Source organism: Manis javanica, chromosome 2 (genome assembly GCF_040802235.1).
Source record: "Manis javanica isolate MJ-LG chromosome 2, MJ_LKY, whole genome shotgun sequence".
Lineage (NCBI taxonomy): Eukaryota > Metazoa > Chordata > Mammalia > Pholidota > Manidae > Manis > Manis javanica.
The window spans coordinates 72,177,882-72,322,060 of NC_133157.1; the positions used below are offsets into that span (position 1 = coordinate 72,177,882).

The 144,179-nt window shown below is 39.7% G+C and overlaps 1 long non-coding RNA gene across 4 annotated transcripts; it reads right to left on the reverse strand.

Moving 5' to 3' along the window:
* Positions 1-16,820: 16,820 nt before the first annotated feature.
* On the reverse strand, positions 16,821-83,060 carry LOC118967049 (uncharacterized). 4 transcript variants are annotated; one of them, XR_005053823.2, is made up of 5 exons: positions 82,702-83,060; positions 60,084-60,164; positions 49,715-49,850; positions 17,786-17,974; positions 16,821-17,245 (listed from the first exon to the last, which is right to left on the reverse strand). It is a non-coding gene; the product is annotated as an uncharacterized lncRNA (long non-coding RNA). The 4 variants fall into 4 exon arrangements; XR_005053824.2 differs by having other exon boundaries at positions 49,715-49,826; positions 82,702-83,059; XR_012127759.1 differs by lacking the exon at positions 49,715-49,850 and having other exon boundaries at positions 82,702-83,051.
* Positions 83,061-144,179: the final 61,119 nt, after the last annotated feature.

A 144,179-nucleotide genomic window follows, 5' to 3' on the forward strand; every position in this document is an offset into this window, starting at 1 on the left:
CTTACAACTAAGTGGTTATATAGGATTTTCTGAGGCATTCAGCCCTAGAGGATTACCATGGTTACAGATTAGAAAACAATTCTACAAAGGCAATAATTTTTCAAACCTATGATTTCTGGGTTGGCGCCACGTCCCGGGGGTGTAGCAAGATAAGATCATTCTTTTTCTGCTAGGGTGATTTAACAAAGTAGGGTCGGTATTCATGATTAACTAACCGAGAGGTTAGTGGTGCCAACAGTCATGATTGATTAACTTGTTTTTCCAGAGGAGTTACCTGGTTTCAGTTGTTCCCTCTGAGTCATATATCAGAATGGCTTTTTAGGCTTCAAGATGGCTACTCTTAGGCTAACTTATTTCTCAGGGAGGTTGGGGTCCTACAATGCAAACACAGCTGTCTTTTTTAACTTCCTCAAATCATGGTCCAGTTCAGTCTTTCTGGTCCAGGCAGAGAATGACAATAGTTCACAGGGTTTTCAAAGTGTGGGTCATCCCCACATTATACAACACAATGTGATTGTATGTATGTCTCATACAGGGGAGGGGAGCATGGAGAATCTTGTATATAATAATAAATTCTCCCTTGGGACATCTTTTTCTCTTCCCTCCTCAAGGGTATAGTCCAGTTAAACAAGTCCTTAGTTTACATGATTAAATTCAACAGTTAACATCTCAATCAGAATGTTTTGCATTTAGATAGAAGGTGACCTCCCATTTTTCTTCAAAAGATTGGATAATTACCTTACATTGATGTAACTAAAGAATATATCCTGGTAGTTTTTCCAAACATGGGATAGCTCCAAAGTTCTTCCAAAATGTTCAGAAGCTCCCTTAGATGGTTCTTTATTTAAAATTCTAAGAAAACAGTAGCAAAGTGCTTTGCTTATCATCAGGCCAGCTGATATTTACGGTAGCAGTAAAGAAGCTGTGGTTTTGTGACTTCTCTCTTTCAAGAGGAATTATGGATCTTTTTAGTAAAAGAAAGTCCATAGTCCTCTAAAGGAAGATGTGTCTAACTTTTCAAAGTACTGTGAGTTTGGATATTGCTGATATTACTACATTTCTTATGAAGGATCTAAGCTGAAGTCCTAGAATTTATTGTCTTTAAAAATTTAATTTTTTTGGGGGGGAAAGAATGTACTCACATAGTTAAAATACCAAATAATGCAAAAAACTTTTAAGATCCAAAAAAAGACTTCTATTTCATTTTTAGATCTTTTATTTCCACTATTACCTGTCCTCAGTGACCATTGCTGTTCTACTTCCCTGAGGTATCTAACCTTAGTTTTTTAAGCTATATCTTCTGTATTTATCTCCATATTTCCACATAATATAGTTTATGTCTGTCTTTAGTTTTCAATCTTAGACATTTATTGATTTACTACTATGGAAGATGAGAGTTGTAACTCTTATTTAACTTCATTTTCTCCACCTGCTCTGTATTCAAGGCAGCCAAGTGATCATATTTTTTTTCTACTACGGCCTGTGGTTTTTCCTGCAGGTAATGAACCTCCTCTCCCCGCAGTGTTTTTTCACTTACATATTTTTGAACCCATGGGATAGTTTCTCCCACCTTGCAATACTATTGTAAAATGCCTCTTAATTCAGTTTGCACACAAACTTGTCAGATAAAATTTCAGTTTCATATAATCCTGTAGATGTCTTTCCTCAAGTCTCCTGTCCTTCTGGACTGATTGTTTGCTTGTTCTAGTTGCAACTATAATCTCTACATTCCATTTTACCATCTTCCTAGAAGCTTTCTTTGCTCTATCTTGTGTCGGATTTCCTATTTCTTTGATTCATTTGCTTTCCTTTTTCTTGGTAATTTCCTTGTTTTCCTGGAGCTTATCCTTCCACAGTTTCCTTAGAAAAGGTTAAAGGGAAGGAGAAGTTTTGAAACTTTGTGTACCTGATAATTTTTTAATTCTACCCTAACACTTTTAGTAGCTTGCCTGGGTATAGAATTTTATGTGGAAATTAGTTTTCTCTTTGGAATTGCTCCATAGTTTTGTAGCTTCCAAAGATATTGCTGGGATATGCAATACAATAAAGATTCATGATCCTTTATGAACTCCTCCCTCCATTTGGATATTTTTAAGATTTTTTTTCCCCTTATTCCTGGTATTCTGAAATTTCAGAATATATGCCTTTGTGTTGATTGATCTGGGCACTTAGTGGACCCTTTTCATCAAATTTCAGTGGGAAATTGCTTTGCATTGTTCTTTTTTTGTAACTTCTGTATGAATATGCTGGATCTCCTGCACCGATATTCTAATTTCCTTGTATTTGTTCTTTTTTCCATTTATTTTTATTTTCCAGAATTGTCCCTTAACTTGACTTTCCCACATTTCATTGAAATTTCTATTTTGGAAATTATATTTTTAATTATTAAAACATTTCATTTCTCTGATCATTTACAAAAATAGCATCTTGTTCTTTGAGTGCAATGCCTTTTATTTTCCCTCTGATACTAATATAGCTATTTTTATTTTAAGGCTCTTTTTTTTTCCTGTTCCCTACATTGCTTGTTTTCTCCAAATTCCCCTTTAATCTATTTGTTTTCCCTCTGCTTTTCATATTGGAGGCATTGTTCATTTGCCTCAGATGATCCACTGCTGTCCATTCATGTTGACTAGTGATGGCTAAAAGCTGACTGGAAGCCACTGTGTGTTGGTATTGTTGAACGATGGGCCTCCTAGTACAATCAGATGATTTTCCAGCTTTTTGGTTGGAAACCGTCACATGTCAGTCTCTGGATGTCTTTATTCCGTGGTGATTCAATTTTACCAGGAAAATATTCTGCGGATTACTTTTTGGGGAATAAAGACTGGACTGCTAGAATTCTGGAACTGGTCAAGGAAAGAGGGCTTGGAGGAGGTCTCTCTATTCAGCATACAGACTTACAATTTAGTTTCTGGTTTTGGTTCAGCCCCTCTTTTGTGTCTGTTGTCCTCACTTCTGAAGTCTCTCGTTTATTTTCCCTCAGTATGTACTGCTCATTCCCTGCAGGGATCGGGAGGGTGTTCCTCTGTGAGCGTAGGGTAGGACCTGAAATCCAATTGCTTTTCACACAAATTTCCAAATAATCTTTTTCTTTTCAGCCTGGTGCTTTACCTGCTGTCCTTTGCTTTACCAGGTGTCTCTAATTCTTGATGTTTTTGTTTTTGTTATTTTGTATTGTGTTGGCTTGTTTCTTGGCTGACTGGTTGTTCCCATTCTTCCATAATTTTTCCCATTGTAATATATTGTGGCTCTGGGTTATGTGTGTCTTCTAGTTTTATAAAATGGAAATTGTGCTTCTTTTTCTTATATACATTGATATTTTGAGAGTTAGTTTTAGAGCACAGAATGGAAATGTTTACCATTCTTAATGTATATAAAGTATTCACCTCTTAATCATTATTCTTTATAATAAAAGCATTAAGAAAAACTTCATCCATATATTTGCTAGTTATTGAGATGTGTCTTTTCAGTTGACAGTGAGAAACAGAGTGCCAAAAAACAGGCTGGCCAAAGTAGCTATGGTTATATGAACAGAAGAAATTTATTCCTAAGACCATTCTTAATATAGCAACATAACTTCAGTGAACAAGTATACCAGTACAACTAAAAATTAGAATGAATTGGTCATTTAAAATGTGTCTATGAAGTGCTAGACTGTGAGACCACAGAAAAGAATGACTGAATTTTACACTCTGTTAGTAGAAAAAGCTAGAAGTTGTTCCCTGCCTAAAGCTTGCTTTTCATATTTTCTCCACAAGATCAGGGGGACCTTCCTTTTCTGCTGTTTTCACTCAGTTCTGAGGATGCTGATTGCTCTGTCTGTGATGTTTTCTCCTCTACAAGGCTCCCATTGCAACCAGATTCTTGATACAGGCTATCGTAGGAAAGTAGTAGGGATTGCAGTTATCTAACTCAGAAGTCCAGGAAATTGTGCATTATATGTTTTTTTCTGGAGATCAACTCAATTTCAGCTTGGGGACTCCCAAGCTCCAGACATGTGACTCAGCCTCAACTTATTCAACCTTACTCCACCATCCCCCGAGTTCTGCAGTTTTAGGCAAGGCTAGGACGTTGGCCAGACGTCTTAGGTCACGTGTCCTCCATACACAGTGGTTACCTGTGAGGCCACCATTGTCCCAGACCACGTGGTCTTTTCAGATCTGGCTGCCCTGGTGCTTCTGGGTTGTGGTTGCTGCATAGTAAGCTCTGGGAAGTCTGGGGGCCCCAGCCTAGAAGATCAGCCTTTGTGTCCTATGAGGTTCTACTTTGCCGTCGTTGCCTCCTTGGCATCCCCCAGAGCTGCCTAAGTCATCCACTGTCTGCTTTTGCAGACTTCTTTCTCCCCAACTGTCATATCTCAGATTCCTTCCTCCTATATGATCTTAGTCCTTTTGGAAATAAAAGGTAGAAAAGGAACTGTACACAGGCAACTTTTGATTTCTGGCCTGCCCCACACTTCCTCTGGATGCACTGACTTCTACCTTCTTGAATGGAAAGGAGAAAAATATAAGAAAATCATAATTAGTATATCAAAAATTTATTCTGCCAAATTCTAAGAAGTCAAATTTACAAGTGTGTTTGGAAGACCGTGCATTTAGAGAAGAAACCTTAGAGATCACTAAGTCCGGGGTTCTCATTTTCCACAAGAGGAGTGCAAGGGCCTGAGAGGTCAGTGACCTGATGAAGGCCTTGTGGACAATTCTTTCTATGCATATGGTTACTGTTTCTGTTGACTGCAAACAAATGCTGAATCAGTCTCATTCAGGCTTTTGGACTAACCTCTAAGGACAAGTTGAAATTGCTTGAATTTAACTTTTTATTTTGTTAGGTAATGTTTGGAACCAAGAGCTTGTGCTATACAGTGCCTAGAACACTGTGGACTTTCAATGACTATCAAACAGCAACAGAACACTTTTCCAATGCCAGGGAAATGACAAGGGCAAATGGACATAGAGCTAGTTTCGACAGCATCCTTGTCTGACCTTGTACGCGTACCACTTATTTGCTGTTGAAAACAGACAATGGCCCCGTTACCAACTCCTCTCATGGAGTGAATGAAAGGCAGCATTGGGTGATTATGGAAATCACTCTAAACCTCTCTGGCCTTAAATACCCTCATCTAGAAAATGAGTTTAATATGCCCTTGCCTACTCACTTCCTAGAGTCATGAATGTTATGAAAGAATGTCATTAATTACCTAAGGAACCCAACAAACACTTATTCCACATCTATTGAGTCCTGGAGGATACCAGGCATAGCCAATACAGGCAAACAGAATTGTCTCTGCTCTGGCCCTTGGAAAGCCAGGAATCACATGAATGAAGCCCTAATTGTGGTAAGTCTTCTGACAGAAAGGCTCTAGGGAAAAGAAGAATGGTGGTGAGCATCCTTGGGGGAGTGAGGTCTAAACTGAGGTCTGAAGGGTGAGTAGGAGGTCATGAGGCATAGGACAGTAGGAAGAGCATTCTGAGCAGAGGGGGTGGCAGGTGCAGAGGTCAGGGAGAGCATGAAAGCAGGCTCGTGAGCCTGGAGCATGGCGACAAGGGCAGCAAAGGATGGAGGTGGAGCTATAGGCAGGGCCCAAACTTCGCTGGCCTTGTATGTAAGAAGGCTTTGTAAGCTTGTTAACAATTAGATGTTAAATAGGAGTCAGTGAGGCTCCAAGTGAGGTTTAAGAAATCATGGCACAGATGTCCGTCCATCAGAGGTTTGGTGTAATTATTACCAGTGCTCAGAGGCTTTGGATCACTTACATTATCAAACAGTGATTTTCAAACTGTGGTTGTGCATATGGGACCTGGAGCCAATGGCTTGGGCTTGACCCTTGTCTCTGCAGTTCTTAGCTGAGTGCCCCTTGACAGCTATATCTTTTCTGTGACTCTTTTTCCTCATCTGTAAAATGGGAGAACAATGACATTTACTCTGAGGATTGTTGGGAGTTAAATGAGTCAATATATGACAATATTTTAGGGAGAGCCTGGGGAATAGGATGCACTCAGCACATGATGAACTATTACTATTATTACTTCTGTGTTTAGACTATCATGAGGTTGACAGTAAGTGGCTTTCAGATAAATGGTGCAAGCATTTTTATCTGTTGAAAATACGTCTTCCATAGCATCTGCGTGGTGTGGAAAGGAGAGCTGAGTCTGGGATGAGAAGTACTGGCCCTGTGTAGGGTTAACTTCCAAATATCAGTTTCTTCATTTGTAATTTGGGAGAAATCTTTCTCCTCATCACTATGTTCATTCATTCTTATTCTTTGCATCATTTTTCAAGAACCTACATTTAACATGTAGAAATAGGTCCCTTTTATAATACGGGGAAGAGTATTTCTCAGTAATCTGGTGGTTTATAGACCAGCAATTCGCTCGGCAGCTGAATTCATTTGTGCTCCCTCATGTTGGAAGAACTGGAGTAAAGAAGAAGCTAGGAGCCATGCCCCTCCTCATTACAGTGATTAAGACCATTTTTACCTCTCACTGGATATCCTATCATCCTGTTGTTGCCTTTGCTTCACAGAGTAGTGTCACTTTTTTTCAACAACCTAGGTCCTTGTATTTTCAGTCTTATATTTAGAGTCCACCGAGTTTCATGATTTCACTTCCCCTTGTGATAAAATCTAACGCTCATACAGAAGTGGAAATGAGAATGGTGATTGTTTCCTTATTAACTGCATTATTGCCTGCTCCTAAATCCTGTGTTAATTGGTGACATCTCCATGTGGCCTGCTTCCTCTGTACATGTTAGATCACAGCAACTTGGTGTCTGGGATATCGAGCAGGACCCATCTATGGGGGAGTTATATCAGAGCAGGGGATAATTTAAATCTATAAAAATGAGAATTTTAGTGTGAACAAATGGAGTCTGAGGGAAAAAAGGTAGAGAAATAGTTTTTGACAAAGTGCTCTTATGTTGCTTCATTCAATCCTCACCCTTTTCAGAAATAACATGTCTGGTCTTTGTTTTAGAGATGCGGAGACTGAGGGCTTCATTAACAGGGATTCATTTATTCAGAGTCATGCAGCCAGCATATAGAGGGGACCTGGGTATTGAACCCTGGTCTTTTGACAACCTCAGTATCAACCATGGCATTGCAATTGTGGGTTATCAAAAGGGAGCCAGATTTTTTAGTTGCAAATGATCTCCTTGGCTTTCATTTTAGTGATTATTAATTCTTGAGGCAGGTAACCTCATCTTTTCAACAGCAGAGAGAGCCATAGATACAGTCAGAGCTGTTGGAGGCAACATGTGGTAGAATTTGCTTGGTTAAAGCCTTTTATCATGCATGGAAGATTGTGCATTAAGACTGGAGTAAATCTTGGGTATCATTCTGTAAGTGGGAAAACTGAGACCCGGCATCAAAAAGTGACATGTCCAGGGTTATGTGCAAATTAATGGCAAAGCAGATCCTCGAATCTAGTTATTTCTTCTTCTTTGGTGTTCTTTCCTTTGCCGGGGACCTTGAAGCACTGCTTTCAACTTGGACTTACACACTGGAAACACTCTGGTGCTTAAAGAGTGTTGATGCCTGGATCCAGCCCCCAGAGGTTTTTGTTTAGTTGGTATAGAGTATGGCCTGAGGCATTAGGAGTTTTAAAAACTCTGCAAGTGATTCTAATAAGCAGCAGTTTGAGAACCTTGCACTGGTAGTTCTCAATTCTGGTGCACATTAAAATCACCCTGGGAGTTTTGAAAAAGTATACATGCCTGAAGCCCCATCCCAACACAGTCAAATCATAATCTCTGGGAAGAAAATTGAAAGAATAGAGAAGGGAATATCTTTTGATGGCATCCATGCTTTCTCATTCTCCTTTTGATCAGTAAGTCTTGACTTCGAAGTTATGCCTGCTCTGCTACACTGCCACAGCCTTGGCCAGGCACTGAGCCCTCTCAGAAAGGACCAAGACTTTGTGATTTCAGCTGCAAATGATCTCTTCCGAATTTCATTTCATGGCCTTTATTACTTGTGTGGGGCTGTTAGAAACTAATGAGGAAGGAGGGCCAAGCATCTCAAGCATGACGACCTCTGGGATGCTGATGTGTCTATTCCCAGTGGGTCACTGCTCATGGTGGCTCAGTTAGAGCAATCTGGGAAGCTTTTCAACAGCAATGACACCTTGGCACCATTCTTCAAATGTTCTTATTGAATTGGTCAGATACGGGGCTTGGGTTTTGGAATTTTTAGCAAGTTCCCAGGTATGGTCGGGAGTTAGAAAAGCACTGAAGGCCCCTGGGCGCTGCACACCTTACCTGCATACTCTGTGCTTGACTGACTGGGAGCCCAGCCTGGAACTGTGCCTTTGCTGTGCTCGGCCAGAGAAGCAATTCCATGTTCTATCAGCAGGTGGCCACATCGTCATTCTGCTGCTGGCTCTTGGGGTCCCTCAGCTAGATTTGGAAATCGTGGGTATCTGTGCTCCCTTCCTTCCCCGCCCCAGGAATTCAAAGTCAGGGAGGACAGCAAGTCTAGCGCTCAAGAGTTGGTTTCTGCAGGAGCTGTGAGGGTGACTGTGGGTCAGCCTCCATCCACCCTGGCCTCCTGGCCTTTGGCCATCACACACTGTGGGTTTCAATAAAAATCATCCTGTTGCAGTCAAGTAAGAAACCAAAACCCTTTATAGTAGAGGGAGGCTGGAGGGAATAAGAGGTAGGAGACCTGGAAGGATCTTTGGAGATAAGATCTGTGTTCCGATTTTGACTCTCAGGTGGGAGTCTGACATCATCCTTCCAGCTCCAGAGCTCAGTCTTCTCAAAACGGCTTTTCTGCTTTTCCTAAGAGTGACTGAAAATGCCCAAGTTTTCAGGGCAGTCCTGATCTCCTGGACCCGGGAAAAACAGAAATGTGATCTTGTGGTATATAAGATTCCCGTTTGGAAGGTATTCCCATGTGTAAAAATCCCTCAAGGAATCCTATTGTGAAAAAATATGAAGCCTGACAGAGAAGGGGAAAACCCCATGGAAGCTTCCTCTGGCTTTCTATGTGCTTAGTATACAAAACACATACGGGGACTGGGGGCTGGTGGGCCTTGGCTTGCCGTCCTTGCAGCACCTCACGTCGGCTCAGGGCAGATGGCCCCCTTACAGGAATCCCTGCTCCTCCCTTCAGCTGAGTTAAGCATTGTTTTCTTTTTCTTTCTTTGCAAGCACTTTGTTGCCTCTTAGGCAGCACCATGTTTACAGCACTGCGTTCTTAGACTGTTGAGTTCTCTCAGGCAAGAACCCTGCTCACTCATTTCTTTGATCTCATGTTGTACCTAACATGGCACCTGTACATAGTGGATGCTCACAGAATTTTTAAATTTTATTTTAGTAAGTAAAGATTGAAAAAGCTCTTCTGCTCTCTCTCCTATCTTCTTAATTCGATGTCGAAAGCGTTGCCTCCCTGGGTTCTTAAAGTTACTGTTTAAACGAGCTCTTCGTGGCTGGCCAGTGCGGTAGTGGATGAGGCTCAAGCTGATGCTTTCTTGGAAGTTTCTTAAGTCCGAGTGGTCAGTAGATCTGGGGAGTTAAGGGGAGAACTATGGAGCCCAGCATTATCCCTCTTTTGACCTCAGTGACCCTTGAACAATCTGTAATACAGGCTCAGAGGTCGAGGAACTGATTGAAGCAAGGCAAAGAAAACCCCTCACCCTTTCGTCAACAGAGCCGGGGCGCGGGGCCTCGCCTCCCTCAGTGCCCGGCGCAGGGTGGCTGTGCAGTAAGTATTTGTTGAGTGAACTTGTGTGATGCAACCCAAGAAGGTACCGGTTCTCGAAGGCTTCAGGCAGCTTCTCATGTGCAGCCTTCCGGGCATGACAATTAAGTTGAGGTGAGTCATTAGTGATTGCTAGAACAGTTTTACTGGGATGACTGTTACCATGTATTTAACTTTTTAAATCCCCATAGTGTTTTATTGCTGATTATTGTTCCACTAATTCATTCAATGGCAATGGAGTTGTATGCAGTTTTAGCAAGGGCTAATCTATTCAGCTAGTTGCATTCCCAGTGAGCCCCTGGTTAAAATCCCCACAGAGACCCTTCCAGAATGTATCAGGACCTTTAATTGTATGGTACTAATAGAAATCACAGTTTCCTGTGACATTTTCAATAGATAAGTATTATAGACATCTGTGATTATCATTGTGTAGGAAGCTTACTGGTGAGGGCGTAATTAAGATAGATTTAAAGGGACCAGCAGTCAGGAAAGTGTTTGAGTTTTTTTTAAGAAGAGAAATAAAAAATGACTGACAGTATCTGGTACTTCATGTTTACCTGTATAACCCATGGAATGATTGTTTAAATAGTGTTCTTTTTGTTTTGATATCCTTGAAAGAGTTTTATAAATTCTCCTGATCTAAGATACATTCATATGTAGAGAAAGAAGGCAAATAACTATGAAATAAATATTCAGCCAATCCTTGAGTAACATGGGGGTTTTACACCCAACCCCCTTGCAGTAAAAAATCTGCATAGAACTTTTGACCCCATAAACCTAACTACTAACAGCCAATCATTGACTGGAAGCCTTACTGTTAACATAAATGGTTGATTAACACATATTTTATATGTTATATGTATTATATATCTGATAATAAAGCTAGAGAAAAGAAAATGTTTTTTTCAAATTGTTGCATATCTTCAAAAAAATTTCCTGTGTATTTATTGAGAAACATGCAGACCTATGCAGTTCAAGCCCTTGTTGCTCAAGGGTCAACTGTAGTTGTAAACCAAGGCTTTTGGTTGTTGCAAAGTGTTGTATATGCGCTTCTATGAAATCAGAATTTTTGATGTATGTGGCAGCTGAATGCAGTGTTTTCAGATGATTTTCAGTGGCAGCAGCATTTTTTTGGTGGGGAGGAATGAAAGTTTCTAGGGGAGCCTGGTATAAGATACATAAAATAACTTTCAGTTCATTGAGAAATTGCTCTTCCCAGACTCTGCTTTGCAGACCACTGTCCCCACACATTGTCTATCTAGAAGTCCCTTTCTAGAACTCTTGAGCTTTGCACAGTTTCAAAACTGTTGCCCTATTGAGGAGAGTTTATAGAAAAATTCTCTGGAGTGAAAATGGACCAATTTTCCTCCCTGAGTAAACTGTCAGTCAGCTCCTCTGTCTCTGAACTCTCGTTATTCTATTTAATAGTAATAGTAATAATAATGGTCAGTAGATCTACCCAATTTTATAACAGTTCATCTGTTTAAACTTTAGCATTGTTGCTAAGGGAGATCCTTTAGAAATGTGTTTCTGGTTCTTGTGAAAATCTCAGTAGAGAGCAGGTAAAATGTAAATATAGCATTACTAGTACGTTATCATCTTAACATGCAAAAACAGTTCAACATATACAAAACAGGAGACACACTGTAATAACCACACTCGCATAAAACTTCATTGCTAACTGTTTAGAGGAAAGGCTTAATACCAACATCTAACAAGTCTTTCAAACAAAGGAGTTATTCAATAAATAATTGAAGCTCACATTAAGAATACTTTATATAATCTGATTTTAAGATTTTGAGACAGACATTATAAAACATTCTGTTGTTTACTGTGACTTAGCATAGCAGTCACAGTTTGGGAAATTGTATGGAAGATAGGGCATTGAATGAGAAGTCTCATTGTCTGGGCTGTGGTCTTGCCTTGGCACAAATATAACTGAATGTGACCCAAAGCCCAGAGAGGCTAAATTATTTGTCTGGGTTTCTTATCTATAAAATGAGGAGGCTCTGCTTGATGATCTAAGGTTTCTTTCAACTGGAGCATCCCACAAGCATCCATGATCTACGCTGTTGTCCGTGGCGCTCTGCCTGTAATACATGTGGGTGAACTCAGCTGGAGAGACCAATGTATGATTCGTGCCTCTGCACTCCCAGTTCTGATTACTAGACTCTCTTTCCAGTCAGATCAGCCTAAACTCTGCTTTGCAGACTCTTCCCTCATGAGAAATATTGCTTGATTTAGAAGAGAGTTTCTGTGCTCTGGTCCATGGCCCTCAGCAGAGCAGGGCATTTATTCTTTTGCCTTTTATACTTGGTGATTAGCAACTGTGTTCCTGTTAAACAGCCCATAGTTGGATTCTGCACATCAGACAGAATATTGACTCCTTCTGTTTGTTGTGGATCTATATTTTTCATGGCATCATTTTTATCTTAACAAATACACATTAAGATAACTTAAAATGAACTGCATTTGGCACTTCTTAAACACTGTAATTATCTTTTTAAGATAGCTGGTTAGAAGCTAGTGCTCTTATCCACAGTACCTTATCTTAGATATAAACCACTTGTTTATTTTTAATCTTACTGACTCAGAACCTTCTATAGTATATCTGCATTTTCCCCCAATATCACATCTCCTTACTCTTGTTTCATTTCTTTCTACTTAAATGTCACTTCTCTGTACCAAATCTCTTTAAAAAAAAAAAGGCATAGAGGTACAATTGCAGGCACCTTTTTCGAGAGATTTTTGAGTATGACATGAATCTAATTGCAAAGTTCTTCAGGGGTTGCATTCAAACTTTAATGTCAATAAAAATCTCCCAAGATGTTTGTTAAAATGCGTACTGAGGGCTTGTTCCCCAGGGATTCCTATTCAGTAGATCTAGGGCATGTCCAGGAATCTGCCTGTCAGCAACCCCAGGTGACTATGATGGAGAACACTTTCTCTGTAGGGTGACATTCACTGGCTCCTGGGATGGGATGCAGTGGTGGGTGGCCAGGTCTTGGGTACTGTGTGATTTCCATATGGCTCAATTTGCTCTATCTGTCCTCGGGCATGGTTCTCTTAGGCTGCTTATTTTTGTAGCCCTCATAGAGGAGGCATCACTTTTGGAAGTATCCCTCTTTTTCCTAGGTGACTTCTGTGTAGGCTGTTATTTGAGAACCACTTCTTGAAAGGGTCACCACAATTAGATTTAAACCTTTGTAAAATCTCTGGCCCAAGTGCTTATAAGGAAGGGATATATGGACTCTAGCATTTGGATTTAGAAAAACAACAGCCTAAGCAGAGCAGATGAAACAGAATAAACAGATGAGATGTTGGGAGGAAAGCAGGTACACATAATATCCAATAAATAAAGTAACCCAGATACATTAGATGCTCCTAAGGGCTTCATGCATTGAATGCTTACTTCATTCTCTGAAAATTAATACCCAATTTCCTTCCAGGGGCAGCTGCTCAGAAGCATTCTCATTAGACTTCTCTACTGGAATGATGCTCCTTACCCCTAATGAAGCTCAAATGAACATTCTAGAAGGTAGTTATTCAGTCATAGTTTCAGGCCATTTATATCCAAGTCCCCTAAAAATATGGGTAAAAAAATGCTGGGTTCCACTTCAAATACAGTGAAATACAGGGAGTAAAATTTGGGAATTGAACCTGAATTTTTACAAAGCTCTTAACAGACTCTTATGCATAATGAAGACTAAGGATTACAGCTTAAAGATGCTGCTATCATAACGTAGAACACTGTACTTCTCCAAACAAAACAAAACAACTCCTGAGGAGTGGTGAGAAAGAAGTACCCAAGATCTTAGAAATTTTGGGAAGCCAAGGCATAGAAGGTCATAGGCTTTCTGCCTAGCTCAATCCCTGCCTGGCTGCATGAGTTGGGGAAAGGGTCTGAACCCACTTAATGGTTGTAGGTTTGACACAGTCAGTAATTCTTAACATTGGGAGCCAGTTCTGTCTTCAAAACACTGTTCAAGGTTTTTTCTATATAGAAAGAGGACAGCTCTGTGTTGTGAACTAACTGATCTTAGCTAATTTGACCATTCAGCAGTATTCAAGTCCATTTGTTAAAATGTACAAAATTCCTTTTCTGTCCATTCCCCCCACAATAGTTCTACTAGGTAGTATTTTATACCAAAAACACCTTAGACTGAATTTAGCCAAACCTTCCCATTTTTATTAGCAATAAGACACCAAATTGCCCATACTACCTATTGTAAGCACAGAGAGGTCCTTATTTTTCTGACTTCTGGTGTTTCTACAGGCATCTTAAATGAGAGGTTCTCTGTGATGCTGATAGAATATTATGGTGACTAGATGCTACCTTTCTATTTGGGGCAAATGTCAGTCCCCTTGTGAAGTGGAAGGACATAAGACCAAATACAGCTCTAGACTGTACCAAAGGTTAGGATATTGGCATTGCTGATTTTATTCTCCTGGTCCAAAAAAAGGTTGGTAAGTCTCTAACAATCTTTCTAGCCTATCATATATTCTGAATTCCACTCATTTTCGTTTATTTTTTCAGAGAAAAATTACTTCTAACAAGCCTTATGCTAATAAACAAACCACCTGGTGTTGACTTGATAGCCATATTTGAAGTTCTTACTAAAATCCTCTGGAGGTTAATATTCCTGATACATATATTTCAAATATTAAATAACAAATTTATATATAAATATATATGTATACTATATAAACATATATGAATTTACATATAAATTATAAATAATAAATGTATGCCTCTAGATATCATAAAGTCTATTTTAAATTGCCACATAGTCAGTATTAGCACATGGCCAATGTTTTCTTTTTATCTAATGAGCATTGGTCTTAAAGTTTAGAAGCACCTTAGCAATCCATGTTAAGTCCCAAATTAAAAGTGGAGTAGTACTGGAGTTTCCAACCAAATTTTGGGTCTTATGTGTTTTATACATATTTAAAATCTGAAGGAGTAATATTGGGGAAACCACAGTTTATCTGTTTCTATATCTGTAATATAAATATTAAACATCTTCAGCCTTCAGCCTCTTCCCGCAAGGGGGCAGCATTACCCCTAATTGAGATCTACTGTTATTAAAAACTATAATCTTAAGGTTGCTCCTGGTTGGCTGGTTTTGCTCAAAAGGATTCCGATACCCATTACCTTAAGTGGAGCACCTAACTGGGTAGGTCCAAAGTTGGCTTGAAGCTATTTAGCAGTAGGGCTGGGAGAACATTTCTATCCCATGAGTGGGAAGACCTGGGAATGGGGAGTAGGTTGGGCTGAGGAGGTATAAATTAGGGGAGCTGAGGACAGGAGCTGTCAGCCACCAAGATGATAAGACAGCAGGTTACCTGGGGTGAGAAATCTCTGGCATCACGATGACAGAAGGGACTTGAAAAATAGGGAAGCCTAATATGGGATTTTATGTTGTGTAATGTTGAACGAATTCCTTTCTTGCTGAAAATTTCCTGATGTGTTTTGAAGCTTTGGGGTTGGGGAAATAAAAATTCAGTAGGGTCATGAAACTAACATCAGAGGCAGGGACTTTGGGAATGTGAATCTCCTGGACACTTGTACAAATAATAGTAAAGACAGTGGACCTTCCATATTATGGGGACTGGTGATTTCAGGAAATCTTGTTTGTATTTTAAAACAGAAAGACTCCATTCTCAGGCAAAGACTAGTGATTTATTTCAACAAATATTTCTGGAGGACCTATTGTTTACTTAGCCAAGTGCTAGTAAATTATTCAAATGAAAGAAACCAATCCTTGCTCTCCATGGACTTATTTTCTCTGTAGGGAAACAAAATATTTCTATTTAAATATGATCATCGTCCTCAAAGCAGCTGCTCTGTCTGTTTCAGAGCATCTGGGAAGGGATGGACTTTGAGACCTGGTTGTCAGCTTTGGCTGCAGGTTGGAATCCCTCATGGAGTCATTTAGGGCTTTTAAGTCACAAAGACACATATATTCCTAACCCAGTATTATTGGTGTCTTCCATATTTCCATTTTCTCATGTTCCAGATGGAAATCAAAGAAACCTAAATTACCCCTTATCATTCCTGTTCTTCAGGGATGCACAGTTCCTATAATATACATTTTGTCTTTAGCTTCCATGTTAGTGTAAAAAGGCAATGTGAATTCACTCTAGAAACTCCAATAACGCAAGAAGTTATCTATGACTTAAGATCTCCGGGACTCAGGTGGTCCACATACTTTCTCCAGCTAACATATCTGATGCAAAAGCATTCCAGCCCAAGAGAAAAATGTCAGTTTCTTGGAATGCATTGTGTGGGATTTGACATAATATGGTTCTGCTCTAACAATGAAGGTAGTCTCTTTAGAAAATAACCAGAGAGTGCCTCATACCGAATTCACCGAGTATCATAATTCCTCCAAGTGATAAAGATACCTCAGGACAAATGCTGGGCATAGAAGCCACAGGGCATAAATCTGCAAAGAAGTAAAAAGCTAACCTTTTCAAACAATATGGCTTCTCTCTCACTTACCAACTTTACATTTCCCTGTATGGCCCCGGAAGATGACTGGCTAGCCAGAGACGGGTAAGATTCCTCAAGGGAGGAACAACCTAAGACAGGCACAGTCGCAGGGGGGCCATTAGGTGAGAAATTGGGGATCAACAGAGGTGAGGCTTAGAACCTCACCCCCCCTGTTTTGGGAGAAATCTTCTGCATCCGTGGATGTTTTATTGCCCTTGTCTAGCTCGGATTAGCACATAGTCTACAGGCACACACCTGATCATCTACATTTGCTCTCTTACAACACTAAACTATGTTTTCTACCTTTATCTTGCATCTACCTACCACTTCAGCATTTTATTAAAAAAAATAATAATAATAAAGGGAGAAATGTGGGATTCACATATAAATCAAGTATAAAAATCAAACGAATATTCGTATTTGACCTGATTATTTATAGTTCATAATGAGTGATCAAAACCGAAAGTTTCTGTGTTGACTGCCCTTGTACTGTTCACCATGTAAGAACTTATTCGCTATGTAAGAATTTGTTCACCATGTAAGAACTTGTTCGTTATGCTTCAGAAGATTGGAGACTGACGAGAATTAGGCTGGGGGTGGATTAATGATTGTGCATTGAGCATTGAGTCCCCTGTACAGAATTTTATTGTTGTTAACAACCATTTGATCAATAAATATGAGAGATGCCCTCTCAAAAAAAAAAGAAAGTATTTGACAGAAGGATGTTGCCCAAGTCAAGCCATTCTTGCTCTCATGTCAGGAATAAAGATATTAATGATGTTTGAGTCTATCTAATTTTATACAATAAGCAGAAAATCATTCTTCCATCCACTCATTGTCCGTGCCTAGAGTCCATCAGTAACCCTACTGAAAAATAATCCTTGTTCTTTTTCTTCTTTTGTTCTCAGTGCTGTTTTTGGCTCCTCTAATCAAATGAGTCACTCCTGGAATGTTTGGTTTGTTTTATGGCTGTGGCACTCCTGGAAAGCAGGGCAGCTCACCTGCCCCACTTGGTGGCTGATTATCGCTGGGAAAGCTTCCAACATCTGCGTCTGTAATAAAAGACCATATAGAAGCAAAATAAATCATTTTTCCACCTCAATTTCTCCTTCCCATTAAAGGCTGATCACCTACAGTCATGATCCTGGCCCTGAATTGAGCTGCAGCATCTGATCTGATGCCACAAAGCAAGATCAATACCTACCACCATAAAAAGTCAATGGAACATAAATTAGGAAGAGAGTATTTTCTGATTCTGGCCCCAAGCAGGGACTGGTTGGGTGCAAGCCATACTGTTGGTCAATGAAAAGAGAAAGCAACTTTACTTAGCAGCAGGGTAGACTCTGCTAGGATATATTATGTGCTATTTCTAGTTCTTCTTTTTTATTTTGATCTCCAAAAAACTGAATCAAAGTGAGACGATCTGCTCTGAAATTTTTCAAGATTTTACTACTAAAATGTGATCAGAGTTTCTCACTGTGGCTAGAAAAGTATATGAAACTAATCCAGGCATAGGAGTTGCTGGGCATAAGCATTTTGAGCATATAAGGTGTTTTGGCCAGCCCTAAGACAGGATCTTACCAAATACTTACGGGAATGTTTCAGAGGGGTGATTTAAGTTGGTTGCTGATGAGCAAATGCTTCTTCTCTTTGTTCTTTTGGCTGGTATGCCTTTCCTGATATGAGGCCCAAGGTTTTAAAATTTCCAAAGAGGAAGTAAATAATTTTTCTTCTTATTTAATAATTAATGCATATTGTATTTGGAAAATAATTCAAGAAGCCTGTGAAAGTAAAGGAAGAAAATAAATTTCTTCTGTTACACTGTCATAAGCAATAATTACTATTTGCATTACTTTCCATTCTTTTGTGTGTGTTTTCACATATGCATATTTTTCAAAAACAGAAACATAGTATAGGTAGTATGTGATCTTTCTGTAAACTAAATAAATGCTATTGCTCTTCTCCACTAATTTTGAATCAATTGAGAATTAGAAAACAAAGGTTTAAAATAACTGGAGATCAAAATATCACATTTATTACTTAAATCTTAAAATTAGATGGTGTTTCCGTTGAATTTTATCAAACATTTAGAGAAGACCTAACAGCCATCCTCCTTAAAATTTTCCAAAAAGTAGAAGAGGAGGGACTACTTTCAAACCCATTCTGTGAGGCAGGCATCACTCTGATACCAACATCAGGCAAAGACACCACAATAAAAGAAAATTACAGACCAATATTGCTGATGAACATAAATGCAAAAATACTCAACAAAATATTAGCAAACCAAATTCAAAAATACATCAGAAAGATCATCTATCATGATCAAGCAGGATTTATTCCAGGGATGCAAGGATGGTACAATATTTAAAAATCCATTAACATCATACACCACATCAACAAAAAGGACAAAAATCACATGATCATGATCATCTCTAAAGATGCTGAAAAAGCATTTGACAAAATTCAGTATCCATCTATGATAATAACTCTCAGCAAAATGGATATAGAGGCCAAGTACCTCAACATAATAAAGGCCATATACAACAAAAGTACAGCCAACATCATGCTTACTAGCGAAAAGCAGAAAACTTTTCCTCTAAGTTGGGGAACAAGACAAGGATGCGCACTCTCCCCACTTCTATTCAACATAGTTCTGGACATCCTAGCCATGGCAATCAGACCACACAAAGAAATAAAAGGCATCCAGATTGGTAAGGAAAAAGTTAAACTGTCCCTGTTTGCAGATGACATTACATTGTACATAAAATCCCTAAAGAATACACCCCAAAACTACTAGAATTAATAACTGAATTCAGCAAAGTTGCAGGATACAAAATTAATTTACAGAAATCTGTGGCATTCTTATGTACTAACGATGAACTAGCAAAAAGAGAAATCAGGAAAACAATTCCATTCACAATTGTATCAAAAAGAATAAAATACCTAGAAATAAACCTAACCAAGGAGGTGAGAGACCTATACCCTAAAAACTACAAGACACTCATGAGAGTAATTAAAAAAGACACCAATAAATGGAAACATATCCCATGCTCATGGATAGGAAGAATTAATATTGTCAAAATGGCTATCTTGCCTAAAGTAATCTACAGATTCAATGCAATCCCTATCAAAATACTAATGACATTCTTCAACAAACTAGGAAAAATAGTTCTAAAATTCATATGGAACCACAAAAGACCCCGAATAGCCAAAGCAATCCTGAGAAGAAAGAAGAAAGTTGGGGGGATCACACTTCCTAACTTTAGGCTATGCTACAGAGCCACAGTAATCAAAACAGTTTGGTACTAGCAAAAGAACAGACCCATAGATCAATGGAACAGAATAGAGAGCTCTGATATAAACCCAACCATATATGGCTAATTAATATACAATAAAGGAGCCATGGATATACAATGGGGAAATGACAGCCTCTTCAACAACTGGTGTTGGCAAAACTGGACAGCTACATGTAAGAGAAACTGGATTATTGTCTAATCCATACACAAAAGTAAACTTGAAATGGATCAAAGACCTGAATGTAAGTCATGAAACCATAAACTTATTTGAAGAAAACATAGGCAAAAATCTCTTGAATATAAACATGAGTAACTTTTTTCTGAACACATCTCCTCAGGCAAGGGAAACAAAAGCAAAAATGAACAAATGGGACTACATCAAACTAAAAAGCTTCTGTACAGCAAAGGACACCATCAGTAGAACAAAACAGCATCCTACAGTATGGGAGAATATATTCGTAAATGACATATCTGATGGGTTAACATCCAAAATATATAAAGAACTCAAATGCCTCAACACCCAGAAAGCGAGTAACACAATTAAAAAATGGGCAGAGGATCTGAACAGACAATTCTCCAAAGAAGAAATTCAGATGGCCAACAGGCACATGGCAAGATATCTGGGAAATGCAAATTAAAACCACAATGAGATGTCACCTCACACCAGTTAGGATGGATAACATTGAAGAGATAAGAAACAACAAATGCTGGTGAAGATGCAGAGAAGGGAACCTTCCTACACTGTTGGTGGGAATGTAAATTAGTTCAACTATTGTGGAAAGCAATATGGAGGTTCCTCAAAACACTAAAAATAGAAATACCATTTCACCCAGGAATTCCGCTCCTAGGAATTTACCCAAATAAAACAAGATCCCAGATTCAAAAAAGCATATGTACCCCTATGTTTATTGCAGTAATATTTACAATAGTCAAGATAGATGAATGGATAAAGAAGATGTGGTATATATACACAATATTCAGCCATAAGAAGAAAACAAATCCTACCATTTGCAATAACACAGATGGGGCTGGAGAGTATTATGCTTGGTGAAGTAAGCCAGGTGTAGAAAGACAAGTACCAAATGATTTCAGTCATTTATGGAGTATAACAACAAAGCAAAACTGAAGAAACAAAACAGCAGAAGGCTCACATACTCGAAGAAGGGACTAGCAGTTACCAAAGGGAAGGGGTTAAGGAGGGTGCCTGGTGAGGGAGGAAGAAGAGGATTTAGGAGCATTTTGATTAGCACGCTTAATATATGGGGGTCATGGGGAAGGCAGTATAGCACAGAGAAGACAAGTAGTGACTCCGTAGCATCTTACTACATTGAGGGACAGTGACTGCAGAGGGGTGCATGGGGGGGACTTGATAATATGGGTGAATGTAATAACCACAATGTTGCTCATGTGAAACCTTCATAGGATTGCATATCAATGATATCTTAATAAAAATATTAGATGGTGTTTTTTGGCTGCCGTCAGGAGGACTTATAATACTGAGACTTATTAGACACACTTACTGTAATTAACTAGATCACGTAATACAACATTTCCATTTTCACATAGTATTTTACTGTGTATTTCTTTGTTGGGATAGAATATAACACTTAAAATCTAGTGAAAAGTAAACAGTGACAGAAAGGATGGTTGTATTAAAGAAGTAGAAGAGTCTATAGAAATCCAGGAGAATCCCAACTATTAGGTTACAAAGGGCAGGAATTGAGGCACCTCTCAGAATTGATTGCTCTCTGGAATCTCATAATGATACATGAGCGTAAACCTTAATTACATCATTCCTGCATATTTGATGGTTGAATCACCATTTTTAGTTTCTCTGTTAGTTACCTTTGTAGTTTCCAATATTAGAACCACTATCTCTGGCTTCATCAACTTTCAACGGCATCTCCAAACTCATCATTGAGATGGGTCTGTTAACATTCCTTCCCTTTCTCCAGCCTCTCTCAACTCAAGGAGGATAAATTTAATGTGGTTTTGATAACCGATTAAAATCTCCCATGCTGTGTCTACAGGTTGATTCTAAAAATTGAAGACTAATGTAAATGATTGCATTTTTATGATATGTAAAATTTGTTAATTGCTGAACAAAAGTGCTCTGATGACAATTCCTTTCCTATATTTCAATATTATAAGTCCTGTTCCACTCAAGGTGAACAGTCTTGTACACTCCATCAATGAATCATAATCATGCCTCATTTTATTTGTTTCACATATGGTCCATGACATTCTCATATGAAATTTTTCTTTTCTGGAGTTTGTTTTTTTAAATAGCCTTATTGGGAAATAATTTAGATTACATAAAATTCATCCATTGTAAGCAAACATTCAAAGATTTCTAAAGCAAATTATTAGAGTTATGAGACCATCCTCATATTAATATTTAGAGTATTTCCATCACTGCTCCCAAAAGCCCTTCTTTTTTCTTCCCAATCCCTGCTCCTACCCTCAGCTCCAAGCAAGCATCAATCTGCTTTCTGTTTCTATAGACTTGTCTTTTCTGTACACTTCATATACATGGAATCACACAACATGTAGTCTTTTGTGGCTGGCTTCTTTCACTTAGTATATATTTGAGGTTCACTCATGTTACAGCTTTAACCTTATTTATTGCTGAGTAGTATTCCATTGTATAGCTATAGTATATTTTGTTTATCCATTAACCACCAGTTAGGGGGCATTTGAACTGTTCCAGTTTTGGGCTGTTATGAGTAACATAATACTCTAACAAAATATGCTGTAACATTTGTATGCAAGTCTTTTTGTGGACATATGTTTTCATTTTTTTGCATAGAGACTTAAAAAGTATAATCACTGGGTCCTATGATAAGTATATATTTAATTTCTGAAAGAAACAGCAACTATTTTCCAAAGCGGTAGTACCATTTTATATTACTCTAGCAATGCAGTTTCTCCAGATCCTTACCAATACTTGATATTGTTACTCTTTCAGATTAAAGCTTTTCTAGTGGGTGTGCAGTGTATCTCATGGTACTAATTTGCATATTCCAATGATTGATGATGTGTCAAGCATCTTCTCATTTATTAGTTATTTGTGTACTATTGGTGAAATATCTATTCAAATCTTTTACCCATTTTGAAAATTGGACTGTTTTCTTGTGAACGGTATGAGTTTTTTTTATATATTCTAGATACAAGTTTTGCTTTTATTAAGCATATGATTTATAGACATTTTCATATCTTTCATATTTTCATATCTTCATAAAAAACAATCTATGGGTTTTTTATTTTCTAACTGGTGCCTTTTGAAGAGCTAAAGTTTTTAAAGTTAATGAAGTTTGAATTAACATTTTTTTTCTTCTATAAATCATTACTTAGTGTTATTTTTATGGAATCTTTGCCTAAGCCAAGGTCACTTAAGATTTTCTCCAATGTTCATGCATAAATTTTATACTTTTGCCCTTTGTATCTAAGTCTATGATCGATTTTGAATTAGTTTTTTTGTGAGTCTAAGGCAGTCTAAGTTATTTTTCTTTTTTCTTTTTTTGCTTGTCGAAGGTGGTTTTGACCACCCTTGGGTTTCATGATTTGCTCAAGGACTCACAGTTTCAGAAAAGCTGTTATACTCATAGTTTTAGTTTATTACGGAAAGATTGATTACAAATTTAAAATCAGCAAAGGAAAAAGGATTCTTAGAGCAGATACCAGGAAAAACCAAGTGCAAGCTTCCAGTTGTCCTCTCCTAGTTTCGCATTAATTCTCTGCAACAGTGTGTGACAACACATATGAAATGTTGCCAACCTGAGAAGCTCACCTAAGTTCAGAATTTTTCTTGGGAGTCAGTTCACATAGGCATGGAACACCTTGTATGACTGACCTTAGTTTCTTGGTCTGTAGTCCTCTAGAGGTCAACTGATAAGCATAACCCAAAGCCTCAGGCATACAAAAACAGATGTGCACTGCACACTAAACCTCTTAGTCTAAACTGTCTGGTATGGCCCAAGGTTTCAGATATACAATGACTCTTTTACAGGCAAGGTATTCCAAAGGCTCCCTCAGAGTTTATTTTTAAGCAGTTGGTCAAGGGTCAGCCCTGAGATCTTTGGAATGTACAGAGTCTGGGCAACCTAAGCCTGCTGAATTAACACTTTCCTGCCCAGATACCAGGATACCAGCCAGATTGTTAAAAATAGGCTATCTTTTTCCAATTGAATAGCTTTGGTATCTTTGTAGATGTCAGTCAACCACAAATTTAAGGGCTTATTTCTAAAGTTTCTTTACTGTTCATTGATCTGTAGTCAGTTTATGCTTATGTCAGTACCATGCTGTTTGACTTCTATAGCTGTATGTTAATTTTTGAATTCAAGTATGATAATTCCTCCATAATTGTTTTTCTTTTTCAAAACTGTTTTGGGCCTTTGCATTACTATATATATTTTAGTATCAGCTTTTCAATTTCTACAAAAAGTCTGTGACATTTTGATAGGGATTGAATCTACAGATTAGTTTGGGGAGATTTTTCATCTTAACAATATTACTTATAATCCATGAACATGGGGTATCTTTTCATTTCTGTGTTGATATTCTTTAGTCTCTCTTAGTTATGTTTTATAGTTTTTATTGTATAGGTACTACACTTCAAAATTATTTCTATGTATTTTGTTCTTTTTGATGCTATTGTGAAAGAAATTATTACATTCTCAATTTCACTTTTTGATTGTTCTGCATGGGGGAAAATTATATGCTGTTTTATCATATCCCTTTTTCTTTTACTAAACTTTGTGTGATTTTTCCCATCTTTTATGAATTTATTTATTACTTAAAAATCATTCTATTCTTTTTAAAGACACTTATCTTGGAGATCTGTGACTTTCCGTTTTAATTTCCTGATTGCTTTTTAGGCCTGATTCATAGTGTAAAACTAAATGTCATGTTGATTGCTATTTCTTGTATCCTGTGTCTTCTCTTCTTTGATATTACTTGTCCTCTTTGCTTCTGATATTATTATTATTTCACTGAGGAACATCTTCAAGTAATTTCTAAGAAAGAGTATATGGGAAGTAAATGTTTGAGTTACACAAAATGGAAATGATATTACTTTGCATTATTTGAACTGATAGCTTGGCTGGCTGTAGAATCTTACACTCAAAATTATTTCACGTTGGACTTAGAAGACTTATTCCATGGTCTTCCAGCATTCATTGTTGCTCATGAGAGGACTGATGTTTCTTTGATTGTTCCTTTCTGCAGAAGCTTTTAGGCTTTCCTGTTGGTCCTTGGAGCTCTGTCTAGATGTTAGTTTCTCTTTGTTCCTTCCACTTAGAAATCAATGAAACTATCCAATTTGAAGACACTTTTCAACTTTATTTCTTTGATAATTTTTTACTCAACATTTTTCATTTCCCTATTTCTGCTGCATCTGTTAGATATTAAAACTGTTAGTCTGTTCCTCTGGGTCCTTATATTTCCCCTCTACTTTCTGAGATTCTGCTTGCTCTAATGTTTCCAAATTTTGCAACTCTTTTTTTTTTCTGTAGTAATACATTGCCCCACCCTAACATTTTATTACAGAAAATTTTAAACATCTTAAAGAGTTGAAAGAATAATATAACAAATATTCAAATAAACTCTACATAATTTCAACAAGTGTTAACTTATTGCCACATTTCTCCCCTCTTCATACATAAATGTATATCTTTGCTGGGACCATTTGAAAGTTAATTGCAGATATAATACCCATTTATATCATAATACCTTAAATATTTTAGAATGTATCCTATAGGTTAAAGGCATTTGTTTCTAATATGACAGTACCATTATCACAATAAAATTCACAGCTCTTTAATAGCATCATATTATTCTGCCCATATTCAATTTCATCAGTGGTCCAAAGATTACTTTTTATACATTAAAAGTACTACATTCATGCACTTCATTTAGTTGTTATGACTGACTTTTTATAACCTAGAACAGTATATTGACCTTCCCACCCCCACACTGCTACCAACTTTTTTCTCCTGTAGAGTATCCCACATTCTGGATTTGTCTGATTGTATCTTCAAGGTATCATTAAATATGCTTCCCAGCCCTCTCTATTTCCCTTAAACTGGGTCCAGAGAATTGATTTCATTCAGGTAAAATATTTCACTGTGAAAATTTTGTAGTTAAGTTGTGTACTTCATACTGGGTCATATAAGGAGGCAAGGTATATCAGATTGTCCAAGGAATATGTTATTAAGTTTACTCATTTTATTAATGTGAAGCCCATCAGATATCCCATTGAAATGGTATATTTCACCCTTTTCTGTCAGTAAGTTATCTCTGGAGTGGTTAGGTTCTCCAAAGATCTTTCAGTTGGTGGATATTGCATTGATTGATTATATTTACCTAAGTCAGTTTTTACATTAGGAGTTGCAAAAATGATGATCTTCTATAATTCCTTGTACATTTAATAATAGCCATTCTTTTGCAGAGAAGATCTTTTTCAAAATCTTTCTCTCTAGTTTTTTGATCTTTTTTTCTTATTAAGGTATTATTGATATACACTCTTATGAAGGTTTCACATGAATAAACAATGTGGTTACTATAGTCACCCATATTATCGAGTCCCCCCCATACCCCATTGTAGTCACAGCCCAGCAGTATAGTAAGATGCCACAGAGTTACTATTTGCCTTCTCTGTGCTACACTGTCTTCCGCATCATCCCCCCCACACCATGTGTACTAAATAAAAAACCCCTCAAACCCCTTCACCCTCCCTCCCACGCCTCCCTCCCCCCACCCATCCCCTATGGTAATTTCTAGTCCCTTCTTGGAGTCTGTGAGTCTGTTGCTGTTTTGTTTCTTCAGTTTTGCTTTGTTGTTATACTCCACAAATGAGTGAAATCATTTGGTGCTTGTCTCTCTCCGTGTGGCTAATTTCACTGAGCATAATGTCCTCCAGCTCCATCCATGTTGTTGCAAATGGTAGGATTTGTTTCTTTCTTATGGCTGAATAGTATTCCATTGTGTATATGTACCACATCTTCTTTATCCATTCATGTACTGATGGACACATAGGTTGTTTCAATATCTTGGCTATTGTAAATAGTGCTGTGATAAACATAGGGGTGCATATGTCTTTTTGAGTCTGAGGAATTATATTCTTTGGGTAAATTCCTGGGAGTGGAATTCCTGGGTCAAATGGTATTTCTATTTTTAGTTTTTTGAAGAACTTCCATATTGCTTTTCACAATGGTTGAACTAGCTTATATTCCCACCAGCAGTGTAGGAGGGTTCCCCTTTCTCCACATCCTTGCCAGCATTTGTTGTTCTTAGTCTTTTGGATGGTGGCCATCCTAACTGGTGTGAATTGATATCTCATTGTGGTTTTAATTTGTATTTTCCTGATAATTAGTGATGTGGAGCATCTTTTCATGTGCCTGTTGGCCATATGAATTTCTTTGGAGAATTGTCTGTTCATATCCTCTGCCAATTTAAAAAATTTTTTTTATTAAGGTATGATTGATATACAGTCCTATGAAGGTTTCACATGAAAAAACAATATGGTTACTACATTTACCCATATTATCAAGTCCCCACCCATATCCCAATGCAGTCACTGTCCAACAGTGCAGCAAGTTGCCAGAGATCCACTATGTCCCTTCTCTGTGATAGACTGTTCTCCCCGTGTTCCCCCACACCATGTGCACTAAACATAATACCCCTCAATCCCCTTCTCCCTCCCTCCCCACCTGCCCTCCCACACCCCTTCCCTTTGGTAATCACTAGTTCATTCTTGGAGTCTGTGATTCTGCTGCCATTTTGTTCCTTCAGTTTTGCTTCATTGTTACACTCCACAAATGAGGGAAATCATTTGGCATTTGTCTTTCTCCGCCTGGCTTATTTCACTGAGCATAATGTCCTCTAGCTCCATCCATGTTGTTGCAAATGGTAGGATTTATTTCTTTCTTATGGCTAAATAGTATTCCATTGTATATATGTACCACATCTTCTTTATCCATTCATCTACAGATGGACATTTAGGTTGCTTCCATATCTTGGCTATTGTAAAAAGTGCTGTGCTAAACATAAGGGTGCATGTCTTTTTGAATCTGAGAAGTTGTATTCTTGGGTTTATTCCAAGGAGTGAGATTCCAGGGTCAAATGGTATTTCTATTTTTAGTTTTTTGAGCAACCACCATATTGCTTTCCACAATGGTTGAACTAGCTTACATTCCTACCAGCAGTGTAGGAGGGTTCCCCTTTCTCTGCATCCTCACCAGCATTTGTTGTTCTTAGTCTTTTCAATGTTGGCCATCCTTACTGGTGTGAGGTGATATCTCATTGTGGTTTTAATTTGCATTTCCCTGATGATTAATGATGTGGAGCATCTTTTCATGTGTCTGTGGGCCATCTGAATTTATTCTTTGGAGAACTCTCTTCATACCCTCTATTTGTTAATCAGGTTATTTGCTTTTTGGGTGTTGAGGCCTGTAAGTTCTTTCTATATTTTGGATGTTAACCCCTTGTCGGATATGTCATTTACAAATATATTCTCCCATACTGTAGGATGCCTTTTTGTTTTGTTGATGATGTCCTTCACCATACAAAAACTTTTTAGTTTGATGTAGTCCCATGCAATCATTTTTGCTTTTGTTTCCTTTTCTTGAGGAGATGGGTTCAGGAAGAAGTTGCTCATGCTTATATTCAGGAGATGTTTGCCTATGTTGTCTTCTAAGAGTTTTATGGCTTCATGACTTACATTCAAGTCTTTAATCCATTTCGGGTTAACTTTTGTGTGTGGGGTTAAACAATAATCCAGTTTCATTCTCTTGCATGTAGCTGTCCAGTTTTGCCAACACCAGCTGTTGAAGAGGCTGTCATTTCCCCAGGGCTTGTAGGTCTAGAGCTCCTTTATCTTATTTTAATTGACCATGTATGTTTGGGTTTATATCAGGGCTCTCTCATCTGTTCCATTGGTCTATGGTTCTGTTCCTGTGACAGTACCAAACTGTCTTGATTACTGTGGCTTTGTTGTAGAGCTTGAATCTGGGGAGTGTAATCCTCACAGCTTTATTCTTCCTTCACAGGATTGCTTTGGCTATTCAGGGTCTTATGTGGATCCATATGAATTTTAGAACTATTTCTCTAATAGAGAATGCTGTTGGTATTTTGATAGGTATTGCACTGAATCTGTAGATTGCTTTAGGCAGGATGGCCATTTTGACAATATTAAATCTTCCTATCCATAAGCATGGGATGTGTTTCCATTTATTGGTATCCTCTTTAATTTCTCTCATGAGTGTCTTGTAGTTTTCAGAGTAGAGGTCTTTCACTTCCTTGGTTAGGTTTATTCCTAGGTATTTTATTCTTTTTGATGCAACTGTGAATGGAATTGTTTTCCTGATTTCTCTCTCTGTTAGTTCATTGTTAGTGTATAGGAATGCCACAGATTTCTATGTATTAATTTTGTATCCCTCAACTTTTCTGGATTCAGAGATTAGATCTAGTAGTTTTGGAGTGGATTCTTTAGAGATTTTTATGTACAATATCATGTCATCTGAAAACAGGGACAGTTTAACTTCTTCCTTGTCAATCTGGATGCCTTTTATTTCTTTGTGTTTTCTGATTGCTGTGGATAGGACCTCCACTACTATATTAAATAGAAGTGGGGAGAGTGGGCATCCTTGTCTTGTTCCTGATCTTAAAGGAAAATCTTTCAGCTTCTCACTGTTATGTATGATGTTGGCTGTAGGTTGTCATATATGGCCTTTATTATGTTGAGGTACTTGGTCTCTATACACATTTTACTGAGAGATTTTATCATGAATGGATGATGAATTTTGTCAAATGCTTTTTCAGCATCTCTGGAGATGAACATTGTCCTTTTTGTTGATGTGGTGGATGATGTTGATGGGTTTTTGAATGTTGTACCCTTCTTGCATTCCTGGAATAAATCCTACCTGATCATAATGGATGATCTTTTTGATGTGTTTTTGAATTCGGTTTGGTAATATTTTGTTGAGTATTTTTTGCATCAATGTTCATCAGGGATATTGGTCTGTAATTTTCTTTTTTGTGGTGTCTTTGCCTGGTTTTGGTATTAGGGTGATGCTGGCCTTGTAGAATGAGTTTGGAAGTATTCCCTCTTCTTCTCCTCTTTGGAAAACTTAAAGGAGGATGGATATTAGGTTTTCACTAAATGTTTGATAAAATTCAGTGGTGAAGCCATCTGGCCCAGGAGTTTTGTTCTTAGGTAGGTTTTTGATTACTGCTTCAATTTTGTTGCTGGTAATTGGTCTGTTCAGAAGTTCTGTTTCTTTCTGGGTCAGCCTTGGAAGGTTGTATTTTTCCAGAAAGTTGTCCATTTCTTCTAGGTTATCCAGTTTGTTAGCATACCATTTTTCAAACTATCCTCTAATAATTCTTTTTATTTCTGTGGTGTTCGTAGTGATTGTTCCTTTTTCATTTCTGATTATGTTTATGTGAGTAGACTCTCTTTTTTTCTTGATAAGTCTGGCTAGGGGTTTATCTATTTTGTTTGTTTTAGAAAGAACCAGCTCTTGCTTTCATCAATGCTTTCTATTGTTGTGTTCTTCTCAATTTCATTTATTTCTGCCCTTATTTTTATTATGACACTGCTTCTACAGACTTTGGGCCTCATTTGTTCTTTTTCTAGTTTTGACAAATGTGCATTAGACTGCTCATAAGAACTGTTCTTTCCTGAGGTAGGCCTGTATTGCAATATACTTTCCTGTTAGCACGGCCTTGACTGCATCCCACAGATTTTGTGGTGTTGAATTATTGTTGACATTTGTCTCCATATATTGCTTGATCTCTGTTTTTATTTGTTCAATGATCCATTGGTTATTAAGAGCATTTTTGTTGGATTTTTCATTTTCTTTGTGTAATTTATTTCTAGTTTCATACCTTTGTGGTCTGAGAAACTGGTTCATACAGTTTCAATATTTTTGAATTTACTGAGGCTCTTTTTGTTGCCTAGTATATAACCTATTCTTGAAAATGTTCCATGTGCACTTGAGAAGAATGTGTATCCTGCTGCTTTTGGATGGAGAGTTCTGTAGATGTCTGTTAGGTCCATCTGTTCTAATGTGTTGTCAGTACCTCTGTCTCCTTACTTATTTTCTGTCTGGTTGATCTGTCCTTCAGAGTGAGTGGAGTGTTGAAGTATCCTAGAATGAATGCATTGAATTCTATTTCCCCTTTTAATTCTGTTAGTATTTGTTTCACATATGTAGGTGCACCTGTGTTGGGCACATAAATATTTATAATGGTTTTATCTTCTTGTTGGATTGACCCTTTTATCATTATGTAATTTTTCTTCTTTGTCTCTTGTGACTTTCTTTATTGTGATTCTATTTTGTCTGATACAAGTACTGCAACTCCTGCTTTTTCTTCCCTATTAGTTTTCTTTTACCATCCCTTCACTTTTAGTCTCTGTATGTCTTTGGGTTTAAAGTGAGTCTCTTATAGGCAGCATATAGATGGGTCTTTTGCATTTTTATCTATTCAGTGACTCTATGTCTTTTGATTGGTGCATTCAGTCCATTTAGGGTAATTATTGATAGGTATGTACTTATTGCCATTGCAGACTTTAGATTCGTGGTTACCAAAGGTTCAAGGTTAACTTCCTTACTATCGAAGAGTCTAACTTAACTTACTTAATGTGCTATTTCAAACACAATCTAAAGCTTCATTTTTTTTCTCCTCCTATTCCTTCTTCCTCCATTTTTATATATTAGGCATCACATTCTGTACTCTTTGTCTGTCCTTTGATTGACTTTGGGTATAGTTAATTTAATTTTGCATTTGCTTAGTAATTAGCTGTTCTACTTTCTCTGCTGTGGTTTTATTACCTCTGACAGCTATTAAACGTTAGGAATACTTGTATCTATAGCAGTCCCTCCAAAATACACTGTAGAGATGGTTTGTGGGAGGTAAATTCTCTCAGCTTTTGCTTACCTGGAAATTGTTTAATCCCTCCTTCAAATTTAAATGATAATCTTGCTGGAAAGAGCATTCTTTGTTTGATGCCTGTCTGCTTCATTGCTTTAAATATATTATGCCTCTCCCTTCTGGCCTGTAAAGTTTCTGCTGAGAAGTCTGATGAGAGTCTGATGGGTTTTCCTTTGTACGTGATCTTTTTCTCTCTCTGGCTGCTTTTAGTTTTTTGTCCTTATCCTTATCCTTGATCTTTGCCATTTTAATCACTATAGGTCTTGGTGTTGTCCTCCTTGGGTCCCTTGAGTTGGGTGATCTGTGCACCTCCATGGCCTGAGAGACTATCTCCTTCTTCAGATTGGGGAATTTGTCAGCAATTACTTCCTCAAAGACACTTTCTATCCCTTTTTCTCTCTCTTCTTTTCCTGGTGCCCATATTATGTGAATATAGTTCCATTTGTATTGGTCACACAGTTCTCTCAATATTCTTTCATTCTTAAGAGATCCTTTTTTCTCTGTGTGCCCCAGCTTCTTTGTCTTCCTCTTCTCTAGTTTCTATTTCATTTATCCTCTCCTCCACCGTATCTAATCTGCTTTTAATATCCTCAATTGAGCTCTTCAACAACTGCATCTCCTACCAGAATTCATTCCTGAGTTCTTGAATATCTTTCCGTACCTCCATGAGCATGTTAATGATTTTTATTTTCAACTCCCTTTCAAGAAGATTCATGAAGTCAATGTCATTTAAATATTTCTCAGGAGCTGTATTAATAATTTTCCTTTGAACCAGGTTCCTTCAGCATTTCATATTTGTATATGGCTCCCTCTATTGCCCAGGTCTACTCTCTGGAGCTGCTCAAGCCCTGAAGCAATGTCAGAGGTTACAGGGGAGTGGTACTGGTGCCTTGGGGGTGGAAAGAGCTATTACCTGCTTCCTGGCTGCTATGCCTAACTTCACTGCCTGAACCAGTAGGCCATGTACACAGGTAGAACCCTCTATGCTTTGCGTTTGTAGTTCCTGTAGACAGATCTTCCCTCTGGCTGGTCTATTACCAGGGTAGGATTTGCCGGTTTGCGAGTCAGGTGGGGCTGGCTGGGAGAAATGCACAGTAGGCTGCGTAGTGTGGAGGGGGTCCTTGGAGCTGTGTAGCTAGCCAGGGAGCTGGAGCACCTGAAGATCTTGAAAGCTCCCAACCTGCTGGGCAGAGTGCACCCGGACAATTTTGTCTACCTATTCTTTCTCCTGAGCAGTAAGCTCTGTGTACTCCTTGCCCCTTTAGCAGCCCCATTGCTAAGGGTTTCCTTGTTAGGAAGTTTCTCAGACTGCCCATCTTTCTTTTGTCCCAGAGCAGCCAGATATGGATTCCTGCTTTCCACAAGTGGCTAGAATCTCAGTTTCTCCAGGACTTCTGCCTGTCTTAGCTTTCCAATGCCCTAATCATGAGAGTACCATTCAAGCACCATGAAATGTAGGTTTGTGCTCCCAGAGCAGATTTCTAGAGTTAGGTATTCAGCAGTCCCAGGCCTCCACTCTCTCCCCGCTCCATTTCTCTTCCTCCCACCAGTGAGCTGGGGTGAGGGAGGGGCTTGGGTCCTGCTGGGCCACAGCTTTGGTATGTTACCCTTTTCCATGAGGTCTGCTCTTTTTTCCAGGTTTATGCAGTCTTGCACAGCCCTCTTTCCTGTTGCTCTTTCAAGAGTAGTTGTGTTAATTATATTTTCATATATATGCGGTTTTAGTAGGAAGCCTCTGTCTCACCTCTCATGCTGCCATTTTTAATCCTCTCTTTTTGTATGTAATCTCCTTTAATACCCTCCATTGTGTTCCTCAACTATTGGATGCCTGTCCTAAATTTGTTCCTGAGTTCTTGAATATTTTTCTGTACTTACAGGAGCATGTTTATGATTTTTATTTTGAAATATCTTTCAGGAATATTTATTAGATCAATCTCCCTCAAACCTTTATCTGATGTTGTTGAGATTTTGCTTTGAACCAGGTTCCTTTGACATTTCATATTTGCATGTGGCAGTCTCTAGTACCCAGAAGCTCTACTGTCTGGAGCTGCTCAGGCCCTGGAGTGATGTCGGGGTTGCAGGGGAGTTGTGCTGGTACCTGGGGGTAGAAAAGAGCTGTTTCCTGCTTCCCGGATGCTATGCCTATCTCCACTGCTAGAACTAATGGGTCCAACACACAGATGTAAGCCTCTATGCTTTGCATTTGTAGCTGCTGTAGGTGGGCCTTTTCTCTGGCTGGCCTGATGTCAGGGCAGGGTTTGCTGGTTTGTGAGCCAGGTGCTGGCTGGCTGAGAGGAAGGTCAGTAGGCTGTGTTTCATGGTGGGGGGCCTTGGAGCTGCTTAGCCAGCCTGGGGGATGGAGCTCCTGAAGATCATGAAAGTTCCCAACCTGCTGGGCAGAGTGTACCTGTACAGTTTTGTTTACCTGTCCTTTATCCTGAGTAGTAAACTCTATGCAATCCTTGCCCCTTAAGCAGCCCTCTCACTTTTAGGAAGTCTCTCAGACTGCCCACCCATATCAGCCAGATACGGATCCCTGTTTTCCACAAGCTGCTGAAATATCAGTCTCTCCAGATATTCCACCTTTCTTAGCTTTCCAACCCCACCAATCACCAGTGCACCATGCAATGTAGGTTCGTTCTCCTGGAGCAGATCTCCAGGGCTAGGTGTTCAGCGGTTCCAGGCCTCCACTCCCTCCCCCATCTGTTTCTCTTTCTCCTCCTGGTGAGCTGCATTTGATGGAAGGGCTTGGGTCATGCTGGGCCATGGTTTTGGTATGTTACCCTGTTCTGTGAGGTCTGTCCTTTTCTCCAGGTGTATGCAGCCTGGTGCAGCCTTCTTTCCTGTTGCTCTTTCAGGATTAGTTGTATTAATTATATTTTTGTGTTATATGTGGTTTTAGGAAGAGGCCTCTGTCTAACCTCTCATGCTGCCATCTTTAATTCTCTTGAGTTTCATTGTAGACTTAAGGAATTTTTATTTAAAATGTTATAGTCAGTTAAAAAATTACTGTCCTTTTCAATGGTCAAATTGTCCAAAAGTTGACTACTAAGAGCTGATTCAAGCTAGCTCCCTGTGTCCTTTTGTAATGACTCAGTTGGTCTTTTGGCACTTTCTCATTTTTTGACACATGCCTACATTTCATAGTGCTTTCTGTGCTCTATGTGTAGAAATAACCATTTCTCCAAGGAGCCCTGGTTCTTTTTAGTGGGCTATGGTATTTAGAAGCTGAGATCTGGGTGCTAGGTTTGTTCATTGCTACAATGTGTCTTTGGTTATGGGCCTTCCCTATATGTAGAACTAGGAAAAATCTTTTTAAAAATTCATGCTATTTCCAGTAGAGCTTTAACATTGTAGAGTTTTAAAAAAACTTGTTTTATATTGTTATATTTTTCTGTAACACCAAGAATCTTTGTTCTTAATATCATTAATGCACTCATTTATTTTATCTTATAATATGGATAAAATAATTTCTTAAGTACAATATTCTGAAGTACTCCCAACAATAACCATACTGAGTGAGGTTTCACATATCTTTGCAGTTCTTTTTGTTCTTGGAATAGATCACAGTAAGAACAGTTTATCTGGAATAATTCTTTCTCTGTGTGGTTATTGATTTTTTTTTTTTTTTTTTTTTTTTTTTTATTATTCTTAACAGCTTTATTGAGATATAATTCACATACAGTTCTCCATTTAGTGTACAATTCAATAGCTTTTAGTATATTCACAGGTTTGTGCATCCATCACCATGATCAATCTTAGAGTATTTTCATTACCCTGAAGAGAAACCCCACCCCCTTTAGCTTTTACCCCCACCCATCTCCCAATTCTTCCAACTCCCCACCCCTGCCCTAAATAATAAAATTTCCTTCTTGATAAATTTGCCTATGCTGGATATTTCACATAAATAGATCCATAGAATTTGTGATATTTTGTGTCTGGCTTCTTTTGTGTAGCTTAATGTTTCAAGATATGTTCATGTTGTAGCGTATATCAACACTTAATTTCTTTTTATTGCTTAATAATACAGCATTGTATGGATATACCATTGATTGATCAGGTCATTAGTTGGTGGGTATTTGGGTTGTTCCCACTTTTTGGCTGTCATAAACAATACTTAAGAAACCATTCTTAATCCAAGGTCTCAAAGAATTATGTCTGTTTTCTTCTAAGAATTTTATAGTTTTAGCTCTTTATAGTTTAGCTCTTACAGCTCTTAATTTTTGTATATGATATGATTTAGGGGTCCAACTTCATCCTTTTACATGTGGGTATCCAATTCTCCCTGCTATGTTTGTTAAAAAGATTCTTTCTTGCATGAACCATCTTGGTACCCTAATCAAAAATCAGTTGGCCTCATATGTATTTTTTATTGCAGTAAAGTTGATATACAATATTATGTTGGTTTCAGATGTACGACACAGTGACTGGTGTATGTATTTTTTTTTTTTTTTTTTTTTTTTTGAGAGGGCATCTCTCATATTTATTGATCAAATGGTTGTTAACAACAATAAAATTCAGTATAGGGGGGTCAATGCTCAATGTACAATCATTAATCCATCTCAAGCCTAATTCTCGTCAGTCTCCAATCTTCTGAAGCATAACGAACAAGTTCTTACATGGTGAACGAATTCTTACAGAGTGAATAAATTCTTACATGGTGAACAGTACAAGGGCAGTCATCACAGAAACTTTCGGTTTTGATCATGCAATATGACCTATAAACCATCAGGTCAAATATGAATATTCATTTGATTTTTGTACTTGATTTATATGTTGTCCCACATTTCTCCTATTATTATTATTATTTTTATTTTTAATAAAATGCTGAAGTGGTAGGTAGATGCAAGATAAAGGTAGAAAACATAGTTTAGTGCTGTAAGAAGGCAAATGTAGATGATCAGATGATCAGGTGTGTGCCTATGGACTAAGTATTAATCCAGGCTAGACAAGGGCAGCAAGACATCCACGGATGCAGAAGATTTCTCTCAAAGCAGGGGGGGTGAGGTTCTGAGCCTCACCTCTGTTGATCCCCAAATTCTCACCTGATGGCCCCCCTGCGACTGTGCCTGTCTTAGGTTGTTCCTCCCTTGAGGAATCTTACCCGTCTCTGGCTAACCAGTCATCTTCCGGGGCCATACAGGGAAATGTAAAGTTGGTAAGTGAGAGAGAAGCCATATTGTTTGCAAAGGTTAGCTTTTTACTTCTTTGCAGATTTATGCCCTGTGGCTTCTATGCCCAGCACTTGTCTCGAGGTATCTTTACCACCTGGAGGAATTATGATACTCGGTAAATTCGATATGAGGCACGAATTCTATTTAAAGTTTGTAATTAGGAAGGAAGAAGAAAAGCTATAGATGTAGCATATGAAGGAAACTTGGGAGGATTGATTATTTCTTTGACATATCTTCTTGTATAGTACCTTAAGTATGTATAGGTTTTAAACTACTAACTAATTTGCACACACATATTGACATAATAGGAATACGGTGACATAAACAAAGCAAATCTATAATTACCAGCCATCTCCAGTGAAGCCAAGAAAACCATTTAGGCACCCTAGGCATTTGTGAAAATTTATCTATGATATGATGGATATTTTCCAACTGTACTTGAACCATCAGACAAATTAAAGCAGCCCATTTCTGGGATCTGTTCACATCCCATATGTTCTTTTAACCATAGATAGTCTATAGTCATGAGATTTTGGGGTGCTACAACTTGCACCCCTCCCAACTCCTGGTTGAGTTCCAACAGTACAGATCCAGTCAAATTCGTTGTCTCACTGTATGCACATGCCAGCCTAGACATCTCCCTCCTCCTTCTTATGGCAAGTCCAGGAGATGGTGGGCTGGATGCAGCCACAACCGCAGCATCGTCTGGATCCCTGTGGAGGCTTTTTGATGATCATCCCCCGGCACGAGTCCTCCAGAGAGTGCTGATGCCGGAAGCTCCTCCTCATATCGTATCTTAGTTCATTTTCTGGGTATCCAAGCTAGGCCTTGATCTTCTGCGTAGAAACAAACAGACCCTTTGCCCACACTTTGACATGCCCTCTATGCCACTGTGCAGAACTCATTGGAGGTCAGCACACAGTAACTGCTTTTTTTTTTTTTTTTTAATTAAGAGAAAGGAATATTATCAGAAAAGAGTACCTCCATAGCTGATCATCTGACACCCTTTAAGTGATCAACATTAAGGATATTTAAAGCATGCGTTGATCTTTGATTTACCAATAGTTTTATCCTGTTAAGGAGTAATCCCCCTTTTCTTTCTTTCTTTTTTTTTTTTTTAATTTTTAATCTACACTTACCTGAAGAATACTATGTTTACTATGCTCTCCCCTATATCAGGTCCCCCCTAACAACCACATTACGGTTACTGTCCATCAGCTTAGCAAAATGTTGTAGAGTCACTACTTGTCCTCTCTGTGTTGTGCAGCCCACCCTCCCCTTTCTCCCTCCCCCCCATGCATGCTAATCTTAATACCCCCCTTCTTCTTCCCCCCCCTTATCCCTCCCTGCCCACCCATCCTCCCCAGTTCCTTTCCCTTTGGTACCTGTTAGTCCATTTTTGGGTTCTGTAATTCTGCTGCTGTTTTGTTCCTTCAGTTTTTCCTTTGTTCCTATACTCCTCAGATGAGTGAAATCATTTGGTATTTCTCTTTCTCCGCTTGGCTTATTTCACTGAGCATAATACTCTCCAGCTCCATCCATGTTGCTGCAAATGGTTGGATTTTTCCACTTCTTATGGCTGAGTAGTATTCCATTGTGTATATGTACCACATCTTCTTTATCCATTCATCTACAGATGGACATTTAGGTTGCTTCCAATTCTTGGCTATTGTAAATAGTGCTGCAATAAACATAGGAGTGCATCTGTCTTTCTCAAACTTGATTGCTGCGTTCTTAGGGTAAATTCCTAGGAGTGGAATTCCTGGGTCAAATGGTAGGTCTGTTTTGAGCATTTTGATGCACCTCCATACTGCTTTCCACAATGGTTGAACTAATTTACATTCCCACCAGCAGTGTAGGAGGGTTCCCCTTTCTCCACAGCCTCGCCAACATTTGTTGTTGTTTGTCTTTTGGATGGCAGCTATCCTTACTGGTGTGAGGTGATACCTCATTGTAGTTTTAATTTGCATTTCTCTGATAATTAGCGATGTGGAGCATCTTTTCATGTGTCTCTTGGCCATCTGTATTTCTTTTTTGGAGAACTGTCTGTTCAGTTCCTCTGCCCATTTTTTAATTGGGTTATTTGTTTTTTGTTTGTTGAGGCGTGTGAGCTCTTTATATATTCTGGACGTCAAGCCTTTATCAGATCTGTCATTTTCAAATATATTCTCCCATACTGTAGGGTTCCTTTTTGTTCTATTGATGGTGTCTTTCGCTGTACAGAAGCTTTTCAGCTTAATGTAGTCCCACTTGCTCATTTTTGCTGTTGTTTTCCTTGCCCGGGGAGATATGTTCAAGAAGAGATCACTCATGTTTATGTCTAAGAGGTTTTTGCCTATGTTTTTTTCCAAGAGTTTAATGGTTTCGTGACTTACATTCAGGTCTTTGATCCATTTTGAGTTTACCTTTGTATATGGGGTTAGACAATGGTCCAGTTTCATTCTCCTACATGTAGCTGTCCAGTTTTGCCAGCACCATCTGTTGAAGAGACTGTCATTTTGCCATTGTATGTCCATGGCTCCTTTATCAAATATTAATTGACCATATATGTTTGGGTTAATTTCTGGGGTCTCTAATCTGTTCCACTGGTCTGTGGCTCTGTTCTTGTGCCAGTACCAAATTGTCTTGATTACTATGGCTTTGTAGTAGAGCTTGAAGTTGGGGAGTGAGATCCCCCCTACTTTATTCTTCTTTTTCAGGATTGCTTTGGCTATTCGGGGTCTTTGGTGTTTCCATATGAATTTTTGAATTATTTGTTCCAATTCATTGAAGAATGTTGCTGGTAATTTGAGAGGGATTGCATCAAATTTGTATATTGCTTTCGGCAGGATGGCCATTTTGACGATATTAATTCTTCCTAGCCATGAGCATGGGATGAGTTTCCATTTATTAGTGTCCCCTTTAATTTCTCTTAAGAGTGACTTGTAGTTTTCAGAGTATAAGTCTTTCACTTCCTTGGTTAGGTTTATTCCTAGGTATTTTATTCTTTTTGATGCAATGGTGAATGGAATTGTTTTCCTGATTTCTCTTTCTATTGATTCGTTGTTAGTGTATAGGAAAGCTACAGATTTCTGTGTGTTGATTTTGTATCCTGCAACTTTGCTGTATTCCGATATCAGTTCTAGTAGTTTTGGAGTGGAGTCTTTAGGGTTTTTTATGTACAGTATCATATCATCTGCAAATAGTGACAGTTTAACTTCTTCTTTACCAATCTGGATTCCTTGTATTTCTTTGTTTTGTCTGATTGCCGTGGCTAGGACCTCCAGTACTATGTTAAATAACAGTGGGGAGAGTGGGCATCCCTGTCTGGTTCCCGATCTCAGTGGAAATGCTTTCAGCTTCTCGCTGTTCAGTATAATGCTGGCTGTGGGTTTATCATATATGGCCTTTATTATGTTGAGGTACTTGCCCTCTATTCCCATTTTGCTGAGAGTTTTTATCATGAATGGATGTTGAATTTTGTCAAATGCTTTTTCAGCATCTATGGAGATGATCATGTGGTTTTTGTCTTTCTTTTTGTTGATGTGGTGGACGATGTTGATGGATTTTCGAATGTTGTACCATCCTTGCATCCCTGGGATGAACCCCACTTGGTCATGGTGTATGATCCTTTTGATATACTGTTGAATTCTGTTTGCTAATATTTTATTGAGTATTTTTGCATCTACGTTCATCAGGGATATTGGTCTGTAATTTTCTTTTTTGGTGGGGTCTTTGCCTGGTTTTGGTATTAGGGTGATGTTGGCTTCATAGAATGAGTTTGGGAGTATTCCCTCTTCTTCTATTTTGTGGAACACTTTAAGGAGAATGGGTATTATGTCTTCTCTGTGTGTCTGATAAAATTCCGAGGTAAATCCGTCCGGCCCCGGGGTTTTGTTCTTGGGTAGTTTTTTGATTACTGTTTCAATTTCTTTGCTTGTAATTGGTTTGTTTAACTTTTGTGTTTCTTCCTTGGTCAGTCTTGGGAGGTTGTATTTTTCTAGGAAGTTGTCCATTTCTTCTAGGTTTTCCAGCTTGTTGGCATATAGGTTTTCATAGTAGTCTTTAATAATTCTTTGTATTTCTGTGGAGTCTGTCGTGATTTTTCCATTCTCATTTCTGATTATGTTGATTTGTGTTGACTCTCTTTTTCTCTTAATAAGTTGGGCTAGAGGCTTATCTATTTTGTTTATTTTCTCAAAGAACCAGCTCTTGGTTTCGTTGATTTTTGCTATTGTTTTATTCTTCTCAATTTTGTTTATTTCTTCTCTGATCTTTATTATGTCCCTCCTTCTGCTGACTTTAGGCCTCATTTGTTCTTCTTTTTCCAGTTTTAATAATTGTGATGTTAGACTATTCATTTGGGATTGTTCTTCCTTCTTCAAGTGTGCCTGGATTGCTATATACTTTCCTCTTAAGACTGCTTTCGCTGCATCCCACAGAAGTTGGGGCTTAGTGTTGTTGTTGTCATTTGTTTCTATATATTCCTTGATCTCTATTTTGATTTGTTCATTGATCCATTGATTATTTAGTAGCATGTTGTTAAGCCTCCATGTGTTTGTGAGCCTTTTTGTTTTCTTTGTAGAATTTATTTCTACTTTCATACCTTTGTGGTCTGAAAAATTGGTTGGTAGAATTTCAATATTGTGGAATTTACTGAGGCTCTTTTTGTGAGCTAGTATGTGGTCTATTCTGGAGAATGTTCCATGTGCACTTGAGAAGAATGTATATCCTGTTGCTTTTGGATGTAAAGTTCTATAGATGTCTATTAGGTCCATCTGTTCTAGTGTGTTGTTCAGTGCCTGTGTGTCTTTACTTATTTTCTGCCCGGTGGATCTATCCTTTGGGGTGAGTGGTGTGTTGAAGTCTCCTACAATGAATGCATTGCAGTCTATTTCCCTCTTTAGTTCTGTTAGTATTTGCTTCACATATGCTGGTGCTCCTGTATTGGGTGCATATATATTTAGAATGGTTATATCCTCTTGTTGGACTAAGCCCTTTATCATTATGTAGTGGCCTTCTTTATCTCTTGTTACTTTCTTTGTTTTGAAGTCTATTTTGTCTGATATTAGTACTGCAACCCCTGCTTTCTTCTCACTGTTGTTTGCCTGAAATATGTTTTTCCATCCCTTGACTTTTAGTCTATGCTTATCTTTGGGTTTAAGGTGAGTTTCTTGTAAGCAGCATATAGATGGGTCTTGCTTTTTTATCCATTCTATTACTCTATGTCTTTTGATTGGTGCATTAAGTCCATTTACATTTAGGGTGACTATTGAAAGATATGTACTTATTGCCATTGCAGGCTTTAGATTCGTGGTTACCAAAGGTTCAAGGTTAGCTTCTTTAGTATCTTACTGCCTAACTTAGCTCGCTTATTGAGCTGTTATATACACTGTCTGGAGAGTCTTTTCTTCTCTCCCTTCTTATTCCTCCTCCTCCCTTCTTCATATGTTGTGTGTTTTGTTCTGTGCTCTTTTTAGGGGTGCTCCCACCTAGAGCAGTCCCTGTAGGATGCCCTGTAGAGGTGGTTTGTGGGAAGCAAATTCCCTCAGCTTTTGCTTGTCTGGGAATTGTTTGATCCCACCATCATATTTAAATGATAGTCGTGCTGGATACAGTATCCTTGGTTCAAGGCCCTTCTGTTTCATTGCATTAAGTATATCATGCCATTCTCTTCTGGCCTGTAGGGTTTCTGTTGAGAAGTCTGATGTTAGCCTGATTGGTTTTCCTTTATAGGTGACCTTTTTCTCTCTAGCTGCCTTTAAAACTCTTTCCTTGTCCTTGATCCTTGCCATTTTAATTATTATGTGTCTTGGTGTTGTCCTCCTTGGATCCTTTCTGTTGGGGGTTCTGTATAATTCCATGGTCTGTTCGATTATTTCCTCCCCCAGTTTGGGGAAGTTTTCAGCAATTATTTCTTCAAAGACCCTTTCTATCCCTTTTCCTCTTTCTTCCTCTTCTGGTATCCCTATAATACGAATGTTTTTCCTTTTGTATTGGTCACATATTTCTCTTAGTGTTGTTTCATTCCTGGAGATCCTTTTATCTCTCTCTATGTCAGCTTCTATACGTTCCTGTTCTCTGGCTTCTATTCCTTCAATGGCCTCTTGCATCTTATCCATTCTGCTTATAAATCCTTCCAGGGATTGTTTCACTTCTGTGATCTCTTTCCTGACATCTGTGATCTCCTTCCGGACTTCATCCCACTGCTCTTGCATTTTTCTCTGCATCTCATCCCACTGCTCTTGCATTTTTCTCTGCATCTCATCCCATTGCTCTTGCATTTTTTTCTGCATCTCTGTCAGCATGTTCATGATTTTTATTTTGAATTCTTTTTCAGGAGGACTAGTTAGGTCTGTCTCCTTCTCAGGTGTTGTCTCTGTGATCTTTGTCTGCCTGTAGTTTTGCCTTTTCATGGTGATAGAGATAGTTTGCAGAGCTGGTACAAGTGACCGCTGGAAGAGCTTCCCTTCTTGTTGGTTTGTAGCCTTTTCCTGGGAGAATAGCGACCTCTAGTGGCTTGTGCTGGGCAGCTGTGCGCAGACAGGGCTTCTGCTTCCTGCCCAGTTGCTTTGGGGTTTATCTCCACTGTTGCTGTGGGCTTGGCCTGGCTGGGGCTGTTCCTCCAAAATGGTGGAGCCCCGTTAGAGGGGGAGCAGCCAGGAGACTATTTATCTCCGTAAGGGGCCTCTGTGCTCCCTGCTGCCCAGGGGGTTAGAGTGTCCAGAGATCCCCAGATTCCCTGCTTCTGGTCTAAGTGACCTGTCCTGCCCCTTTAAGATTTCCAAAAAGCACTCTCCAAACCAAAACAACAACAGCAACAATGAGAGAGGGAACAGAAAGGAAAAAAAAAAGAAAAAACACGCGATTTTTTTTTTTTTCCTCAGGTGCCGGTCCCAGGCACCCGCGCACTGGTCCTGCTGCCCTGTCTCCCTAGCACCAGGGTCCCTGTCCTTTCAAGGCTTCCAAAAAGCACCCACCCACCGGTCCCGCAGGGAAGGAACGCTCAATATTCTTGGTCCTCAGGCACTGGTCCCACGCACCCGCTCACCAGTCCCGCCGCCCTGCCTCCCTAGCACCGGGGTCCCTGTCCCTTCAAGGCTTCCAAAAAGCACTTGGCAAAAAGAGAGAAAAAAAAAGGGGAAAAACGCGCGATTTCTTCCGTCCTCAGGTGCTGGTCTCAGGCACCCACCCACCGGTCCCACAGGGAAAAATGCGGGATATTCTTTGTCCTCAGGTGCCGGTCCCAGGCACCCGCTCACCAGTCCCGCCGCCCTGCCTCCCTAGCACCGGGGTCCCTGTCCCTTTTAGGCTTCCAAAAAGCACTCGCAGAAAAGAGAAAAAAAAAGGGGAAAAACGCGCGATTTCCTCTGTCCTCAAGTGCCGGTCTCAGGCACCCGCCCACCGGTCCCGCAGGGAAAAACGGGGGATATTCTTTGTCCTCAGGCGCCGGTCCCAGCCACCCGCTCACCAGTCCCGCCACCGTGCCTCCCTAGCACTGGGGTCCCCGTCCCTTCAAGGCTTCCAAAAAGCGCTTGCCAAAAAGAGAAAAAAAAAAAAGGGGAAAAACGCGCGACCTCCTCCGTCCTCAGGCACCGGTCTCAGGCACCCGCCCCCAGGTCTCGCAGGGAGAAACGCGGGATATTCTTTGTCCTCCGGCGCCGTTCCCAGGCACCTCCTCACCGGTCCCGCCACCCTGCCTCCCCAGCAACGGGGGCCCGTCCCTCTAAGGCTTCCAAAAAGCGCTCGCCAAAAAAAAAAAACTGCTCCGGTTTCTCTCCACCCGCCGGGAGCCGGGGGGAGGGGCGCTCGGGTCCCGCCGGGCTGGGGCTTGTATCTTACCCCCTTCACAAGGCGCTGGGTTCTTGCAGGTGTGGATGTGGTCTGGATGTTGTCCTGTGTCCTGTGGTCTCTATTTTAGGAAGATTTTTCTTTGTTATATTTTCATAGCTCTATGTGTTTTTGGGAGGAGATTTCCACTGCTCTACTCACGCCGCCATCTTGGCTCCTCCTGGTTATTGATTTTATATAGTTTGGTTCATTTGTTTCTGGTGTGTAATTTTATGGTTTGCTTTTCTTTTTTTTAAATTTAACTCTTCGAATATATAAAATATTTATATGGTGCATCAGTTATTAAGCTATTATCCATCAGCCTTTTGCAGCCAGCTCTGTGATGCTGGGCTGGGGCTCTGCTGCCCTCATTTCTGTTTTTCCAGCTGGCTCGCTGCTGTGATCTTCCAAAGGGGGCGCTAGAGCGAGACCTTGTGATGGATAAGGAAGAAGGAACTTGGTCCTTCGTGTTTTTACGTTGTGGGGCTCCTTATCTGCTTCTCGTTCCTGTGCTTGCCACCCTAGACATGTTTTTCCACTCCTGAGCACAAGTTCTTTCCCATACAAGCAGTTAAATCCAGTATGCAGTTTTCAGATACGTATAGAACCAGCTTCCCCCAGAGGACCAGCTCATTGGTTCTGTCTTTGAACTCGGACCCCAGCACACCTGAGCTGCCAGCACTCCATTTCAGCTTAGCAGAGCTCTTCTAAAGTTACATCATTTCTAAAGTTTAGTAATTCCAGCATCTTCTAATTGTTCTCCTTGCCCTAAAGGTGGTAGCTGCTTCCTGCAGTTACTGCCCTCTTGATATATTTGTGCTCTTTCTACCCTTTCAGTCAATTAGTTAACAATTCTTTATGTTAATTCCTTCTATTCATATTGTTGGTGTGTGCTTTTATCTCCTGACTAAACCTTAACTGATAAACATAGTTCACACATAACAATCATTACTCAAAGAAATCTTTCTTCCGTCCCACTCCATTCCCATCTTCCCCTCAAGGCAATCATTTCATTAGTCCTTATATTCTTGACTGTTGTTTGACAAAATTAATCAAACACACACACATACATGCATGCACACACAGACATTCTTAATTTCTCACTTCTATATAGAAGGTAGTACAACATATATACTGTTCTGTACCTTGCTTGTTCACTAAATAATATCCCCTGGAAGTCATTCCATTACAATGCTTAGAGACTGTTCTCCACTGGGTAGATGCACTGTATTTGTTGTACCAGTCTTTGACTGATGTACATTTGGATTGATTCTGATATTTTGTTTTTGCAAATAATGCTATAGTGAGTCAGTTTTGCATGTATATTGTTTTGTAGTTGGGTTATTGCATTTTCACATGGAATCCTAGACGTGAGATTGCTGAGTCCAAGGGTAAATGCATATATAATTTTGTTATGTTTTTACCAAATATTCCTCCAGGGGACTGTACCATTTTCTATTTTTATCAGGAATGTATGATAGTGTTTGTTTCTCATCAGTTTTGCCAACTGAGTATGTCAGCTTTTTGGATTTTTGCAATCTCCATTGGTAAAAAATGGCATCTCAGTGTTATTTTAATTTGTGTTTCTTTTACTACAGTGAAGTCGAAGTTCTTTTCATGTGTGTCAGAGTTATTTGCCTTTCTCTTTTTTGAACTCTTTATTCCCATTTTTTCTATTGGGTTTATTCTTTTTCTTCCTGAGAGTAAAAAGTGGTTCAGGTACCAGGAAGATTAGCTCTCATTTGTGATATATGTTGCAAATATTTTCTCCCAGTTTAGAATTTTTCTTTTGACTCTGCTTATTTTTTCATGCAGCTGTTTAAACATTTTAATATTCAAATATTTAATCTATCATTTGACTGCCTTTGGGTTTTGAACAAAATTCAGAAAATCTTCTAGCACTTGCAACCATAGTTTTAATAGTGAAGAATTCTTTCATGTTCTATGATATTTCCTTTCCACAATATTGTGTTGTTATCATTTTGTGAAAGTAATAACTTCATGAATTTTTTAGAGGATATCAATTAGGGACTTTAAATGATATCTTTTCTTCCTTAAAACCTCTTTTCATCTAGAATCAATTTTTCTTTTTACTTGTGTACATCATATTTTTTAATGATGCATATTTTTCTTGAAAATCTAGTTTGTCTTATGTTTAAGGAAGAAAGATCTATAGAGTGATCTGGGAGGTGGTCAACAAGGAAATCTCTTTGGGTTGAGTGGTTAGGGATCTGGGAGAAGAAATGTAGTCATACGCCAGGTGCTAAGATTGTAGTTTGTGAATATAGAAGGTTTTTACAGTGAATAGAGATTTTAAATTACTCCCTTGTTTTTATTTACATGCCTTCCTTTCCCTCTTCATTATTCCTTTAGTCTCTGAGTCCCAAAAGTTTCAGAGATTTTCTACTCTTTACTTCTAATTTTCATTCATCTTATAGTCGAGCTTTAACACGCTGCTTATGTCTATCAGAAAGCTCTTGAAATCCCTTATCCACTTATGCCATCATCTTATTTTCCTTTCTGTAATGGTATTATACCATTTCCATTTTTTGGCTATTATTTAAATGGATCTTTGAGGAAGAAAAAAGAAAAACACATGTTCACGTCAGCAAACTTTAACCAGAAGTCTCTGTCTAACTCATCTTCTCAGACAGCCAGCCTATGTAATACTAAAGGTTCCCCTTTAGAGTTAGATTCAGTTTTGGTTAGATCAACCAATTCCCTATTGGTGGAAATTTAAGTTATTTCTAGTTTTCATTAATTTGGACAGTCCTGTGAAGAATATCTTTTACATTTTGGGTCACTTTTCAACCATTTCCTTTAGGATGAATTTTTAGATACAGAATTGCTGAGTCAAGGGCATCATCTCTTATGGCTTTTGACACATTATCCTTCAGAAATGTTACAGCAATTATATTCTTAACCACTGTGGGTAAAAGAGACCTACTTCTCAAGCCTCGCTTACAATGAATATTAGCAACCGATTTAATCTTTGCAAATTTCAAAAGCAAAGGCATTATCTAATTCAAGAACTTTTAGCTTGGTTTTGGAGGTGATGGTGTTATTCTCTTCTACTCCAGAAACATATAATTTGTGTCATGAATTATATCCCTAATTTCCACAATTCAGTATAGTGTGAATTCATTAAATTTTGCAGAAGAGGAATGTGAGATTCAGAAATGCTAAGAAATTGTTCCAAGTATATGTAGGTAGTAAATGACTTATCTGGTATTTGGACTTGCAGTTGTGTTACTTCTACAGACAGAGGCAGAATTTAGTGCAAAATCATAGCAAAGATAGGAAAATGTATTATTCTTTGGTACTAAAAATATTAATAGGGCTATGAATGTTTGGAAATAAATATCCTATTTAATGCTTTCTGCCTTCTGACAAGGCCTTGAGGAACAGGATAGAGCAATCATGACCTTTGCACTCTTATATGACTTTTATGTCACTTCAAATACCAAGTATATTATGAACTGCTTTGTACCATTGAAACTTATCCTTCACGACTGATAGAAAACAAGCATTGCTCTCGTTGGTTGAAGGAATGAAATTTTTTTTTGATATCATTAATCTACAATTACATAAGGAACATTATGTTTACTAGACTCCCTCAATCACCAAGTCCCCCCTACAAACCCCATTACAGTCACTGTCCATCAGTGTAGTCAGATGCTGTAGAATCACTACTTGTCTTCTCTGTGTTGCACACCCCTCCCCGTGCCCCTCCCTCCATATTATACATGCTAATCATAATGCCCCTTTTCTTCCCCACCCCCTTATCCTTCCCTTCCCACCCATCCTCCCCAGCTCCTTTCCCGTTGGTAACTGTTAGTCCATTCTTGGGCTCTGTGATTCTGCTGTTGCTTTGTTCCTTCAGTTTTTTCTTTGTTCTTATACTCCACATATGAGTGAAATCATTTGATACTTGTCTTTCTCTGCCTGGCTTATTTCGCTGAGCATAATACCCTCTAGCTCCATCCATGTTGTTGCAAATGGTAGGATCTGTTTTTTTCTTATGGCTGAGAAATATTCCATTGTGTATATGTACCACATCTTCTTTATCCATTCATCTACTGAATGACACTTAGGTTGCTTCCATTTCTTGGCTATTGTAAACAGTGCTGTGATAAACATAGGGGTGCATATGTCTTTTTCAAACTGGGCTACTGCATCCTTAGAGTAAATTCCTAGAAGTGAAATTCCTGGGTCAAATGGTATTTCTATTTTGAGCATTTTGAGGAACCTCCATACTGCTTTCCACAATGGTTGAACTAGTTAACATTCCCACCAGCAGTGTAGGAGGATTCTCCTTTCTCCACAACCTCACCAACATTTGTTCTTGTTTGTCTTTTGGATGGTGGCTATCTGAAGGAATGAAATTTTCATGCCATACTAGTTATCATTAGCCAAATGACAAGTCACTTCAAAAGTTGGTAACTTAAGGCAACAATAAACTTTTGTATTTCTACAGTGTCTGTGGGTTGGGAATTTTGGAGTGGCTTTCCTACTTCTGGCTCACAGAAAGATTTCAGTTATGAAGATGGCCCTGGTTGTAGCTGTCAGAAGGCTTGACTGACTGGAGAATCTGCTTTCAAGGTGATTCACTCACATTGCTGGCACATTATTGCTGGTCAGGAGGTCTCAGCTCCTCAGCATGTGAACTTCTACCTGGGGCTGCTGCGTGTCCTTCTGACGTGGCCTCTGTTGCTCCAGAATGAGTGACCCAAGAGGGAGCAAGGCTGAAAGTGCACTGTCTGCTGTGAACCAGCCCTGGAAGTTACACTATCATTTCCACAACAGCCTATTGACTAGGTCAGTGCTAGTCCACGTGGGATGAATACACAAGGGCGTGAACAGCAGGACACAAGAATCATTGGAGATTGGCTTAGAGGCTGGTTACCACACAGGGATATGTGATATCCAGGCAGACAGTGGAGGCAGGAATCAATAGAGAGCACTGAAGGTCTGCTGCATGTGGTGGGCTTGAATAAAGACAGGTGGATCCCTACCCATATGAAATCCAAAGACTTCATTTTATAGCAGAAAGAAAATGAAGTATTGTTAGAATTCTTTTAGAAATAAATGCAATGTTTTTCCAAATGGTTGTCCTCCAGTCTTAATGTTTATTTGACAAAATGTTCAGAGTATAACTTTTTACAGTAGACAACAAACTAGGCAAATTTGCTCCATCTCTACAATAATATTTGCATTATTTATATTTACAGATGAAGAAACTGAGCCTAAGAGGGATTAAGTGACAAGCCTGAGGTTACTTAGAAGCGGTAGAGTTGAGTCTCATTACCAGTCTCCTTGGCTCTGTGTTGTCTCCCACCACATACAGGCTTTCACAGACAGGTTCCAGGAGTCCCAGATTTGCACATGGGGGATGAAAAGAGGCAGAGCTGAACCTTATCCTTGATATTTAGTGAGAACAGACACTTAAAAAAATATATATATATATTTTTAAATCTTTTTTTTTAATATTAGCAACAAACAATTGGGAAATAATTTTTTAATTAAGGTATGATTGATATACTCTTATGAAGGCTTCACATGAAAAAACAATGTGGTTACTACATTTACCCATATTATCAAGTCCCCACCCATACCCCAATGCAGTCACTGTCCAGCAGTGCAGGAAGATGCCACAGATTCACTATGTGCCTTCTCTGTGCTACACTGTTCTCCCTGTGATTCCCCACACCATGTGTACTAAACATAATACCCCTCAGTCCCCTTCTCCCTCCCTTCCCACCTACCCTCCCACACCCCTCCCCTTTGGTAACCACTAGCTCATTCTTGGAGTCTCTGAGTCTGCTGCCATTTTGTTTCTTCAGTTTTGCTTCATTGTTTTACTCCACCAATGAGGGAAATCATTTGGCATTTGTCTTTCTCCACCTGGCTTATTTCACTGAGCATAATGTCCTCCAGCTCCATCTATGTTGTTGCAAATGGTAGGATTTGTTTCTTTCTTATGGCTAAATAGTATTCCATTGTATATATGTACCACATCTTCTTTATCCATTCATGTACAGATGGACACTTATGTTGCTTCCATATCTTGGCTATTGTAAAATGTACTTCAGTAAACATAGGGATGCATATGTCTTTTTGAACCTGAGAAGTTGTATTCTTTAGGTATATTCCAAGGAGTTGGATTCCAGGGTCAAATGGTATTTCTATTTTTAGTTTTTTGAGGAACCTCCATAAAAAAATATATTTTTCATTGTAGTGTAGTTGATCTACAACATTGTATTGGTTTCAGGTATAGAGTGTAGTGGTTCAGCAGTTATCTATATTATGGTAAGTGTGGTTACTTTCTGTCAACACAGAAGCACATTACAATGTTATTGACTATATTTCCTATGCTGGACTTTCATTCCTGTGATTAATTTATACTATAATTGATATTTTTGTGCCTCTTTATCCCCTTTATCTACTCTACCCCTTCATGTTCCTCTCCCATGGAAACCACCATCTCTTTTCTGTGTTTCTGAGTCTATTTCTGTTTTAAGAACAAACATGTTGAAGCTGATCTGCAACCTTCTGAGTCATCCTACTACTGGGAAAGTTAAAGGGACCCTCTGAGGATACAGGAAGAAATTGGGTTTTAGCCACAGAGCAATGAAATCTCTTTCTGTGAAAGAGGAGATTTTGATGCTTTCAGCATACCTTGGCCCGTCTTGGTAATACAGCTGATTTTTATTCACCCAGAAGGAGGTCATGGCTGAGGTTCTTTTTTTGCAGCAGCCCTACTGCCTCTTTCCTAGTATGCTTATTAAACATGTCAGCTCACATTTTTTTTGAAAGCAAAACTTTTCTTAATAACCTGGTAGTGTTTCATCTGGCTTAAGGGTCACTGCTTGGCTACTGAAGACATATCTTTCAGGCAACAGTGGTTACCCATTTGAAGTCCTGTGCAGTCATAGTTTATCTTCAGAAAGCTGCACATGACAATGGGTGTTAAACTAGCATAACTTCACTTCAGGTTTCAAGGCTCATTCACATGGGATCAGCGTGTAGACTTTAAGAGCTGATCCTTGGTTTTAAGACATTCAGAAGTATACCTTTCACTTAGGGTTAGGGAGGGTGGTTGTGGTCTGCTTGAAAGATTTTTGAAGAGGTATGATGTTGGAAGTATACAGGAAGCTGGTTGTGCTGGATGGATAATGCTATCTTCTTACTGGAACTTTACCCAGTAATCCTGCCATTCAATATCCTCGTCATTTGCATTGATATTACTATAGCCATCTTTGACTGGGACTGGGTGCCCATGTCTTAGAGGAATGACAGTGTTGTTGACTAAATGTGCCCCATGCAAATTCATATATTGAGACCTAATGCCCAGTGTGAAGATATTTGGAGAAGGGCCTTTGGGAGCTGACCAGGTCATGAGGAGCCCTTATGGATGGGATCCATGCCCTGAGGAAAGAGCCTCCAGAGAGTTCCCCAGTCGCTTTGGCCGCCTGAAGGCCCAGGGAGAAGCTGGCCGTCTGTGACCAGGAATCAGCCTTTTGCCAGGTATCGAGCCCACTAGTGCCTTGATCTTGGACTTTCCAACCTCCAGAACTGTAAGAAATACATGTTTAAGTCACCTGGTCTGTGTATTTTTGTCAGAGCAGCCCCAGCGGACTGAGGTGGGGGGCCACATCGTGACTCGCGTTTGATGGTAACACCCAGAGTCTGACTGAGTCTCTGTAAACTTCCATTTACCTGGAGAGAAAGGATCTGCCCCCTTAGTTTGGAATCTGTTTTTCTGACCACACTAAATCCACTCTGATTATTCTTAATTATAGCACCCTAGTTCTTTCCTTTAAATCATCTCTCCCAGTTTGTAGTCACATTACTTGGTGGTTTATGTGCTTTCTCTGCTAGAATATAGGCGGCACCCCTGTGGCGGTGGTGTCCGATGGTGTTCACCACCCTTCCCCGGCCCCCAGTCCTGCGACAGACACAGAGGCCGCAGAGGGGAGTGCGCGTTCATGGGGAACGGAGCGTCCGATGGGCAGGGGCTGTTGACCCTCTGCGCGGTTGTCCTCGCCCTCGCCGCTGTCGGCACACTGACTTTCTTCAGCAGCCAGTACCTGCCCTTAATTACTTGAGGGCTTTTTTTTTTTTTTCCTGTGCCACTGGATTATGCTTCCCACTCACACGGCAGGTTGGAAGTACCTGGAAACGAGCATTCCCCTCGGAGCAGCCTTTAGCCACGGCCTGATTGGAGGTGGTGTTTAGATCCTTTAGCCCCCTTGTTCCCTGGTTGGGGTGGCTGAAGCATTTTACATGGGCTCTTGGAGTTGCTGCAGCAGAATTAAGCTTCAGTCATTCGGTGTCTGAGCTGCTTTGACTCTGCCCCCTTTATTAGCTGCTCTCCATTCTTCCCTTGCTTCATTTCCCAACTCCCTATTTCCCCATTATTTCCCTAGTAATCCATTGGCACTTAAAACTTTGCCTCAGGGTCTGCTTCTGGACAACCCAAACCAAGACAGATAGGACACAGAAGTTCACAAATACAAGTTTTCTGGACTCTATTTCTAAACAAGGGAGCATGCACTCTATTTTCCAATGAAAGTAAGTTGGAATAGAGGTCATTTCCTTTCCTAAAACATAGGATTTTTTTATTATCTTGTATTCTAAAAATATGACTATTTAAAAATATTATTTTGTTAAACTACTTTCCTATTCTTCCAGTTTAATTTTTAAATATGTATCGACCACCCTCTGGGCAATTGGAAACATGCATTTTTGAGTTGCTGTGTAAAAATGTGGTCAAAAATTGAACATTCATAGTACATTTACTATGTGAAAAACAACAAAGCCCTTTCAGAAGACACCAAGTTGAACAGGACATTTGCCTCCATCCCTCGAGAGCTCACAAACTAGTGCTAAAGCAAAGTGCATATACATTAAAACGGGGGTCAGCATTTGCAAACTAGAAGGAACGTGCTAAGGGGTTCCCCAGTTCACTCAGGAGAATTCCGGCAAGGAACTGAGCAAGATGGTGCCTGAAGGGTAAGTAATTCTGCAGGGGAAATATTGTGGGCACAGACAGTAAGGCTGGAAAGTACAAAGTATGAGAGGACGGACAACTTTTATTTTGATTTTGCAGAAGGAAGGACTAAGGTTGAAAGGCAGAAAGAAATCATTCTGAGGTACGTTATATTAAGAAGATGACAAGATCACAAAAGTTGGTACAAAATGTTAACAGTTGCAGTGGATCCCTTGCTGCTCCCCTCCTAGGGAAATCCTCAGCTTGTTTACTTGTGGGGCAATACCACCAGTGTGTCATGCATCCTCATACAAGTTCCCTGCCCTCTGACCATGAGAGTTTTTCTAGACTAGGGATCTGCAATCTTTTCTATAAAGGACTAAATAATAAACATAGTAGACTCTGTGGGCTATATGGTTGCTTTTGCAACAACTCAACTCTGCCATTGTGGTATGAAATCAGCCATAGACAATATGTACATGAATGAGTGTGGCTGTGTTTCTAATAAAACTTTATTTACGAAACAGATGGGCAGATGAATTTGGTCCACAGGCTGTATTTTGCTGATGCTGTGACAGACTAATTCTAGCCAAGCTAAAATGTTCCAAATGACTTGTTCTGTCATAGGCAATGTTTGAATTTAAACTCAGTTTTTAAGCTTTTCCATGAAGGAAGCCCAGAACTAGAGGAGAATATTGGTGGTGGGGAGAAAGAATTTCTGGTGCCCATCCAATGTTACTGGATAGATACATAGCACATTACATATATGCCCAATCCCATGGGCTTGGGACTCATGATCTCAGCAGAGAACTGTAGGACTATAATGAAAAAGTGATGCTAGAATTGAACAATTCAGGGATAGAGGAGCATGAGCCAATTAAGCCATGCACTGATAGATGGTGAGATTTTTGTGGATTGGGGAGGGTTTAGTTTACTAGGACTGCCAAAGCACCACAGACTGTGTGGTTTAAACCACAGAAATTTATTTTCTAATAGTTCTGGAGGCTGGAAGTCTGGGATCAAGTGTGGGCACTAGTTTTTTCTGAGGCTTCTCTCCTTGGTTTATAGATGGCCTTCACCTTCTGTGTCTTTTCAAGGTCTTCCCCCTATGGATGTCTGTGTCCTAATCTTATCTAGGCAGAGGCAAGCTGGTATAATGGGAGAAACAGGCTCATGATGATACAAAAATGTCATGACATATATTACAGATCTACCTGTGTTCTACCTTGACATAATGGAAGCTAAATATAGGATTCATGATCAAATAATAGTGAAATGAGATCTGTATATCTAACAGTGTTCAGTACCAAGTTCTACATGGGAATGAAGAGATAAGATATGATTTCTCTCCAGGAGTTCACATGTTGCTGTTTAGTATTTATTTTTAGATACTTATATAAATTTCAACATTAAAGAAAACCTTTTATTCCTCCATGCTTCATTTGTGTGGCCAACTCATTCCTATTTAGAAACATTAGTAGTTGGCATGAAAAGAGTCATTTTGTTATAGGACTTGGGTTGTAAGATCAACATTTATCTTACTGATTCAGAATATTTGAGCCTGGAAGTTTATAGGCTTGAAATTTTTAAGTATAGCTCCTAGGCTTGCACTGGAAACATGAGAAAGCTTGCAAATTTGCCATTTTATTTGATTCTGCCAATCTGTGATGGAACTTCACAATGTGGAGCACACCATAGCAGGTAAAAAGAACCGTAGCAGGTAAAATGTCGGTGTTTAGGGAGCTTAGTGATACAGCAGCTGCATTTATGGGCTGGAAGGCAGAAGGATTTATTCTAACACTGCCCCTTACACTGGAGTCTCAGGGAAAGTCACTACTTTTCTAAACTTTCATTTCCTCTTCTCTCCCTTTCTTACTTTATTGAAAAATTTCAGATGTGTTTTTCTGTATTTGTCAGAAAAATACAACAAACCCTCATATAATCCTCTAGCTTCACCAGTAGATAACTTTGTCATATTTGTTCCATTTCTCTATATATCATTTATATACATATGTATTTATGTGTGTTTACAATTATTTTTCTCAACCATTTGAAAATAAGTGCAGAAATGACATAACATGCCTACATATGCTGGCATGTATCACCCAAAAACATTCTACAACTACCTACCTTATCTGTCAAGATATTTAACATTGATATAGAAGTATTACCTATATTCAAGTATTTCCAACTGTTCTAAATATGTCCTTGATTTTTCCTACTTATCTAGAATCTAAACAGGAATCATATGTTGCATTTAGTTGTCATGTCTCTTTCATTTCTTTTAATCTAGAATAGTATTTTGTCTTTTATAATATTGATAATTTTGAAGAGTGTAAGCCAGTAATTTTGTGGAGTATTTCAATTTGAAATTAATCTGACTATTTTCTGAATAGTAAATTCAAGCTAATCACTTTTTGGGCAAAGATACTACATAGATGACATTACGTATTTCTTATTGCATCTCATTAGGAGGCACATGATAATAGTTTGTCTCAGTGGTGTTTTTAAGTGTGACCAGTTGGTTGAGGTGGTGTTCACCAGATTTTTGTATAAAAGGTACTTTTTTCCCCTTTGATAGTTAATAATTAATATAGGGATCAGTCTTTGAGATCATGTAAGTAAATCATTGTCCAACATATTTCATCCAATGGCTTATTATCCATGAATGATCCTTTCTTGATTCAGTTATTAAATTGATGCTTACAAATTGTGATATTCTATCCATGATTGAAAGTGGAGTCTGGAAGTCTCTCTTACTGCTAAATTGTCTATTTGTCCCTTCAAATCTGTCAGTAACACACACTATTTTCTCTCTGTGTGTGTGTTTTGACAGTAGCTATTCTAATGGGTGTGGTGTGGTATCTCATTGTGGTTTTGATTTGCTTTTCCGTAATGAGAGATGTTAAAATTCTTTTCACATTCATGTTGGCTATTGGTATCTCACCTTTGGAGAAGTGTCTATTCAAGTCTGTCCAGCACTGAACTGGGTTGCCTGTTGTAGGAGTTCTTTCTGCATAGTGGTAGGAACCCCTTATCAGGTACAGGATTTGAAAATTTTTTTTCCTGTTGTGTGGGTTGCCCTTTCACTTGTTGATTTTGTCCTTTGATACACAGATATTTTTAATTTTTATGTGTTCCAGTTTACCTGCTTTTGCATTTGTTGCCTGTGCTTTTGTTGTCATATCCAAGAAATCATTGCCAGATCTAATGTTATGAAGTTTTTCCCCTTGTGTTTCCTTCTCAGAGTTTTAGGTCTTACATTTAGTAATAGGTCTTTGATCCATTTTCAGATAAGTTTTACATATGGTGTAAAGTAAGGGCTCAATTTCATTCTTTTGTGTGTGGATATTTAGTTTCTTTGGCATCATTTGTTGAAAAAGAGTCTCCTTTCTCCATTGAATGGTTCTCCTCCTTTGTCAAAAGTCACTTGACTGTGTATATGAGGGTTTCTTTCTGGGCTCTCCATTGTTCTCTATTTCTATCTTTATGGCAATAACATGGTTGCTGCAGCTTTGTGATAAATTTTGAAATCAGGAATTGTGAGACCACCAACTTTGCTCTTTTTCAAGATTATTTTGGCTATATGAGGTCCCTTGTGATCTCATATGAATTTTAGGATGGATTTTTCTATTTCTGCAAAAAAAAAAAAAGACCACTGGGATTTTGATGAGGATTGCATTAATTCTGTAGATAGCTTTGGGTAGTACTGACATCTTAACAATGTAAGGTATCCAGTCCATGAGCATGGGATACCTTTCCATCTGTGTCTTCTATATCTTCTTTCAGCAGTGATGTGTAGTTTCCAGCATACAAGTCTTTCACCTCCTTGGTTAAGTTTATTCCCAAATTTATTCTTTTTGATGCCATTGTAAATAGAACAGTTTTCTTAATTCCCTTTTTGGGTGGTTCATTGTTACTGTATAGAAACACAGCTGATTTTTTGTGGAACATTTAGGGTTTTCTACATATAAGATCATGTTATCTGTGAACAGAGATGATTTCAGTTCATCCTTTCCAATTTGGATGCCTTTTATTTCTTTTATTTGGTAATTGCTCTAGCTAGGACTTCCACTACATTATAGGTGTGAAAAGCTGGCATCCTTGTCTTGTTCTGATCTTAGAAGAAAAGATTTCAGTCTTTGACTGTTCAGTATGATGTTAGCTGTGAGATTTTCATAGATAGCCTTTATTACGTTGGTGTAGTTTACTTCTATTCCTTGTTTATTGAGTATTTTTATCATGAACTCTGTCCATTTTTCTTCATTCTTTTTTCTCTGTCTTTAAATTGTATATTCTCTATCAATCTATCTTCAGGTTTTCTGATTCTTTCTTCTGCCATTCATATCTACTGTTGAGCCCCTTTAATGAACTTTTCATTTCAATGACAGTATTATATCTTTAATGCCAAAATTTGCATTTGGTACTTTTAATTTTTAAAAATAATTTCTATCTCTTTATTGAGCTATTTAACAGTATATTTTCATCATAGCTTCCTTTACAGCTTGAAGTATAACTGTCTTTTGTTCTTCAAACATATTTACAAAGGCAACTTTGATGCCTTGGTTAAATTTGATATCTGAGCCTTCTACAGACTGTTTTTGTTGCCTGCTTATTCCTCCTGTGTATGGGTCACTGTTTCCTGTTTCTTTGCATGTCTCAGAATTTTTGTTGAAACTGAACAACTCTAGTTATTGACTGTCCACTGCCTCTGGGTCTTGTTTTTGTTGTTTGCTTGTTTATTTGTTTAACTACCTGGCTGTACTATTTTGGTGAGTCACAAATTCTCCGAAGTGGGACGCTTTTGGTTTGCCCCTCAAGGAGTGCAGCCTTGGGTGTGTACGCAGTCAATCTGAGGCTGATTTCCTGATCTCTCTGTTAAGCTGCTGGCCTCATTTGTTATCACAGCCAGCTACTGGGCCGCACTAATTGCCAGATGATTGCTGTATTCTTTTAGACAATGCCCTGGGGCATAAATTGCTCCACACTCTGATCCAATTAAATTTGAGCAGGGTAGTTTTTGAGGCCCATCTCTGAGGTTTATTCTGACCTCTGGAGAGCTCTTAGCTTTTTGCTGTTTCTCTCTGGTGAACTAGCTGGCCTATAGTTTGTTGCTCTTAATTAAGGGGAGCTATTATTTTTGAGAGCATTCTGAGGCTTGAACTTCTCTGTTTCAAATAAAGTCAATTCCTTTGGGGAGAATTTTAGAAAGCTATGTTCTTACGGATTGTCTCTCCCTTTGGGTAAAATCTTGAGTCACTATTTTGGGAACTACATGGGGCATTAGCTTCTGACGTCGGCTTGCTTCCCCTGATTTGGAACCTGGAATAAGCTGATGGGAGGGTCACTGGGGACCTTGTATTCTTGGCCTGCTGCATGTGGGGTCTCTCTGTCCTGGATGCTGGGTTGAGGAGAGAATCTATTGACCTTTTGGCTGCATTCACTGGGAATTTAGCTTCTTTCACTAAATTAAGAGTTGGAGGGACTGGGAAATACTGATGACCAAGAATGGGTGAGATATTCTGTCTTGATTTTAGCTGAGGGCGAGGGAACCCTGCATCCTTGGCCATGCCCACTGTGAGTGTCAAGCTGGACTGGGGCTTGGGAGGAAGAGAGGGAGCAGGTCATACTTTAAATGCCCCAGACTCTCCCAATTTTTACCAAGTTATCATAGTTTTTCTTAAATAAATATTTCTTTGTTTGCTGTGTACCCTTAGGACAATTTCCAGACACTGCTGTTACTTGGTTTTGCTGGGCAGTGAGTCTGTGGAGCTCCTCACTCAACCATCCCAGGAGTTCCCCACTAATTTTTGAGAAGTCTTAAACCAAGGTGTAAGCAGGGTCATTCTGTCTCTGAAGACTGTAAGAGGGGATCCCTCCTTTTCTTGCTCTAGGTCCTGGTGGTTGCTGGCAGTCCTTGGTGTTCCTCGGCTTGTTGTTACACTCCAACCTCTGCTTTTGTCTCACATGCTGTGCTTTCCTCCATGTGTGTGTGCCTGTGTCCAAGTTTCCCTCTTAGAAGGACAGTATGACCTCTTCTTTACTTATGTACACCTGCAAAGTCCCTGTTTCCAAATAAGATCACATTTGCAAGCATAGGGTTGTGGGGTGATGTTTAGGATTTGAACATACTTTTTGGAGAACAGTTTAACCTGTGGTACCATCAGCAATGTATAAGAGTGTCTATTTCCCATAGTCCTGCCAAAAGACTGGATTCCCAAGTTTTTAGTATTTGCCAACCAGGTAGGCCCTAGGTGGTATCTTAGCATTTCTATTTAAGTTGAATATTTTTTCTTATGTTTATGTATCATTTTTAAACCATCTCTTCACAGCTTTTCAGGTTATAATTAAAAACATTATTATGGAATTTTCAAACATGCACAGAAGTAGACCTTTTAATGACTCCCCATATTTCTAACAAATGGCTTAATCAATTATCAATATTTTACCAACATTATTTCAAATATTACTTCCCCAGCACCTCATAAATTCATGTCCCCATTCTAGACATCATATTATTTCATCTATAAAAATTTCAGTAACTGTAATAAATATAACTTAAAAAAAGCACATTAGCAATACCACTTTAGTACATATTAAAATTACCAACGATTTCTTATTTTTATCTAATGCCCAGTCTGAGATCAAGCTGTCTCAAAAATTTCTTTTTTAGCAATCTTTTTACCTGTTAAATGAAGGAATTGGAGAAGATCTTGTCTAGGGTTCTCTTTCATTTTCAAATTTGAGATTTATCCTCTAATTCTACCTAATAAATGAAGACAAACATTGCTATTTTAAGTCTTGAAATACTTTTAGGTAATGATCTCATTACATATGGTGAATTCCACAGAGCACTGTTTCCATGTTCTCTTTCTTTGGTTTATAATAGTCTTATCTATTGTGCTATCATTAGATTATTATCTATTACTCCTCTGGAGATAGAGTGACTTGGTTCTCTAATAGGACTTTGTTCTCAAAGCATTTTTCAGATGTGACAATAGACCATAATGTCACCTTAATCTCGCTGAGAGCCTAATACAGAATGAGAAATGTCATTGACAATGATATGATTTTAGGCCTGTCATTTTTTCTCATTTGCTGTATCCTATTAATTCTTTCAAAATCTTGACTTTAGCTCTTCTTTATCTCCCCCAGCATTTGTATTACTGCCACAATCTAGGTGGTGTCCCTTCCAGGCAATGCCAGACTCCCAAGGTTCGTATCTCATTTCTGCCATTTGCCAACTGTGATCTCGGGCACTGTTTCCTTATCTGTGAAAGAAGGAAGTAATAAACTCATTGACTTCACTGGGTTGTTGTGAAGATTACATTAGTTAATCCATGTTAAACAATTAGCAACAGGAACAACGGATCAGCACACAGGCAGTGCCCAGTGGTTGGTGGATCCTACTAATCCATTCCCCAAGCTAAATGCCTCTGCCTTCACTCGTTTCTGCTTACCATAGTCAGAATAACCTAAAGGTTCTTGGAGAACTGCAGTGTTCAATGGCATTCGACTATTAGCCATATGTGGCTGTATACATTTGAGTTAATCAAAATTAAGGAAAGTTAAGCATTTAATTTCTCGGTCAATCTAGCCACTTAAGTTACTCAGTAGCTATATGTGCTTAGTGGCTGCATTATGGATCAGCATAGACATGAAATAAACATTACTTATCATTAGTGCAGAAAGTATTTTTGGACCGTGCTACTGTAGAAGTTTCTCCTGCCAGGGTGATGGTACTAATAGCAGAAGGGAGCCCTTATTCCTCTTTTATTCTTTTCATGAAGATTTTTCCCTCCGCCTTCTAGGTTGTCAGGCAAACAACATCCATCACTCAGTCTTCTTTATGGAATAATAACCTAATTGAAAAGAGTCAGATAAACCTACTGGACCAAATTTCTCTGTCGAGCAGGAATAATATATTAAATGTTCCTTCGTGCACAGCCCTAATTCTTGGCTCTTGCTTATCTTAAACATTGTGTGTCTGTAAATGACATCCTTTCTTATCTCTTTTTTTCTCTCTCATGTGGTAAACACACTAGGGTGTAGATTTCTTGCTGTGTCTGTACTTCCTCCAACCCTCCAACAATTCTCTCTCCGCCCCTCTTAGGACTGGGTAGGTAAATTCTATTTAGAGAAGGGCTAGCATGCCTAGTTTGGGGCATAAATCTGCCCTGCATTAGCCATTCCAGTTTTGTCAAGGATCCTAGTGCTTAGAACATAAATAGGATACCTTGTTTCAGTCACCTTGTGTTTATTTCTCAAACTGGTTAGATCCAATGGAGGTGTTTGGGAGATTAGTTAGTATCCTACAGAATTTTCATTTCAATAATAGTTCCCCAAAGGCTACCCCACCAAGTCAATTCTTCTGTCTGAAATTCAAAGCTCTCTGTAATTTAACTTCAACATAATTATCCAACTTTCTTCAATTCAGTACCTATTGGCTGAATGTCTGCCATACTCTAGTTCCTCTACTTTACACTGAGGTTACAAAGATGATAAGACATGGAATCTTTCATAAAAGCCCTGTGTTAGTCTGATAAAAAGGCATATAAATAAATAATATATGATTTGCCAAGTGCCAGAGTTGAAAGGTGAACATGAGAGAAATATCAATATGTTCTTCCTGGAGAGAGAGAGAAAGGAAAACAAACACACACACACACACACACACAATTTAATGGCTGATAGGAGTTTGCCAGGTATAAACGTCAGAGGAAGGGCATTCTAAATAAAGGGGACAGTATGAAAAAATAAGACAGAAAGTTTATATTCTTTATTAGACAGTCTTCTGTCCACAAGGCATGTGTATGTTTAAGCTGCTGTGCAAACTTGAGGAAGAATCAAACAGTGTACTTTTTCGATAAGATCTGAGGATTTTTATTTTTTGCAGCTGTAGGGCAGAGTCAGGAAAAATGCTTTCTGTTTAATAAGAGAAAGTACATAGCATATTACAATGGAGGATTAGTTATCACAAGGCTCATAAATTTATTTGCAGAGAGGTGAGTTCATTACCACCATGGTTGGTTAATTCGTTCATAGTGAAAAAATTGTTTCCTCCAACAAATATGTTCTATAGATTATAGCTCTTTATAACATATTTCTGTAGATTATGAAAACAAAGTTTCCCATATGAATATACCCTATGATGAAGAGAATAAAGCTAATTTTCCATACAGAGAAGCATTGTGTGCATTATAAACTTCCAGTTTAAAAATTATAGTCCTTGGAAGCCAAATAAACAATAAACAAACAAACAAAATTATTTATGGTTAACAGTTGACTATCTTAGAATACTGTGGTAAACATTAAAAAGAGGAATTGTAGCTAATCATATCAAGAATTAGAGAACATAGAGACATACACTGATTTTCCAAAAGTGCCCTCCATTTTTTTTCTTTGATTGAATGTAATTATCTTATAATTCTCTCCTCCTTATCTTACTGTGAGGAATGATAAACAGCAAAGTACTTAATTACTAGTTTCCAGAATTTTCATCAAATATAATTGTAACTTCCATTTTTATGACTTTGATCAGTAAAAGGTCCTAGAGCCTTAGGCTTCTGTCTCTTCTTTCTGTATCTTAGGTTCCTTTTAGATAATACATGGTGGCTGAGTGGTTGTTGATTGGATGTTGGGGGGAGGATCTGGTAAGGAAAAGGGAGGAGTTAGGATGATGGTGAGTCTTCTCACCTTGGAGGCCCCATAGATGGAGTCTGGGAGAGGGGAATGGTATTGTTTGATGGAGAAGAGAATAAAATGATGAGTTCAGTTTAGGACATGACAAGTTTGAGTTATTGGTGATACAAACAACAACAAAAAAAGAAGTCCATTTTCAAACAAAAATGTATGGACTATCCCAAAGTAGTAATCAGAATGAAGCCTACACCAAGGTCCCTGAGTCCTACCTGTTCTGATGTCTCCTAACCCTGCTCTGGCCCTCTGGAATGGTCCTTGAGTCCTTAAAGAGTTCCACAAAATATGCTGAAGAAACCCAGATCTAGTGTAAGACTTGCAGTTCACAGGTGAGGAAACTGAAGTGTAAAGCACCTTGTTAAGGAGGCATCTCAGGTAGGTAATGACTGAGTCATAAGCAGAACTCTGTTCTGCTGTCTTGTCCATTATCCTGCCCGGAGTATCTTTTCTACAGCTGGATACACAGTATGTTGAAGGATGTAATTCCTCCAAACACTTGTTCATTGATTGAATGTCATGTGTGGTGCCTACCACTTTTCTTTTTAACTTGATTGTTTAAAGCTGATAAATTGAGGGTTTCTGAGAGTTAATCCTGGTTACATTACTTGCAAGTCAAGTTGCTTTATAAATATATTACAATGAAGGCATTCTATATTTTGAACTAGCAATGATATTCCCAAGCCTTAGGTCATTGTATATTTATTAGATATTTCTTGCAGCGAGCTGTTATTATTGCCAAAAATCCTTGACATTTATTATAATGGTATATAAATTGTATCTGTGTTATTGATGACCATACATATAAATTATATCTGTGTGATTGATGACCATAATAATCTAATACTTTAACAAACATTGCTGTTCTTAAAATTTTTCACAAAGTTACCATATTTTCATACTTAAACAATCCTGGTGGAGGGGAAGTTGTTATTTCCCAATTTTGTTAACAGACACTCAGGCTTAGATGACTTTAATTCAAAGATTAGGATTCTAGTGGAACTCATTAGGTCTACCAAATGTCAAGATTGCATAGGTTTAAAGCCCCGTGATCTAGAGATCAGCACCTGAAAAGAATTGTATGTATAAATCTAAAGTCAACATTCATCAATCAATTCATTCATTCAATAAACATTAATTGAGCACCTTCTGGGTGCTAGGCCTCAAATCTGGAGGATTTGAGACCCTAGAAAGAATGCACAGAAGAATAATTTTAAAAAGTTGTAATTTTCAAAAATTAAGCAGAGATAATACACCTAGAGAGAAGCAACACAAATGATTCGTTACCATCCACATGGAGACCAGGCATATTGGTGGTGTGGTCACACAGGGGAAGCCAAAAAGAAGCAGGCTATAGTGTTGATAAAAAGGGCAGGTAAACTTGTTCCTTTGAAAAATTCTCAAGAGTTATAATGCATGGAAGCCCAGTATACACCAGTATAGCAATGTTATATAAAATATACAAAAATTGTGTAATAGCAAATAAGCTATTTTAAGAAACTCTTCAACCTAGACACATTTAGGGTCTCAGTTTTTATAAAATATTTATTTTTTATTCAGAAAACGATATCGTTCTGTCCATTGGCTTCAGATCAGATGTTGCTGTAGCAGTAACTGGGAATGTAATCTTAGTGGAGGAGGCTTAGTAACTAACTTCCCTTATATACATGAGCAAGAAAAAAATTGTGATCTTTCTCTTTCCCATCCTTGTCCCCAGCATAATACCTTCTACTCTGAGAAGAAGGTAAAGGATATGCAGAAATATAGTTAGAGTCTGCTCCCATGTTTTAAATAATGCTGGCTTTTTAAAATCAATATTTTTTTCTGAGAATTAAGGAAATGCTATCTTTTTTCATAATTATTTCCCAGGATTTGGGAGGAAAGCACAATCATATTTGTAAAGCACAGTACTAGAAGCAGTTTAAAAAAATTTTTTTAATTGAAATATAATTGGCATAGGACATTATATTAGTTTTAGTGTACAACATAATGATTTGATATTTGTAACATTGTGAAATGATTACTACAAAAGTCTAGTTAACATCTATCCCCAGACATAGCTGTTTTTTTTTCTTGTGATGAGGACTTTTAAGATCTCTCTTAGCAACTTTCAAATAGGTAGTACAGTATTATTAATTGTAGTTGCCGTGTTGTACATTATATCTCCCATGACTTATTTATTTTATAACAGGAAGTTTGTATCTTTTGACCCCCTTTACCCATTTTGCTCACTCTCCTGCGACCCCCAACTCTGGCAACCACCAGTCTGTTCTCTGTATCTTTGAGCTTTATTTTTGTTTCATTTGGTTTTGTTTTTTAGATTCCACGTATAAATGAGATCATACTGTGTTTGTCTTTCTTTGACTTATTTCACGTAGCATAATGCCCTCAAAATCCATCTATGTTGTCATAGATGGCAAGATTTCATTCTTGTTTTGATGACTGAGTAGTATTCCATTGTGTGTGTGTGTATAAAACACATACTCTGTATTTTTTAATTTTTAAAATTGGAGTATGTACAATAAGACACACAAATCTTAGTCTACTGCTTGATGAATTGTGACATGAATATTCACTCTTGAAAACCATCATCCAATTCAAGATGTCTAACATTCTCACTGCTTTTTCCCCCTTCACCTGTCTCACCCATCCCCACCACCCTCCTCTCCTATGGCAACCACCAGTCTATTTTCTGTGTTTGAGTCTATTTCTGTTTTGGTTTTTTCTTTGTTCATTTCTTTTTTTGAGATTTCATGTATAAGTGAAATCATACAGTATTTGTCTTTGTCTTATTTTACTTAGCATAATATCTTCTAGGTCCATCTATGTTGTCACAAAAGGCAATATTTCATTCTTTTCTATGGCTGAGTAACATTTCATTGTAAATATATGTACTACATCTTCATCCACTCATCTATTGATGGACACTTAAATTGCTTCCATATCTTAGCTGTTGTAAATAATGCGATAAACATAGGAATGCATACATCTTTTTGAGTTTGTGATTTTGTTTTCTTCAGGTGAATTCCCACATATTCTCTATGCATTCATCCATTGATGGTCACTTAGGTTGTTTCCATATGTTGGCTATTGAAAGTAATGCTGCAGTGACCATGGGGTGTATATATCTTTTCAAATTAGTGTTTTCATATTCTTTGGTTAAATATTCAGAAGTAGAGTTGCAGAAGCATATGGTAGTTCTATTTTAATTTTTTAAGGATCCTCCATACTGTTTTCATGGTGGCTGTACCATTTAACATTCCCATCAACAGTGCAAAAGGGTTACCTTTTTTCCACATCCTTGCCCACACTTGTTTTTTCCTACTCTTTTGATAATAGCCATTCCAACAAGTGTGAGGTGATATATCATTGTGGTTTTGATTTGCATTTCCCTGATATTTAATAACATTGAGTACCTTTGCATTTACCTGTATGTTCAGATCCTCTGCACATCTTTTAAATCAGTTTGTTTTTTGCATTGACTTGTATGAGTTCTTTATGTATTTTGAATATTATCCCCTTATTAGATAAATCATTTGAAAATATTTTCTCCCATTCAGTAGGTTGCCTTTGCATTTTATTGATGATTTCCTTTGCTGGGCAGAAGCTTTAGTATGATGATGTCTCACTTGTTTATTTTTGCTTTTGTTGTTTTTGCTTTGTTTCAGATTCAACAAATCATCTCCAAGATTGATATCAAGGAGCTTATGGTCTATGCTTTCTTCTAGAGATCTTACAGTTTCAGGTCTTACAGTCAAGTCTTTTAACCCATTTAGAGTTAATTTTTGTGTATGGAGTAAGATAGTAGTCATTTCATTCTGTATGTGGCTGTCCACATTCCCAGTACCATTTTTTGAAGAGACTGTCCTTTCCACACTGTATATTCTTGGTTCCTTTGTTGTAAATTAATTGACCATATTTGGATGTATTTATTTCTGGGGTTTCTATTCTATTCCACTGATCTGTGTATCTGGTTTTATGCCAGTACCATACCGTTTTGATTGCTATAGCTTTGTAACATAGTTTGAAGTCAGGTAGAGTACTGCCTCTAGCTTTGTTCTTCTTTTTCAAGATTGCTTTGGTTATTTGGGGTCTTTGTGGTTCTATACAAATTTGGGGTCATTTGTTCTATTTCTGTGAAAAATACTGTTGGAATTTTGATGAGAATTACCTTGAATCTATAGACTGCTTTTGAAAGTAAGGCCATTTGAACAATATTAATTCTTTCAGTCCATGAAATGGACTATCTTTCCATTTATTTGTGTCTTCTTCAATTTCTTTCATCAATGCCATATAATTTCAGTATACAGGTCTCCCACCTTCTTGGTTAAATTTATTCCTAGGTATTTTATTCTTTTTGATGCATTGTAAATGAGATTGTGTACCTAACATCTCTTTCTGATAGTTTGTTGTTACTGTATAGAAATGCAACAGGTTTTTGTGTATTCGTTTTGTATTCTACAACTTTAGCAAATTTGTATGTTCGTTCTAACAGTGGCTTAAGGTTTTCTATATATAATGACATATAATATCATGTCATCTGCATATGGTGACAGTTTTATTTCTTCCTTTCCAAATGGGATGCTTTTATTTTCTTTTCTTACCTGATTGCTGTGGCTAGGAATTCTAATACTTTGTCAAAAAGAAACAGTGAGAGTGGACATCCTTATCTTGTGCCTGATTTTAGAGAACAGGCTTTTCAGCTTTTCACCATGGAGTAATGTTAGCTGTTGGCTTCTCTGAGAAGAAAGTAAGGGACATGCAGAAAAATAGTTATGTTCTACTTTCATGTCTTAAATTATGTAGAATATGTTTTATCATTAACTTATAAATTAATGCCAGAAGATAAATGTACATGGGATTAAAATGTTAGTTAAGAGAAGTACAATGATTAAATAATACCAATAATCTGTGTGAGATAATAAATGTCATTTTGAGCTGCTAAATTTTGGGATAATTTTATGTAGTAATAGAAAACTAATACACTATGTTATAATGTATATACTTATGTTTATGAATATATGCATATATTTATGCCAGATATATCTCTTTAACCTAAAAGCATTGCTACTTCATACCCTATGCAATCTGTTTTTTTTTTTTTTTAGGAGTCCTATATTAGTCACTAGAATTTTTTTATGAGAAAATTTCTTGGAGGGAATGGAGGGAGTATTATCTATCTTTTTTATATTGTTTTGTGAGATTATTTTTCTGATACGTTGAGAGTATTGTCTCCTAATCTGCTTACTTGCAAAGTCAGTTTGCTGTATCATAGTCAAACAAACCTGTGCCATAGTTAGATATCCTGATGCTCTTAATTTTTAAATTTTCTTTAGAGTTTTGAATTTTCATAATTTTCTTAAGAAGCCTTCCTTACTCCCCACAATACAAAACTTCTGTTTTAGCTCTTTTGTTGCTTAATTATTATTAACTTTCTAATCTTCAGTTTCTTCAATTTTAAACTCTTTTGAATTGTTTTTCTTAAATTTTAAACACATACTTCTATTCTCTTTTATAACTTGAATTGTATTAATGTATATATCTCATACCTTACATTTTTATATATAGGATACCTTAATGAGATAAGACATATCTTTTAAAATATTTTTACTGCAAAATATAATACAAAAATAGAGCAAAATTATCTGTAGCCAGGTAATAAATCTAGTGGTTATGCAATTGATACTTATATGTCTTCCAACCAAGTCAAGAAAATTTGACAGTGTCTGTAAAGCTTTGTCTTCTCTTTTTGAAAAGAAAAGTCTGAAGAAAATATGACAAAATATGAATAACTTAAAAATCTGTATGGTGAGTTTACAGATGTTATTCTTTTTATGTTTGAAATAGCTCATGAAAGTAGCATCAATATAAAACCAGTAATCCTGAAAAGCAGATTCTTTAAACCAGTATTTATAATATTTTCCAGTATTTAAGATAGTGTCTGAATATTCATTTTTAATGGTGACAAGAAAAAGTTAACAGGAAAGTTTGTGCAAAAAAACAAGTCCTCCAAACCACTTCTCCCACCATAAATGAGAAATGATGAACCTAGCTAGTTCTAGACAGAACCTAGACTTCTGTCTGAAGTCATAACTTCTTGCAACAGAGATATTTGATTGTAGGATGCCTAAATTTTTCACCTTGCTTAATTAAGAGAACAATAAGATTTACTAAGAGCAAAATGACTGCAGAATGTCAACTTAGTGTTCACAGATTTTATTTCAGAAAGGAGGATGTAATGCAACAAAAATTCTTTATTGGGCTACAAGACCTTCCTTTGGGGACAGGTGCAGTCAGTCAATGACCTGTGAGTGTATGTGACTAATTAGGGCTTCTTAAAAATACTCCAGGGAAGAGATTGCATAGATCCCTCAAGTCATGGGAAGAGCCCAGAAAGTTAGGGGGAAAGCAGAGAAAATAACTGAAAGTGGAAATGTGTGTGGGGTTGTCTTTTGTAGATACATGGATAAGAATATTTTGAACTCGGGATTCCTGGTTTCAATGCGCCTCGCATTAACTGAAGTTTTTTAGTGAATAGTGTTGTGATAACATAACACTTGGTGGGAAGTGGTCCCCAAACTTGAGAGGGCGACAGTATCACCTGGAGGGTGTGTTTAAACAGATCCCTTCTCCCTCCTTTGTGTTTCTGATACAGGGGGTCTGAAGTGGGGAGTGGGAATTTGCATTTCTAAGTTCCCAGAAAACCATACTGGGTTTGGGATGCCAGAGGAGATGCTCTCGCTGTCCACTCAGATCCTCTTTCCCAGCTGGTGCACCTCTTGCCCTGTTGTTAACAGCATAAACAGACTGACTTCCCCAGAACATTGCCCTTGGCTGTTGGAGCTGATTTCAGAGATGCCTGGAAATGTCCAGCCTCCTCCCCAGTGCCTCCAGCAGTCAGCGATTGACTGATAGGGGCAGACCAAGCTTGGTCCCTTACTTTAAGAGAGAGCAACTCTGCAATTCAATCTGCAGCCCATCTGGGGCCAAGGCTGCTTCCCCTTCCCTATCCCATTTCCCTCATTCTTTTGCAGTTTATCCATAAAAAATACACCCTAAATAAATCTCTGATGCCTTACTCCATCATTGTTTCTGCTTCTTGGCATCTCTGTCCTAAGATAGTTGACAAAACACAGACTTTCATTTCCAGGGCTTCTCTGACAGTGTATCTGCTTTGGAGCTTCGTAGGTTCAGATAAGAGCTGCTCTCTGGGATCTGTTCTCTGCTTAGTTGTTGCTTCTCTGCCATTAAATATTTAATACTTTAAAAGAGTATCTGTGGACTTGGTGTGTGCAGGACTGTTTTGTTCAAAACACATTTTGAGGAACAACTGGCTGCTTTGTCCAATTTAAAATATTTTTAGTTCTGACTGAAAACAGGAAGAAAATATGAAGCTGATCAAGCCAAATTTTAGCCAATAAAAAAGTTAATAAGGTAAAGTTAACAAATCTTGAAAATCATGCAGGGAAGAGATGTGTGTGTGCTTACAATGGAAATGACAAGGGGAATCAGATTTATGGGAGGAGGTGGGGATGCTCAGTTGGAAATGCATTTGCCGCCAGCTGTGTTGTGACTGACCCCTAACTGGCCTTAGCTCTCAGTTGTCAGTCTGTGCTGCTGTGCCGGACCTTCTCCCTAGGCCAGCTGTCTCCAGCCACAGGTGGGGTGATGCTGAAAGAACTTTCCTGACTTCAAGTTGAAAAGGGAATTGGGGTTATTGCATCTGGCAACCTGTACCCCCCACCCCTGCCCCATCCCCAACTCAGCACTGTTTCTCCATTTTTTCACTGGGGACAGTTGAGTTTTATGTCAAAAAATTGTGTGGTGACAGAGTATTGACTTGATGACTGACCCATAATTTACATCTTGGTTCTACCCTGCAGCTAGCTGATCAAGGGCAAGTTATCTTGGCTCTGATGACCTGAGTTTCTTCTTTTAAATGAGATAATTGGAAAAGCCTGTAGCATGTTTCTAGGCCCATGCTAAGTGCTCACTTTCCTTACCGTTTGAGAAATTTGATCCCATCCCATTCTTTCCTTGCCTGGGAAGTAATTGCACTGTCAGGTGTCCTTCTCACTGGGTTGTCTAGATTGCCAATTGTAGGAGTCTGCATTCTTTTATCCCTTCGATTTTAAGGGAGCTGGCTTGCACATCATGTGTGCAACCACGGGGAAGAATGTGGCCACACAGATTATCAGTGGCTCAGCAGTTTTCTGATGAAAGATGAGAGAGGCAAATGCAAAGTATGATTAACCCTGGGACTATGAACAAAATGTGAACAAACACACAAAAAACAAACACCCTCTCTCAAGAACTTGTACATGAAACAGTGATAATGTTTCCAAATGCAAAAGAAATAGAAACCAGTCATTTCACTCCACATTCAGTTACTTAATTTCATTCTAATCTGTAGCTCTTTTATCAACAGACTTTTTTTTTTCTTTTTAAAAAGAGCCCCACATCCTTTTGATCTCCCTGGCAACAGTGGTTTTGACATATGTTTTCCTGGCAAATGATGATACAGACACAGTTGGCATTTTGATTAGACTGGTAAATCAGAGCTAACAGAAGTTAGGGAGCAGTTCTCTCATGTGCTTTAACACATAGTAAAAAGCCATAGAATCAACCTCACAAATGTCATTTTTGGGGGTAGAAGAAGTGAGAGTACCCTTTTGGACTTCATGCATTGCCATCCATGTTTTCCCTTTAGGTATTTAGTCTGAAATACAAAATAAATCATAAATTCAATCCTCTTTTCAGCTTTCCATCAGGGACAGAAAGGGATCCTACCGAGCAGTAGAGCAACAGAAACAGAAAAACCTTCATACTCTCCATTAATCTGTATATTGAATTCTAAGAAGCCCTAACTCTAGAGGTGTAAAATTAATCAGAAAAAATTAATCAGCACATTCTATTAGAATTAGAATTAAGTTCAGTGTTCCAGGTAAGGGAATTCAATACAGCAATATGTATTGAATTAGGTATTTAGAGACACAGTGAAATGAATAAAACCTTTTGCTTGGTCTTAATCTAGTGAGGGAGACAGATACACATGTGTGGGGAAGTTGGGGTTCCTTATGCCCAGGATCCTCACTGAACTTAAACCACCTGATGATGTAACTGACCTGTTGCTGGGCTACCGCTTCCACATCTTTAGTCAATGAGCTATTATTGCGCTATATAAAGGGCTCAGCCCATTGCTCTGGGGGGAAGCAGAGACGCTAGTGCTCGACCTACCACTGGAGAACAAGCCGGGCAATAAACCCTTTCACCCCAAAGAACATTTTGCTGTCAATTTCTTTGGCCACATTGAATCCATAGCGAACTTGCCCAGGGCTGAAACCCATTGGCAAGACAACATGTAAACTCTTATGTCCATAATATCTGAGGCATAGTAACTTGGACTATTTTACTTTACTTTTCCCACCAAGTCCACTATCTGTTCGTAAAGTCCATTTGGATGGGCAATTAAGAGTCCCTTGTCTCTCTTTGGTTTCCTTCCCTCTTTCATCCTATGATCTTGTCCATATTTTTACCCATTGTGATCAAAATGATGTAACCAGATTTAAAAAGCCCAAACAAACAAAAAACAAACACCCTGTCTCAAGAACTTGTAAATGAAACACCAGTAATGTTTTCAAATGCAGAAGAAATATAAACCAGTATTTCCTCCTGTTGGTTTTCCAGATTGGAATTTTCCAGATTGATTCTAATTACAACTCTTTTCCTCTGAAAGGAGCTAGGACTGTGGGCTCCAAACTCTGTCAAGGTGCCCCGGGACACAGCAATAAATTCAAAGGGGCACCATCGCCATGGATGTTTTGTTTTTGAGGAAAACAGCTCGACCTCAGTTGGACACCATGTGAACTAGTTTTAACATCAAGTACTATATTGCTTTTAATGAAGTCTTGTCTTAGCAAAGCTGGGTTTTTGGTGGTTGATATGATGAAGCCAGTACCCTTGAAAATTGCTGTGCGATGGGAAATCAGGGTGGTAGATAATGTACAATCTAATTCCAAGGTTTAAGTTGTGTGGTGCCCAACAGGCACACATATCCCATTAGTTAAGTGATTGTTGTATTTTAATAATAAAATAAAAATATAATTTCCTTTCAATTCATGCATAGTATTTTTCAAGCTGTTCTAAGTTGTTAGGCCTAAAGTACTTATTAAGGGTTTGGATTTAATAACTTTATAAATGGGACTATTAGGTATTTATTTTGGCCTCGGTTAACATTTAAAGTGTCTTGGATTGAGAAAGTCTGGAGAACTCTGAGCTGGTGGGAAGGTAACATGTTCATTCAGTTCCACGTAAAGGATGTAAAACCTTTACATGGTCCTCCATCTATAAGAAAAAAGAAGTGTTCTCTCTGTAATATTAACCACGCTTTATCTGGGCATAACTTTGATATGTTTCCAGAATCAGATGCTGTTTTGCTTTCCTCCATACACCCAAGGACCCCTTTTGTGAGAAGAGATATGAATGTCAGCAAGTGGGGGGGATGGGAAGAATAGGAAGGAAAGAAAGGGATTAGAGGAGAAGAAAACTCTACCTTGTCATCCATAGATGTAATTTTCAGTGCTAATGTGAAGCTCAAAAACATCACAATGGGAGATCAAGAAGATGCATGAAAATAAGTGGCCAAATGTTTTATTTCCTCTCTCCCTCCTGTAGATGCACTGGTTAGATTTTAGAGCACATAATGCTGAGCTCTAGTATTTTGGAGTTGGAAGCAAACTCAGAGATGCTCTAATACTGACTTTTAGAACTTCCTCATTTTATGGAAGAGAGAACAGATCTAGGGAGGAAAAGTGATTTGTGAAAGGTCCACCCACAATGTTAGGTCTGAGACTACACCTGCATTTGGAGAGGCCCCACTGACCTTTCTGTCTTTTTCTCAAGCATATCCTCATATGCCATTGGGACACGGCTGCTGGTGAGGGCAGCAGCCTATTGCTTTGTGTGCTTGGGATAGTGCCATTACTAGATAAAGTCTCATGGAAAGAGGAAAATACACAAAAGCCCAAATCTGACCACCATGTCTTGCTTAGTCACATATTCATCCCTCAGAAAGGTTGAAAGGGTCCTTAACGTCCAGTCTTTGCATCTAGTTTGCTGCTCTTTACACACTGCAGCACGTACAAAGTGGGACTGTAAATATATCCTGATCCTGTTTTCTAAGGTCATGGTTTGACAGTAATGGTGTTATCAAACAGATTATTTATTTTTGGCCTCCCATTTTCACCCAGTGTTTTAAGATGAAGATTCCTATTAAAAATTTAAAAATTTGAAAGGTACACAGGAATCATAGGTGATTGTTTATTGTTGAAGTATATATGTTGATGGTGCTTTTCCCATATAACGGGACAACGACTGTATGAGATTCAGTATTTGAAATTTCCCTCTCTGTATGCCAAATCCTTTTGGAAATGACGTGCTATGAGCAACTCTACATCACCCACTTGCACAACATGAAGCAGAAAGGCCAGAAGGAATTAATTCTCCAAATGTGCTGGGGGTATGAATTCCTGGGGCACCTGCAAATACTTGAGCAGAATATAAGTAAAGAAACACTTCTTCCCAGAGATTTGGTATGCCTGTAACTTATAATATAGATTCTACAAGCTGGTGAAGAGTTTTTTTCCTTCACTAGGTATAAGGTAAAGAAGGTAAAGAGGAAATTTTAATATGGGAGAGGAGATGATGAAGAAGAAAAAAAGGATAATCCTGGGGAAAGATGCTTGGTGGTTTCAGAAAATAGATTTTACAGCATGGTTTGCTAGGGATGGGAAACATGGCATCATGTATCAGAGAGGCAGGGTGCAGAGCTCTGCAGTCCTGGCCCACATGTATATTGTGTAAGAGGAATGCCCGAGCCTTAACAGACAAGTCATGGGTGACATGGTGCACTGCTGTAAACTTTTGTTGTTTTTAACTGATTATGAACACAAATTCACAGAATTAGCATTTATTACCAGCATGAATAGGTGGTAAATCTCATCTATGAGATGTTGAAGGGAGAGCCCATCATGTCACAGAACTACATTTATGTCTTTAAAGTGACTTCCCTTGGGAAAAAGAGTATCTTGTTTGTTTGCACTAAGCTGGTCTCCACTGGATGTGTGTGCAGGTCATTCACGTGTGAAGGCTCTAAATGGGTCACATTGTGGTGACTATATTTTCAAGTGGTCCTGTACCTACTTTTGGCTTCAGTAGTTGCCTTTTTGCGATACAATGTGTCTGTTTCTCCAGAAACTTCTACGTTTTGATATTTTTAGGTTATTAATTATGTCAGTGTCATTTAGCTTCCACACACATATACTTGCACTCATAGGATTTTGAGTCTTTGTTCTTATACTACTTCTGAGTGATCTAGATCTGCAGCCACCTTGTGACCATGAGGGTCAGGTGACAAGAAACAGGGAAGCAGATTCAGCATTGAGCTGTTGAGCAAATCCATGAATTACTTAATCTTAGACTTCTTGTTATTTAAGAAATGTGAAACACTATTTGATTAAGTCACCATCAATCGGATATTCCATTACTTGCAGCCTAAGCAAGTAATTCCTGTTTCAATTCCATACTTGAAAGTATCAGACTATTTTGAAGCAGCAGATACCACAGTCTCTGTGATCTTGGTTATCTCATCATTAAAAATGGAGATAAAAATGCATGTCCTAGAGAATTGTTGAGATAATATATGTGGAAAAATACCTAACCTGTTGCCTGTAGCATAGCAGGGGCTCAGTGTTCTGGCCTGGTTCTTCTAGTGCTAACGTATTTGCTCAAATTGTGTAGCAGTCTGTGCATGAATTTACTGCTCTCTTGAATAAGGATAATAATTCCATCATTACTTTTTTCCTTAACTTTGCTCATAAAATCTATTATGCTAATGCATTAAGTTTTTAAAAATTGTTTTATTACTTTTCCCTATACTTAGAGACTTCTGGGACAAAAATTAGTCACTAAATGTTCCATCAATTTTTCTGGGCCTGTAAATTATTTGCTACAGTGCAATATACACACAATAAATTATTTGCTACAGTGCAATATACAATTAAATGCAATGTTATGAGAAAATTTATATAGAATGACTTGGGACCATGGGATTATATTATTCAAGAACATTTATGACTAAAAGAGAATTTAGAACCATTTGGAATACTTCCCCATATAGAGATGAGAAAACAGATCTGGGGGCTAAGTGACTTCCAAGATCAAATAGTTAATAGGGGAAGGTTAAGGTCATTCTGGAAAAAATATTTCAGGATGAAGAACATCCAGACAATGAAAATTTTATAAAGCTCTGTAAAGGACTATGAGGACTTTTGTTTTAAAATAACTCATTCCATGCTATTTGAATATGCTTAAAGAAAGGCATGATGGTGTTTTACCAATTCAATTAGTGAATTTAGATAAAATTTAATGGGCAAATACACAAAAGATCACAGGCATTTTTCTGTAAGAAATATAACCCTCTAGTTTTCTGTTTAAAAACATTTTTATTATGGGAACACTCTCTTACAGAAATATAGAACTACTCTATAATATACTCCATCAACAAAATTTTTAATGCTGTGTCATGGAGTCAACATTGTTGATACCACGGAATTGCATAAAACAGGATTTGTCTTAGGCAAATATTTCCTTGATGGGAAAATCAGGTCAAAGATTTGACCAAATGAGAATATGGGTCTTTAATTCTGTGACTGAACTCATATATCCTGTCATACTTGGAGTATAAACTCAGAAATTGCCAATGACATTCCATATTGGCATCTCTAAATGTTGCATTTGCCTTTGCCTGGGATTGTGTATGTGGATATAAAACAAACATTCCAGGAAAGTCCAGGTAAAAGTTTAGGAACTGGACAGCCACCTAAGAGCCATATGCTCTTGGAAAATCCCTGGATTTTACAGTAAATTGTGTCCACGTGTGTGGTGCTCATGGTTGAATATGGCATGTCTAGTCAGTTTTGTCAAGTCAGCCAGCCTGAGTGTTTTCTTGGGTGGACCTTCAGAGTGATCTGGATTGCAAGGCTATGCATCTTATGCCCTTCCCTCTCCGAAACTAAAATTGGTTTGCAAATCTTGTCCTTTCCATAAGCTTGTATTTTTACCAGAGGACCATGAATAGCCTGCAAACCCCACACGTGGAATGATCCTCCACAGCTTGTTAAAGTTTCATGAGCTCATCTGTTGTGTTTTGTTAACAACTCCCCAGCCTCCTCCCCATGCAACTTCTACTTACACACAACTCATCCAGTACTTAAAGAATTTTTAGAGAAGGGAGATTACTTCAATTAGGAGCTTAGCCAGATTCCACAGCTGGCCCACACACGTCGCTGCGTCTCCAGCCATTGGCTCAGGGAGGTCACAGCCACATGTTTGCAAATTAAATTTAGGTCCCTTATCAAAGAAGCAGGCTCACATCATGGGCCATAAATTCTTCATTGGGCATATTCAGTGCTGTTCACAGAAAAGCAAAGCCTATGGGTTTTCAGACTCAGAGGTTTATTTGTCTGAGGCTCAAAGGCTCGGAAAGATCTCTCTCTTAAGGCAGAAATAAACCCACCCCGTATCACTACAGTGTTTTTTGTTGATGGTAACTGCTTTCTCGTAATGACTGGTGTATTGAGTAACTTGTGAATGTGGTATTTGTATTTCTGGGAATAAAGAAGGAATGGTCAATGTCACCATAACCTCTTAAACTATTTCTCTCTTCCAGTGAGGGATGAACAGACTAGATATTTTGCCCCATTTAAAATGACCAAGATTGACTTTCCATTTGTCTTATTTGAATAATGAATTTAATGTTTCAAGGCCACATTTATAAGCATTACCTCCTTTTATCATCACACCTCGAGGCATTACCATTTTCCTGTCATTTGGTGGGAAACTAAGTCTTGGAGAACAGTGCATTTTCTTGTTCACGGTCTCACATTAAAGAGCAAAAATGAGGACTGTGTTATTTTGAATAAGGAACCAGGCTTTATTCTGGAAAGTAGCTGACTTCACAGGACTGTGTTCATCTCTCAGAGACAGTTTCAAAGTTATTGAAATAATAACTTGAGCAGTTGTATCTGCTAGTTGTGAAGTTCTCTAAGGCAGCCCTCCTGAAGGAGGCATCATTTGCTATGACGCAGAAATCCAGACATTTGCCCAGCTGGCTCTACTCTGTGCTGGGACTGATACTTGGATTTCTTAGCTCTATGTCCCATGCTTTTCCCCTCTAGCCAGTGTTTCAGGGATATCTTCGTTCATGTGGAAAGAATGGTGTGAGATGTCCCTTTCTAGTAGAAGCTTCCTACAAATGAGCTGATATGGAAGCTACAAAAAAGGAAGAAAGTAATTGATCCTGAAGCTGCAAAATCCAAGCAAAATTCCTAACCTCAAGTAAGTGGCTCAAATATGGGTTGGATTGATCCATCAATCTGTCTGTATAAAAGGGAATGGTGTATGGGGGGGGGGGCGGTGTCACAACCTGTGCCATTCTATAATTGTTCTAGGACAGGATCTGAGGAGATAGGACTTCACCTAGTCAGTCAACGAATGAGAAGAGTTGTCTGCATGGTAAGAAGAGCATAAGCTATGGATTCCAGTTTTGTTTTTGGGCTTCTGACTGGGGCTCTGCCACAGTGGCCTGTGTTACATTGATCAAGCTGATGTCCTCTAAATTCGTTTGTTCATCTATAAAATAGGAATAAGGGAATTCATCTTGTAGGTTCTTGGGAATATTAAATAAGATGCTGAATGTAAAAAACTTAGCTAAGTGCCTGGCATTCAGTAATATTAACACTCTTAAGAGTAACCAAAATGAATAAGAACTTAAAAGGCTGTGTGGTATACTGGAAAGATAATTATTCAGGAGGCCAAAGGACTTGAACTTGTGTGATAATTCAGCTTTTAGCAGAGGTATGTTGTTGTCATGGCTTTGCATTAAGCTATGGGGAGAAAATGGCCCTTCTCCGAGATCCCTTTCAGTTCTGAGCATTCAGCTATTCTTTTGATTGCGTCTGTTTGGGGTGCTGTGGATAGAATAAGTGGAAATTGAGGTACCCTCCTTCCCACTACATCAACCCTGGTGCCATCTGAGATATTGTTGATCTGTGACTGATTTAAACTCCTTGAAGCCACCAAATTTATCCTGTGTCCTCTTAAGGAAATTTTAAAACTTCTGCCAGTTCTAATTTTTGTTCATGGTTTTGACAGCACTATGGGGCTTGTGCACAGGTGGTTTCTGAGGCTTGGGAAGGGTGACTGATGGTTGGTGACAGTGAGTGCAAGTGCCTAGGACATTTGCATTGGTACCCCCTCTTTCCTTGTTGAGGTTGTATGACAAGTGGAGGAATTAGAACCAACAGTAATCCCAGTTGCTAAATCCAGTGATCTTTGCATAACGCTTATCTTTCTTGATCTCAAACATTACATCTTATTTTGATTACTGCAATTTGGGGAGGTGGTAGTCATGGCATCCTTCAATGTGTGTGTTTTAGGTCAGGCTCACCAGAAGCAAACTTGGAAATGAGACTGCAGCCACATGTGGTTTACCGATGGAGTGTTCCCAAGAGAGACTGGCAAGCCAGTAGGGGAGGCAGGGTGGGGAAGGAACATGTGAAGCATGGGCACACGCTCAGGTGAAGTCTCAATATTAGCCTGAAGGTGCAGCAGACTGTCACAGTTTGTCCCCACATGGCAAGAGGGAGTTGGATTTTCATAGTCCCACCCCTGGCAGTCATTGCCTGTGGGCTGCTCTGGAGGGTGGGGTGGGGTGGGGGCACGAGCATCTAGATGCTTCCAGTTTTCTGAGCACATGGAGGAAGCAACTCCAGTGGCCATGGGTCAGTCCTCTGAAGAGCATCAAAGGTGCAGCTGTTTGTCACTGGGATCAGAGGAAATCTGGGCAGAGCACCGAGTGCCCACTGGTTTGTGGAACTGTGCTCCTCTCCTTCTGTACCTCCTTTAAATGCTTTCATTTGTCTATTTTAAACATGTCCATGATTATATCAGAATGAGGCTGGGGATTTCTAAATCTTTATCTCCAGATTTGGCCTCTTACTAAAATTTGTAATTCCTTCGACATTAAAAGTTGGCCCTGTATCAACATGTCTCTCCTGGCTAAGGATCGCCTTGGGAGGGGGAGGTGGTGCACGCGTGTCCTGTGGCTGCTTGAGCCCTTGCTTGATCGTGGCTCCTCATGTGTCCCGCGTCCACGGCCACCCACCCAGCTGTGGGCCACTCCTCAGCTTGGGGATGGCATCTTCCTGGCCGGGACACTGCAGACAGATAGACGCAGGCTGGGCCACACAGGGTGGGCCACATGTCTCTAGGCATTGTCTCAGCTTGCCTCTACACACACCACATTAAGTTTGAAGCTTTACAGAGGGTTGGGAAAAAATCAGGAGTTTCATAATATAGGAAAGACGTTAAGATTGCATATTATATACAACTTCTTTCATAATTAAGGATAAAACAACCTGAGTGTATGTTGACAGATGAATGGATCAAGAAAATGTGGTATAACACACACACACACACACACACACACACACACAAATATTATTCAGCCATAAAAAGAGGAAATCCTGTCATTTGTGACAACATGGACAAATACTGTATGGTATCACCTATATGTGAAATCTAAAAAAAACAAACTCATAAAGACAGAGAACAGATTGGTGGTTTCCAGAGGTGGGGGGCTGGGTGTGAGGTGGGTGAAATGGGTGGAGGGGAGCAAAGGAGCAGACCTCCAGTTATAAGATATGTAAGTCCTGGGGATGTAATGTACAGCATGGTGACTAGAGTTAACAGTACTGTATTGTATATTTGGAAGTAGCTAAGACAATAGGTCTTAAAGGTTTTCATTGTAAGACTAAGTTATAGCTATGTGAGGTGATCAAGTGTTAACTTACTGTGGTAATCATTTCACAATGCTGCATATACATATATCAACAAATCATTGTTATACACCCCAAATTAATGTAATATTATGTCAGTGATTCTCAATATAACTGGAAAAAAAGAGAAAAAAAGTCCCCCAAGAATTCAACTATTCCTAGGAGCTGTCCTCATGAAACCCATTCCTAAACCTGCTCCCTTGTCTCCACGTCCTTGTCATTTTTCTGGGAAATTCTTCTTTAAACCCCCAAGGTGCAAATCTCGTCTCTTTTTGGGAAACCTTGTATTCTATCCATGAGAACTTTGTCCCATCTTTATTTCGTTCCGTCTTCTTACACCATCAGCTTCTCTGTGGGATGCACTGTTGCCCAATAATACATTTCCTAAGTGTAAGTTTTCAGATCTGGCCTAACACTTAACTGTAATATGAGGGGAAATGGCAATAATCAGGAAAGGCATGAGCAGGGTGATCCAGTATTGACTCTGCCCATCCCAGGCTGTGGAAGGGCCTAAGGTGAGTGGAAACTTCACCTCCTGTTCCCCTGGGACTCCTTTGGCGGTGTGAGTTGCAAGTACGCCATTTTATTTTTCTGGGTGTAGCATATAACTGTTGGAAAACACATGCTCATGCACACACCACCCAGGTTTTAAGAAGAAAGATTAATTCTCAGATGCGATAAGGTTCAAACTCATAAGGAAGAATATTTTCATTTTTGTGAACTGCCCTGTAATTTGTTAGACTGTTTTTTCCCACATGGAAGTCATTTATATTTTTATGGAGAGAACTGTGGTTCCTTTTAATTCACTCTTAGCCCTTACACCTTACCTTTGAACTTTGTGGCCTAAGAGCAGAGGCTGACTACCTGTTCAACAAATTTATTTCCTCATCCATTAGGGATTATTTTTATATTTCCAACCCTCTCTTACAGTTGTGGCCATGTGAATGAGTTCTGGCCTAAGAAACATGGGCAAAAGTGATCGAAACCATTTTAAGCCTTGCATGAAACTCTCCTTTCTCTCTCTTTTTCCCCAACTGTCAGCTGGATGTCAATGCTAACATGACCTTGGAAGCCATGTGTTAAAGGTGAAAGAATTCTGTTATCCTGAGTCCTTAAATAATTACACGGAGTCCCCACTTCCCCTGCCAGTGGCAACTAGCCCCAGATGAATGAAAAATAAATTCTGTGGTATTAGGCTTTGAGCAATTTTATGTTAACGGCAGCTAGTATTGCCCTCACACTTGTGTTTACTTGAAATAAGCAAGTCCCACTTTTTGGACCATGTACTTCTTAAAGGCTGCTTCAGTAATCACACAACACCTGACTGCGAATAAGGCCTGATTAAGGTCTTAGTCAAACCACTGTGGTGTCTGGGTGTTTGTGTGTGTTGGGGTGAGGGTGTGGTAAGGAGGGGAGGTCATTTTGTTGTTATAACTACACATTTTCGTGACAGACATCTCTGATGAACACCAGACATGGTCAAATCTGAAGTCCTTTTATTTCTCTACAAACATGTTCTTGTTTATCTCAATAACTGTCTTTGCCTTTACAGTCACTCAGATCAGCTTCCTCCTTCCATTTGCAAACTCTCATCTACTTAGTCAAAGAGTCCTTTTGAGTTTGTATTTTTTAACATTCCTCATATTTATCCCTTATTTTCCTCCCAGTTCTACCCCCACAATTGTAGATCAGATCTCTGTCATTTCTTACCTTATTATTGCTCCGGTCTCATAACTCCTCGGCTTCCTCCAAACTGTTCCACATCGTACTGCCAGACTGATCTTTTTAAACCTCTATTCTGATTACATCATTCCTCTGTTCAAAACCTTCAGTGATTCTCCATTGCCAGCCATAGCATTCATATTCCTTTGCAAGGCATTTGAGGCACCCCATGACCTGATCCCAACCCAGATTTCCAGCCTTTATCTCCCACTGCTTTCTTTTACATAACTTGTACTCCAGCCAAACGGGGCTGCTTACCATTTCTTAAGTATACACTAGTTCCTGCCTCTGTACCTTTTGCTCTCTTTAAATGATTTCTGTCAGCTTATAATTTCCTGTGTCCCTTGTTGCCTGTCAAAATTCTGCCCTCCTTGAAATCTTTTCTGATCGGCTCAGCAAGAAGGAATGCCATGCCTCCCTTTTGGCACTTGTGACATTTTCCTTCGAATTGTAGAGGCAGTGAGTTGTAGCAGATTTGGTGTCAGATACCTTAGATTTGATCTGGGTTCTTCCTTTTATTACCTGTGTGTGATTTTGGTGCAAATCACCTAGTCTCTCTTAGCCTCAATTTTTTCTCACATTAAATACAAATGAGCACTTCTATATAACTCACAGGGTTATTTTGAATATCAAATGGAAAGATATATCTGTAAGTTTTACAATCTAAGTTTATATTTTGATCTCCTTAACTACATATCAAATTTCCATATAGAGGAATTATGTTTCATTAATTTTTGTGTTGGGTTTGTATGTATCAGGTACTCAATAGATATTTGTTGAATTAATAATTTTGAAAATACAATAACTTGTATTGAAAAAAGAATGTCAGGAATTGTTTTAAGTTTGTGTTTCCACAAACACATTGATTTCTTCTTGGTGATCTTTCACTCTTCAATCTAAATTTGGTCAAAATTGTAACAACCTGTTTACTTTTATGTAGTTATTCTGTTAACATTGATAATCCAGTCTGACTAAACTGCAATGAATTGTATCTTGAGTTCTTTAACAAAGTCGTTTTTTTCAGTATAGAAATTTCCTAGAAGTCTCCACCTACAATTTATAGTACTATAACTTGGGAAACTTAGATATCATCATTCTTGTACCTCAGCTAAAGGCTCCTCCCCCCTCTCCTCCTCTATACAAATAAAGAGAAGAAGAAAAAACTTTTTTTTTTGCAGATCAGACTTCTTATGAAAGAAATGATTCTTACTTCCTTAGTGCTCTGAAGGCTTACTGAAGTGCGAGAAACCAGAGAACAGAGATGTGGGATTTATATATGGGATGCATAAAATTTGCACTTGCCTATGGAGCCTGTCCTGCTTTTTTGGTCAGTTAAGGTGATTGTTCAATTGGTCTGTTACTCTTCTTCCAGTCCCTTTAATGTCGTTGGTCCAAGTGCCTGCCTCAGAACTATGCAGCAGTCAGTAAGCAATGAGGCCAACAGGGGAAAGGAACGTTGAAAGAAACAGAAATATTAAGCAGACAACAGTTTAGAGAATGTAGATCGCCATCAGAGGATGTCAGTACAAAATGTTCTTCTAGAAAAAAATATCACTTTTGTTTGTTTTTGTGATTGCACCAGTAAAGGAGCCAGCCAAGAGACCCACAGTGCTGCCCCTGGTCTATAGAGAGAACTGGGGGTGCATTCATTCTCCAGTGGGAAGAGAGCTTGTTTGGGTTACTGGAGCAGCAGCATAGAACTGAGGAGTGACATAATTCCTTCTTGGAAGAGTCTGGCTGGATTGTGTGCCATTTTCGGAAAGTGAGGGTGATGTACCAAGAATGACAGACTGCTCGGAAAGAGAACTATGTGGAAACCTCCTAACCCCTTGAATTTCCTCCAAGGAGAAACCAGAGGGCAAAAGACAGTCTAAGCATTAATGTGCATGTTCCTGCTAACAATCCTGATAATGGAGAACGTTCTGTGCATGGACTACAAGGTAAATTTGTCTTATCTCATAGATACTGCACACCTTTAGGTGGAATCTTAATCTCAAAGATTTTTCTGTAGAATGCTTCATCTTATCCTGAGTTGAGGGAGGGTATTTCATAAGAAGAAGAGGAAAACTGTAAAGGAAAGGATTACAAAAAACTGCGTTGAATTAAGGAAGCTCCGGGGAGTTGATTTGATAAAAATGGAGCATAATTTGAGCCTCTTTAAAATAGTCATTGCTGCAGCTTCTGAGCTATGTAGCCTATGAGCACCCTGGGCTTGTGTAGTGCATGGTTGGAGGGTCTGATCTGGTTTCTACCTTTCTCTCCTCTCACATGGCCATGCTGATGGAGAGGGCAGTGGCAGACTGGGTAATCCAGTCTAGAAGTATAAACTTTCTTCACACCCTCATTTCCAGAGAGGGCCTTCTACTCCTGTTTGATCTCTTCTTCCTGATTCTTTCTTAGTCTCCACATACTTTCTTTTCTTCTGCTGATGTTGCTTGCAACCATGCACATCTAAATAAAAGTAAACATTTTTGACAAATTGAGAAGTGGTGAGAAGATCAGTCTCCAGTCTTCAAAAGACCAAGTGATTGATTAGCCTTATTCTTGGTCAAGGTGAGAGAAGTTGAATCCTGTAAAGAACCAGTTTTCTTTTCAAAGAGAGCTGCTTTGCCCCCCTGAGTGAGGCTGCATATCTAAGCCAAGCATCTCCTGCAGGGCAGGGTTATGTTACATAATTGTGCTTTCTCACAGCTTCTTGCCAATGACTATTTAAGTGAACCAACTAGATATAATGGTCATAAGAGGAGCTGCTTGAGAATGGTGATGATCCCACCCCTACTGGAAAAAGCATCTAAGTATGGCACCTTCTGGATTTGTAGGCAGAAATACATTTCCATTTCTAAACCACTCAAGACAATGACCTGGGGAAAGGGTTGGAATAGGAGCAATGATTTTAGCTACCTCTGGCTCACCCTTCTCTTTTCAAAACATCTCTGTGCTCAGTTAACTTCTTGAATCCTTTGAGATGTCCTGAACCTCAGTCTCCGGCTTGGGGAGGCAGCACTGCACGTACCTCCTCTTGGCTCTGGCCCACAAAGCCCATTAACTAGAAGCACACGTGGGGCCAATTATTGGAACTGGAAGCGGACTTGAATGAAGAGATAGCTGTGTCGTGTCCCCTACCTCCATATCCAACAAGTTATAAGCAGGCCATATGGAATGAAAAGGTCTTGCAGCAAGCCTGTCTCATCACTGCCTAGTGATTTAATTTGAGAGCCCAGATTGTAAACTGGACTGGATGTAAAACTGCAGCCAAGGCTGAGAGTCTGCCTGGGTGTGCTGGGCTCGCCATGGGCTGACCTAACCAGAAGGCGTGTTGTCATGTCTGGGTCATCTGCTGTCCGGGGATGGCTCCCTCTGGGAGGTCCAGGTCATGAGCATTGCAACAGTCTAGACAGGAGGTGACAGACATGTTGACCTTTGGGATGAGATTGATCTCTAGGTTTCTTGACAGGAGGCCTTTCCAAAGGGAGTCTCAGGAGGAATAGCCTAGGAGCTTCATCATCTGTGAGTGGAATCAAACCTAAATGTCTGCTCCAGCCAGGAAGGCATACCAAAGTTTCTCAGGGGCTTTTTTTTTGAGCTACGGGGTGATGTTCATTTACTTCATCAGTTTTCCTACAATGCTTGCTTTGGGCCTCAAGACTGGGGGAAAAAGAACTCACTGACTGGTGTATCCACTCTGAGGCCAACCCCAGGAAAGGTGCTCTGGATTCCCTGGGCTATTTCATTTAAACCTCGTACAGTGTTAGGATGTTTGCATCATTGTCCTCACACTAAAGCGGATAGTTAGAGGCTCAGAGATGATTAGATCTTCTTTGAGGCAATGCAGCAAGTAGGTGCTAAAGCCCAGGTTTATTTTAATGTTGGGTCAGTAGTGGGGAAAATGAAAGTTCCTATAGCCAGGATCCTCACCTGACCCTAAACTACTTGATGATGTACCAGGCCTACTGCTAGGCTACTGCTTCCACCCATTGGCAATTAGCTATTTTTGACTGAGTCACTATATAAAGACCTCTGCTCGGGGCTCTGGGAGGGAACAGAGGCAGAGGTGGATTATGGACCTGCAGACTGCTGGATGCAGATGTGATCCTAGTGCTTGACCTATCGCAGGGAGAATAAAGCCAGGCATAAACCCTTTTCCCCCAAGAACATTCTGTTGTTGTTTCTTGATTTCACTGAATCCATAGTGAACTTGCTGGGGCTGAAACCCTCAGGCAAGACAGACAGAAACCTTCCCAGGGTCTGATTTTTTTGCTATGGTGGAGATTATTTCAACTCTTCCTAGAACTTCAGAGGTTGTTAAAATGTTAAAATAATTTAAAAAATAGACCTTAGCTTCTTCTCAAATCATTTAACTTCAAGTAAGATAAAATGTATCTCCTCATTTTTTAGCCATCTGGTTACCCCTGAAAGAGAACAGAGATTGTTCACAGAAAGAGGTGGAGTAGGAACTGGTCTAGGCTTTTCTTTCCTAAAGAACATTTCATGGGACACTAGTCACTGTATGTGCTCTGCACAAAAAGTTTGGGAAACTTGGCATAAATATTCCTTGCATGAAGAGTCATGTGAATGAATCTGGCTTTTATTGAAACACAGCTTTTCAAGTGGAATGGATTGAACAACTTCATTCCCCAGAAAACTGGTTAACATCACCTGGGTCTAATGTTCTATGGACACTATTTGCAGACACTAGTTTAAGTTTTAATGGTAGTAATGTTTCCCTGAATCTAGGCTCAGAAGTTTTATTAACTTCATCGAGGAAATAAGAACAGGATGAGTTACCTAGGTTTTTAGCCACTTGCTGCAGCCAAGGCTCTGAGCTATTAGAAGCAAGGACAATCCCAAAGAGCTTGAGGACCATTTGGATACTGTTTGGAAGATATTGGAGATATTTTAAGTCTGAAAGAAATAAGCAAGGCTGTACATACAGTTTTCTGAAGTGCATGGTATGTGTTTCCTTACACCCTCAAACTCAAACATCTGCACGGGCCATCTTTCTTCCTTCTCTTTGTTTCTCTGCTTCCTTCTTTCTCCTTCTACCCCTTCCCTCCTCATCTGGTTGCATCTACTGTCCCTGTTTGTCAGAGTACTTTATCACTGTGGGAATGGGTGTGAGATAATATTTATGCCCATGACTCTAAATCTAAAAGTCTTTAACCATCTTCAAGTCAAACTTCATGCACATTCGACTCGTCAGCTTAAAAAGAGATTCCCTGTGAGACTAACCAGAGTTTGCAGGTTAATAAAAACCATCCTGGTTGGAAATGAAATTGAGCCAGTATCTTATTCTATGAAGTATCAAATAAAATTAGGCTATTCCTCCAGTTACTTATTTGGGCCTTGTTGGTGTCTTTAATGGGATGCCAGAGTTCTTTTTATTTGATTTTTAGGTATAACTGTATTTATGTAGAAAACTAAGTTTCAGTGCTAAGGGGAATTATGTAAGCATATACACTGCTTTGGTTGCTTCAAGGTATTTATTGATTTACTTGACAATTAAAACATCTCACACAGACTGCCTGCTTAAAAGGGAACAATATGTGGTTCAAGGATTTCCTTTAAATTTATTAGGAGACTGAAATTTTATTTTCACTTGCTCTGATAAACATAAAATCCAATCTCCCAGATCTTCAGTGCAGCATTTAGAAGAGTAACTCCCTCCAAAGAGACTTTGAGACAGCTTAATTTCTCCAGTGAGAAGCTTTATATGTGCATCACCCAGGCATAACCTGGTATTTCGATAAGCTCGGTTGAAGATCCCAATTCAAAAATATTTTAAGACCATGAATAGTAACACACTTTTTAAAATAAGATGAGGAAACAGATTACCTACTTCTTGATTCCTTTACTCAGTCTGAAAATAACTTATATCCCAGATGGGGAAAAACCAAGTCTTGAAGTAAGATTTGGAAGTTTGAAGAGTTAGAGCCTTACCTGGAGGGATTTTTCAGAAAACTTTTTAAGTTGATTGCTTGGTTTGCATTATCAAAGCAGAACCCTAGAATTCAGAAACAAAAGCTAGTTTCTGTTTTTTTTCCCTCCTTTTTTTTATCCCTTCAAAGCCAGTTCTCTTCCTTGTGTCATTAGGAGTTGTTTAGACAGGGATGTACGTTACTATAAAAAGAGGTAATCACAGCAGAGAGCGGCAAATAAAAGTTAAAAAATATTTGCCCTCCATGGTAAAGTTCAGATGATCGCAGACTTTAGGCACTGAGATGAAATCTCTGTTTTCATGGCATTAGGAAGTGTAAAGGACTGATATTCTCCCAGTATGGCTTAGAGTATTTTCTAGAAAGTCCACTGTTCAGAGTACAGCAAATCAAGCTCCAGTTGTTTTCAGAATTAGAGTGAGTTGATAAAGAACTCACACAACTCAACACTAAAAAATAAATCTAATTAAAAACTGGGCAGAGGACCTAAATAGACATACTTCCAAAGAAGACACATAGATGGCCAACAGACACATGAAAAGATGCTCAACATCACTAATCATCATGGAAATGCAAATCAAAACCACAATGAGATATTATCCCACACCAGTCAGAATGGCTCATGTCAGAAAAACAAGAACTAAGAAGTGTTGGTAGGATGCACAGAAAAGGCAATCCTTGTATCTTGTTGGTGGCAATGTAAATTGGTGCAGCCACTCTGGACACCAATCAGTATGGATTTTTCTCAAAAAACGAAAAACAGAAATACCAAATGACACAGTAATCCTAGTTCTAGGAATTTGCCTAAAGAAACTAAATGACCAATTTGTAAAGATACAAGCACTCCTATGTTTATTGTGATGCTGCTTATGATAGTCAAAATATGAAATATTACTCAGCCAAAAAAAGAATGGAACCTTGCCATTTGTGACAATATGGATAGACCAAAAGAATATTATGCTAAGTGAAGGAAGTCAATAAGAGAAAGACAAATACCATATACTTTCAATTATATGTGGAATCTAAAAAACAAAAATGAATAAACAAAACAAATGGCCTCAAACACAGAAAACAGACTGGTGGTTTCCATAGGGGAAGTGGGTAGAGGGATGGGCAAAAGTAGGTGAGGGTGAGGTACAAACTTACAATTATAAAGTCTCAGGAACTAAACTACAGCATAAGAAGTAAAAAAAAAATAGAATTTAGATTCTCCATTCCCCTACCAACCAGAATGATGTCCAGTTGTCCTTTCTATAGTTTGTAGTACATAAAAAAGAATTTCCAAATATAACCCTGTTACAATTTTTTTCACACCACATCCAACTTCTGCCAAGTTGAGCATCCATGATATGACCCATTGAGAATCATTTAAATACTGCACTGAGTTTGATATCCTGTCATCTTATGTCCCTTCACATATCTGTACACATTGGTCCCAGGGAAAGAGAACCTTGCAGAAGGATCAAAAGGGGTGATAGTCCTTAATCTGGTGTCAGGAGACTCTCATTCCAGACCCAGCTCTGTCTCCACCCCATCAAATAACCTGAGCATATCATCTGATCTCACTGGTTCTTCCCCCTACCCCATTCTGCATTTGGAGAATGTGAAAATTATATCAGCTCATCAGTAAGGTTTCTCTCAGGAGCCCACATCTATCCACAAAATAAGCTTACAATCAAGAGGAGACAGGGTTGGTCCTACACAAACTTGTAAGGGAAGAAAAAAGTTATCACTGTTACCTAACTTCCCCATTCATCTACCACCACCCCAAGGGCACAAAGCCCAAAATGCGGTACTTCTGACATTATTCAGTGAATAAAAAAGTATTTTAGAGAGTAGTGAGCTTTCCCATGTCCTTAAACACAAATGGTGCAGGAGGTAACCTACCCCATCTCTGTTAAGCTTGTCTGAAAGAATTTCCTTATTTATGTAGGTGTCAGAGCCAGGAATGCTCCTTGATTCCAAGTTAATCATGTGTTACCAAACTCAGCAAGTCTACCCAAATTTCTTCCACCTTCCCACTGCACATTTTATTTCCTACTTATGTCTCTCTATTTAACAAAGCTGCTCATAATGATTGTGGAAAAAGTTCATTTCACTGGGTATCCAGGCGTATTGATGAATGAACATATTGAAGTTTAACACTGGCCTAAGGATGTTAGGGTTTGGAGACCTAGGTCAGCTAGGCTGCATGTCTGCCCAGGGAATAAAAACTTGACAGAAGTACATCCCTTAAGCCAAAGCCACAAGTAAGCCATTTCCTCTCCTACCACTTACTAGTCACTATAGTTCATACCATAGGTTACATTTTTCCTAGTCATCTTAGGGTGGCTGTATTTATTTACTTATTTATTTTCCAATTATATTGAGGTATAATTGACACATAACATTGTGCAAGCTTTAGGTTACACCATAGTGATTTTATGTACATCTATACTGTGAAATGATTACCACAGTAAGGCTAGGTAACACATCTATCAACTCACATGGTTACTTTTAAATTTATTCTCTTAGTAACTTTCAAATACATAATAGAGCATTATTAAGTATATTATTAACTATTGTCACCATGCTGTATATTACACCCCCATAACTTATAAATCTTATAACTGCAGGTTGGTACCCTTTGACCATCTTGACTCATTTCTCCCACTCCCTACTTCCCACTCCTAGCAACCATCAATCTTTTCTGTTTTTGTTATTTTTTAGATAACTCACTTATTTTATGGCTTTATTATTTTATTTAAGATTCTGCATATAGGTGAGATCATACAGTATTTGTCTTTCTATCTGATTTCACTTAGCATAATGTCCTCAAAGTTCATTCATGTTGTTGCAAATGGCAAGATTTTTAAGGCTGAGTAATATTCCATTGTGTGTACGTGTGTGTGTTTATGTCACATTTTATTTATTCCTTCATCAGTGGACACTTAAGTAGTTTCATGTCTTGGCTGTTGTGAATAATGCCGCAGTGATCATGGCGGTACAGGTATCTCTTTGAGATAGTGATTTCATCTCCTTTGGATATATACCGAGAAGTGGAATTGCTTGAACCATATGGTAGTTCTATTTTTAATTTTTTGGGGAACCTCCATACTCTTTCATAGTGGTTGCTCCAATTTACATTCAAGGTATTCAATTTTATAGTCAATACAGTTAAAACAATACTCTGTTTCTTGATGTTTTAAACCAGGCCAAGCCACCCTTGCACAATGCCTTTGCTGGTTAAGGAAAACAGACCTCACACTAAGGGAATTGCTCTTCCTGTTTGTTGGTAATTTGCTGAGATGGTTTTCATGTTCCTGGTCTGATGTTTGGATGACTTCAGGGTCTCTATCTAGTCAGAAACTCAGGAGCTGGTGTCATCTGGTGGGAGTGGAGGAAGATGTCAGTGGGGAGGCTGATTTCCCAACTAGAACATGAAAATAATTCCTTGTGCTTTCCAGTTATTCTGTTACACACTGGTGTTTTTAAAAAAAGATTTGCGAGGTTGTCTTAGTCATTTATGCCTCTATTAGCACATCCAGCTTCAGCATGACAGCACTGTTCTAAAACATGGGACCAAACTGTGTGTCTGTATCTAACTCCCCAAGACCTGGACATTTCTTGTAAAATGATGTTTATTATCACCCCCATATTTACCTGCCATATTTTTCAGCAGATGACTTGCTTCATTTCAGTATTACTTTCAAACATTTCACATAGCAGAAGGAATACTATATAAACATTCACAAATCAGTTTCTAAGAGAAAGCACAGGAACCAGATGATCACTTGAATTTTCATTATAACTAAAGGCAGGAAAGCAGCCAGGTAATAAGGAGACACTGAATAAAAAACAAACCTAAGGAATTCATTAGCTCTATAGGGCTTTCTCTGTTGATGGGAGATAAAACCCTAAAACAGGTTTGTTTCCTGACTCTAAAGTCATCACGACAATGTTTGTGATGTGCCTATAAAAGAAATGTCTTCATTTTCAAGAGCTACAACAAAGCAGGATAACAGAAATGGGCTAGACCTATTTGTGACATTAAAGCATAAAAAAGTCTGGGTAGAATAATTTTAAGGTTATGTATATATGTATACTTTTTATACACAATGTTGTAAAATGATGTGCTGCTCAGATTCCCCCTTTCAGAGCCAAGGCTTTTAATTCACTACTTGCCCCGAGTGTTGGCTGCTGGTGGGTCACTGCAGAGGGCTTCTTCAGGCCTTGTCCGGCTGAAGGGAGTTGCCTCACTCCAAATTAATTCCCACCCTTCCCTGGGGCAGCCCTGTTGCAGTGACTGGTCCACGTGGAACTACAAGGCCAAGCCCCCTTGTGTCCCCACCGTGAGGATCCCTGAAGGGGCCATCCTCGCTCAGTTGCACCTGAGTCACAGATGATCTCATCCCTGCCCACTTCTGCTCCTCTCGTTCAATTACTTGTATTATGCCCCAGACCACTCCCTGCAAACTTCCAGAACACGGATCTCTGTCTCAGTGTCTGCTTCCCAGGGACAAGGACTTAAGATATTCATCAAATGATTTTGAGCATCTATCACATGCCAAGCAGGGTTCTATATATTGGAGATACTGGTAAATAGGAAAGAAAAGGTTCTTGCTTTCACAGGGCTTGCATTCTAGTAGGTGGCTGGGCGGGCAATAAAACAAAATAGAATACTATCTAGTGATGAATTCTGTCAGGGACATAGGAAAAGATACAGTGCTTGAGACTGCTACTGGTGTGTGTGTGTGTGTGTGTGTGTGTGTGTGTGTGTGTGTGTGTGTGTGTGTGTGTGTGTGTATGTGTGTGTGTCTGCATCTGTGTGCATAGCACATGTATGTGTTTTTGGGGAAGTCCACTTGGAAGAAGTGACATTTCTGCTGAGAGGCCTGAATAGTGAGAAGGGGCTTAGAGAGCTTAAGAAACAATGTTCAAAGGAGATATCAAAGGGACTTTGATATCCCACACTATGATTAGTAATGGGGGTGAGAGAAGAAAGCATTCTAGGATTGGGCTCCTGTTCACTTCTCCAAATTTTCCCCTTTTTCTTGAGATCACAACACTCTAGGCCCTTGGGCTCACACTTTTTTTTTCATATTCCACATATGATTGAGTTCACATAGTTTGTCTTTCTCTGACTTACTTTACTTAGCATGATGCCTTCAAGATTTATCCATGCTGTCATACATGGTGGAGTCCATCATTTTTTTTTTTCTGGCTGAATAACATTCTATTGGATGTATGTACCACATCTTTATCCATTCATCCATTGATGGACACTCAGGTTGCTTCCATGTTTTGGCTATTGTAAATGATGTTGCAGTGAATGTGGGGGTGCCTGTATCTTCTTGCGTTAGTTTTTTTGTTAACCTTTGGGTAGATTCCCTGCAGTAGAATTGATGGATCATATGGTAGTTCTATTTTTATTTTTTTGAGGATACTCTATACTGTTTTTCATAGTGGCTGTACCAATTTACAGTCTCAACAACAGGGCACAAGTGTTCCCTCTTCTCCACATCCATGCCAACATCTGTTATTTCTTGTCTTTTGGATGATGACCATTCTAACAGGTGCGAGGTGCTATCTCATTGTGGTTTTAATTCACATTTGCTTAATGATTAGTGATGTTGAACATGTTCTTATGTACCTGTTGGCCTTTTGTATATCTTCTTTGGAGAAATGTCTATTCAGGTCCTTTGCCCATTTTTTCATTGGCCTGTTTGTGTGTTTGCTTTGACTTGTACGAGTTCTTTTTACATTTTAGATATTAACCCCTCATCAGATATGTGATTTTCAAATATTTTGTCCCATTCCATAAGTTTTCTTTTCATTTTGTTAATGGTTTCTCTTGCTGTGTAGGAGCTTTTTAGTGTGATGTAGTCTCACTTGTTTGTTTTTTATTTTGTTGCTTATGCTTTAGGTGTCTTCTCCAACAAATAATTACCCAGATCCATGTCAGGGAGCTTTGTTCCTGTGTTTTCATCTAGGAGTTTCATGATTTTAGGTCTTACATTGAAGTTCTTAATCCATTTGAAGTTAGTTTTTGTAAGTGGTGTAAAATATGGATCCAGTTTCATTCATTTATTAATGTGAATATCCAGTTATCCCAGCACCATTTATTGAAAAGGCTGTCTTTTCTTCATTATTCTTGGTTCCCATGTCAAATAGTAATTGACTGTAGGTGCTTGGTTTTACTTCTGGGCTCCTAATTCTGTTCCCTTGCAGTACCAGACTGTTTTGATGCCTAGGGCACTATATTATAGCTTGAAATCAAGAAGTGTGATTCCTTCTACTTTGTTCTTCTTTCTTAGGATTCCTTTGGCTATTCAGGGCTTTCTGTGTCTCCATATAACTTTTAGGAGTGTTTTTTCTGCTTCTGTAAAAAATGCCATTGGAATCTTAATAGGGTTTGCATTGACTCTAAAGATGGCTTTTTGTAGTATGACATTTTAACAATATTAATTCCTGTAATCCATGAGCATAGGATGCCTTTTCATTTATTTCTTCTAGGTTGTCCAGTTTGTTGGCATATCGTTTCACTTTCTGTTCTTCACCTAGCTTGTTCTGTCTTCAAGTCTTCATGCTTGAGGTTCCCACTGCCTGAATGCTCTTCTACTGTCTCTGTCCACATGGCAATCTCATCCTTCCTATCACTGTTCAAACAAAACCACTTCCAGGAAGTCTTCCCTGATCATCCATTTATTTCTTATCATATTGCCCTCCTGATATTATTGGTTTGTTTTGTTGTCCATCTCCTCCACTAGAATGTGTGCCCTAGAGGAGTAGATATTTTTATATGTCTTTAAAATAAACCAGGAAACTAGATACTGAGATACAGGTACTGTTCTAGATACTGGGGATATGACAATGAGGAAAACAGATCAAAATCCCTACCCTCCTGGTTCTAATGTTATAGTGGGAGGAGGCATATGATAAGGGTAAGAGTAAGAAGAACATATTAGGTGATGATAGTACTATGAAAAAACTGAGTAGGGAAGTAGGATGGAAGCTGTATTTGGAGGGGATGCAGTTTTAAATGGAGTCAGGGACAGCTTCACTGAAGAGATGGCATTTGAAGCAGAGACCTGAAGCAAGGGAGAAAGCAACCCGGAAACTGTCTGGTGGGGAGGGAGCTCTACATGCAGAGGTAGCTTAACATAGACCCTTTGTAGCACATGCTTCATCTTAAAGAAAACTAATTAATTCTCTTCACCCTTGTTCCTTGTTTTGTGATGTGTGGCTTGCAAGTTCAGTGGATGTTCCTAGTGAAAATTATATTCTGCATGCGAGTCAACTTGCTTCACTGTTCAGGGCAGAAATCAGTTCTCCATCCCAAGATCTATAGTTGTTCACCTTTGCAGGTTTTTGATCCTAGGGGAATCTGGGAAAGTGTTTTGTCTTGTTTGTATCTACTTTTGGCAGACAACTCAAAGGCAGGCCCTCTTGAGAGAGTTTACAGTGAGGTAATCCAGAAAACACACCACCCTTTTTCATTTTGTAGAACAAATTGCTGAATGTGTAATGTAAAATTCAGTCCTTCAACTCTTCCCTCCCCACCTATTAAGTATTTCTGAAAGGATCTCATCTCTATTAGTTAAATAAAGATAGAAGAATAAATGGTATTCTCAAATTTTATGGGTTTCTCTAACCTCCCTATTTCAAGCCTCTCTGTGAGTGGTTTATGAATACATTTGCCTCTGATTAAAAGTTTGAGTTTTTCACTGGTTATCTTAAAGCCAGATTGGCAAAGTGGGTATGAAGGCCTCTGGAGTCCTTGTCATATGAAAAATAATGGCAGGAGAGAGGACCAAGAGAGGGCTCCGTGTATTGAAAGGTCTGTCCTGGGGTGCTGTGGCCTCTTCTCTTTGCTCCACTGGAATGCAGAGTAAGGACAAAGGACTGGACTCTGTGCCTAGTCAGATTTTAGCTCAACATGAGGAAAATCATTCTAAAAGACTTAACCTTCCAAAAGTGGAGTTGCTTGCCTGTGAGGTAATGAGGATCCCATTGCTGAAAGCATTCAAGCCGAGATTGGATTGCTGAAACGTACTCGAGCATTCAATCTACCGGCAATATGAAGGAAGTATTTCTGTATCAGATGTTGAGTTGAGTTAGATCAACTTGAGGGTCCTATTCATGCCTTTGTGATGCTATGGCATGACATAAAGACCCTGACTCAGCTTATTTCCTAAGTTTGTTCATAAACAGAAATGCAAAGTATAGGGCTGATGGTCCTGCCAGTCCCTTTATGAAAGAAATTCAAGTTCCTGAAAGGTGAAATGGCAAGATGAGTTTAATGAACGAATGTCCCTTTGACACCTGCCTCAGACAGTGAGCACCTGTCAGTCTGTGGTGTGAAGAAAGTGGGACGCACCCAGCAGCAGGGCAAAGTGGAGGGCAGCAAAGCTTCAGCAGGCTTATGGTTCCCCTGCCTCCAGTTACTTCATCTTCTTTGCATGGCAGCACAATGACATCATTGTAGATTTATGGATAGTCTAGGGCTCAGGAAAGCAGCTAGCATCCTGTCTCTCTTTAAAATATTTTATATTTTATTATCACAAATTTAACTTTATGGAAACATAATCTCATAAACCTTGATTTACAGAAGGACAGAGAGGTGGAGTGGAAAGAGCCTTGGAGTGCTGATCTGGGCTCTTCCTTCATGGTGGGCCTGTTGCTATTGACCAGTCATCTGCTTCCATCCAAGGTGCGGGATTATATGCATCTTCCTGCTGTTGAGGTTGACTTGCTTTGACCAGTGGGGTATGAAGTGGCACATACACTGCTTCTGGGCAGAAGCTTTAAAAAGCCAGCTTGTCCTTTACTGTGTCCTTTTTCCTGCAGCCACAACTCCAGGCAGTGGTCCCAACGGTGCTGCTTCACTTACCTGAGTTGCAGAGTGGAGATGAGGCAAAGAAGGGCCACAGCTGGCTGTGATGGTCAGGTCGCAAGGGTGAAAAAACATCCTTTGTGGTAAGAACTGAGATTTCTGGTGTTTTTTTGTTATTGTGGTGTAACTGAGAGTGTCTTGACTGATACAGAAATGTATTAGGCTTTGTAATAGCTGAGAAATAATGTAGGTGTCTTAATGATTGTGATGATTATATGAACAACAACAATTGGTACTTGCCATGTGCCAGGCATTCTATTGAGTACTTTCTTCTCTGCAGCCACTTGGTGCAATATGTATTGTTAATATAATATATATTTCATAGATGAGGAAACTGAGACAGGGGGTTTAAGTGACTTGCCGAAGGTTACACAACTAGTGAGTGACAGAGATGGAGTTCCATCTCGGTCACGACTGAGTCTGGAATCTGGGCTCTCCAGTGGTTTCCTGAGGTGCCTGCCTCTTCATTGCTCCAATTTTCAAACTTCTCATCTGTAAAATGAGGCTGGCAATACCTAAGTCCACATTACTTTTCCTCCTCGTAATGCTGTTTTGAGGACAGATCTGGATGGAGAAAGGCTCTCTGGTTTTTTCTGTGACACAGGAAAATGAAAGCAGAATCTAAGAACAGATCCCAGGAGGTGATTGGCTGTGGGACATTTAAACTAATAGTAAGTTACCTTTGTTTGACCCCTTTTGGCCATACACCAAAGCAAGAATTCAGTACGATCTGATCAAACCCCGGACAGGCTGTGATCAGCCACTGTGGCTCTGGATGGCTGAGGTGAGATGAAAGGCTGGGGTGGAAGCCGGCCTCACAGCTCAAATACAACAAGGCCCTGAGAAAAGTGGCATGGCCTTAACGTCTCAGGGATGGCCCAGAGGGGCCAGAGAAACTCGTCTCCCCTTAACGGTCTGAATGAGTGCATGAGACACATAGGAACGGCACTCCAGAAAACCCAACAAACAGCCCTGTCTGGTTAGTTTATGAAACGGTAAGTGGATTGGAGAATGTCATAACAAACCACAAATGACCACAGAAATAACTGGATGCAGCTTTTACCCAGATTTGTTGAGATATCAGCTGTTCTTTCTGAAACAGTCTGAGAAATACAACATACTTGGAGTTTTTAAAGCCCCAGGGAGAGAATTGAGAGGCCCCGTTTTTTCCCCTAGCAACCTTATGTTCCTTCATCAAGCATCTTTCCTCAAAAAACTGGCCATCTCCTTTGTTTTCTTTTATAGAATTACTATGTATATATGGGGTTTCATCTACCAACAGTGTACCTGAATTGGTCCTTCCTAGCTGGAATTTGTAATAGTTGTATGATTAATCCCATTTACTTCAGACTTTTGGGGAAGGTGGTATTATTTAATTGGATTCAAATAAGCAAAATTATCTATCTATCTGGGTCATATTAAACATAAGTGTGTGTGTGGTGTGGTGGGTGGGGGGAGAGGAAATATTGGGCTCTGAATATTATATTCATGGTAACTGAGACATCTGTATCTTTCCAAATTAATAGCCATTCCAGTGTTTTTGGCAGCAATACCACAAGCTGATGAAAATGAGTAAGAGAAGAGAAAATAAATAAATAAGGGTGTGGGGTGCCATCTCACCATGGTGATTCCTTAGTAATTATTGATGTTGAGTATGTTTTCATGTACTTATCAGCCATTTGTTTATCTACTTTGGAGAAATGTCTATTCAAGTCCTTTGATCATTTTTAAATTGGTTTATTTGTTTTGTTGTGGAATTGTAGGATTTAAAAAAATATATTCTGGTTATTAACCCTTTATCAGATATATGATTTACAGATATTTCCTTCCAGTCTGTGGGCTGCCTATTCATTCTGTTGATAATGTCCTTCATGCACAAAAATTTTTAATCTTGATATAGTCCTACTTACTTTTTTCTTACGTTGCCTGTACTTTTAGTGTCATAGTCAAGAAAACATGGCCAAATGCAATGTCATGAAACTTCCACCTATGCTAGGAGTCTTACAGTTTTAGCTCTTACTTTTAGGTCTTTGATCCATTTTGAACTTATATTTATGTGCCTTCTTCTTTTAAAGGAGACAAAGCACTACATTCTGCAGATGTAACATGCTCTGTTTAAGGCATTGTGTCTGGCACTCTGTGCAACTTAGATAAATGAAACATGATTCTAAGCTCAGAAGTTTAAAGGATGAAGACACAGTAGCCATGCTATGAAGCAGGAAGTGGCCTTACAGGAGAGGAAGCAATAAGCTAAGTTCACTCTGGATTCTTATAGCTACACGGGAGCTTCCAGTTTTGTAGTGTATTTTCTACAAATCATAGGCCAATGACTGTACAGACGAAGGTCACAAAATGGAGGATAAGCCTGCAAAGGTACCATGAAAGACAGAGCCAAAGTCCATCCCTGCTTGGCACCACTGTATAGAAGGGGCTGCTTACTGGCTTTTATCTCGGGCTCTAGGCTGGACTACAGACACAGCTGTCAGTTAGCCCTGTCCTGTCCAAGCCCCATCAAACAGTACCTGAAGGGGCTATTCTAAATCCAGATTTTATAAAATGACACCAAAAGGTTTCTTGAGAAAGCTCTTATATAAAATGTAGAAGCATTTGCATATATATACTGATAACGTCTAATTAAGTGAGGCTAAGGAAAATGTCTTTACACCCCTTTTGTCTGGATCCTCTTCAGGAGGTCCTGGTTCCACATGGCTTCTTGATTTGTTTCTTGGTTCTCTGCGAATACATGTTGGTCCACATAATATTAGTCACTACCTTGGCTCAGAACAGCTCTACTCATTCATCACAGTGAATTCTCAGTCTTTATCTTAACATTTCTTGACATTTAAAGAGTAAAAGTTTTATGACATCATGTTAATCCTTTTTATTTTATCCATAACTTTTCATATCTCAGATTGTTTTGTATTCAGTGCACCCCTAAATTTAAGCCCCATGAAAGCAGGGAGTGTCTGCTGCTCAGTTACTTCCCTACTGTATCTCTAGCGCTTAGAAACTTAACTGGGCACATAGTTGGCCCTCAGCAAATATGTGTTGAATGGATGAATGTATTTGTAGGATTTAGCTGTTTCTGTTCCTCTTTGATACTGCACAAACCTGTACAAATTAGGATATCTGGATATGCAATGTTGTTCTAAACTTGTCCTTTCCAATACCTTCTTAAAATGTGTTCCTCTCTGTGCCCCTCTGTGGGAAGGTTTTTCTATTTCCCTGGTTCTTTTGGTAGGAAAAAGATAACTTGTGAAGTGAGTATCATAAAGAGACTTCCTGCTGTTTTGGACGTGTAATCCCTCTCTGGGTACTTGCTGCGCTATATTGTTAAATGTCTAGCCTTGCCTTCACAGCGGGATTCTTTCACTGCCTTTCTGAAGTTATATGTTTAGTTCCTTAATTCTTTCTGGCAACATACATTACAAAGCAGACTGCCTGCTCTGCCAGTAACCAACACCCAGGTAACCTGGGCAAGCTATACCATTTATTTGTGCCTTATTTATCTCAAATGTAGAATGGGGATAGTAGTATCAATATTTAAAATTGGTGGGGTCAGGTCCTGTTCTAAGCATTTTACATGCCATAGACTTTAATGTTTAATAACAATCCTATTAAGTAGATACTATCATTATCCTCATCTTACAGAAAAGGAAATTCATGTACAGAAAAGCCAGGTGCTTCACCCCAGGTCTCATAGATACTAAGGGGTAGAGCTGGAGTTCAAACCCATGGAGTTAGACTCCAGAGCTGGCACTTGGGGGCGTATCTCCCTCCTCAAGGGGTTGTGAGGGGGATGAGAGAGAGAAAAAGGATAGAGTGCTCGAAATAGTGCTTGGACCAGACTTAGTGTGCTGTGGGTGCCGGTCGTTATTGCTTATGACTGACTCCTCTCCCTCTGCAACAAATATAGGGAGGCGTTCTGAAGACCACAAACACCAGTTGAAGACAGCAAAGGAACACAGTGAAATTGGATAGAGGATAAGGATATTTTAACTGGGAACAGTGAAAATGGGAGAGTGAACCCTGAGTCAGGAGTACAAGATCTAAATAAACCCAGTTTTTACATAATAAGGCAGCAGAGAAATTTAAGGCCTTTGATTGAGGGAGGCTGACTTTGAGAAAAGTCTGTAGAGCAGCGACAGCTCTGCATGTAATGCCCTGAAGGGCAGAAGAGGGTGCCTGAAAATGGGGGTTGGAGCCTACCCTCTGGTCGCAGCATACCAGCTATAGGATGAGATTTCCATAACAGAAGTGCTGGACAGGTGGGAGTAGGGGCAGGAAGGAGAATTGTTCCAATCCCTGAATAAAAAAATCCTTTGTTATCCTTTGTATGTTTGTTGTATCCTGTAGGTGTGTAAGGTCTTTGAAATTCCATTAGGAAGATGAATGGCAATGATTTCTGTAGGGGAGAGGCAAACTACCAACCTCAGTAGATTAAGGTGATTTGATATGGTACCTTAGTAGAGAACAAGGAAATCTACTTAAAGACTTATAGGATCTTTCCCATACGTTAGGGGAAAAAATATGTTTAGGTTATAGTGTAACACATTGCCAAGAAGGTTGAGATCTGAGAGATGACACACAAAAATACATGCAAAATAAATTATTTCAAAACCTGACTTAAGAATATAGGCATAAAGATGTCTAGCCTTACATAAAACACTCTGGAGTTATAAAGTTCATTTTTAGGAAGAGTGGGAGAGAATGTTAACTTGATAAAATCTAAACACCCCAAAGAAAAACTATTTAACAAATAGGAAGTAAAAATAGAACATTGTTTAAGTTTGGGAGATGTGATGGGATGCCATTGAGATGCTTTTCTCTGTGACTTTACCACCCCACTCACTTGCTCAGGAGACTAGAACCTTCCTTGGATAAGCATCTCATCAGAAGATCAGCTTGCCTAGTTCTTAGAGGAATGTACGTCATGATAAGAAAACATGGGAGATCAAGGTGGTTATAACACAGTGGAGGGTGAGGTACAATCCTGGATCTTCTGCTTTAGACCAAGTGGGCATCTATAACTTTATTTTGCATATGAATCACCCAAGGACCTTTCTAAAATGCAGATTCTGATTCCCTCAGTGGTGGGGTTCTGGTTCATTCTGTGGGGGGTAGGGGTTAGGGTGGTGTGGGGCAGGGGAGGGAGGTGGAGAGAAGGACCTGAGCTTCTGCATTTCCAACAAGTTACCAGGTGATGGAGGAGATTCTGGCCCATGGACTTCACTTCGAGTAGCACAGGTAGACCCCTTGTGAAAACAATGGTGACAGCAGAGAAAACATGTGCAAATTTGGGGAGAATGTAAGGAGACAGTATATGTGGCATTTGTGTGTCAGAGAGAGAGTCAAAGTGGGGGAGACAGAGAAAGAGACAGACAGAGACTAAGTTTGACTCCTTTCTGCGCAGCTTTAGGATTTTAATGAGAGAACACAAATAGGAAGAAGGACAGGAAGAGTGGGGTGATGGCAGCAATTTGAGAATAAGGCCAGCACCCCAAGATGATTAGTGTCTATGCTCCATTTTACCAGACATCCCTTCCAACTTTTGCTGTTCTTCCTTATGTAATGGATGTGTGCACCCCATTCCCTCTTCCTGAAGGGTTTTATCCCTGCCTTCACCAGGCCTCTTCATCTTTCAGAGGGACTTCTTTCATCAGGTGAGATTTTCACATGTTCTTATGGCATATAGCCATTTTCTTTCTATTACTGTTTTCATACTTATGAATGTTCATCATTTTCCAAGTACAGGGATGTGTCTATCTTGTTCTTTCTAGCCACTTTAATGCCCAACTCAAGATTGAGTCTGGCATGTAGTATGTGCTCAGTAAATGTTTTGAATAATAAATGAGATAGTATGAATGATTACATATCCTAGATTTTCTGGGTATTAGGCCTTTCAGACCACGTTTAATCCGAAATGGTTTGAAAAATATAATCTTGGAGCCATCAGAAAATAGTAACAGGATGAGCTGAGGGGTAAAGGAAGGGAAAACAGTTAGTGGACACAATTAGTCAAATGTAAGTAATTTAAGATAGGAGAAAAGCATGGATTTAGCCAAAATATGTAAGAGGAAATGATCAAATAATAATATGAACAATACAAATAATACCATTTTCTTAGGCATCTGGTATGTGCCAGATACGTCACCACATATTCAGCCTCATTTTCTTGAATTCTCACAAAAATGTTAGGTGGATACTGGGTGCTGTAAACTGCGGCCTATCGTGAGGGTAATAATTTACCCAGGTCACTTGGCAAGGAAGTAGTGATGAGGACTCAAATTCATAAGCTGAGTGAGATGCCTTGGACACTTGATCTCGTGATTGCCGTCAGTGTGATGCCCAGGGTCCAACGTGTGCCTTCTCCAGCGGCCTGTCAGCCCCGCGAAAGCAAGGGTGTTCCATTTTGGTTGTGTCCCCAGCAGACAGCATGTTTTTCCACTTATATGTACTCAAAAATAATTGTTGAATGAATCATCAGTCCAATATGAAATAATGTGCTTTCTATTTATTGCATCTAATAACCTATAAAATACTAAAAAGAAACTTTGCCAAGAGGCACATGTTTCCATGCCCAATCTTGAGATAATATTTCTGAAAACTCCATTAAAACAGCGTTTCTCAACCTTTTCTTCAGTATCTGTCCCCCCTCCACCAATACAGAGCCTTTTGAGATGTTTTTTCCTCAAAGCCTCCCCCACAAAATTCTAATACTATAGTTATATATATAGTTATATATATTATGTATTTCTTTGTTTTATATGTAATAAAAGTGAGATTTTTTTGCCCTTCCCAACCCGACCCAAAAACTAATTCCACCCCCCGGTGGGAGTAATAGTGCTGTGTGGAAAATGCATGGATTAGAAGGATGCACATCAGAGTAAAAACTTTGGAAGCACTTAAAAAATGTTTTATGTTCATTTAATAGAGAGCAGTAATGGCAGAAATTGTCCGTTATTTTGCATACCCATTCTTCTCTTCTTAAGTAACCAATTAAAAAATTTTAACTAAGCACAACCATCAGACTAGAGGACTACATATTCCCTAGATTCCCCTGACACCTTCCCTTCGGCTAGCTGATCACGATGACACTGAGCTAACACTACTTTTCTTAGCCTTCCTTATAAATGCCCTTTGGCCACCTATGGCCAATAAGCTATATGCCATGGCAGAGAAATAAATGTCTGTTTTGACATTTGAAGGCCTATTACTTACAGCTGAACCTAACACTAACTGATACAGATCCCATTTTCATTACATCTTAAATTATTAATTATTAGTTCTATATAATTAATTGACATTTATCAGGTTCCATTCCTTATAAATTTTTCAGGATTTCTTCCTATCCACCTCCATAATTTTAATGACTTGCATTAAACTTTTGTAGAGGTATAACAAAAAAAGTCATGATGCTTTGTATGTGTATTTGCTACAAATCATGGTGACTATTAGAAGTTCACTAATTTTGAATTTATGACTTACAGTCTGTATATAATTGAATTTGAAATAAGGGGAGTTCTCAGTTAGGTAAGGATTTTATTGAGTACCCAGGAATAATCCAAATATTTTTGGAAGAGAGAAAAGGAGGAAAAATAATATGATTAGAAAGTCAGAAATGTCAAAGATCAGGTATTCTTCAGATTAATTTAGAGAAGAAGAAAAAAGAGAGGAAGCAAAGAAATATTTGGAAATTCATGTTGGGTTGCTTTGGGTTGGCAGAAAAAATAAAGGTCTGAAGGTCAAAGTGTTAGAAGAAAAGTTGAAAAACATAAGCCCTTGCGGAAAACATAGATTCCAGACTTAGTTGTGGTTGTGCTGATTTGAATTAGGGATTTTCCCAGAAGACTTGTCACCTGCAGTCTTGGTAGAAGAGCTATCAATTATTTAGCTTAAGAATAAGGGATAAGAGATGATACCAGGAACTGGACTTTCTTAAGTTATTTTTTTGTTTGTTTTTTGTTTCATGTTTTTTTTCTGGGAATTTGATTGCGAAGTCTTTTATAGTAGTAACCAGCAAAATGACTCACAATGAAGTACAAAATTGGGCAATAAAATTGTAGACCTCTTAGAGATTTTAAAAGAAATAAAATGCACAAAAAAATTAAAGAGTTTGGGTGCTTTGTAAAGCTGAATCAAGAAAAAACATTAAACATGATGGAGTTTTTGCTTAATTTAAGATGGTATAAACACATAGGTTTTCTTCCCAAGTCATAACTCATTCAAAAAAATGTTGTCAGATATGTTATATGGAGTACCTGTATAGTAGACATTGTTAGTATCTAACAAATGGCCATTCTGGTTAACTTTCTTGTTAACTAAACCTGCATTTTGATCAGAGAGGCAAAGTGCCCTAGCCTAAGGACCCAGTCAGCCTTGGTCTAAGTCAGTCGTGGAGCTCCCTTTCCCCTTTCTCAGATTTTCACTTTTCCAGCCATTCTTGCAGCCAGGAGTGGTCATGTGACTCAGTGCTGACCAATAACCTGGCAATAGAATGTCCGCTAGGAAGCATTTTTGAAATACTTCCCTGTTCCAATAAAAATTCAAGGTTTTACAAGAGGAAATCGGTTCCCCTTGCCTGTTTTCCCCTGCTTGATATTGTGGTGTAATGATGTGTTGACTGGATCTGTATTGACCAATTTGTGACCTTGAGGTGACAAACAAGAATACAAAAAGCTTACATGTGGAGGTTGATGGACTTTAATTTTGTAGAAAGCCTGTTCAATTTGGAGCCTGAGTTTGGAAGACATTGAGATGTTAACTTGCTCAGTGGTTGGTCTTGGATGGATTCTGTAGGCTTGACAATGCAGTGTGAAATAGAACGTGGAAATAACTAACTGGGGCAGCAAGCATTTCCTTACAGATAGTAGGGCAGACCAGTTTGCACTGAGACTAACCTCTCATCAAAGGCAGTGAACAGGCAGTTCTAAGCTCCCCTGAATTAGTGACTTCCTTGTACTGATACCATCCTTTGACACCAAATTTGAACATATTCTTAAAAATAGGGAACACATTGGAGAATCACTCGTTTCCCTGGGCATCCAGGGAACGTTTCCCTGAGAATGTACATCGTTTTTCATTTTTAAGAGTTTGACAGTAAGTACAGGGCATGGTAAAATGAAGTTGCTTTAGCCCATTCTGAATTGCTCCTACCAGTCTTTGAATGTGTATCAGTCTTTGTGTTCTTGCCTAATTCAAATATCCTCATGGTTTAAGCCTCTGAGGGCTGGGTTATCTGTTACTTGTGGTCAAAGTGTACTTACTGAATGCCAACAAGAATTCCAACAAATGCTAGATTGTAGAAGAGATAAAGGCCATTGGGGGGATGGCAAGTGTCCAGGCAGTTTCATCTTATACACTGACAATGACAATCAAATGAAAAATTGCATGGATGTAAAAGAGTTCTGAATGATGTACAGATATGGGAGAAAAGAATATACAGTAGTCCCCCCTTATCGATGGTTTCATTTACCCATGGTCCACTGTGGTTCAGACACAGATGATCTTCCTTCTGATGTGTCTTCAGAATGTGAATAATAGCCTAACACTGTCACAGTGTCTGCGTCATTCACCAACTTCATCCCATCATGTGGGCATTTTTTTTATCTTCTTATGTCATCACCAGAAGAGGAAGAGTGAGTACAGTACCAAAAAAGATTTTGACAGAGAGAGACCACATTCACATAACTTTTATTACAGTCAATTGTTATAATTTTTCTGTTTTATTATTAGTTATTAATTTCTTACTATTCTTAATCTATAAACTGAACTTTATTTATTTTGGTTATGTATGTATGTAGGAAAGAACATAGCATGTATAGGGTTCAGTATTCTGCAGTTTCAGGCATCCACTGAACATATATATCCGTTGTAAATAAGGGGAGACTGCTGTGTAGACATTGAATCCAATTCCAGCCAAGTTTCAGCACAGTGAGTGGCATGAAGTTCAGTACAGTGGCAAGAGAGAGTTGGAGGACCTCGGTTGAAAACCTGTATCCACTACTTACTAGTTGAGTAACTATTGGTAGATAGATTACCTTTCTGAGCTTCAGACACATTATTTGTAAAAAGGGAATAATATCCAATTCATGGGGTTATTGTGAGGTAATCTGAGATGACTTACAGTAAGTTTATGCTAAGTATGCAGCAAGTTTATGGTGCCTAGTATGCACTAGATTCTGAGTGACAGAGCATAATAAGTAGCTGTTTTCAAATCTGTGATGAATATGGAAAATTCTTAGAGCACAGAAAGTCGCTTAAGTATCTTTGGATCTATGTTTCATGAACCATAAAAATTAAAAAGTCTAGGCTTGATGTTTCTCATTTTCTTTTTCATTTTCTAGATTTATATGTCCATTTCTAAGTATATAGGAAAGAATTCAGCAAGTAGGGAAAGAGAAAAGAGAAATATGAAGAGAATAAAGCCTATGGGAGACTGGCCCTTTAACTAGGAAAGGGCTGAAGGCAAAGTCCATCTCTTGGTGGACACTCTCTCTTGATCCTCACAGGCCCTGGTTGTGTCTCATCTCCCCATTGATGTCTTTGAAAGGAGAGCTTCAGAGGGGATACATAAGGTGAGCAGGAGAGAGGATCAGGGTAGTGGCTCATGTTTCAAGTCTTGTGCTTGGAGGTAAGAAAGTCCCCTACTTCACACTCACCTTATGTCCATAAAAGCTGCAGTCTTGCCACGACAAGGGGGCCTTCACGTGGGACTTTGGATCTCCCCTGGCTCATGGTGCAGTCCAGTGTGGTGACACTAAGTGGTTATTCTGACACCTGTAATACAGATTCTCCAAGGTGTAGAGGGAACTAGTGGGAACTTCAGGGGGACAGAGTAAGCAAGGTAAGTTGGGAGGAAAAAATACATGCAGGGAAATTTTTGATGAAGGTGTTGTTGGCTGTGTAAGTGGGGACTGAAAGAGCCAAACAGCACTGTGAGAGGGAGGCTGTGAGGGAGAGCAAAGGGCGGCGGGTCTGTGAATCTTCATGGGGGTGGGTGTCTCATACAAATGATATCAAAGGATATTTTCACTCCAAAGTTGTGAAAACATACATTTTTATCATGGTACTTCTCCAAAGTTACAGATGTTGGTGAACCCCAGTATTATCAGCATCGTGGGCTCCCTTTCAACTCTTCACTCTATTTCAGCTCTTCTTCTCAGTTACCATGTCCTCATCCCTCTTTTGGTGCATGGCCTGGGATTCCTTACCACGTGGTCCTAAATTCACACCTCATCCTCTGCTCTAGTTTATGCCAGAAGTCATCAAACTAATTAATCTCTCTGTGTGCAGAATTTCCCCCCAGTCGTATCTGGGGTCTTAATGCAGTTAATAAGGGCAAGTATTACTCTAAATATGCTATAAATATTAACTCCATCTTTCAAGTAGCCCTGTGAGGCAGCTATTATTATTCTCTTTTACACATGAGGGCAACTAAGGTTAAGTGATACGCCCAAGGTCACAGAGCAAGTAAGTGATGGAGCCAGAATTCAAACCCAGGCCGCCTGGCTCTGGACCTCATGCCCCTAATTACTGTGCTCTGATGGCTCTCCTTTAGAAATGCTATTTTCATGATGTTTCTCTCCTGTTCCAAAACCTATAATGACTTGTTTTAGGATTAATACATGAATTTTTAGCATGAATTGCAAACTCTTTGGTCTGACATAGACAGTTGTTCAACAAATGACCCCACCCGTCCAGCCCTGCCCTCTCTAGGTCACCTGACCCATCTTCTCATGCAGATCTTCCTCAAGGCTGGAGGCCATACTTTCCCCATTATTCCCAGTTTTCTCCTCTCAGGTTCAGTTGGGCTACCTTACAGTAATTTTCCCTTCCCTGAGTTCCTATAGAATTTGAAGGCTGTGTTAGGCAATGCAGCAATCTATTAAAGTGTGCTCAGGTTTGTTTTTGGTTTTATTTTAAGCTGTGTCAAGGACTATGTCTTGTATCATGAACTAGGTCTAGAAGTTCTCTAAGGTAATAGCCAGGGTTTCCAAATATATCTGCATCTTCTGGGCTTCAGTTTTTCCCATTTATAACATGAGGAAGAATTCCTAAGCTCTTGTCCAGTTGTGGAGTTCTGTTATGTTTATAGGTATGTTAGAAAGAAAGACAAATTACTGGGAAAAAAAAATGTTTACTAAGTATCCATTGGTTTGACTCATCGTAACGTCTTGGTGAAATAAACCAAAGATCCTGATTTCTGCAGTTTGATAAGAAATCTTTGAAGCCTAGAATTATTATAAGTTTTCAACTCCTATTTTCCGTTATGAAAAAAATGAAAGGTAAGAATGATTGTGTTGGCTGAATTTGTCACTCAGTCAGCGTCCCTTTCTAGTTTCAACTGCTTTGTCAAGAACCTATAGCTCAGAGGAGCAGTATTAAATTGTTTGTGCAGGGAAAGTATTGATTGGATCTGAAGTGTGCTTCAGACCCAAGGCAGCCCAGACCCTAGAGGTGACCTTGAAAAATGACAGGGTTCAGTCCATTAGCTAGCCATGAGTTGAGTCTGTTGGATTACAGGATGGGGAGAAGAGTAGGCAATCGGAAACAAGGAATGAGATAGAGATGCCTTTAGAAGTAGAGGTCGAGGCAGGTAAGCAGAGATGGAAAAAGAGATTGCAAAATTGGTAGATTGAGAACATAGAGGACAGCCAGGATGAGAGCTGCCGAAGTTCACTGTAGCTTTGTATTCTTTTCACTATGCCTACTTTTTGTCATTAAATTCATTTAATTAGCCATATGATAATTAAGTTGTACAAATCTACAGTGCAAACAGCATTTTGCATTAAAAACAAACTAAAACCATCTTTCCCTCAGAGCTATCTGTTAAGTACCCTGTATCTTAAAGTGATGTGGTTCAAGAGAGAACATTACATTCGATGTTTTATTTTCTTCTCTTTTTTTAACTCAAGAAAGTATTTTAGGATAAGACTCCAAAGAACTGAACAGGGAGAACAAAATCCCGCAGCTCATGAATTATAAAGAGAAAAGGGTTTTGTCTTTAAAACACTATCATATGCAATTAGGAGCCAAAGGGACCTTAATTACCATGTGAATAATTCAGAGACCCAAATTAACTGCAAAAGGAAGATTTTTGGCTCAGCATGGCCCTTTATATCTGTCCAACTCAAATGATATGTGATCTAATCCTGGAACAGTCAATTTAAGGTTCTGACATCTGGTTGTTGCATTCAACAAATATCTTCTGTGTGTCCTACAGTAAATTCATAAAGTATTTTGGTCATTTGATGTTTTTGTTGTCTTGCTTCTGTTCTCCCCTTTCCACTGAGCAGGATGGCAGACCTTTCTTTCAGCATTTGCTTTTCCACCTTCCTTGTCATTTCCACCCCTGCCACCCTTCCCCTCTGCACCAAGGTGAGGGCAGAAGAAAGGAGCAGCAGAGAGGCAGGAATCTCACTCATCCCTGTCAGACAGGGTTGAAGTTGCATAGCAGGCCTTCAAAAAATTGGGGCTAACCTTGTAACAGACCTCATGCCAGAGACTGTGGGGCAAAGATACCAAAACACTGCAGTGTTTTCTAATACCTTATCAAATGGCAAAGAGAGCAGGTCTGCCCTAAAGCACTGTAGTATAAAACAAAGGGCTATGTGCCTTAACAGTGGCCCAGAGAAAGGCAAGAAAACGAGTGAGGATCACACAGGAAGAAGGGTCCCTGAAGGTAGTTTCAGGTCTGCCTCTGTAAACAGGACAGGCTGTTCACAATTGACGATGAAGGCTGGTAGAAGGATGTCCCCCATGGTGAAAACAGCGTAAGTAATTTCTGGAGGCAGAGAAACATATGCACAAAGAAATAAGTGGCCAGATCTTGGAGAACCTTGAACCTCTGCTAAGATGTGATGTTCTCATAATAGTGTAAGAAATATTATTCCCTTGGGCAAATAACATAGATGTCATAGAGATGTGCTGTATTTACCAATACTTTTCATTAAGATTTACCTTTCAAAAAGGACACATTGGAGGGGAGCCAAGATGGCGGCGTGAGTAGAGCAGTGGAAATCTCCTCCCAAAAACACATAGAGCTATGAAAATATAACAAAGAAAAATCTTCCTAAAATAGAGACCACAGGACACAGGACAACATCCAGACCACATCCACACCTGCAAGAACCCAGCGCCTTGTGAAGGGGGTAAGATACAAGCCCCAGCCCGGCGGGACCCGAGCGCCCCTCCCCCCGGCTCCCGGCGGGTGGAGAGAAACCGGAGCAGTTTTTTTTTTGGCGAGCGCTTTTTGGAAGCCTTAGAGGGACGGGCCCCCGTTGCTGGGGAGGCGGGGTGGCGGGACCGGTGAGGAGGTGCCTGGGAACGGCGCCGGAGGACAAAGAATATCCCGCGTTTCTCCCTGCGAGACCTAGGGGCGGGTGCCTGAGACCGGTGCCTGAGGACGGAGGAGGTCGCGCGTTTTTCCCCTTTTTTTTTTTCTTTCTCTTTTTGGCAAGCGCTTTTTGGAAGCCTTGAAGGGACGGGGACCCCAGTGCTAGGGAGGCACGGTGGCGGGACTGGTGAGCGGGTGGCTGGGACCGGCGCCTGAGGACAAAGAATATCCCCCGTTTTTCCCTGCGGGACCGGTGGGCGGGTGCCTGAGACCGGCACTTGAGGACAGAGGAAATCGCGCGTTTTTCCCCTTTTTTTTTTTTCTCTTTTCTGCGAGTGCTTTTTGGAAGCCTAAAAGGGACAGGGACCCCGGTGCTAGGGAGGCAGGGCGGCGGGACTGGTGAGCGGGTGCCTGGGACCGGCACCTGAGGACAAAGAATATCCCGCATTTTTCCCTGTGGGACCGGTGGGTGGGTGCCTGAGACCAGCACCTGAGGACGGAAGAAATCGCGCGTTTTTCCCCTTTTTTTTCTCTCTTTTTGCCAAGTGCTTTTTGGAAGCCTTGAAGGGACAGGGACCCCGGTGCTAGGGAGGCAGGGCGGCGGGACTGGTGAGCGGGTGCGTGGGACCAGTGCCTGAGGACCAAGAATATTGAGCGTTCCTTCCCTGCGGGACCGGTGGGTGGGTGCTTTTTGGAAGCCTTGAAAGGACAGGGACCCTGGTGCTAGGGAGACAGGGCAGCAGGACCAGTGCGCGGGTGCCTGGGACCGGCACCTGAGGAAAAAAAAAAAAAAATCGCGTGTTTTTTCTTTTTTTTTTCCTTTCTGTTCCCTCTCTCATTGTTGCTGTTGTTGTTTTGGTTTGGAGAGTGCTTTTTGGAAATCTTAAAGGGGCAGGACAGGTCACTTAGACCAGAAGCAGGGAATCTGGGGATCTCTGGGCACTCTAACCCCCTGGGCAGCAGGGAGCACAGAGGCCCCTTACGGAGATAAATAGTCTCCCGGCTGCTCCCCCTCCAACGGGGCTCCACCATTTTGGAGGAACAGCCCCAGCCAGGCCAAGCCCACAGCAACAGTGGAGATAAACCCCAAAGCAACTGGGCAGGAAGCAGAAGCCCTGTCTGCGCACAGCTGCCCAGCACAAGCCACTAGAGGTCGCTATTCTCCCAGGAAAAGGCTACAAACCAACAAGAAGGGAAGCTCTTCCAGCGGTCACTTGTACCAGCTCTGCAGACTATCTCTATCACCATGAAAAGGCAAAACTACAGGCAGACAAAGATCACAGAGACAACACCTGAGAAGGAGACAGACCTAACTAGTCCTCCTGAAAAAGAATTCAAAATAAAAATCATGAACATGCTGACAGAGATGCAGAAAAAAATGCAAGAGCAATGGGATGAGATGCAGAGAAAAATGCAAGAGCAGTGGGATGAGATGCAGAGAAAAATGCAAGAGCAGTGGGATGAAGTCCGGAAGGAGATCACAGATGTCAGGAAAGAGATCACAGAAGTGAAACAATCCCTGGAAGGATTTATAAGCAGAATGGATAAGATGCAAGAGGCCATTGAAGGAATAGAAGCCAGAGAACAGGAACGTATAGAAGCTGACATAGAGAGAGATAAAAGGATCTCCAGGAATGAAACAACACTAAGAGAAATATGTGACCAATACAAAAGGAAAAACATTCGTATTATAGGGATACCAGAAGAGGAAGAAAGAGGAAAAGGGATAGAAAGGGTCTTTGAAGAAATAATTGCTGAAAACTTCCCCAAACTGGGGGAGGAAATAATCGAACAGACCATGGAATTATACAGAACCCCCAACAGAAAGGATCCAAGGAGGACAACACCAAGACACATAATAATTAAAATGGCAAGGATCAAGGACAAGGAAAGAGTTTTAAAGGCAGCTAGAGAGAAAAAGGTCACCTATAAAGGAAAACCAATCAGGCTAACATCAGACTTCTCAACAGAAACCCTACAGGCCAGAAGAGAATGGCATGATATACTTAATGCAATGAAACAGAAGGGCCTTGAACCAAGGATACTGTATCCAGCACGACTATCATTTAAATATGATGGTGGGATCAAACAATTCCCAGACAAGCAAAAGCTGAGGGAATTTGCTTCCCACAAACCACCTCTACAGGGCATCCTACAGGGACTGCTCTAGATGGGAGCACCCCTAAAAAGAGCACAGAACAAAACACACAACATATGAAGAAGGGAGGAGGAGGAATAAGAAGGGAGAGAAGAAAAGACTCTCCAGACAGTGTATATAACAGCTCAATAAGCGAGCTAAGTTAGGCAGTAAGATACTAAAGAAGCTAACCTTGAACCTTTGGTAACCACGAATCTAAAGCCTGCAATGGCAATAAGTACATATCTTTCAATAGTCACCCTAAATGTAAATGGACTTAATGCACCAATCAAAAGACATAGAGTAATAGAATGGATAAAAAAGCAAGACCCATCTATATGCTGCTTACAAGAAACTCACCTTAAACCCAAAGATAAGCATAGACTAAAAGTCAAGGGATGGAAAAACATATTTCAGGCAAACAACAGTGAGAAGAAAGCAGGGGTTGCAGTACTAATATCAGACAAAATAGACTTCAAAACAAAGAAAGTAACAAGAGATAAAGAAGGCCACTACATAATGATAAAGGGCTTAGTCCAACAAGAGGATATAACCATTCTAAATATATATGCACCCAATACAGGAGCACCAGCATATGTGAAGCAAATACTAACAGAACTAAAGAGGGAAATAGACTGCAATGCATTCATTGTAGGAGACTTCAACACACCACTCACCCCAAAGGATAGATCCACCGGGCAGAAAATAAGTAAAGACACACAGGCACTGAACAACACACTAGAACAGATGGACCTAATAGACATCTATAGAACTTTACATCCAAAAGCAACAGGATATACATTCTTCTCAAGTGCACATGGAACATTCTCCAGAATAGACCACATACTAGCTCACAAAAAGAGCCTCAGTAAATTCCACAATATTGAAATTCTACCAACCAATTTTTCAGACCACAAAGGTATGAAAGTAGAAATAAATTCTACAAAGAAAACAAAAAGGCTCACAAACACATGGAGGCTTAACAACATGCTACTAAATAATCAATGGATCAATGAACAAATCAAAATAGAGATCAAGGAATATATAGAAACAAATGACAACAACAACACTAAGCCCCAACTTCTGTGGGATGCAGCGAAAGCAGTCTTAAGAGGAAAGTATATAGCAATCCAGGCACACTTGAAGAAGGAAGAACAATCCCAAATGAATAGTCTAACATCACAATTATTAAAACTGGAAAAAGAAGAACAAATGAGGCCTAAAGTCAGCAGAAGGAGGGACATAATAAAGATCAGAGAAGAAATAAACAAAATTGAGAAGAATAAAACAATAGCAAAAATCAACGAAACCAAGAGCTGGTTCTTTGAGAAAATAAACAAAATAGATAAGCCTCTAGCCCAACTTATTAAGAGAAAAAGAGAGTCAACACAAATCAACATAATCAGAAATGAGAATGGAAAAATCACGACAGACCCCACAGAAATACAAAGAATTATTAAAGACTACTATGAAAACCTATATGCCAACAAGCTGGAAAACCTAGAAGAAATGGACAACTTCCTAGAAAAATACAACCTCCCAAGACTGACCAAGGAAGAAACACAAAAGTTAAACAAACCAATTACAAGCAAAGAAATTGAAACAGTAATCAAAAAACTACCCAAGAACAAAACCCCAGGGCCGGACGGATTTACCTCGGAATTTTATCAGACACACAGAGAAGACATAATACCCATTCTCCTTAAAGTGTTCCACAAAATAGAAGAAGAGGGAATACTCCCAAACTCATTCTATGAAGCCAACATCACCCTAATACCAAAACCAGGCAAAGACCCCACCAAAAAAGAAAATTACAGACCAATATCCCTGATGAACGTAGATGCAAAAATACTCAATAAAATATTAGCAAACAGAATTCAACAGTATATCAAAAGGATCATACACCATGACCAAGTGGGGTTCATCCCAGGGATGCAAGGATGGTACAACATTCGAAAATCCATCAACATCATCCACCACATCAACAAAAAGAAAGACAAAAACCACATGATCATCTCCATAGATGCTGAAAAAGCATTTGACAAAATTCAACATCCATTCATGATAAAAACTCTCAGCAAAATGGGAATAGAGGGCAAGTACCTCAACATAATAAAGGCCATATATGATAAACCCACAGCCAGCATTATACTGAACAGCGAGAAGCTGAAAGCATTTCCACTGAGATCGGGAACCAGACAGGGATGCCCACTCTCCCCACTGTTATTTAACATAGTACTGGAGGTCCTAGCCACGGCAATCAGACAAAACAAAGAAATACAAGGAATCCAGATTGGTAAAGAAGAAGTTAAACTGTCACTATTTGCAGATGATATGATACTGTACATAAAAAACCCTAAAGACTCCACTCCAAAACTACTAGAACTGATATCGGAATACAGCAAAGTTGCAGGATACAAAATCAACACACAGAAATCTGTAGCTTTCCTATACACTAACAACGAATCAATAGAAAGAGAAATCAGGAAAACAATTCCATTCACCATTGCATCAAAAAGAATAAAATACCTAGGAATAAACCTAACCAAGGAAGTGAAAGACTTATACTCTGAAAACTACAAGTCACTCTTAAGAGAAATTAAAGGGGACACTAATAAATGGAAACTCATCCCATGCTCATGGCTAGGAAGAATTAATATCGTCAAAATGGCCATCCTGCCGAAAGCAATATACAAATTTGATGCAATCCCTCTCAAATTACCAGCAACATTCTTCAATGAATTGGAACAAATAATTCAAAAATTCATATGGAAACACCAAAGACCCCGAATAGCCAAAGCAATCCTGAAAAAGAAGAATAAAGTAGGGGGGATCTCACTCCCCAACTTCAAGCTCTACTACAAAGCCATAGTAATCAAGACAATTTGGTACTGGCACAAGAACAGAGCCACAGACCAGTGGAACAGATTAGAGACCCCAGAAATTAACCCAAACATATATGGTCAATTAATATTTGATAAAGGAGCCATGGACATACAATGGCAAAATGACAGTCTCTTCAACAGATGGTGCTGGCAAAACTGGACAGCTACATGTAGGAGAATGAAACTGGACCATTGTCTAACCCCATATACAAAGGTAAACTCAAAATGGATCAAAGACCTGAATGTAAGTCACGAAACCATTAAACTCTTGGAAAAAAACATAGGCAAAAACCTCTTAGACATAAACATGAGTGATCTCTTCTTGAACATATCTCCCCGGGCAAGGAAAACAACAGCAAAAATGAGCAAGTGGGACTACATTAAGCTGAAAAGCTTCTGTACAGCGAAAGACACCATCAATAGAACAAAAAGGAACCCTACAGTATGGGAGAATATATTTGAAAATGACAGATCTGATAAAGGCTTGACGTCCAGAATATATAAAGAGCTCACACGCCTCAACAAACAAAAAACAAATAACCCAATTAAAAAATGGGCAGAGGAACTGAACAGACAGTTCTCCAAAAAAGAAATACAGATGGCCAAGAGACACATGAAAAGATGCTCCACATCGCTAATTATCAGAGAAATGCAAATTAAAACTACAATGAGGTATCACCTCACACCAGTAAGGATAGCTGCCATCCAAAAGACAAACAACAACAAATGTTGGCGAGGCTGTGGAGAAAGGGGAACCCTCCTACACTGCTGGTGGGAATGTAAATTAGTTCAACCATTGTGGAAAGCAGTATGGAGGTGCATCAAAATGCTCAAAACAGACCTACCATTTGACCCAGGAATTCCACTCCTAGGAATTTACCCTAAGAACGCAGCAATCAAGTTTGAGAAAGACAGATGCACTCCTATGTTTATCGCAGCACTATTTACAATAGCCAAGAATTGGAAGCAACCTAAATGTCCATCTGTAGATGAATGGATAAAGAAGATGTGGTACATATACACAATGGAATACTACTCAGCCATAAGAAGTGGAAAAATCCAACCATTTGCAGCAACATGGATGGAGCTGGAGAGTATTATGCTCAGTGAAATAAGCCAAGCGGAGAAAGAGAAATACCAAATGATTTCACTCATCTGAGGAGTATAGGAACAAAGGAAAAACTGAAGGAACAAAACAGCAGCAGAATTACAGAACCCAAAAATGGACTAACAGGTATCAAAGGGAAAGGAACTGGGGAGGATGGGTGGGCAGGGAGGGATAAGGGGGGGGAAGAAGAAGGGGAGTATTAAGATTAGCATGCATGGGGGGGAGGGAGAAAGGGGAGGGTGGGCTGCACAACACAGAGAGGACAAGTAGTGACTCTACCACATTTTGCTAAGCTGATGGACAGTAACCGTAATGTGGTTGTTAGGGGGGACCTGATATAGGGGAGAGCATAGTAAACATAGTATTCTTCAGGTAAGTGTAGATTAAAAATTTAAAAAAAAAAAAAGAAAGAAAGAAAGAAAAGGGGGATTACTCCTTAACAGGATAAAACTATTGGTAAATCAAAGATCAACGCATGCTTTAAATATCCTTAATGTTGATCACTTAAAGGGTGTCAGATGATCAGCTATGGAGGTACTCTTTTCTGATAATATTCCTTTCTCTTAATTAAAAAAAAAAAAAAAAAGCAGTTACTGTGTGCTGACCTCCAATGAGTTCTGCACAGTGGTATAGAGGGCATGTCAAAGTGTGGGCAAAGGGTCTGTTTGTTTCTACGCAGAAGATCAAGGCCTAGCTTGGATACCCAGAAAATGAACTAAGATACGATATGAGGAGGAGCTTCCGGCATCAGCACTCTCTGGAGGACTCGTGCCGGGGGATGATCATCAAAAAGCCTCCACAGGGATCCGGACGATGCTGCGGTTGTGGCTGCATCCAGCCCACCGTCTCCTGGACTTGCCATAAGAAGGAGGAGGGAGATGTCTAGGCTGGCATGTGCATACAGTGAGACAACGAATTTGACTGGATCTGTACTGTTGGAACTCAACCAGGAGTTGGGAGGGGTGCAAGTTGTAGCACCCCAAAATCTCATGACTATAGACTATCTATGGTTAAAAGAACATATGGGATGTGAACAGATCCCAGAAATGGGCTGCTATAATTTGTCTGATGGTTCAAGTACAGTTGGAAAATATCCATCATATCATAGATAAATTTTCACAAATGCCTAGGGTGCCTAAATGGTTTTCTTGGCTTCACTGGAGATGGCTGGTAATTATAGATTTGCTTTGTTTATGTCACCGTATTCCTATTATGTTAATATGTGTGTGCAAATTAGTTAGTAGTTTAAAACCTATACATACTTAAGGTACTATACAAGAAGATATGTCAAAGAAATAATCAATCCTCCCAAGTTTCCTTCATATGCTACATCTATAGCTTTTCTTCTTCCTTCCTAATTACAAACCTTAAATAGAATTCGTGCCTCATATCGAATTTACCGAGTATCATAATTCCTCCAGGTGGTAAAGATACCTCGAGACAAGTGCTGGGCATAGAAGCCACAGGGCATAAATCTGCAAAGAAGTAAAAAGCTAACCTTTGCAAACAATATGGCTTCTCTCTCACTTACCAACTTTACATTTCCCTGTATGGCCCCGGAAGATGACTGGTTAGCCAGAGACGGGTAAGATTCCTCAAGGGAGGAACAACCTAAGACAGGCACAGTCGCAGGGGGGCCATCAGGTGAGAATTTGGGGATCAACAGAGGTGAGGCTCAGAACCTCACCCCCCCTGCTTTGAGAGAAATCTTCTGCATCCATGGATGTCTTGCTGCCCTTGTCTAGCCTGGATTAATACTTAGTCCATAGGCACACACCTGATCATCTGATCATCTACATTTGCCTTCTTACAGCACTAAACTATGTTTTCTACCTTTATCTTGCATCTACCTACCACTTCAGCATTTTATTAAAAATAAAAATAATAATAATAATAGGAGAAATGTGGGATCAACATATAAATCAAGTACAAAAATCAAATGAATATTCATATTTGACCTGATGGTTTATAGGTCATATTGCATGATCAAAACCGAAAGTTTCTGTGATGACTGCCCTTGTACTGTTCACCATGTAAGAATTTATTCACTCTGTAAGAATTCGTTCACCATGTAAGAACTTGTTCGTTATCCTTCAGAAGATTGGAGACTGACGAGAATTAGGCTTGAGATGGATTAATGATTGTACATTGAGCATTGACCCCCCTATACTGAATTTTATTGTTGTTAACAACCATTTGATCAATAAATATGAGAGATGCCCTCTCAAAAAAAAAAAAAAAAAAAAAAAAAAAAAAAAAAAAAAGGACACATTAGGTAGTAAGTACTATGTGTATTTCTCTAACCCTAAGAATAGGATTTGGCCAGTGAAGACAGGGATGTTAAAACAATAGTGTAACTGATTGTAGATACAATCTTTCAATGACTCCTCTGTACTTAAGAGATAAGATAAACTTGTGAGGTGGGAAACTCTCATCCAAGTAGCTCAAAGCATCTTATTCCTGAAAGCAAAATGATTATATTTGCCAAATGGAAAACTTGTTCACGTACTTTTGGTGGCCCTATATGAACACTACCATGGTGACATCCATTGGACTTCCACGTTTCCAGAGAGAGCTGTGAAGTAATAATTAATTTCCATAAGGGCATAAGGAAGTTTCGGTACATCTGGAAATTAGTGATGCATACTAATATTTCTTCTAAGAGTATGAAATGCAAGTTTTACTCCAATGAAAGCACAGGCCATGGATGTGAGGGCACAGCATGCAGACCCACCCGTTCAGGCCCAGGTTGCTCATTCCCTCCATGTTGGCTGAGGAGAGCTCAAAGCTGAGTCTCTCTCACTGGCTGTCCTGGGTCCCTGCGCTGTTCCCATCCAGTGAGTGGTTGATGCAAGGTACAGGGACTGCCCCCCACCTCTGTAGGGGACGTGATGGTCAGTTTTATGTGTTGACTTGACTGGACCGTATATATGTATGTATCTGGAGAACACTGACTACTGCAAGGGCCATCCCACGCTAGTGCTCTGGGTGAAGTAGGCCAAAGCTCCTACTGATTTCATCCTCTCCCTCTGCCTCCTTGAGCCTCTCTCTCCAGGCCCTGGCCTGCTTGTTTCATTCTTCTGCAGGTCCGCACACCCAGGAGCGTTCTCTCCTGAGCTCCCAGCACTCAGATCCCCATTGCACGTGTTTCACACAGAATCCATCTGTGACGACATGATCTACAGAATAACCAAACAATTCCAGAAATAATATATATATTTTACAGGATCCAAAATTTTCTTTTATTCCAAATGGAGAGATGGACTGTGAAAGGAAGAACTTGTGTAGATCTTTCAAAATGTTATCTGTTCTTTAAAAAACATTCACTGCTATTTGAATTAGTACAGGCCATAGAAAAGAAGCAAAATCTTCTTGATTATTTTTATAATGCTAGCATAACTTTAACACTAAAAGTTGATCAATATATTATAAAAAGGAAAAACTGTGATTTTCCTATATGAATACAGATATAAAAATTATGTATAGCATATGGCAATTGATTCCAGTTGCATATTATGAGAACAGTATAATACGATCTAGTAGTTTATTCTAAGACCGTAGGATGGTTCAATATTAGGAAATCTATCAATGTAATTTATTACATCAGCAAACTAAATGAACAAAGTCAATGATTATATCAATAGATGCCTGAAAGGCATCATAAAATTCAACAGCTATTCCTAATAAAAATTCCAAGTAATTTAGAAATAAAGGAAACTATTTAAATATAATAGATTCTTTTTACCAAAACCCAATAGCAAACATTGTAATAAACCATGAAATGCTGACACTATTTCCACTAAAATATAGAGCTGATTTCTTGTTACAGTTGATCTGTAGTGAAATTGATAGCACCTTTCTTTCTTCCCCCACTGGTCTAGGTCACAACCTCAAAGCAGTGATTGCAAGGATGTATTTAAACAGCTCTTTCTCTCAGAAGACTGAGACTTCCTAGGGGCAAGTGTAGGCCTTCCAATTTTTGTATTTTTAGTTCCTCACCCAGTTTCTGGCACAAAAAATTTCTTGAAGCCACAGGTAATTGAGTGCACATAATAGCAGAACTTTGTACTTTACAAAAGGCCATTTTCCCTTCCCAAAATAGAATTGTGTCACTGTGACTTACATAGGAGATGATGAGCATATCATGAGCATAATTTGCAGAACTGGTTTTCACAAAGTCCAGCCACAGAATTACATCTGAATCAGGGAGCAGAGACCCATGAACCGATTTTCCCTTCCTGTGTTACCTTGGGCTGAGATTGTAAAATCTCACATAGTTTTCATCAGGATCATTTTTGAAGTTAGCCCCTTCCATGATTTTTCTAGGATTTATTCATCATTAGAAGTTGAGCAGTAAGCAGCTTGGAATTGCAATAGTACAAGTCACTTCGTTTAAGTTTATATTCCTCAGGAGCCATCACAAGATTAGAAACAAACAAATGAAAACCCCCAAACAACTTGGGAAATATTTCTCTAAAAAGACTTTTAGTTTCACATCTTTGTCACCTTTTAAAACCAAATTTTCTTTTGACATGCATTTCTTTCAAAACTGCTCTTTAAATCTGAGGAGATCCACATGGAGAAACCTGAGTTATTTCGTTTAGTGTTAGTGGACCAGGCCTGTGTGCCTGGCTGCTGCCCATTGAGAAGCTATTGCGTCCTGCTACTGTGTCTCTCTCTCAGGAAGCAATAGATACATTACCCTGAGTTGGATGTTCAGGGTTCCACTCTGGAATGGCTGCCCACTCCCAACCAAGTTAACCCACTAGTTTACATATTTAACAATTGCTCTTGAAGCTCATAAGCTAAGGTAGGTACAGAGTGAAGACAGGGCAGAGACCCCATGAAGGAACTGACAGACTGGCAGTATCCCCTCTTTCCCTTTTTCCTGACTGTGCTGTGTGTTTCTCAATAAGGTCGTTTGGAGGCAACAAGGAAACAAAAAGCCATGTTCTTATATCCAACAAATCTAATAGAAGATAATTTAAAGAAATAAACATTTCCTTTCTCCCTGCACACACCTCTCTTACCTGTGCATCTTTGTATCTGTCTGCTTTGGGTCTGCCTAACCTCATCCTCTCTCTCCTGGAAGCAGCACCCCTATTCTCCTTGGGGACCCCTCCCTCTTCCCCTGCCAGCCTGTGTGTCTGCCTCAGTTAGAAATAGTTCCCTTTATTTCTAACTTGGATCTGGGTCTGTCTAGTGAGAGGAATTCCCGGGACCTTAGCTGGAAAAGATGCTCTCATCTGGGGCTGCTAAACTGTGAGAGTTTAATCTTGGAGCTGCTTTTCATCACAAGTGGAGAAATTATATAAAATCAACTTAAACGCCGAGGAAAGGAATGGAGTGATGAAGAAAGACACAGTTTTGATGAGATCCTTTGAAGACTTGAATTCAACCAGACTCTAGACTTTTCAGTTACGTGAGCCAGTGAGTTCTCTTAAAAAAGAATCCGTTTGAGCAGGGCCTCTCCAACCTGCAACTCCAGTGCATACACAGGGGCACCTAAAGCAGCCCAGCGGAGTCATAAAAAAAGAGGACAAATCCTGAAAAACACCAGTATTTAGCAGGTAAGTGAGGAGAAACAGCCCCAAAGGCAGCCTCAAGAGAATCAGGAGGGCAGATGAAAACCAGGGAAGTAAGGCACCTCAGAGGCCAAGACTAGAGAACGCGTCAGGGATACGGGGGCGAAGAGGCAAAAAAGCTGCTTAGGGACAAAGACCTGTTAGAAGTTAGGGAAAGTTACTGTTACTGCTTGTCTGACAGGTGGCACCGGAATGCTTATTGCAGAGAGAGATAGGCTTGTTTACAAAAAGGAACTTTTGACAAACACTTGGTAATAAAACCATTTATGTCAGGGTTTCAAAAGAAGGAAAAGTTGATGATGTTCAGGATAGAAGGAGAATTTGGAGGTCTTGGAGTAATTCTAGGATGAGATGGCAAGGAAAGGAGACGCAAGGGTAAGGGCAGGGAAGTAACAGAGGCCCCCTATCTCTGTGGGATGGGACAATGTCATGGAACCTCACAGAAATTCTGTAAAATTTAATAAATGTGCGTTTAATTGAAGTAGGGATTATTAATTTAGGAAAACTGAAGGAGGCGCTGAATTCCATGCTGGAGAAGATGTAAGGAGCAGAGAGAGCAGGTGAGACAAGAAGCTGAGGGTGCAGAGGAGCCCGGGGGACCAGGCAGGTAGCATTGGGCGAAGGCAGGACTAAACTGTCACGGTTTGAGTCTGGGCTCCCCACTTAGCAGCCATGCAACTGCCTTGAGTCTCAGTCTCCTTATCTGCAAAAATATGGACAATAGTACATCCTAATTCATAGGATTGTTATTACATATGCCTGGCACATAATAGCTCTTAATAGACATTGGCTCTGTTCACAGAGCCCTTTGGGTGGGCTTTGGGCTTCCACAGGTCATGGAATTAGGGGAGATTTAGGCAATTTCTTCTGGGGCTCAAGATTAAGTGAAGATCCCAAATGATGTCTGCATTGTGTGAGAGAAAGATAAAAAATTGGGGTGTAGCCACAAGTATCATGTTACTGATCCCACACAGAGTGTTTTCAATGAAGCGGTGTGGACCAAAGCCAAATGGCAGTGTGCTCCTTCAGAAGTGAGTGGGGACAGTGACAATTTTTAAAGAAGTTGAGCTGAAAAAGGCAGGAAAGAAAGATTGGATGGAACCTTTCCTCAGAGGCTACCCATTGACCCAGAGCAGTGTAATTGTCTCTTCTAATAAAGCTGATACTTGATATCCCCAAATTTGTCTTCATAGTTCTTTATGTCCTTCCTGTCATGTAGATTTAAAGAACACAGTCAAGACATAAAGATGTATAGCCCGTTGGGAACTTTAAATTTAAATCTTGTGCTTTAAAGAGGCTTATTAATTTGCTGTGTTTATGAACTGAGACCCAATCTGTGTCATATAGTCCTTTATATTTTCTTCCCGAGTGAACGGAAACATCTTACTGGCATGTCATCACTCTTCAATAGTTGGAGGCATCATCAAAAATTGAGATAATTACCCTTAACAGGATAAACGAATTTTGTGTATAGAGGGTCCCACCTCTTACAGCAGGGCAAAGGAGGCCAACAGGGCAGGGCAGCTCTCGGCTGGAGGGGTGCATATAAGCCATTCTTAACTGGAGGTTTCACCTTTGTTCCCCTGAGCAGCTGCAAGGAACTCTCTGCATGTGACTTGAGATAAATGAGCAAGTCAGGGAACTGTTTGCATCTCTAAGATGAACTGCTAGGCGATTCCTTTGAAACCCCAAAGGGGATGGTGGTGATTAAAGATACATTTTTTACAACTTAGTATAAAAGACAGTCTAGAAGTCCTGGAAGAAGAGGCAGGGTTCAGGAAAGCCTGCGACCATGATTCTGGGTGCTGTATTTAGCATGATTTTGTTATTAATGCTCGAGGGAGCTGATGTGGAAAGCATGCCATAGGAGAACTGTGGAGCCTGCATCAGGGCATCAGTACATTTTGGTAAACACATGTTTACACAACAGAAGAAGCAAAGGGAAGCCTTGAAAGGAAAGCTATATAACACACCTCTTCCTCAATAGTCTTGTGCTCCTTCACAGGAAGAGCTGAGCCCATCCTTCTGAGGCTCTAACCTCAATAGCTACCCGTTGAGCCCGATTGTATGATGCCATAGAAGCAGCTCTGAGTGGAGAGTCAGGGTCTGAAGTTGCAGGTCTAGCCTGCTCATGTCTCTGCCATTGATCTGGTGACTCTGGGCAAGTCTTGACCCCTTTGAAATTCCTTTTCTTCCACATGTAAAATGGCAGAAAGCAAATGGCCAAAGAGAGTTGCCGTTTATGGGGTTTTGAGCTTCTGGAAAGGTGGACCAAGGAATGTGTATCTATAATAAAGAGGCTAAGAAGAAAACAGCTCCTGTGTGTTTTGCTTTGGGCGTTATATGTACCATTTGATTATATGAGAAAAGAAAAGATGGGGTGAAACCCAGACATCTTGGGTTGGCACATACAGACAATAATATTCTTACATAAAATTTTGGATAAACACTTATTATATACTTGCTTTCACCCCAAATATTTGGTCTTCAATTTCTGAATCTTCTGGAATGCTGAAAATTACTTTTGGCATTTTGGTCATTCCTGGGGTACAACTTTATGCTATTTGAAACAAAAATAGTTTCAGCCTCAAAATAACACAGTTCCTATTAATCAACTCAAAATCTTCCAAGTCACACAGACTGTCGGAAGCCAGAACCTGTTTTTCTGGACAGGGAATATATCTGCACAGTCTATGAGATTGAGATCAAACTCGGATATTATTTTCCAGGTCCTAGTCTTTGGAAAGCAGATGAAGAATACCCAATGGCACGAGGTGTTTTGTGAATAGCAAACTCTATAAACATTTTCTTAGGAACAACATTTTGTCCTGTGAATAAATTTGGTGGGTCATAGGTATATTTTCATGAGCTTATTTTATGCTTAATGCAGAGCACGGCATAGCACTCAAAATGTTTGTTGAATAAATGAATACATATATGCATACATAGATGGCATTTAAAAGATACTGTGAAACCTATCATTAGGAATTTTCCTAATTAAAGTTTAATTATTGCTATCAGTTTTGATCTATTATGTATATAAAAGGATTGGCAGTTAATGAATTTCTGAGTAGATTCTTTGGAGCTCTCCTTGAGATAGTCTTATTAACTTTGAAAGACTTCTAATGGCATCTGGCTGTCTTTAAAAAAAAAAATTAAGAGAATCAGTCTGTCTGGTTATCCAGACATCTGTGGGCCAGTCAGGGAATAATTTAATCTGGAAATAGCTACCCAAATCAAGTAGCCTCTTTGAGAGGCCTCTCTCTGTTAAAACCTTCTTGAGTCTCTGATGGTGCTATTTGAATTATGGGCACACTTAAATTCACAAAGAGATCCAGAAGAGAAAAGGGTTGATTCAAGAAGGGTACGAGCACTTTTGACACTAAGAGAGCACATTCACTGAGATGCTTGGGAAAGTGCTAACTATTCATTTATTATTCTAGTCTCTGATCTCCTATCTGTCTGTCTCTCATGGGCTGCAACTTGGCAATATTTAGTTTTGATCAACTATTTTACTTTTTGATTAAGATAACTTTTCCTGGAGGTGCTGCCTGTGGAAAATAAGCTCTGCAATTCATGGCTAATATATGTATTTTTTAGCATTAAAAAAAAAATTTTGGTGTCATTAATCTACAATTACATGAAGAACATTATCTTTTGGTGCCTTGGTTTCCTCATCTGCATAGGGATAATAGTTGTGTCTAATACATGCATATGTAGAATGATGCCCAGCATTGCCTGAAATGGCCCTGAGCGATTTTCCCAGATTGGCTGGTGCAAGCTGGCTCAAACTGGGATCTACTGCCTCCACCTCGGCTCGGAGAAGGTAACTAGCCCCAGTCTCGAAATCTCATGATATTGGAGGTGTCCTCTTTGCAGCAGGGGCTAGAGGTACAACTTTCCATGGGCTTCTGAGACGTTTAGGTACTAGGCAGCTGGCTTTTCCAACAATTGGTGGAAATAGCTGGCAACTAAACTCAGACTACGTGTTTGTACAAGAAAGTTCTCATGCATGCCTCATATGAAGAAAGAACAACAGAGGGTAGCACCCTGTACTGGAACAGGGTCCTTTTATCAGCTCAGAGTGCCTCTAGCCCCACAGGAGCCCTCACAGGCCCTCTGCAGAAATCAGACTCTGTACATTTGTGGCCCTGAGGTCCAGCCTTTCCAAATGATGCTCCCAAAACCATTAGGATATTAGGTTATTATGGGGATTAAAGGAATTAATACATAAAATATACTAAGGATGGTGCCTGATGTTCTTAGCTTACAAATGGGTATAATCTCCCAATCGATAGGACCATAGTAAGATAACATGTAAAAGCCATATGTAGACTATGAGGTGCATATATATATATATTAACTATTGTGTTTATTAGCTCTCTTTTATACCATAATATTTTCTTCATTCAAACTGAGGTATAAAAAGAAACAGGAACCTTGTCAGTATTTATGGGAGAATGGAAAGATATGGGGTATATATAATAGCAAATATCTAGGCAGAAGGACTTTACATTTAATTGGCTTTCCTTCAAGTATTAACATCTTTATTTTTTAAAGGAACTACATGAGTTGGAAGAATTAGACTCATCTCTGTCCTTGGATGGAGGGGATGCCTTCTTCCTCCCTGTGCAGCAGCTACCAAAAATCACATCTGTGCCTTTCCGCAGAAAGTTGTTAAAAACCCAGTTCTTTTTTTCTCACACTTTTAGATGTATAAATACATCTTTATGTGCTCAAACACAATCTCAATATGAATATGAGGATGATAAATTCCTGTTAAAAATACCACCAGGTTGTTAATGCCTAAAATAAGAAATGATATGTCAATAAAGCCTGGAACATGAATCTGATTATCTCCAGTTATGTGTACATGAGGGCTTTGCTGTGAATATGACAGCAAGGAGAACATTTAGTTGGCTAAAATTACCCCATGCCTTCCTGTGAATGTCCTGCTCCTTTTGCTAGAGACCAAGTGCTCATTAGTGAACAAAATAGACATGCTCCCTGTCTTCCTGGATCTTACTGTGCACTGAGGAAGCAAATTATTCAATAGACATACTAACAAATACAGATGCATTTATATACTCCAGTCTACACACAGTGAATGAAAAGCCCGAAGTGTTCTAAAGGAATAAAGGAGAGGATTTGTTTGGATGCGAGTGTGTGTGTGTGTGTGTGTGTGTGTGTGTGTGTGTGTGTGCGCGCGCGCGCGTGCGCATGCACCCATGGGGGCATGTGTGTCAGGGAAGGCATTTGAGCTGAGATGAGCAGGAAAGTAAAGGGGATCAAGGGGGGGGGGAAAGAGTGGGGGAAATTGTCCTATGAAAAAGAGCAGCATGTATAAACGCTCTGAGTGCCTGACACCTTGCAGGAACTTAAACCGAAACAGGAAGAAAGCCAGTGTAGTAGCTGCATTTTCCTGCACGAAGGAGGAGTGTTTTGTGAGTCTGTGCAGGCCTTTGTAGGCTGTGTTGGTATTTGGGTTTTACTCCGAGTACAATGAGAAACTACTGGAGCCAGAAAGAAACACAATCTAATTTAGTTTTTAAAGGTTCCTGCAACTTCTTTGTTGAGAATTAGCTGGAGTAGGGCAAAATAGTTAGTAGGGACAAGACAAAAGGCTCTCTTGTGCACGATGGTGGTGGCTTAGGCTATGACAGCAGCGAAGGTAAGGAAATAAACAGTTTGAAGATATATTGAGGGTGAAAATGTAAAGATTTGATATGGAGGGTAAGGGAGAGATGGGTATCAAGGCTGGGTCTCAGGCTTTTGCACAGTGCTTGGCAATAGTAGGTGCTCAAGCAACTTTGAAAAGTGAATGAATATTCACATTGTTACAAGTTGTCACTGTAACTTGTAAAAGCCAGAGACACTCAGGGATTTCCCTTGAGGTCACAGTTTAGTGTTTAGAGAAGGCAACGGTGTAGAACCCATTGGGAAACCATTCTAGATCTGTCAGGCCCTAGGCGAGGCAAACCTCTTTGAATCTGTTTTTATCCCAGGTAAATTGAAGAAAATCAAGAATCACAGTACTCTCTCTCCCTTCATGCCTTGGAAGAGTTGTGAGAAGCAAATGGAAGAATCATACTAGTGCTTTGGAACTGCCAAATATTTATACAAGTTTACAGTGTTGTCATTATTAAGTGGAAAATTGTATCTGAAGGTGGAATAGGGAAAGAAGGAAAGGCAGGCACAACAAGAAGGGGCACATGACTGGCAGCCGAGAGCTCATTGGCAGTGAATACAGCGGCTTGGATTTTGTTGTCTGTCCTTTTAAATCCTAGTGTTTGAGGAAAGCCAAACCAATCAAAAGGATAATAAAGCATTTATAACATGTAGATTTTTAGGCCACATACATCTTTGGCAAATTTTCAAGTAAATGAATCCCACTCAATTGAGAGAGCAGATGTTATCTATATTTTTTAATTTCTTAGATCTTTATGATTTTGGATATTACATCAACATTCCGTACTTTCATCATGCTTTATTTCATATCTGCCCCAATTTTCCTTTCTTATGGTAAATTATATGCTAATTTCTAAACCTAGCAGAATTCTTTTATAATGTTAATGATTCCTTTTCTTATGCCCATTTAATATACTTAATTATGAAATTCTCAATTCATCAGACAATTTAAGCAAAACTTATAAAACATCCATTGTAATCTGTCTCATTGCATTTACTGTAGATGATTTTATGGCTCCAAAGACATTAGTTCAGCCTTAGGTGCAAGGTTTAATAATGACATCATTTGACTCCAGGTTTCATGATGGATTTTTATGTGATGACCATCATACCTATTTCTGGTCTGAAATATTGTAAAACTCAAGTAAGATGGACAAACCCCATCTTTACCTTATCTTTGGTTTCCAAGTGAGAAAGAAGTCACAGTGAATATAGCACTTTAATTAGCTGTCATTTTAATAATGGATCAAGGAAGTGTTTTATTTCATGCTATCTGAATTTAAACTCTTTAAAGAAAATGTCTGTTTAGCACATACAATATGTTACAGGTATACTTAGGAATTCACCCATCCATTTACTTGATAAACTACTTATAATGTACCAGAATTATTTGAGGTGCTAGACATTAAAAAAAAAAAGACAAACAATGACCCTTGACCATTTTTTATTTTCCTACTCATTTGTGTCTTTGACTTAAATTTCAGTTAAGTAAAAATTTGGTATGAAGATTCTTGATAGTCTAGAGACCTAGTAGGCCTTTAACAAATGCTTTGATGGTTGTGTTGTCACTAGCCACACACACACACACACACACACACACACACACACACACCACTTATTTAAATTCACTTCCATGTTCTAAAAATAAAGATGCCACATAGTACCTTGTTGACATGCTTTATTAGTTAGGATACGGGTTTGGCTGCTTTAACAGAAAACATCATAACAGTGGTTTAAACCAGATAGAAGTCTCTTTCTTTCATATGTTAAAGTCCAGGTTGGCAGGGAGTCCAGAGGAAGGGCAGCCCTGGGCAAGGTTATTCAGGGACCCGGAGTCCTTTCTGTTTTGTGAGTCTAGCGTGCCTCAGGGAATTAATTGTCTTCATCAGTGTCGGTTGAAGATGTTTCTCCCTACCGTCTGCCTGTGCCTAAACCAGAGAGAGAAGGGCAGAGAGAAAGTGGATGACACAGTTTGTATCCAAGAACCTGACCTGGAAGTTGCACAGGTAACTTCTCACATCCCCTGGTACAGAACCGTGTCACCTGCCTACAAGTCACCGGGAGGCTGGGGAAGTTTGGCTTCAGCTGGGCAACCACGTGTCCAGCAAAATTAAGGAAAAAGAGTAGAATGGATACTGAGGAAAACATGTCCTGCTCCTTCATCCCCCTACATAAAGTCTACATTTTCTAGGGAGATTTTGATGTAGTTATAGGAAAAGAAATTTAAATATGAAAAACTGCGTAGAGTTTTAGAACACTCATGAGCCCCTTTTCCAAGATCTACAAGTGTTTCATCTTACTTCTTGACTTCCCAAAGCATGAAAGTTCAAACTGCCTGAATAATCCAGTTCTCCTCTTTAGTATCAAGAACTAGTTGTGCGGGCGTCTTTTTCCTCCTCACTAGATAGAGAGATGCCCACTGGGAGGAGAAGGGCTACTGCAGAAGCGGAGTATTAGTGACAAATTATACCATTTTACATTCTCATTGTAAAGTTGCCTCCCTAATTGGAACTTCTGGAGCTGGGGCTGAATATAACCACGTCACTTGCTAAATCCTCCTTGAAGCCATTCATTATTTCTTTCTGAGATCAACCCTGGCTTCTGGGGAGTCTTTAAAGTATTTATTTATTAAAGTATTTATTCATCCACTCAGTATTTATTGGCCAGCTGATGTGTACAAGGTACTGAGCTGGCTGTTGGAGGAGTATGGGTGAAAGAGCAAAAAAGTATACAATCAAGACAAGGGATCAACTCAATTAATTAATGCTAATGTGTTATGGGTGTTGAAGCTGTAGGGTGGGTGGCAATTCAGAAGCAGACCGAGTCTCATCTGGAGTGGAGATATGCTTCAGGAAGGAAATGACTGGCAGGATGTATAGGTTTCTTTTAAGGTAATAATAATAGAGGACTTTCTAGGAAGTGGGAATAACATGCAGAAAGTAGCAGAGAGAGGGAAATCTAGGGGTGATATTATCCAAGCTGAAATAATCCAAGTTAGAGATTCTTCTAACCTGAGAGACAGGTGGCAGCCCTCAGTGGCATGGGAGATACAGATGCTGACCCTCTGGGGCAACTCTGTGAAGGTGAGCTGGGGCAAGCATTCTGAGGCTGTCACGTATCTCCAAGTTCATACTACTTGTCCACTCTGCAAGCTCCGAGCAACAGGGGCACCTAAGGCCAACTTCCATGTCCTCACAGGCCCTCTCGATGTCCCCACAGCCTCCCTCCCTTCCAGAATAGTTGGGCTCGTACTTCCTTACATAAATGAAAAACATTCTATAATCTGGCTCTCAGGGTTGACTTCCAGATATCAACATGGTCCAGTACTTCTTGAAATACAGAAGGTCCAGTCTGTCACATTTTTATTCTTATCTTTGCTGTTGAACTTGCAAATGGCAAATCTTCCTCGCCTGCAAAAGATAGGGGAACTTGTTTATCTGCCATGGTTTGGGCAAGTCCTGGAAAAACAACAGACAGATGATTTAGAAAAGCAGGTTATCCAAATAGTCACTTAAAAAACATATATAAAAGAAGAGTTTCATAACTTTTCAAGGTTCTCAAAAGTGAGACTCTCATCAGTTAGTTTCTCATATGCAGGAGAAACACCAAATCCTTAGAGTGTTCAACAGTTTTCAAAGTTAAATAAAAACATTTGAGTTTCCCTGCTGGGTGTAGAGGATTCTGCATGACTCTTTCCAGAAACTGTACAAGAACCTGAAACAACATAGGCAAAACTTCAAAATAGTATTAAAATGTTAATTTCTCTCCAATATTTCTGCTTATAACATTTTCTGATCTCACTGAGTTGAAAAGAATGGTTTCAGCTTTGCCACAATAGGACAATGTACGTCTGACTAAACTGTAAGCATTTCAGTCTGGGAGAAGTGATTTGGTTTTGATTTGCATTTAAATGAGCCTCCTTGCAGATGGAAGGCTTAAGAGCTGTAGCAGGACAGGCAGATTCTTGCTGAGGAGGAATCCAAAACAGAGACAAGGGATTGGGGGCCCTACCGAGTAGCTGATTATTTTGGACCTGTCTGTCTCAACAAGGATGAATGATAGTGGAGGCGGCATGTTCTGGCCTCCCAGGAAGGGAGAGAGGATGACTCAAGGTGGCATGGATAGCTCCACTGGTGTTCATGCGGTTTCAAGCTGAGACAGGAAGCTCCGAGAAATTTTGATGCAGGTCTCTACTCTAGGTGTGACATATGCATTCATCTAGGGAGTGGTAGCAGCTAAGCACTTTTGATTTTATGGCCCAAGGCCTTGTTTACCTATCATTGGCTCTCAGAAGTGTCTAAGGTTGAATATATAGATTGTTCATGGGACACTTTGGTGAGTAACAGACCCATGAGTTATAAATCAGCATTAACGCTCATACTAGACTCTTCTAACCTTTCTGACTCTTTTATTAAACTTACCGACTCTTTCATTAAACTTTCCTTGAAAATTTTTCTGCCTTCCAGGATATTACTGTGTATTGGAAGAAGAACTCTTTTGTGTGTGCCAAAATGATATTTGGTGGACTGTCCAGACAGACTCAGTTTGTCAGTTAGGCCAACATGCCCCAATTCAATTAAATATCTGAAGTGGGGAAGGAAGGTGGATCTCAAGTTTCAGCTCACCTAGCTCTAAGCTGACTTCAGGTGCCCAAGGGAGGAGTTCAAGGCAACTGTCCTGATATAATGTGTTGGGTTTTAGAGCTTGTGCTGCTTTCTGATATGCCCATTTTGCAACACCTGTGAGCTGCTTTTGACAATGAGGATAAAGCAGCAGAACCTGAGAGACTTAAAATGATCCGGGAGTAGACAGAAGATGCCTGTACTGGGTTGTAGTCACTCATCCTTTGTACTGATTTCTTGTGTTCAAGCTGCATGTCTTTGGGAAACCTACAGTATAGTTCTCTACAGCCATGCTCATTCATCCTAACTACATAAGACCTTGAACTTCTGACACTGAGGTATTTAGGTGGGGGGGCCCTTGGGGTAGGTTGCTCTTGCTTGTATCCACCGGAGAATGTCTTCCATTAATCCAGTGGAAGCAGCTCTGGGGAAATTACTGGGCTCACTTATCATTATCGGCCACACACTATCAGTTGTATAGAAAAACAAAGGCTATGGGATGAAGGAACAGAATAATACAAAAGGAAAACATTTCCTTCATAGACATAGCCTGAGGAAATGCCATTCAACCTCCGTTAGGTAATGTGGGGACCAGGGAGAACATCAGTTTGGTGAAAGTGGCTAGAAATAACCCTCACTGTTAGAGCTACACACCCATTTTCTGAGCAGGAGTGCCTGTTGTATCGTTCTAGCATGTTTCCATTGACTAAAGGGCAGTGTGAACTTACTACCTTTTGGTCTCTGGCAATCTCTTGTCTTTTCTCTATATTTCTCTCCACAAAAGCACCTTCTCATGGCCACCACTGGAGCATCCTTCCCCTCTGGAGCTTATCTCTAGAGAGAGTTTAGGCTTTTATTATGGATGAGAAAACTTTTAAGTTGAAAAAGCAGCCTAAGTTTTTCACACTGAAAAACATCCCCAAGGGCTGGTGACCTGCTTAGGAAGGGGAGTTGGGGTACAGCTCTGCATTTACAAGGACGCCAAACACATATAAAACACCTCCAGAAATTGTCTGTCATCTCAGTAAGTCAGTGAATTTCAATTCAACAAAAATGTATTTTGTACTTTCTATATACCAGCCAGACAAAGGGAGCATGGAGATTAAGGGCATGTGGGCTTGAGTGAACAGGTTGTGCTAAAGATCAAAAGGTGGTCCATGCATAAGCAACAGCAAGTGGTGGTGGTGGGGTTTGTGGGAGTAACAATGAGTTAGGGACTAGCCAGGTCATAATTGCCTTTGAGAACCCAGAGTTTGGTTATGATATTGTAAGCAGCTGAAGCCATGAAGTATTTTCAATCAGAGACTTGATAAGATCACATCTGTGTTTTAAAGGAAGACCCTGGTCTCAGTGCGGAGGATGAATTGAGACAGAAGAAGGAGGCAAAGGGTTCTAGTTATGATGCTTTGCACCTGGGAGGTGACAGAACCACTCTCCCACCAACAAGCATTTCATTTGCAGGGCCTGGAGCAGTCCTATGAATGGAGAGCCCCTCTCCACTCCCAAGAGCCCACTCTGCCAAGGCCTGCCCACTTTTCTTCCCATCTCCTCTTCAGGGCACTCACGAGACTATAGTCACATGTCCAAGCTCCATCTCTCTGCCCCTTCCCATCCCACAAACAGCTAATTCTTGGTCATGGCTAGACTAGGGGAACATGGGCTACACTGTAAGTGCTTGGAAAGATGCTCACTTACAGGAGTATGTGCAATCCCCCAGATGTATTCTGGGCTATTTGTTTGGGAATTCCAGGTCCCAGGTACCCAGAGCTGGACTTAGAATCAGGGGCAGGGGTTCCAGATGAGCAAAACCCTTGGCTCCATGGGCCCTTGCTCTTGCCCTGCTCTTGTCCAGACTTTAGGGTCCTCTAAAGCACAGGGCCCCTGGCAAGGACCCCATTTTTCTGGATTTAAGGGAGGTACTGGAGAAACATACAAAGTTTGTTTTTAGGAGCTATCACCCATTACCAATGTGTAGGGGAGCCACACAGAAAAATCACACAAGCATGCCTGAGTGAATTAGACCCAAAAAGTGATGCCTCTGTTCAAGGTCTGGATACCATCACATTAGTCTCTTGTTAAAGAATGGCAGTAGTAGAGAGATAATAACAGAGATTACATGCTTTTCTCATACTTTAATTTCAGAACTATTCCAGGTACTTCCTTCTCTTTTATTTGGCCAAGGTGTTAGCAGACTGAATTTCCCCTTTATCTGTCCCTTGGGTAAAAAATGTAACAGAAGACCAAGAGTTCTTCTAGAATGCAGCTGACCCTGGTACCAACCCAATTTCACTGTGAGTGTTCACCACACTGTCCATGTCCTTACTCCAGGCCCCTCCCAGCAGCTCTCATTTCTTTTTACAGAACCATTGCTTTAAGTACCTATATAATTATGTGTGTGTGTGTGTGTGTGTGTGTGGCAGTAAGGATGAGAAGGTAAAACAAAAAATTCTCTGAAGAAGGAAGTTTCCTCTTTATTCTCCTCTCTTTGTCCAACAGAAACACAAAGCTGAGAATTAGGGGAGATAATTTCTAGTGCTAAAACCCAATAACTACCCATCACATGGACCAGTCATTCAGCTTTTCTGTATCTTAGTTTCTTCTTTTACAAGATGGGGGGAGCACATGGAATCAAAAATCAAATGTGAGGTAGACTTTGACAAGCAAAGAAAGCCAGGCCTCTGAGCATTGTTTGCCTTTAGGATTTTCCACTCTTGTGGCCTGTTTTTCTCTACCTCCAGCAGCTGAGTTCGGGTGCTGGGGTTGGGGAGGGAGTGAGGAGCAGCAGAGTCCTGAACAGTGGAGCATCGTTTGTTTTCCAGGCCAGATGCTCCCTCTGGGGCCGTCCTGAACAGTGGAGCATCGTTTGTTTTCCAGGCCAGATGCTCCCTCTGGGGCCAGGGCAGCCTTCTGTTTGTGGCCTCACAAAACCAGGTCATGAGATGCTCTCAAGTTGGAGTAGATTCTGGGAAGTCTTTGAGTCCTTTTTATTTTTCTTCCTGTCAACAAATCAGTTTTTCATGCAGATATATCCTTACCTCCTGGCTGCATTCCTACTGTTTGCCCCTGTGACTATCACCCCAGGATGGATCTGTTGACATGATGCGTGTTCTCTTGCACAAGTGCCTTCTGCCTCATCTTGGGCTTCCTGCAGCAACTTGTTACCGAGGGTCTGGACTTCTGCACAGCGTCTAGAGGTGGCGGATAGGCACTCAGGATCCTCCCCAGAGGGTACTGTGGGATCTAGTACAGAGGAAGTTAACTTGTTCCACAGTAATCTTAAGAAAAAAAAATGTTTCTAAATTTTTTTCTTCCAACTCAGTATGACCCTCCTATTTTAGAAGCTAGGAAACCAAGCCACTTCTTGACTCCTTTGCAAGCATCAGAATATGGAGTGAAAAGGAAGCTGAGAATTCAAGTTCTGGCTTTATAAGTTGCTATTTAATACTGAGTTTTTTCAACCTGTTTGCACTTTAGTTCTCTCATCAGCAAAATAAGTTTAATAATCTTGTTATGGTACCAGGAGGAACTACACTTACCATGGCAAGCATCTAGTAATGTGTATAATTATCAAGTTTCTATGTTGTTCATCTGAAACAAATATAATATTGTATATCAACTTTGTTCCAATAAAACTTTTAAAAATAAATAAAGTACATCCTACAAGGTTATGGTGAGGCTTCAAATAAATGGTGTAGATGTACATGAAAGCACAGTCATCTACTGAATGCCCAGCACATTTCAATATGGATGTTGATTTTCAGTTTTCATTTCCTACTTACTCATTTGCACAAAATTTATGGAGCAAGTAGTAATAACACATATTGGAGAGTAACTATTTGAGAGTAACCATGCTTGCACATTTGAGGCTTTGGTTTCAGAGATTAATGGGGAAAGCTGCCTGATCTTAGGGAGGAAAGAAACAGTGAATCCCAGAAAAGGAAAGGAGATAGTAGCTCTGATTCCACAAGGAGCTCTCTTTAAGTTTGAACCAGTCTGACGGTGCTAGAAATAGGGGCTGGCTGTGCAGGGAAAAACTTAGCACTCGAGCTATGACTCTGGGAACACACAGCATTCTGGATCAAAAGTGGTTGTGAAGGTGCAGGATCATTTCCGCATGAAGATCCAGTGTGATCTCAATAGGGACTCAGCTCAGCGGCAGGCCAGGGTGACAATACAGGCCCAGTGCCACGTCCTGGTGCAAAGCAGAGTTGGCTATGGGCCCATCAGACTCCAGGGACATTTTCCTTCAGAGGAGGAGGTCAGAATCACCTCACCTATCTCCCAGGGCTTTGGGAGGTTTTAAAGAGGGTGACAGAAGGAGAAAGGCAGATATTCTACTAATCGGGCATTGGGGTCTCAAGACAGATTTCTTTAGGGAAAACAGAAAAGGTGTGTGATACTAATTGTACTTTAAAAGTGTGCAGCCACTTGTTTCAGTCATGTGGATTTGTGTGAGTGTTTGCTTCTTTCTCCCTTTTGCCCCATATTTCAAGTTACATTGTTCTGTTTTGTTTTGTTTTTGGTCTGTGTTCTTATTTTCCAGAAAAAAAAATTTTTTTCTGGCCTGTCTGGTAGTCAGATCAGATGAGGGAAGCAGGACCTATTATTACTGTCAGTTTTTCTTGCCCTGCACCAGTGCTGGTCATGGGTTATGACCTGTGCCCTCAACTTTTGCTGGAAATTACCTTTGTGGACAGATGAGCAGCTGGGTCTTGCCGCTCTCCCTCCTGTGTCTCAAGGCCAATACGCTTGGAGGAAATTCTTTTGTGCTTCACGGGGAAGGAAACCGTACTGTATTGTTAACATACTTTTTTCTATTAAGTTGCAAATTGCACTGTCTTCTTGGGCATATTTGCAGCGCTATCATTAAAAATATTGAGTCTCCTAGGAAAGATATATTTGAAACACAAATAAGTGGGGTTATTTTGTGAATAAATTATTAGGCTACAAATAATGTTGGCTGGCAACAGGAGGGAGAATGTCTCCCCACCAATAAAATACCAGTTCCAAGTGTGGCAAGACAGGGGTAGTCTGCTGCTGAGGGGCATCATGAATGATGCTATTTTGCAGTTGTTTCTGAAAAGTAAGCATTTTCAAATCAGTGATACAGTGTTTGGTCCCAGGAGCACAGTAAGAGCTTCTAAAGATAGTCTCCCTTTCCAAGTGCATTTTTTTCAAAGAGGAACATTGTGTCCTGCGTGCTAGGCTGGCCCAGTCATGCCGTTTGGGAAAAGCACAGACTCGATGTTGACTCAGAAAGGTCAGGGATGCTGCCCTAACTTGTTACATGAGTTTGGTTAAGTCACAGAAACTCTTTGTTTCTTTTTGTTGTTGTTTTAGTTTGTGTAATTTTGACCTCTGGGTAGCCCAAGGTTTTTTAAGAACTCCACAAAATCCGTCCCATTGATGGGAGACAGAAAACAGTCTTTTGGAGCTTCTGCAGGTTATCACGTGGGCCTCTGAATCTTAAAGTTTGGGTGCCCCTGTCTTCCTCTTCTTTCCATTTGCTTGGGACTAGTTGTAAAGAGGTCTTGCAGGCCCATGTACTTAGCCTCTTCGGACACTGTTGGCAGGGCGGGGAGAGAACCATTGTCCTCTGTGCCCATCTTCGTCTAGCCCAGTGGACCTCAAACATGAGTGTGGGTCACAGTCCCCTGGAAGGCTTGCTAAAACACAGATTACTGGTCTCAAGTTTTGATCCAGGAGTTCTGGGTGAGCCTAGAACTTGCATTTATAACTAGTTTCCTGGTGATACTGTTGCTGGTCTGGGGCCCCCACTATGAGAACCACTGCTCCAGTCCATTTGCACACAGCATCCTGAGTAATCTTTAGGCATATAAATAAGATCATGTCATTTTCTTAAAACACTTTGAGTGTCTTCCCACTGTACTTAAAACCCAGTTAGATGCTTTCCCGTACCTGCAAGGCCTTGTGTCCTTGCCCACTGCTGACTTCTTTGAGTTAGTCATCTCCTGCCCCCTCCTCTTTCTCACAGGACTCAGGCCCTCTGGCCTCGCCCAGGCTGCACTTGGGAGGTAGGGCTCTTTGTTCCCCTTTGAGACCTCAAGCTCTTCATTCCTCTTCTATTGCCTGGATGCTTCCTTCTTCATCTTCAGGTCATGGGTCCAAAGGTCTCTCTTTCAGAAGCTTTAACTGACAGGACCACCCGTGTGTCCCCCAGGTCGCTGCAGCCACACCCTGTCTGCTGCCTTATTCCTCTATAGGCACCAACTGAAATGAAAAGATGAACCCACCTTTATTCCATTATGAATGTTTATTATCTACCTCTGCCCTGTCTTGTGCACAGCTGTATCCCCTGTGCCCATAAGAGGTGTTGACACATTGTAGGTGCCGGGTTAATTTCTGTAGTGCCAAGCAGTGGACTTAAACAGGGCTCTGATCACACTCCCTACACAGGGCAGGCTTTGACCTATGTGGCTTCTGTGCTGGGTGTCAATTAATGAAAATAAGCTAATCCTTTCAAATGTTTAAGCCCACTGGAAGTAGGACCAGCCCAGAGAGGGTAGGCGGGATGGTGAGATCTTTGAATCCATGATGATGCTGGCACTGTTTGCACCACACAAAAATTTCTTCCCACACAAAAAAGTGGGAAGGCTTGGAGCAGCAAAATTATCTCCTTTCCTGGTTTCCCAGGGTTGATCCTATAACTGTGATGCATCTTGGAAATCATGGTTTTTAGGAGGGGTATACTGTAAGGTCAGTGACAATGCTTGGTTCTCTTTGGTGGCTGTTGGAGAAGAAAGATTCCATCCCACTGGGCTGCCTGCCTTGCTCCTGGGCAAAGGAGAAGGCCAGCCTTCATGGTTATGTCTGTCCCGAGCAGGACCCAAACTGGGGCCTCAGCACTTCACTCCAGGCAAGGGGACTGTGTGAGAATTCAAAGTGGGCACAAGGCCCTGTGGTTTTGCTTTGACTTTCAACAGAATTTGATGTATCTGTTTGAGTCACCCTTTGGTAATACTTTAAAAATGAAGATTTTTCAGTGTTCTTGGGTCCTGTACAAAAAGCAATGAAGCAGAAAAGTGATTCTCCCATCAGGCAACCAGAGTTCTCCAGGACTTCCAATCCGACGCCTTCCCCTCCAACAGTACTATTTGATGTTACAAAGAGTGTGTGGCTTGGGGTAGAAAAAGTGACTTTGTGACAGTTGTGTTAATACCAGTCTCTCACGTCAGAAGAACAATCCTATTTTTCCAGCACTCAGCTCACTTTGGACGAGACGCATCTCATCTAGGCCTGACCCAGGGAGAGCACAGACCTGAATATGGGAGCGAGTGAGTGGATTCAGCTCATTCTATAAATGGGCCTATTTCTGGAAAAAGGTCACTTTTCTAGGTGATGGCCCTTTCAAAATTCAGTTCGAGTTCTAATTTTATCTATAAAAGCCCTAGACACCCTTGGCAGCTCCGGGGGCCCTGCTCAGATAGATCAGGGTGACAGTGCTTCCAGGTTTGCCTGTGACCTGGGGATGGTTAGGCTTCTGTGTCACTTTGACTGGGCTGGGGGATGCCCAGAGAGCTGGTAGCGTATTATTTTTGGATGTGCTGATAAGGGTGTGTCTTGAATTAGCATTTGAATTAGCAGACTGAGTAAACGTCAGCCTCACCGAAGCAGGTGGTCATCATCTATTATTCCATTGAGGGTCTGAGTAGAACAAAAAGGGAGAAGAAGGGCGAATTCTCTCTGCTTCCACTGAGACATCCATCTTCTGGACCGCAGCCGTGGGCACTCCTGCTTCTCCCGCTTTCTTTCTGAGACCGGGACTTGCACCATTGTTCGCTCTGCCAGTCTCAGGCTTTCAGACTTGGGCTGAATTACACCACTGCTCACCTCGTTCTCCAGCTTGCAAATGGCAGATCCTACGACTTTTCAGCCTCTAATACCACATGAGCCAATTCCTATAATAAATCTCCTCATATATATCTATATATATATAGCCTATTGGTTCTGTTTCTCTGGCGAATCTTGACGAATACATTCCAGCATAATTTTTCATAGTGTCCCTTTGCACTCTGTTTGGTCCCAGGGTAATTATTAATGCCTCTTTTCTCTCTCAAAAGTATTTCTGTTTGGACACTAGGCAATATTGCCATAATGTGGATTATACATACTCATCCCTCTCATAAGAGTTTCTAGCTAGACCTTCATCTGGAAGTCTCTAGAGCAGTGCATCCAGTAGAACTTTCTGCAATGATGGAAATGCTCTAAACCTGTGCTGTCTAATACTGTATCCATTAGCTGCATGGGGCTATTAAGCAATGTTGAAATGTGGCTATTGTGACAGAGGAACAGAATTTAAAATTTAATTTAAAAATTTTAATGGGATTAATTTATTTCACTTTAAATATAATGGCTGCACGTGACTAGTGGCTACCATATGGGACAGCACAGCTCTGGAGCCTCCGTGTTTAAGCCTCCAGAGTTACTTCCTTGTCCCAGACCTTCCTGGCTTTTCTCCTCCACCAGGCCACTTAGCTCCCTGCAAAATTAGTAGCAGTGTGGATCATCTTTCTGGTAGTCTCTGGAGAGAAGCACACAGAGCCCCCCCATTCTAAGGATTTCAGCACTGATCACAGAGGACAAAACAGAGGGCATAGGATAAGTGCCAACTATAGAGGAGTTATAATCATGGAAAGGGGCTGCAAGGGGGAAGGAGAAGGGAGTAGGACGGACAAGAGACTGAGCAACCCGTGCAGTGCTCCCGACTCTGCGCCAAGACCAGGCCGTGGGTGTCAGAAGGATCTACAAGAAAGTGTCTTGCTGCTTCCCACCCGGTAAGGTTGATGCCACACACTTTCAAAGGAGCTTGCAGACGGAGGGTCGGGATGCCATGTTGTGGTTTAATAAAAAAGAAAAGGAAGACTTAGTTCACTCTGAAATTATAAATAACAACCCTATTACCCATTTTAGTAAGTTAAGGAACTCGAAATTCTTTTAGAAAATAGTTTGGGCTTATACATCTGAATAGGAGTCATTTTGGCAATGAGTAACACACACAAGTTGAAAGATGAGGCAGACCAGGCCTCTGACCTCTTTTATTTCTTATACTCCCCTCTCTGCTAAGCAGACCTTTTGGTGAACAGGATTTAAATATTCAGAAAAGAATAGAGCTAGTAGTCTGGGTGCTTAGTTTCTTCTTCCTCTGCGCAATGTGAAGGCAATCATTAATGATGGTTTTATTGAGCTTTATTTGAGCACAGCCCAAAGAAATGCCAGCCAGACGGACATTGGAGTGTGGACCCAAGAGGGATCTGATGTTGGGTGTCCATGACTCCCAATCTCTGCACCTCCTCTCCTTTGGTAAACTCCTTCTGCAGGAATCGCTGTTGTGTCTCCCCTCACTCCCCCAGCCCTGACACAGAAAAAAAGGTCAGGGGCCAAGAAGGGGTAGGAAAGTGCAGGGAGAGTGGAATACAGAAATACTCATCTGGCCGGTGAAGAAACGGAACTGGGAGTTCTATTATTTCGGTCTGTGTGGGTTCAGCGGAGGAGGGAGAGCCTGCTGAGGTCTGAGGAAACTTGTTGGCCAATGTGTAATGCATACAAGTGAGACTGGGAGAGGGGACACAAACCAGCTCTCATTTCGCCATCATTTTGATTCCTTTTAGCAAACCAGATTTGCTAAATTGAGGTGGGGTGAGGAAAAGGGGGTACAGTGTTGCTACCTGAAAGTTTTACTTTTAAAAAAGATTTTGGATAAAACTACTAAGAGAACTGGATGAATGGATAAAGAGACTGTGGCATATGCATACAATGGACTATTAAACAGCCTTAGAAAGGAAGGAAACCCCGACACATGCGACAACATGGATGAGCCTTATGCTAAGAGAAATCAGCCAGTACAAAAAGGTTAATACTGAATGATTCCACTTACATGAAGTCTCTAGAGTAGTCAGATTCCCAGAGACAGAAAGGAGAGTGGAGGTGGTCATGGGCTGAGGGCAGTAAGAATGAGGAGGTACTGTTTAGTGGCTATAGAATTTCAGCTTCTCAAGATGAAGTCCTGGAGCTTGGTTGCGCATCAGTGTGTGGACATAACGGTACTTAACTATGCACTTAGAAATGGCTAAGATGGTAGGTTTCAGGTTATGAGTTGTTTACCACAATTCAAAAATCTGCTAAGAGAGATGGTAGTTCTGAAGTTTTTTTGGCTTCTTCTTGAAATTTAGTTGGTTCAGGTAAAAAAGGATTTTTTAAATGAATAAACAAAACAGTGAGCTGGGTACTATAACTGTTTTCTCTTTCCCCAAAGATCTTGCTATGGAAAGATCCCC